This window comes from Eretmochelys imbricata, chromosome 2 (genome assembly GCF_965152235.1).
Source record: "Eretmochelys imbricata isolate rEreImb1 chromosome 2, rEreImb1.hap1, whole genome shotgun sequence".
Lineage (NCBI taxonomy): Eukaryota > Metazoa > Chordata > Testudines > Cheloniidae > Eretmochelys > Eretmochelys imbricata.
The window spans coordinates 98,721,134-98,865,312 of record NC_135573.1 but is presented as its reverse complement, the minus strand read 5'-3'; the positions used below and the strand labels follow the sequence as shown (position 1 = coordinate 98,865,312).

The window sequence follows — 144,179 nt, the reverse complement described above, 5'->3', positions numbered from 1 at the left end:
TTTATTATTCTGTAACCTTCTTCTAATGCTCTCAGGGTTCTCTTATATCTGCTTGGAGGAGAGAAATTCACTCATAACATGAACTTCTGCTATAGCTCTGGTGAGAGGCGAATTGAAGCTCACTTCAAAGCTGGATGACTCTGAATCAGGAATGAGGTGTCTAGTAAAAAACAATAGCAGATGTTCGTGGAAAAAACTATAAAAAATGGCTACTTATGCAAGAAAAACAAATTGTCTTAGTGTAGACAGAACAACAGTCTGCCATTTTAATTAGTAAAATATCCTGGGGAAAAAGCTAAAATGAATGGTAAATATGAATATGCCAGTGAAAGAGAGACCATTAAATTGTCATTTGAGCTATATGCCAAATTTACAGAACACAGAAGCAGCAACATTAGATTCGTACCAGTTGCCAAAGGCCTAAATAGAAATAAGAAAGTGATCAACAGCAGCAGTGACGGTGTGTGCCAGTGTCTCCTGGTTAGATTTATATTTGATTGCTCTGATAAATTCTGTTCCTGAAATCAGATTGTGGCAGTCATTTGATGTAGCAACTAAATCTTTGTCCCAAAAGGCTGAATTTCTACACTAAACAAAGCATGCTTTCAGCTAAACAGTGCTGAGTGCACACACCAAGGATCTATCGACACAGCATACTGAAGCCCAGAGCGATGGGACCTGATCTTGTGGACTCTGTTTCCAAGCCTTTGCTTGAGCATTCACACCACATTATTAAACCTGTGTTTATTATTGCTCAGCCTGAGTCTCACAGCTGTACTACACATCCAGGCTGTGTTACATAGCCATTCTGACTCGGATCTGTGGCTTGAACTGCATCCACATAGCAAAATGACAGATCTTGGACCCGAGTCACAACAGGACTTGGGCTCTGACTCCCCCCTAGCAAAGTCCTAGGACCTGAGTCCACAGTGCTTGCTGACCCAAGTCAAACTGATTCGTGTCTCTACAGAAGGGGGGCTTGGCCTGAAACTTGTCACAGAGCCTGGATTTAGTGTGCTGTTTAGACATACCCCAAGAGACCAATGCTACTCTCCTACTAAAGTCAATACAAATTTTGCTATTAACATCTGGGCCAGAATAGGCATTTAGCTAACAAAACCATGACATTGTCAATTACAGCTGAAAAAGTTAGGGTAGGTTTGCCATATTTCAGCTGTACAGAATGGTGAAACAGCTATTGGCCAAACCGGACAATCTCTATGCAAAAGAATAAGATGGACACAAATCAGACATCAAGAATTATAACATTCAAAAACTACTCGAACACTTCAACCTCCCTGGTCACTCAATGTCAGACCTAAAAGTCGCAATTCTCCACCAAAAAAACTTCAAAAACAGACTCCAACGAGAAACTGCAGAATTGGAATTAATTTGCAAACTGATCACCGTTAAATTAGACTTGAATAAAGACTGGGTGTGGATGGATCATTACATAAAGTAAAAACTATTTCCCCATGCTAACTTCCCCCCGCCCACTGTTACTCACACCTGTTTGAAATGGGCCATCCTGATTATCACTACAAAAGGTTGGTTTTTTTTTCCCTCCTGCGGATAATAGCCCACCTTAATTAATTGGTCGTGTTACAGTTGGTATGGCAACACCCATTTTTTCATGTTCTCTGTGTATCTATATCTTCCTACTGTATTTTCCACTGCACGCATCTGATGAAGGGGGTTTTAGCCCATGAAAGCTTATGCTCAAATAAATGTTAGTCTCTAAGGTGCTGCCACAAGTACTCCTCATTTTTTTTAGCTATTGCAATGTGGCTAGAAACAGGGTGACTGAATTTTCAGTCACTCTGCTGAAGTTGACTGCAGTGAAAATGCAGTGAGCCTAAGTGACTGAAAGCAGAAGAGATTAGGGTGATTAGACAGTGAGAGCGTGCAGCAGATGATTACACTGGGCATCAAAGACTTGTGCCTGGGCAGACAACCTCCCTCCCTCTACTTCCCCCATGGAATTGACTTTTTCTGTAAGGGATAGTTGGCTCAAGGACTTGTGCAATTCAGGTAGGCTCACTGGAAGGCCCTGAGGATGTGTATTGGGAATGCAGGTGTGACACTGTACCCCATATTCTTCAGTGATATTATGGTTTATGACATAATTATAATGTATTTTATGCAAGATAAGTCACGTGAGGTGTCATTGGAAAAGCTATGATTTGCTGAATATGATTATCGTATTTGTATGCATATATCATTTTTGTATCTGAAGTTGTGAATTTTGATTAAGTATCTGTATTTCAAATAAAAAGAAAAGGAGTCCTTGTGGCACCTTAGAGACTAACCAATTTATTTGAGCATGAGCTTTCGTGAGCTACAGCTCACTTCATCAGATGCATACCGTGGAAACTGCAGCAGACTTTATTTATACACAGAGAATATGAAACAATACCTCCTCCCACCCCACTTGTCCTGCTGGTAATAGCTTATCTAAAGTGAGCATCAGGTTAGGCCATTTCCAGCACAAATCCAGGTTTTCTCACCCTCCACCCCCCCACACAAAGTCACTCTCCTGCTGGTGATAGCCCATCCAAAGTGACAACTCTTTACACAATGTGCATGATAATGAAGTTAGGCCATTTCCTGCACAAATCCAGGTTCTCTCACTCCCTCACTTTGGATGGGCTATCACCAGCAGGAGAGTGACTTTGTGTGGGGGGGTGGAGGGTGAGAAAACCTGGATTTGTGCTGGAAATGGCCTAACCTGATGCTCACTTTAGATAAGCTATTACCAGCAGGACAGTGGGGTGGGAGGAGGTATTGTTTCATATTCTCTGTGTATAAATAAAGTCTGCTGCAGTTTCCACGGTATGCATCTGATGAAGTGAGCTGTAGCTCACGAAAGCTCATGCTCAAATAAATTGGTTAGTCTCTAAGGTGCCACAAGGACTCCTTTTCTTTTCGCGAATACAGACTAACATGGCTGTTACTCTGAAACCTGTATTTCAAATGCAGTTACACCTGGGTAACGCCCACAAGACAAGATGCTTTTGGTTTAGATAGTGGGTGGGGAAGGGCCTATCCAGGGCAATTGGCCATTAGGAAAAAACAATAGACCTTAGGAGAAGCTTATCTCCCACCTGGGGTGCCTTCCTGAGAATGCTACAGGCAGCCTCTGAGTAATGGCTGCTGTGACTCTACAAGGACATGTGATGAGACCACATGTCTTTAGATTCCATCTTGGGATGTCAGTATTTTTCTACAGCCTGGTCTGGGAACCAAGGTTTGGGAACAAAGGGTTCCTACCATATGCAAAAGTTATATAAAGCAGGGAGTGACATCTGGTGTTCTTCGCTCCCCACACAAGAAGACTCCTGGAAACACCTGAGGAACAAAGACTGAACAGGTGGAAGTGCTGGACCCAGGCTAAAGGGATTTTTAGCCTGTGAATGAAACACCTGGGGATTCCAAGCTGTAAAACAAGGCAGTTTGCCCCTTAAGAATCTACAGCCTGCTTGTATCATCTCGTAGGGTAAGAATCTGGTCTGCTATTCATATCCAATCTGTTTAGTATATTAAGCTTAGTTTACCTAGCAAATAAATAAAAAAGTAATCTGCTTTGATCTCTTTGGTATCACTTATCACTTAAAATCTATCTTCTTTTGCAGTTAATAAACTTGTTTTTGCTTTATCTAAACCAGAGAGTGGAAGTAAAGTGTGTGGGAATCGTAACTCAGAGGCAAAAGGCTGTTGCATATTTCTCTCCACATTGAGGGAGGGGTTGAATTTTATGAGCTTATGCTGTACAGTTTCCTGTATAGTGCAAGACTGTATAACTTTGGGTTTATACTCCAGATGGAGCGCATGCCTGAGGAGCTGGGAGTAGCCTTCCCAAGCAGGTGCTGCTCAGAGAGCCTGCTTGGAACTTTGTGTCCAGTATGGGTTGGTGTGCCCCTATCTGTATGTATTCTGGTGAAAGTGCAGAATGGAGGGCTTTGTAGCATGTCATAGTAGTACCGTGTGAGAGGGAGCCCAGGATGGTGGGTCTGGGGACTCAGTGGCACCTCGGGAGGAAACCCGTCCCAGCAGGGTGTTGGCATAGGATATGCCTGGCTTATCTGTAAGGGGCATATATGCATAGAGAACCTGCTGTCTGTCTCACCATTTCAGATGGTCAGTGACTCGCTCATGTGGCCAATCCACAGGGAGGTATAAATACAAGGTCAGAATACTTGCTGTTGTAAAACCAATGGGGACTACTCTGGTTTTCAGGACCAATAGTCATCCTAGCGATTCATCCGATGAAGTGAGCTGTAGCTCACGAAAGCTTATGCTCAAATAAATTGGTTAGTCTCTAAGGTGCCACAAGTACTCCTTTTATTCTTGGTCATGATACCCATTTAGTGTCCTTAGTTACTGACTCCTCCTTTACATTGGACAAAAGTAGATGACAGAGAGGAGTGTTAGATGGACATATAATCTATACCCCTGCAGCACAACCCTATATAGATCAAGGAGCTACTGAGATCATCACATCAAGGGTGCTGCTTGGGCAAGGATTTGATACATTGAATTTCCCAAATGAAACCTGTTGGGGGAAAAATATCTCTCATCATGGAGTTTCAAATAATTTTTACAGATGTGTTTCATTTACTGGATATAACATTTTTCCTCTGCATTAGTTTAATGTTGCTTCCCTCTTCAGACTGCAATTATCCATCTGGCAAACACCAAATGGCCTCCTTAGTTATTCTGCATCCTAAATTTACATAGAGATTTATCCAAAATGAGTATAGGAACTAAAGTTTACAGCTAGCTTAACTTGCAGTATGGGTTGTAACCTTTACAGATCTTCAGAGAACAGCCACAAAAATTTGATAGAATAGGATCACATTTGAGAGGGAAGGCAAGAGAGCAATCAGAATGACATAATCATGACCTCTGAGTCTCACCAATTATCTCATAGAGCTGGCTGGAACATTTTCGGTCAGATGAAATTTTAATAAAATGCTGCTTTATCAAAGCCAAAATGTTTCACAGTGATGTATCAGTTTCCATAAAACTTTTGCTGTGAAGGGAACATAAGAAAAATGTGTGCTCCCCATACCTGGGTGATTAGGGTACTGACCTGGGCTATGGGAAACCCAGGTTCAGAGCTATGCTCTGCCTGATAGTTTTTTGGGATGAAAAATTCTGCTCTGAATCAGGCACCAACTGAACTCCTAGCAACCTATCCACCAGGCCATAGAGTGACACATGTATTCAGGTTTTAGTTTTAGTCCAATTCAGAATGAATATTTTTTTGAAAGTTTCTTGTAACCTGGAACCTGACTCTGTGGTCTGCTCTACTTGCAGACCCTTAGAACTAGAGAAAAGATTCTATGCCAGCTTTCCAGAGGCATTGATTTTCAACCTTGATGATTCATAAGATATTGGAAAATAAATTGGTTCCTTATTGTAAGTCCTAACAGACCCAAGTCCTGATATCCATCCCATTATATATTCTTGACCAACTTGAATAATATTTCCCCCCTTCAAAGTTAATGCATCACTGGCAAATTTTATGTAGCTTCAGACCATTTGATGGTTACTGTTTTTCCTACTTTCTTTGTCAATATTCTACTGTTCCTCGGGAGCTTTTATTCTCACCACCTATATCATTCAATACTAGGTGAGAGATTCCATGACTCATGTGAGCTGTTGAAATTGGTAAATGAACTCTTGCCTGTCTCTTTGACTACTTCTGGAGAGACGTTGTGCTTTTTTTTTCTTCCTGTAGGAATGGGACTATATTTTGCTTGAGGGTATTCTGCAGAGAGTAGTCTATTTTTTGCACACTATTTTGTTATACCTTAGAATACTCTGGATTAGTACCTCCAACATCATGCTACTGCATCAGGCTTTTTTCCCACATCAGCATTTGGCCATATACAGTATATGTATGTCTTATTCTCTCATTTTTCAAACCACTAGAGAATACAGAGGGAAACTGCAATGAAACACCTGCCCTAGAATGGTGGACTGTAGATGCAAAGCAAAGAAGACTAATTAGTCACCAGTCATTACCTCAAAGTCAGAGGAGAAGGCTTGTTTTAGTTAACCTAGTGATGGTAATAATTTTGTAGTATCAGAATGGCTCTCCCCAGATGTATTTTCCCCCTCCTACCCTCAGTATGTGCAGCCAGGGGAAAAGTCCTCGTTTTAGTCATCAGGTCTTCAAATAATAATTTCATCTACTTGTGGAGTCTGGTAACCATGCAATTAACTGACTGGTTCTGCTGTGTGGAAGATCTGAATATTGTTTCTTTAGGCTGCATTTCAGCAGGTGGATAAGCTGACAGCTCAGCCAGTCCATCTTGGCATGCAGTTTCCTCAGTTTGGGGTCTTTTGTGATGCATGCCAGGATTCTGCAACTTTAAGTATTATGGCCATTTTGTGCTTCTCTGCTTATATACATAATGAGGAAATGATTATTCATCCTCATTCAAGCTTTCCTTTTATGGTGTCTTTGAAGCATCCTAATGTTAGATCAAGGCTAAAAAAATGCTTTCACCATTTCTGGTACATTGTGTGATGTCTATCCATTCAGAGCTATTCAAAATTTCATCCCAAGCACTTTTTCCTCCTCCACCCAACACTGTCATTTTGATTTTTAGTAACCCTGAAACACTCAAGTTTGGAACCTGCAGAATTACTCCACCCCCCACCTATGATTCAAAAATACATCTAATTTACTAACTTTTTATGTTTAATCATCTGAACAGTGGTGCTATAACTATTCACTGTGTCAACAAAGGAGCACATACACTGTTTTAAGCATGCTTATTTTAGCTGTAAACAATAAGAACTCTTCTAGCTGGGCTGTGGTTATACAATACTGTACTTTAGGTAGGGTAGATTAGATAGTTAGATGAGCCATTCAAGAAAAGGTCTCTTTTTCACTGTGCAAGAATTATGTATGCACAGTTGTCATAGGCACTCTGGAGAAAGCTCTACTTACTCTGGAGTGCAGCCAAACACAGTTCTTGATAATGTCATTTTCACTGGGAAGCAAACACTCCCTTTCATTTACTACATCTGTGTGAAATAAAAAAAACCCACTAACATCTCTATTGTGATTTCAATTTTATCCTACTGTCACTTTATTTCTTCATTCATACAAATAGAAAGTGGTGTCCTGTCTAAACTGCAATATCCCAAACTAAAATATTAGTTGAAAAGTCATCCCTCCATACAACCAATAAATTAACATGTGGGGGGGGGGACACAAGTAGTAATTACAAGTCTGTGCTAAATCAAGTAAAGAAAGCAAATTCAGACTAGGATATGGGTTGACAGACTAGAATTAAGAGTCTTATTCTTAATCCATTTTAACTCACTTTTATAGTGTCTAGATGGTGGTGTGGCAGGTACAAGGTCAGAATACTTGCTGTTGTAAAACCAATGGGGACTACTCTGGTTTTCAGGACCAATAGTCATCCTAGCTATGCATCCGATGAAGTGAGCACTGGATCATACATTTGGTGAATCACAGACACACCTGTAAACATGTAGTGCAGAAGAGAAACCATTAATACCAAAACTTCTGAATTAATAGAATTTCCTTCCATTTGTATGTGCAAGTCACAGCATTACAGTTAATTTCATTTTTTTCTCTTTTTAATATAGCCTTTGGAGAGTTTTTTTACAAGGCTGTATTGAGAGACAATAAACCGCTGAAATGAACAACAATATTTTAAATAGGGAAGTGCATTAGTTAGATAAATGAAGAGTTGGGCTAAAACCTCTTCTTGAAGTTATAACCAAACTGGCCTTGAAGCTTTTTTTGACATTCTTTTAAAAACAAAAACAAAAAAAAATATTTTTTTTTTAAAATGCTTCTCTACCCTTCCTGGTGTCAGTCAATCAGGACTAGAACTGGTCTGCAGGTGAGTCTAGGGACAGAACTGAAAGCAAAGAGATTGTCACGGTTTGTGCTCTCTGTGACTCCCCTGCTGGCACCCAGAAGCATGGAGGAGGCAGCCATTTGATTCAAATACAAAGTAACAGCAGCCAGACATAGAATGTTACAAGGGAGGGCCAGGCGAGAAAATTGGGATAAGGAGTCCAAGGGGCAGAGAACTAGGACTGGCAAGGCAAGGAGACCAGCTGTAGGAGCCAGAGATAAAATGATGAGCTGGGGGAGACTGGGACTGGCAGACTTAACAAGGAGCCAATGTGTAGTGGGAGAGCTGGGACTGACTGGGTGAAGAGACTGGGACAGGTTGCTAAGTCAGGTGAGGACACTGAGATTGGATGAGAAGCCCATGGAGGGAGACAGGGACTGGGAATCAGTGGGGACAGAGAATGTGAGGAAGGTGGGCAACTGAAGACTGGAGAATGAGTGGGGCAGGGAACTGGGAGTGACTTGGGAAGGAGACTAGGGGAGAGAGAGAGAAGTCTAGGGCTGGGAATAGGTGGGTCTGGGCATCTGGAGGGGTTCAGACTAGGATTTGTTGGGCAAAAATCCTGGGACTGGGAGAAGAAGCCTGAAGAGAATGGGACTGGGGTGAGAAGTAAGTAAAGACAGGACTAGGACAGGGACCTGTTGGAACAGCCAGGACAGAAGGTGTCAAGTTTGGGAGGAATGGGCAGAAGAGTCTGCATATTCTCCTCCATAGCCTGGAATGGAACTCAAGACCCCCAAGTCTGACCAACTCTGCTGTCAATAAATATCTCTGAACTTCACTAGAAAAGTGTGCCATACCCCTCTAGTGTTGGTCCACATAGAGGATAACAACCTATTACTGCCATCAGTTACTGTGTAAGTGCAAGTGTTAGAGCCCTTTACAGTGGATCTAAATGGTCCAACCCTGCTGATGAAGCATGTGGGTGCCAATATGATGCCACATGTTGAAATGTGTTTTCCCAGTATGCATTTTTTTCTGTGTTGGGGGATTATGTAATTAAGGACTGTATCATACTACATACACAGAAAGGGAGCAAATTACAGTTTCAGAGGTAACTTTACTTCTGGCATTTCCTAAATTTTGAATGCTTGACTTTGCAACCTTAAAGGTCTGTTAACATAGGTTTATTGTATATCCTATACAGATTGTTATACTGCACTGGTCACTATAGTATCTGAATAAAAGTCCCAGGGCACAACTGCAGCTGGTTGGGTCAGCTGACTCAGTCTGCGGAGCTAAAAATTGCAGTGTGGAGGTTTGTGCTCAAGCTGGACCCCAGGAACTGGGCTCTGCCCCTCTTGTAGTTCCATGAGTTCAGGATCCAGCTTGAGCCCCAATGTCTACAGAGCAATTTTACAGCCTGACAGCCTGAGGCACGCTAGCCTAAGTCAGCTGACCTGGTCAGCCATGTGTACATGTACCCACAATGCTTTCCAGTGAATCGTACATCAAGCAATGGACTAACATTTGACATGTGTTTGTTCTCTCCTCCTCTCTGATGTGTGCAGTGCAGTTTTTTGTTTTAGAATATTTGTATAATATATATATATATATTAATGTGCACACATGTTGCTCTGTTTGCGAAGGCAGGTCACATATGCAGCTTCCACTTGGAGCAGCAGATGATGAGATTTGTGGTGGTGCTTAGTTCCTGTAGCAGTTCACTCCACCGTTCTGACTGACCCCCAAGAAATATCTGTCTCCCATACAGATGCGCTTTACTCATATTGTAGAATATCCCATTGTACTAGAGAGGTAAAATTATCAACCACTGCCTTCATCCAGAGGTTCTCATTTGTTTAGATATCCTGGGCCCAGGCCATTGAGAACTTGGAAGATAGAGACAGAAACCTTGAATTTGATTTGAGATTCTAGGGGAAGCCTGTGTAGAGAGCAGAGAACAGGTCTGCTGCATTCATGTTTGCCTCTGTTGCTGAGGGGATGTGCTGCAGTGTTCTGCACCAGTTGGAGTTTTCTACGCACTGAAGGCTTCGTATCCAGGTATACTGTATTGCTATAGTCCAACTGAGAGGTAATTTAGGTATAAATAACTGAGATAAGATGGAGCCCTCTAGCCAATTGGAGAAACTTATTCCCCCCTCACATTCAGACTCCTTTGGATGCAGACACCCTTACTGATGTGTAACTTACACTTTGAGTAACCTGAAGCAGTTGTAATTTAAACAGGATGGAGATCATTTTAACTCACTGCTTCTAGGGAAGACTTGTCCTATGTTTTACCCTGTCTGTGAACTTGTAAAGAAGCAATTAGTAGAATTTCACAATTGGGGACTAATTCCTCCTGTAGAGTGAATGGCCTGAAGGGAAGGGCTATATACCAATTGATTTGCTCATAGTGAGTTGGAAGGAGATTAATGAGAGAATCCCATAGCATAATTAAGAAACGTTGTGCCTGATCCTCTCGATTCCCATTGAATTCAGTGATAAGATGTTCAGGTCTATGCTCTACACTTATTTTCTCTTCTATTCTTAGAATTTTTCTTTGAATTTAGTTGAGTACTTCTGGCTTGTAAGCATGAGGTTCTGGGACATTTTTTGTGTGTGTGTGTGTTTGTTTTGTTTTTAAAAAAGAAACATAGACTAGTCCTTAAATGGGTTTTCTTGGGCTGTAAGTAGAGAGCAGCAGGACTTTAGTATTTAGTGTTCTTTTAATTAAAATAGCAGTTTACTCTGAGCCTTAGAATTAATTACTTCTTGAATTGCCTCTCTGTTTTACTAACACAGTGTTTGGCAGTTTTGCAACTGAATATCTGAACAGGAGGCTGTTCATTTTTAGAGAGCTGATGCAGAATATATTGAGTAAGCTGAACTATAATTGTCATGCACAAATACATAGTATTCATCTTAAACATGAAAACCTCTGTGGAATTTTCATATGTGAGCTTTGAGTGAAAGGTTGTTCAAAAGATAGAAATCAAAACTAATTTTAACATTCGTGACCAAATGTTAATAATTTTTTCTCCAACAAGGACTTGAAATACAGCTGATTATCCTTCCACAGACCAAGCAGTTTGCATTTTACAGAAAATATGTGCTGACAAAAGGAGCTTTTATAACCAAATTTACTGTTGTACAGAGACTGATTATAGCAGCTGTATATCAAAGCAAGCATTTTAAATGAAACTTTATGAAAAGGTTTAATCATGTAACTACTCATTCATGTAGACAATATTCATAAAAGAATTATATGTATAGTTAACGTCTTGGAGAGATTGCAACCACAACAAAATTGTAAAAAAATTTATTTCTGGAAAATATAAGTTATTTTGGCTTACCTTGTTCAGAGCACTGTGTTTGATATCAGTTTTCTACAAGCCTCATGTATGCAGAACAAGGTAAACATCTGCTTTATTTAAGAAGCTTGCTCTCTAGGCTGTTGCTTGAAAAAAATCCTTTCAACATATACAATTCTGTAACAGCTTAAAACTAAACCTCTTCTTAATGGGAAAAACTATTGCAATATTTTGTGTCACTAGTTTGCATCTGGTCTGTCTGCGAACTTTCCCGCATATTTTGTTCCTGGCACAAACTGCTGTCACTTAGGGTGAAATTCATTTCACCAGGGTAAAGCCAGTGTGAAAAGGCTTTTACACTTTTTCAGTGCAGTGAAGATAGGGATATGAAATCTATTCCCCCTTCCCCTGCAACCAAATGCAAGAGTTCAGAGTTACAGCGTGAAGCTTCCCTCTAGTCCTAAATGTACCTATTTTGCTGGGTCTGGTCCCACGTGTAGCAACCCCATCGTTTGCTTGGTAGACATGAACATGGTGGATCTCTCTTGGTCTACCTCCATTGTTAACCTCAGTGCTAGTCTCTGAAAGCTCAAGGGACAACTGTGCAGCACACAGCCTGTGTGAAGCCCCCCCCCCCCAACTCTGCATGGGCACTCTGCTTGTGGATTTTTGAATCTCCCTTTCTTGAGTAGAAATCTAAAGGCTTGATGCTGCATTCCTTATTTGGTGACACCATCCTTAGCAGTCTCACAGGGAAAGTCAATGGAAAGACTCCCAGTGAAGTCAATGGAAAGACTTCCAGGGCTTTATCCACAAAGGAGATTTAGACCCAGCATTGTCATGCCTAATGTTTAGGCACCCTGAAACCTAGTGGAATCCACGATCCCAAGTTAGGCATCCAGGTCTCCCAATATAATGCATGGGGAGGGGTGGGCACCTAAAAATGTCTTGTACAAAGCCCAGCAAGCTGAGTGGAGAGCTGCCTAAGCTCGCCAATAGAAAGAAAATGCTGAGGAGAAGAGTGAGGCTCCACCTCTCTGCAGAATGTAGGTGCCTAAATCCAGGCTCGACTGAGGTTCCTATCTCTACTTGATATTCATAGCTGTTAACTCTTTCCAAGAATTAGGTGCCTAAGGCCTTTCTTGCAAAAAATGGAGGAGGAGCAGGTATTCCCATGATAACCTTTAGCCCAGTGGTTAGAGCACTCACCTGGGATTTGGAAGACCTACATTCAAATCCCTCTCTGCCTGCTGTGGTGCAGGGACTCTGAACCTAAGTCTCCTACCAGCCAGCTGAGTGTCCTGACTGCTGGGCTATGGGATATTCTGGTATGCAAGAGGGGTCTCAATCTCTCCTATTGAAGCTGTTCCACTTTGTATAAATAAAGCCATTGGAATGGGGACCTGAACTTGGTTCTCCCACTTTCTAGGTGAGTTCCCTAACCATCAGGCTAGAGAATCATGCTCACATGCTCTGCCTCAATAACCATTTAATTCATTTATACAAAGTAGAACAGCTTCAACACCCCCAGAATACCTTGTGGTTAGGACACTCACCTGGGAGGTGGGTGACCTAAGTTCAAATCCTTATTCCACATCAGGCAGAGAGGAGATTTGAACCCAGATCTCCCATATCCTGTGTGAGTGCACCAAACAGTGGGCTGAAGATTTATGGGGGACACCATCTCCTTTGGCCTTGTTTTGTGCAAAGTCCAATACATTAGGCTTGCTCAGAACACACCTACTGGATTGGGCTCTGTAGGCAAGATAGGCAAGGGAAGGCATAGTTCGAGGATTCCACCAGGTCTTAGGCCTGAACTACGTGCCCTGGTGTCAGGACATAGATAGCTCTGCACATGCCCAGCAACAGAAATATAGTGCTTAGGGGACTTCACCAGCAAAACTTAGGTGCCCAGGGATGTTAGGTGCCTACAGGGTTAGGCAGAGGCTGAGCAGGAGTTTTGAAGATCTAAATTTTGGATTTAGGCACCTAAATCCCTTTCTGCATTCTTTCCTTCTATTCTTCTCCCTCTTTCTTCCCTGCCCCTTTTCTCAACAAAACCAAACCTCAAGTCTAAAGTAGATGTTAGTCTGGAAATTAGCAGTGAAGCCAGCACCTTAGCTGGTGTAAATTAGTGCATCTCCATTGAGCTCAATGGAACTGTACTGATACATACCAGCTGAAAAATTAACCAAAGATATGCAACCCGTTCAACACATGAATAGCACCCTTCCTCATTGACAATTGTTTCAACCTACTTACTGGTATACCATCCTGTTACATTAGCTTTGTCACATAATGGTGCAACTCTAGGTATAGAAAAAAAAATAAATAGCATGCAGCATTCAAACTTCTTTTGTCCTAGAGTTAAGAGTACAAACTAGTGCCTACAGCAATATGTGTAGAAATTAATGTTTTTCAGGACACCTACCAGTAACTAATTTGAATTCAAGAATCAGTGGGATGTTTTGTCTATCACTGTCCCATTTACTGTGTCTGAAGGTTGAAGTTTTTAGCAGTGCCACACGATTTCCACAGACCTCTATCTGCCATATGATACTATGAACAGTCTATTTATTTAAAATAATAAAAAGGGCCTAAATTTTCTCCCCAGAGTGAGGGAAAAGTATTTGTTCTAAAATTTAAATAAAATCCTATTAACAATCCCCTGGAAAATGTAATTAAGATATTCCCCCCAGAAAACTGATGAAATAAAAATTAGTTGAATTTTCCAATTAACTGCTTTTAGGATTATGTAATATGAGTTAGTTATATCAGTGTAGTTAATCCTAATAAAAAGAGGTGGGTTTTTTTGTCAAAGGCTAAAGAGATTGTGTAATAAGCAACAGTGAAAAAAACTGTGTACAGTAGAACCTCAGTTACGAGCACCAGAATTACGAAGTGACCCGTCAACTGCACACCTCATTTGGAACCAGAAGTTTGCAATCAGGCAGCAGAGACAAAGGGGGAGGAGTGGAGAGCAAATACTGTACAGTACAGTGTTAAATGTAAACTATTAAAAAATAAAGGGAAAGTTTTAAAAAAATTGTTAAGGAATCTGTTTCTGTGCTTGTTTCATTTAAATTAAGATGGTTAAAAGCAGGATTTTTTTCTCCAGTTTCAAAAGCTGTATTAAGTCATTGTTCAGTTGTAAACATTTGAAAGAACAATCATAACATTTTGTTCAGAGTTATGAACATTTGAGCACAAACAACCTCCGTTCCCAAAGTGTTCGTAACTCTGAGATTCTACTGTACCCTTAATTGAATAGTAAGTTTTGCCCTAAGGTATAGGACAGAACAGGTAATCTTACTGTAAATCCTTTGTCTCTAGTTACAACACATTATTTTTTAAAACAAAATTTCCAGTTCCAACAACCACTTGACATTTGGCATTTTTTTCATACAAATGTACCCACTGGAACTGGAATGCAAGCAAGGCTGTAAGGAGCTGTGTCAATAGTAAGCACAGTTGGATCAGGTAATGTATGTAGTAAGTTATTAAAATATGGACATGTGATGCTGAATAAAATGTAATATCCTGTATATTGTCAGGTTTCAGAGTAACAGCCGTGTTAGTCTGTATTCGCAAAAAGAAAAGGAGTACTTGTGGCACCTTAGAGACTAACCAATTTATTTGAGCATAAGCTTTCGTGAGCTACAGCTGACTTCATCAGATGCATACTGTGGAAAGTGTAGAAGATCTTTTATACACACAAAGCATGAAAAAATACCTCCCCCCACCCCACTCTCCTGCTGGCAATAGCTTATCTAAAGTGATCACTCTCCTTACAATAAGAAAAGGAGTACTTGTGGCACCTTAGAGACTAACCAATTTATTTGAGCATAAGCTTTCGTGAGCTACAGCTCACTTCATCGGATGCATGAAGTGAGCTGTAGCTCACGAAAGCTTATGCTCAAATAAATTGGTTAGTCTCTAAGGTGCCACAAGTACTCCTTTTCTTTTTGCGAATACAGACTAACACGGCTGTTACTCTGAAACTCTCCTTACAATGTGAATGATAATCAAGTTGGGCCATTTCCAGCCCAAATCCAGGTTTTCTCACCCCCCCACCCTCCCACACACAAACCCACTCTCCTGCTGGAGAGTGGGTTTGTGTGTTTGGGGGGGGGGGGGCAAGGGGGGTGAGAAAACCTGGATTTGGGCTGGAAATGGCCCAACTTGATTATCATACACATTGTGAGGAGAGTGATCACTTTAGATAAGCTACTACCAGCAGGAGAGTGGGGTGGGAGGAGGTATTGTTTCATGGTCTCTGTGTATATAATGTCTTCTACACTTTCCACAGTATGCATCCGATGAAGTGAGTGTAGCTCACGAAAGCTTATGCTCAAAGAAATTGGTTAGTCTCTAAGGTGCCACAAGTCCTCCTTTTCTTCCTGTATATTGTGTTAGTCTTTGAAACTTACATAGTTAGGCCATAAGCCACTTAATCAACCTTAATGGCCCAAGGCCCATTGAAAACATTTTTCATTCACATCTCAAAGACAGATAGACAAAATAATACTCTGTTTAGTTACTGTAAATACTGCATGCTGTAGTTAAATGTGAATTATAGAAGCATATTCTCTTCTGTGCCAGACTCGTGCTTGGTATTCCCCAACTCCAGACAGTGGAGGAGAGCAGGCCCAGAGCTGGCACACCTACCCCAGCTGGGAGTTCTCCTATTTCATGGGAATTCTCTTTTGGCTATCTTTGGCCAATTCCCAGACACTTTACATCTCATAAAAAACATGGAAAGGGTACAGATTTTAATAGAGAATCCAGACCAAAATTTCCATCCCAGCTCTCCAGTTTTATTCTCTTTATAATTTTGCTAAACACATTGCTTTTGATACTTTCCTCAGCTGGTCTCACCCAGATGTGACTTTTTAAAAAAGTTTGAGGAAAATGTATGCAGGAGCTCATTTTCATATATGCTTTTTGGAGTTATGCAAATATGAAAATGAGCTCCTCCAATATGTTCTGCTTTGTTATATCTTCATATTTGAACTGATGTAACTCATAAATAGATGGAAATGTAATTTCACTGCTTGTTTTAGAGTCCTCATTGCAGAAGGTAAGAACAATTCCAATATGAATAAAATTAGATCAAATTTTTTGCACATTAGGGTTTGTGTGCATGTGCTACACTTATGTTAGTAAAAAAAAAAAGGAGAACTTGTGGCACCTTAGAGACTAACAAATTTATTTGAGCATGAGCTTTCGTGAGCTACAGCTCACTTCATCGGATGCATTCATTTTTTCCACTGAATGCATCCAATGAAGTGAGCTGTAGCTCTCGAAAGCTTATGCTCAAATAAATTAGTTAGTCTCTAAGGTGCCACAAGTCCTCCTTTTCTTTTTGCAAATACAGACTAACACGGCTGCTACTCTGAAACCTGTCACTTATGTTAGTGCTGTTTAGTAAAGTGAATCTTTACAGATTAAGATGCCTTTGTTAAGGATGTCTCAGATTAGGAGCACCATAGAGCTGAAACTCAAGAACCAGTGAGTTCTGTTATTGATTGATTGTATCACTGTCTCATCATGAGGTTGTGATTAACTGCTCTGTGCTTCAATTGGGGAAGTAACAATAGTTATTTTCCTTCCTTAAAGAGATGATGTGAGGATTTTTTTGAAAATATTTATTTTCATCTATCATACTCCAGTAAAGTGGGGGAAGTAGGTTTAAGCATAAAGTTATTACACAGGCATTGGAGAAGCAGTTATCAACTATTTATAGTCTCAGCGTAGTACCTGAGACTATAAATGATGCAGCATTTTATGTTTTTATGAAATTACATAATATAACCATCAGAAGGGAACAAACACACTTTTGATCTTGCATTTTACAATACCATTACTTTTCACCCAAACATATTTATTAAAGGTTGGTTACATGTTAACTACCATGATTAAAGGGTCCCCCATAATTTGAATATGAAAACCTAAATCTACTGACTCGTCATCAAAAACAAGCACTGCTGTATGTTGATCCCACATTCAGCAGAACTTTTCTACCCTGTTAATGATAGAAGGTTGGTAGTGATTGGACGTCTAACATAGTGAATGTCAGTTAAAATGAGGTAGGATCAGAGGCTAAAATAGGAAAAGAACAAGTTAAAAATTACTTAGACAAGTCACCAGGGCCTGATGAAATGCATCCTAGTCTACTCAAGGAGCTGACTGAGGAGATAGCTGAGCCATTAGTGATTATCTTTGAAGACGGGAGAGATTCCAGATAAGTGGAAAAGGGCAAATATAGTGCCAATCTATAAAAAGGGAAGTAAGGAAAACCCGGGGAATTACAGACAAGTCAGCTTAACTTCTGTACCTGGAAAGATAATGAAGCAAATTATTAAGCAATCAATTTGCAAACATCTAGAACAGTGGTTCCCAACCTTGTTCTGCCGTTTGTGCAGGGAAAGCCCCCGGTGGGCCGGGCCAGTTTGTTTACCTGCTGCATCCACAGGTTCGGCTGATCGCAGCTCCCAGTGGCTGCGGTTCGCCGCTCCAGGCCAATGGGAGCTGCTGGAAGCGGCGGCGGCCAGTATGTCCCTCAGCCCGTGCCACTTCCAGCAGCTCCCATTGGCCTGGAGTGGCGAACCACGGCCACTGGGAGCCGCGATCGGCTGAACCTGCGGACGCGGCAGGTAAACAAACCGGCCCGACCCACCGGGGTCTTTCTCTGCACAAGCGGCGGAACAAGTTTGGGAACCACTGATCTGTAAGATAAGGTGATGAGTAACCATCAGCATGGATTTGTCAAGCAAGAACAAATTGTGTCAATGCTACCTGATAGCTTTCTTTGACAGGGTAACAAGCCTTGTGGATAGGGGGGATGTCATAGACATGGTATAGCTTGACTTTAGTAAAGCTTTTGATATCATCTCATATGACTGTCTCGTAAACAAACGAGGGAAATGCCTAGATGGAGCTACTATAAGGTGGGTGCAAAACTGGTTGGAAAACCATTCCCAGAGAGCAATTATCATCGGTTCACAGTCATGCTGGAAGGGCATAATGAATGGGATCCAACAGGGATCAGTTCTGGGTCCAGTTCTATTCAATATCTTCATCAATGATTTTGATAATGGTATACAGAGTACACTTATAAAGTTTGCGGACGATACCAAGCTGGGAGGGGTTGCAAGGGCTTTGGAGGATAGGATTAAAATTTAAAATGACCTGGACAAACTGGAGAAATGGTCTGAAGTAAATAGGATGAAATTCAATAAGGACAAATGCAAAGTACTTCATTTAGGAAGGAAAAATAAGTTCACATAGAAAATGGGAAATGACCGCCTAGGAAGGAGTACTGTAGATAGGGATCTGGGGGTCATAGTGGATCACAAGCTAATTATGAGTCAACAGTGTAATACTGTTGCAAGAAAAGCGAACATCATTCTGGGATGTATTAGCAGGAGTGTTGTAAGCAAGACATGAGAAGTAATTCTTCTGCTCTACTTCACGCTGATTAGGCTTCAACTGGAGAATTGTGTTTAGTTCTGGACGCCACATTTTAGGAAAGATGTGGACAAATTGGAGAATGTCCAGAGAAGAGCAACAAAAATGATTAAAGGTCTACAAAACATGACCTTTGAGGGAAGATTGAAAAAAAATGCGTTTGTTTAGTCTGGAAAAGAGAAGACTAAGAGGGGACATGATAACAGTTTTCAAGTATATAAGAGGTTGTTACAAGGAGAAGAGAGAAAAATTGTTCTTCTTAACCTCTGAGAATAGGACAAGAAGCAAAGAGCTTAAATTGCAGCAAGGGAGGTTTAGGTTGGACATTAGGAAATTTTTCCTAACGGTCTGCGTGGTTAAGCACTGGAATAAATTGCCTAGGGAGGTTGTGGAATCTCCATCATTGGAGATGTTTAAGAAGAGTTTAAACAAACACCTGTCAGGGATGATCTAGATAATACTTAGTCCTGCCACGAGTGGGGGGACTGGACAAGATAACCTCTTGAGGTCCCTTCTATCCTCTGATTCTATGATGAGTTCATTTAGTTTGAACCTTTTAAGAGAGATGCTGATGTCCCAGTACACATTTTATGGGTTGCAACTATAGCAGGTTAGGAAATCTTTTTTTTTTCTGCTTTAAAAAAAATGGAAGTTTGGTTTTCTTTGGAAATTGATATTTTTTTAGGGTTTTCATCAAAAGACCAAAAATGTAGATGTTTTATTTCTTTGGCAAAACCCTTGCCCACACTTAGAGCAAAAGTAGCATTGTGCTCAGAGTTAATGAGTACTAGAGCTTGTGTAATACAAATAGATGCAGTTTTTAAATAAATATTACATATTGACATATCAAATTCCTACTGCAAAGCATATGTCCTGTTTACCATGGTTGTTTTCAGATATTGAGTGTATGGTTCATGATTTGGAGCATTGTCTTGGGAGGGTTTTGTTATGAATAAGCAACTTGAGAGAAGTGCTTTAGGTTTTATCTATCATAGAAGTGATTCCTTGTAATTCCTCTTGTTCTCCTCACTTAATGCTTGTGTTACTTTAAAAATCACAAATGTGCTGTAAAATGGGGAGTAGGAGAGAATTTTCAAGCTATACTTTATTACATAAGGTGCCATTACGCCACCTTCAAACAGCCACTAATACCTTCATCAACAGAAAAAATTAAGTTCCCTGTAGCGGGGTGGTCACCCCACTCTGACCCTGAAGGGGTTAAAACAGCTCTGGGATAGGGCTGCCTGAAGGAGCCAATAATAAGAGCACCCCTGGAGAGGGCTGCGGCTCGGAAAAGGGATTAAGAACAGCTGGGGCCATACCTCAATCAGGCCACAGCTGGCCCTTATAAGAGGGCTGTGGGCCAGAAGGGAGAGTCTCACTCTAGTGGGAAGGACTAGCTGTCTAAGAGCAAGAGTAGTGCTTGGGAAGGCAAAGGGAGCTGGGGAGCCCCAGCCAGGTAAACCCCCAGACTGCAGGCCTTGGTAAAGACCCGGAAAGGTACTGGGGCTGCAGAGGGGCAGCCTGGGAATAGGCAGAGGCAGCTGGTCCTAACCCCTTGCTAATGATGAGTGGTCCTTACACTGCAGTCTGCCCCAGTGAGTGGGGGTTAGATGATGACTGGTAGTAGCTACTGAGGCAAGGTGGGTTTAGAGGGTTGGGTGTTTCCCAGGGAGGGGAGACCCAGAATGTGGGGGTACTGTTGGGGCAGAAGCCCAGAGTAAAGGGCACCGGGGTCTGGGAGGGACACGGATGCCAGCCATAGGCGAAACACTGGCCTGCAAAGGGCTCTCCTAAGGCTGGAAATAGCTAATTCCCAAGATAACCAGCAGAAGGTGCTGCACTGGTGAGTCTCGACCTCTCTACATTCCCCCTTTCAGAAGGGACTTAATTGTAGTAAGAACTGAATATATTAAAATTTTTCCTTGTTGCTGCTTCTATCGCAGTCCAAACTAAGATAGTTTTGGCTGTTATATTTCACTGTTTCCTAAATTCACAAAGCATGTAGTATTACTCAAGTTTTAGGTAGAATATAGTAAAATTCAAGCATACCTTCACAAATACAATACGACCACATATGCATCTTGAATTAAATACTATTCATAACTGATGCTAAATGTCTATTCATTTTTATTTTTTTATGGGGAGGATGAAAATCTTTGCAAGAAATACTACTGAACATATCATTTCCCCCCAGAAAATATTGTATCAATTCTTATCACTATAAAAATAAGTAAATGTTTGCTCAATCTTGTAACTTACTTGTTTCCTATAAAAAGAAAAGGAGTACTTGTGGCACCTTAGAGACTAACCAATTTATTTGAACATAAGCTTTCGTGAGCTACAGCTCACTTCATCGGATGCATTCAGTGGAAAATACAGTGAGGAGATTTATATACACACAGAACATGAAAAAATGGGTGTTACCATACACACTGTAAGGAGAGTGATCACTTAAGATGAACTATTACCAGTAGGAGAGCGGGGGGAGGGAGAGTGGGGAGAGAGAACCTTTTGTAGTGATAATCAAGGTGGGCCATTTCCAGCAGTTGACAAGAACGTCTGAGGAACAGGGGTGGGGGATGGGGGTGGAATAAACATAGGGAAATAGTTTTACTTTGTGTAATGACTCATCCACTCCCAGTCTCTATTCAAGCCTAAGTTAATTGTATCCAGTTTGCAAATTAATTCCAATTCAGCAGTCTCTCATTGGAGTCTGTTTTTGAAGCTTTTTGTTGAAGAATTGCAACTTTTAGGTCTGTAATCGAGTGACCAGAGAGATTGAAGTGTTCTCCGACTGGTTTATGAATGTTATAATTCTTGACGTTTGATTTGTGTCCATTTATTCTTTTGCGTAGAGACTGTCCGGTTTGACCAATGTACCTGGCAGAGGGGCATTGCTGGCACATGATGGTATATATCACATTGGTAGATGTGCAGGTGAACGAGCCTGTCATAAATATAAAGGGAAGGGTAAACCCCTTTGAAATCCCTCCTGGCCAGGGGAAAGCTCCTCTCACCTGTAAAGGGTTAAGAAGCTAAAGGTAACCTCGCTGGCACCTGACCAAAATGACCAATGAGGAGACAAGATACTTTCAAAAGCTGGGAGGAGGGAGAGAAACAAAGGGTCTGTGTGTCTGTCTATATGCTGGTTTCTCCCGGGGATAGACCAGGAATGGAGTCTTAGAACTTTTAGTAAGTAATCTAGCTAGGTATGTGTTAGATTATGATTTCTTTAAATTGCTGAGAAAAGAATTGTGCTGAATAGAATAACTATTTCTGTCTGTGTATCTTTTTTGTAACTTAAGGTTTTGCCTAGAGGGGTTCTCTATGTTTTTGAATCTAATTACCCTGTAAGATATCTACCATCCTGATTTTACAGGGGGGATTTCTTTATTTCTATTTACTTCTATTCTTATTAAAAGTCTTCTTGTAAGAAAACTGAATGCTTGTTCATTGTTCTCAGATCCAAGGGTTTGGGTCTGTGGTCACCTATGCAAATTGGTGAGGCTTTTTATCCAACATTTCCCAGGAAAGGGGGGGTGCAAGTGTTGGGAGGATTGTTCATTGTTCTTAAGATCCAAGGGTCTGGGTCTGTAGTCACCTAGGCAAATTGGTGAGGCTTTTTACCAAACCTTGTCCAGGAAGTGGGGTGCAAAGTTTTGGGAAGTATTTTGGGGGGAAAGACGCATCCAAACAGCTCTTCCCCAGTAACCAGTATTAGTTTGGTGGTGGTGGTAGCGGCCAATCCAAGGACAACGGGTGGAATATTTTGTACCTTGGGGAAGTTTTGACCTAAGCTGGTAAAGATAAGCTTAGGAGGTTTTTCATGCAGTTCCCCACATCTGTACCCTAGAGTTCAGAGTGGGGGAGGAACCTTGACAGAGCCTCTGATAGTGTGGCCTATCAGAGGCTCGTTCACCTGCACATCTACCAATGTGATATATGCCATCATGTGCCAGCAATGCCCCTCTGCCATGTACATTGGTCAAACCGGACAGTCTCTATGCAAAAGAATAAATGGACACAAATCAGACGTCAAGAATTATAACATTCATAAACCAGTCGGAGAACACTTCAATCTCTCTGGTCACTCGATTACAGACCTAAAAGTTGCAATTCTTCAACAAAAAGCTTCAAAAACAGATTCCAATGAGAGACTGCTGAATTGGAATTAATTTGCAAACTGGATACAATTAACTTAGGCTTGAATAGAGACTGGGAGTGGATGAGTCATTACACAAAGTAAAACTATTTCCCTATGTTTATTCCACCCCCATCCCCCACCCCTGTTCCTCAGACGTTCTTGTCAACTGCTGGCAATGGCCCACCTTGATTATCACTACAAAAGGTTTTCTCTCCCTGTCCCCCCCCACCCCCCGCCCACTCTCCTGCTGCTAATAGCTCATCTTAAGTGATCACTCTCCTTACACTGTGTATGGTAACACCCATTTTTTCATGTTCTGTGTGTATATAAATCTCCTCACTGTATTTTCCACTGAATGCATCCGATGAAGTGAGCTGTAGCTCACGAAAGCTTATGCTCAAATAAATTGGTTAGTCTCTAAGGTGTCACAAGTACTCCTTTTCTTTTTGCAAATACAGACTAACACAGCTGCTACTCTGAAACTTGTTTCCCATAGTTCACAAAATACTTCTGTATTCACCACAGAACAAACTTAACTTTCATTATTATTTTTCTATTTCTACTTCAAATGCGGATTATTTTGGGATTGTCTTAAATGCTATATACCTAATAAAAGACAGTGCCTGCCCCAGAAAGTCTAAGGCTTCTATCCTGCAGGCTGATCCACCTGGGCAGACCCTTGTCCATGTGAACCTGAGAACTGGACTGCACAGACTGAGGTGCAGAGGTGAGGTTTAAATGAAGATAAGACATAAAAAGTGGGTGTAACAAACAAATGGAAGAAGTTGCACGTGGGGAGGGAAGGATAAGGGTAACATTGATTGGGATAAATCATGTTTACAGGGACAAATGGTGTGCAAGTATTATTGAATCAGAGAAGAGATTTTTATTATAGGTGATGCAGATAGCAATGCCTGAAGATAAGGTTCCATGACACTTTCCATTATCAAACCCTGTTCTCAATTGCTTATAACTTTGCCAGACTTCATCTATTTGGGTTGAAATTTTCCATATCGGGTGTATGCTGAAAGATGAAAACTTCTGGAAATTTTCAGCAAAAATGGTTCACTGGGCTCTCAGAATGAGATTGGGGAAAGCCTCTGTGGTAATTTGGCAGGGATGAGGGGCTTGGCTGCCCTGGCTTCAGGAATGTGTTTTGCCAATTTCCTGAAAATCTGGCCAAGTCCTGAGCCTCTGAATATCTGGTTGCACATGTTTAGGAGAGACTTGTTGGAGTTCGGCAGCTAAATTTTCTGAAGATTCTATCTATCTAGCATGCTCTATTCCAGGTCCATATAGATTGAGCACAACTTTCCTTGCAATTTTCTCCTGGCTACCAAGAGCTCCTGTGGTTCCAAGGACATAGTCTCTCTGCTCTTAACATATCTCTCCTCTGTGTCCAGGGCTCCTGCTGCTGTCACCCAATCAGAATGGAGAAGGAGGAAGCTGCCTGAATGGAATGTAGAAGGTGAAGAGCCAGGCTTGAGGGGTAGAAGAGTAGCAATCAGGGAAACTGGAACAAGAGGATGTAGGGAAAACTCGGAGGATGAGCCTGGGGCAATATAGAAGGGCAGTGGACTAGGGTGAGGGCCAGTGAAAGGGATGACTGGATAAACTGATACTGGGGTTGGCGAGAGGGTCTGGGAGAAGAACAGGCTGGAGGCACAAGAAGCAGAAGGGGGCAGGCTTGGGGAAAACAGGGGCAGAAGCGTCTAACCACTGAGGTTCGCTCCCCTGAGTAGAACTCAGGATTCTTCTACCTGCAAAGAGCAGTGAATCTTACTGGCAAAATGTGTGCCTCAACTCCCTCTAGTGGCTGACCCACAGAGGATGACAACCTACTACCGCTGTCACTTTGTTTATATAGCACTGTTTTTATATGTGCACTGAATAAGCTGGGGGTCCTATGTTTAAAAATAGTACCTGTTATGTATTTAAGGACTATGTCATAATGCATATGAGCAAACGGGCAGGATTAAGGAAAACTTGAATTCTGGCATTTAATAACTGTTAAATGAATGTTTGACTTTTCAACTTTAATGTTCTTTTTTAATGTTTTAAAAATATAATTATATGAATAATCTCTGATCAACTGTCTAGCCAGTGTAAGTGGGCAATTTACCATAGACTTCATGGCAGAACTGAGTCTTGAAAAGGGATTTGAAGGAGGATGGGAAATTGGCTCTTTGGATTCATTTGTGGTGGGCATCTGCTACATGAAGAACAGCATGGAAGGAACTGTAAAGTTGTTTGTGGAAGAAATAGACCAATGGGTGATAGTCTGGCATCATTAATGTATTTTTCCATTTCAACTTATAGCCTAGCTATTTTTTTAAAATCAAGGTTTCCAACTATTTTACCCAGCTTTTTTTTTTCTCTCTCCCCTCCACACATAGTCAGGCCCACATCCATAAAGGGACTTAAGTGGGGAAACCCATGTTCAAATCCCTTCTCCTCAGAAAGAGGGGGAATTGAACTGGGCTATCCCACAGCCTGGTGAGTTCTGTAAACACTGGACTAAAGGCTATATGGGAGGCTGCCTGCCTCCCTCCCTTCTGGTCATTTGTGATGTTTATACATTCTCTGAGAGTACTTTCTGGATCAGGCCCCAGAGGTGAGAAAGGAAGGATAACACCTAGTTTCAGGATCTGCTGGGACTTAGCTCTGAGATAAATGCTTAGACACCTAGACTGAGGTGTTCTACACATGACCAATAGCAGAAATAAGGGAATTTTTTAGCAAAAAATATAGATACTGAGGAATTTTAGGTGCCTCCACAGTGTCATCTGAGCACAGATTTTGAGGATCTCAGTGACATCTATGTTTTGGACTTGGATTCCTGAAGTGGGAGTTAGGCACTTTAAATCCTTTTCTGGATTTGGGCCTCAGTACTTAAAAGGGTCTCATCTTGTAGCTCCACTCAAGCACCCATTTAAAATCAATAGGAAGGTTCAGGGAGAGAGGCTTCCAGCCAGGCTGTGGTATAATGGGATTATGTGATGTATGGTTATAATAACAGAGAACAACATTTTGAGTTATATGCACATTAAACCATAGAATCATAGAATATCAGGGTTGGAAGGGACCTCAGGAGGTTATCTACTCCAACCCGCTGCTCAAAGCAGGACCAATCCCCAACTAAATCATCCCAGCCAGGGATTTGTCAAGCCTGACCTTAAAAACTTCTAAGGAAGGAGATTCCACCACCTCCCCTAGGCACCTGTGTGAACCAAGAACGTACACTTTGTGCATATTGTTCATTTTGATAAGTAAGATTTTAATCTTAAGTAATACAACTCCCCTGAAATTTAGTTATACCCTAATGTATTCAGATGACCTTATTGAGGGGAAATTTTCCATTTTAAATTAATGGCGTTTTGACAATGAAAGGTATACAGGATTCTAGCCCACACTGAGTTGCCCCTGGGAAGAATTAAAATATACTATAGTCACCACTGTTTTTTCAAAACCATTTCATTAAATGGGAAGCCTGCCTTTTTCAGTTTGCAGCTGAAACTTGATAGGCTGGCCAGATAGAGGCTAATATAAATACATTAGGCATTTATTATGTAAACTATTTACCCATATAAATAAAAGCTTGTGTAGTGAAAGGTTTATGCTGGCCCAGTAAAGCTACCACCTTCCCTACACTGATTATGTACATATACATAATAGGTTTTGCAGCTATAATCTGCAAAATCTTAGAAAAAACATACAACCACCCCAGAGCGGAAATTAAAAGGTGAAGATTACTGTAGTGGCTTGAGGTTTACACCTGCCAAGGCTATCTAAAATGAATCCTCCAGCAGAAACTGATTTGTGGCTAGCTTCCACATATACTTTTTCCCTCTAACAGCTTCAATTTTTCTAAACCTGTTTGTAGAAACAATAAAATAAGTAGTATGTGACATTTAACCTGATCACAGAATTCCTGAAATGAAAACCCTACCATAAGGTAGCCCATAGTAGCTGAGGGATACTATGACTGTCACTTCAGTGCTGTTAATTTCCAAAACCCAGCTATTCTGAACAGTGTTCTGGCTAAAATGAACACATGCCATTCTATATTTGTTCTGTGCCTTCCCTCTGAAAGCTCCTTGGGAGCAGGGACCTGTTACTTTTTTCTCACACTTCCCAGCATCCACACCAGGTGCTATGTAAACAATAATATTGTGATGGTACTCTCAAACAGTTGCACAGATCAAGAAGCTAGGGGATCTTTAAAGCAACCAACACCTGTATGGCAACACAAAGAATACATCTAGCAAGGGGGAGAATATGGAAGCTTAGCGTTGTAAAAATGTGACACAGCACATTTTCCCAGAACAGCAAAATCAGCTATTTTGTGTCTACTTATACCTTAACCTTTTGTAAATAATTATAGCTTGAAACTTAGCCATATGGATGGCTGCATTGCCCTGCAGGAGATGCGGCCAATCTGCTTATAAACAACCGTATTACAGTATGTTTCCAAGCCCTCCCTTTTCAATTGCGCTACATGTTGCTTGTCTCAGAAAGCAAGACTCTGCACATCTGCATGATGGAAGTTGATCCTCAGCTGCCTCTCAAATATACCGCAGATGAGGAGGTTCTTTTTGACTGGGGAGAGCGAGCGAGCAGAGAGGGCGAGTGTAACCAATTTATTAAGAGTAACAACTGCCGTCTTGATTTTTGCCTCTAGTAAGGCAAGAAACAGAAAAACCTAGGGAGGATCAAGCGAACAGTCTCCTTGCCAATCTTGTTTCCTCCGTATTCCTTAATACAAGTAGCCCGCTGCTGTGTCCTCCTCACCCAGCAGGATTGTAAACTACATAAAGTCAGGCAAAATGGATGGATTGATGTGCGAATCCCATCGGCCAAGATTATTTCACACTCTTCGTGTGTATGGAGCTGGAGCTGACAGACTGCATATTTAACTCTCTATGGCAGATACTTTCCTGCTCCAGGTTACACAGCAGAGGATCCACAGGACAACTGGAAATATGAAAGGGGAAAAGAGGATCTTTGATAAATCCAGGCTGGTTTGCTGTAAAATCAAGTTTTCTTGTCATCCACCTTTTGGGCTTAACAGCTGTGCGATTCAAGGGTGTCCTAAAGGTAACAGAGACCTGCTTTACAAAAAGATAAGGTATTTTTTTTAAAGGAGCCAAGTCTGTATATCACGCAGCAGCACCTGATCATCTATTTACCCCCAACGTGTGCAGCCATTTAAGGACAATTAACTCTGCACGATCACGCATTAGTCATTACACTACAGAGGTTGCGTTAAAGCCTCCCCAGAAAATCTGGGAGGCAACTGATTTGGGGCAGTAGCCACCCACGTTCTTTTGAAGGGCTGCTTGCAAAACCGAAGTGCAAAATCAATCTTCAGGGAGCATTTTAGAAGCACCAGCAAATTTGCATCGGTTGGAGACATGGCGTTTACATTTAATTAATATTAATGAATGACTTCCCCCCCCCCCACACACACACACTCCACCCTGCCAAGCCGAACCTCAGGGTGTTTAGTTATTGCCTCTCTATCTGCTTTCCCTCAAGGCAGGGGGGTGAACACTTTTTTTTTCTTTGCAGATGGAATGAGCTTGAGGTACGGAGAACTGGGGCTTTTGCTTTTTGCATTCGGTCTATCCCTCCCCCTCCCCCCGCCTTTGGCAGCCTGGAAAAGAGAGTTGGGGGTTTTCTATCTGATCCTGGCTATGCTGTGGTCAGGACCTTCCCTCTCTTGCAGTCTGTTCAGCTCCCTCTTCCTCGCCCCAAGCCCAGAGGGAGGGAGGAGGAGGTGATATACGCTCTCTTTCCGTGCCTCAGCTTCGCTGCTGCGGCAGCAGGTGCTGGGGAGCCGGCGCAGCAGGCGTGGGAGCAGCAGGACGAGGGGTGGGAACACCCCCATCCTTTCTCACTTGGGGCAAACACAGCGGTTCTTTCTCTTTCCCATTGCTCCCCTCGCCTCCGCCTTTGTTCCCTCCTCCATTCCTCCTGCGCCGGTGTCTTGAGGGTGCCAGGGAGGAGGCAACGGGTGCAGACTGGAGGTCCCTGTGGAGAAGGAGCCGGCGTTGCGGACTTAACCTAGGGCTGCTGCGGTGGGAGCTTGCCGCTGCTGGCAGGACCAGGAGCGGGGGAGGAGACTGCAGTTCCTCTCCCCCCCTTGCATTTTCATTTCTCTTTCTTTCCGCCTTCCTGAGTCGTCCTCTTCTCCTCTAGATTTTCCCCTTCTCTCTCTCTCTCCCCCCTTTTCCCCAGTATTCCTCTGCCATCTGTGTTTGGGCTGAGAGCTGGCTGGGGAGGACGCTGGGGAGGGGGGGTGAAAGATTTGCCTGCCTGTCTGTGGATTGATTGGAAGAGGCGATCGTATCTGCAGCCGAAGGATTAACCGCTAAACTTTTATTGCTGCCTGCCTCTGTGTGTGTGTGTGTGTGTAAGTAAATGGGGGAAGGCTCAGCTCAAAGAGGGAAAGTGTCTTGTTTCCTTTTGACAGATGCAGTTGGTGGGGTGAGGAACAATGAACATTTTCTTTAGGACATAAAGTGAAGGAGGAAAAACCCTCCCCCGCCCTTTCAACAATCTACAGCACCCCCCCCCCCCACACACACACCCCCTCGCCGTGGAATGAATGGAAGAATCTCCGGGATTTTCTTCTGCTCTTCGCCCTGGACTGTAGGAGTGAGAGGATCTCTCTCTACGTACATCCATCTCTCTATCTCTCCATCCATCGCCGGGAGGATTTGAGCCGGTGCAATGTGCTTTCAGCCGCTTGCCGCTGCTGCTTGACGCTATGCAACACGCAGAGAGAGGGTTTTGCAAAAATGGATTTGTTCGATTTTAAAGGATTTCTTCTCTAATAAGGATTGCAGTGCCCACAAATATGACTAAATCTCCTGTTTGGTAAATCTTCCTGCCCCCTCCCCTTTGGGCTCCCTCCCTCCACCCCACCCCTTCAGAGCACCAAGCCCAGGGAGCCGATGACGGACCCATTAATCCTTCCTTCAATGCATCAAAAGAACCCAAAGGTCTGGGAAACGTTGGGCTTGAAATCCTATAGGAAATGCTTCGACCGGCTTTTGGTTTTGTATGAAAGTGGTGATTAGGGGGGGAGGGTTGTGCGAGCGACCCCCCCTACTCGTTGCCCCGGCCTCTTTCCTGGCCCCTTTTGATGTGCTCTTTGCCAGGTGCTTGTTCTCCGGTCTCTTTCTCTCTGGCCCGTCGCCGCCAGTTATGCAGACTCCCTGTCGTACTCAGCGGCTGCTGCTTTTGATATGATTCAAAGATGAGGGTGGTGATGATGATGATCGCTCTGGTGTGATGGGGTTGAGACGGCGGTGATTGTTTGAAGGCGAGGAGGAGGGAGAGGAAGGGCTGCTGCTACCCTTCGCTGAGTGTGTGGGCTTCAGTTTTCCTACTCCATCCTCTCCCCACCACTGGAAGTCCTCCCGTATCTAAATGGAATTAGTGGAGATCGAAGCCCCTTGCGTAAGGAACAGACATGATCCATGGGCGCAGTTTGTTTCACAGTAAGTATCTTTCCTGAAGCCGCTCTGCTTCGCAGGGCAACTATTTTTCCTTCTTCCAGGTGGAGACGGTTAATACTGGGGGGCTCACAGCTTCAAGGCGCGGGTTTAAACTTTCTCCCCCCCCCCCCCATGCAGTATAATTGCAAGAGGTGCACGAAAGACGTAGATATAGCCTGGCGTTTGCAGTGACACATGCACTTGTTTGTTGAGTTTGTGGTGATGATAGGGAGGACTGAGTATACCTGTAATTAGAGAGAGAGAGAGAGAGTAGCTTTCAAAGTAACCAGTGGGGGTGCAAACTAGCAGCTAAAGGGTGCTGCAGGGACTGATCGGTATACCATCTCCTTGCTTGTGGGATTCTAACCCGGGTTAACTCTGAGGCTTGGATTTGAACCCTCAAATGACAGACCCGAGGGATCTTCAGACACGGAGCTAAATTCTGCTCTTCTCCTAAATCACACCGATATAAATCCAGAATAGCTCCATTGATGGCCTCTTTCAGAGTAGCAGCCGTGTTAGTCTATATTCGCAAAAAGAAAAGGAGTACTTGTGGCACCTTAGAGACTAACCAATTTATTTGAGCATAAGCTTTCCTGAGCTACAGCTCACTTCATCAGATGCATTCATCGGCATTATTCCGGATTATCGCCGGTGTCACGGAGATCTACGTTTGGCCCATGGTAATCAAAATCATTTAACACGATGTGGTGGATTAAAGGATAGAGTTTCAGTCACAACTCGGAATTTACTTTTTTTTCCCCATCAGACCCTTACATGGGATTTTCAGTGTTGGGGGCGGTCTATTCTGGATGCTAGTATGTGTTCTCTATTGATTTGAAGTGATCAATGGGAAGGAATCAAAAGCCCTGGCGGCTTGGTCTTGGTTATGAAGCTACCCTAACGCTGCGGCGTTCTCCATCCAAAATCCGCTAAGCTTTAGCAGCAGTTCATGTTACTCTTGTAGAGCACAGTTACGTGAATGCTGTGAGTTGCGCATTGACAATGGTTCGCATTCCGTAATAATCACCTGTCCAAACAGGAATAGTAAGGAGCGCCAGGAGATGTACTCGCTAAACCTGACGTGTGTAAAACAAACAAAAGCCTCAGGACCGAGGCCATTTGAAACACGAGTTCTTGTGTGAAAATATCAATGGGGTCTATGGCACGGTATGAATATGGGTGGTCCGGAAATTGTCATTTTCTACCCCCTCCCCAAGAAAAGAGAAGGTGTGAAGGGTTGGTAGTTTAAACTACTCTGAAAGAATATCCTTTAAAGATACAGCTAGCTTGTAAAATAGCAATATTTTTTAGAACTTTTCAAAATTCTTTACTGGGTTAGACCTTACGTGTCAAGTTACATTCTTAAGCAACTGTTATGGCCAAATGATAAGACTCTTCAAATATGGATGTGTAATAGAAATATGCACAGGTTCATAATCAGAGGAGCACTAATAAGCCTAATTACAATTCGGCTAGATGATGAGGACTGGGGGGAGGAGGGGAGATCAACAAGAAATTAGGTGGGATCCTGCTTTAAAAAAATCCCTAAACCTCCATGATTGCTGATATTGGTGTCTTCCTTTCAGCAAAGCTCCCTGACTAGCAGTTTTGTCTGAGTAAAGATAGCAGGATCAGGCTCTTCTTTTGGCTTTTTTTAAATATGGGAAAGATTGTATTTGTCCTATAATAAGAGGGGAGGAAAAGGGGAAGGCATCAGGTTTTACAGTTGATTTAATATGTAAAATATTGTGTTTGTAATCCAGTAAATGTAACCCATTGGCAGATAAGCATATTCATCTTGAGAAATTTCTCCACTGGTTAACATTTATCTGCTTGACAGAAATATATTATCAAGTCTTTGCCTTGAAATTTAAGGGGTAAATTTCCATAATTCTTTAAGCACTGAAGAAAGAAGTGGGATTTTGTGGCAATATAAGTATTTTTTATGCTTTAAAGCCCCCAATCCAAATTACTCTATTAAAAGTAAAGGGAACAAGTATTTCACTTGAACAGTACAGCTGTGTTGGATACAGTATATGAGGATTAAGCAGAGTCTCCTTAAGCTTTTCTTGTTTCTTTATTATATTTTATTCCAAGATTATTTTTTACTGTTTATGGTCAATACCATCATGCCAAGTTGTAAGCATAGCTCTCCATTTTGCAGCAATGTAGGTAATTTAATTAAAAAGCATTGTTTCTAGTGGTTAGAACTGAAAGCTGGGTTTAAGTGACCTGGATTCTCCTCTCATCTTTGCTGAAATGTCACTGGGACCCTTCACCTGGCTTCTCTGTGCCTCAGTTCCTAAATCTGTAGAGTGGGGATTTTAATATTTAAAAGTGTGTTGAGGGCCTCCAATGAAAGGTGCTATATAAGGATAAGGTGGTGTTTGTTAATTATCTAATAATCAGTGTCTTCTGAGAGAGCTAAAAGGTTTACTAGATTGGGAGCTGGGGTGGAAGATCATAATCCCTCTCCATTGACTCATCAGTGATTCCCATTCTCTTTGCAGAGCACAGATCTTTGAAATGCTATGTTATTCACATTTTAAAAATGCACAGCTCCAGAGTCTCAGAATATATACACTTAGAATTAAAACAGTAATAAATACATAACGTACAAACTGTCCCTGCAGAAAAAGACATTTACACACATGCCATTCAACCCTCACTGTCAGGCAATACTTGGTCTTCACCCCAGGAAAGCCAGGGGAAACAGGAACACCCTGTAGCGTGATCTGGAGTTCACCAAATCTAGGTTCTGGCAGATAGAGGGAGGGAAATTTTAAGGAGTTGGGCCCCCTCACATGAATGCCCTGCTAGCAGATTCCTCCCATTTTATCCATAGAGCTACTAGCTTGAGTACCTCAGATTGAAATTGCCATGGATTCATGGGATAGAAAGAGAGAGCCTCTGCAGTTAGCTTCATATTGTAAGTCTAAACCAGCATCTTACGCTATCCATAAATTAGCTGGCAACCAATGGAAATCATAGGCACAATTGCAATGTGCTTCCTGCATGGAACACAGCTTTAGTGAATGAGCAGCTGCATTCCACACTAGTTTCAGATTCTGAGATGAGACTACATGTTCAAATATGTACAACATGTTGCAATAAGGCCATGGATGACTGGAGAGATCCATATCTGAAAAAAGCTGCAATTTTCTTGCTAAGTGTAAATTTAAGAATGCTTTACACCATTTGCAACTTCTACTTGCATATCCAGTAGCAGCTGGGGATCCAACAAGACAGCTGGACTGGAAAAGTAATGGTGGATATGCTCCCAGTGCATTGTTTTTTCATCACTTCAGTCTTTCTTTGAGATTAAACTTTGCCACAAACCTCTGCAAGGCTCGGGTCGGAAGACCTAGAAATACAGATTTGGGTGTTATCAGGGTACTGAAAGCACCACAGACTATATTTTCTCTCCAACTGTCCTAATGGTTTCATTTACACATTGAGCACAAAAAGTGAAAAAACAGAAAACAGTGTGGAACTCTGTATGAAAGAGTTATTGATGGCAATTTCCCAGTGCTATCAGGACAAAAAGGAAGGAAACTATTCAAAGGCAACCCTATTTAGGTTTGCTGTGATCCGTGAATATATCAGCACATTCTCATGGTCAGCAGTATCAATGGCAGCTGGTAGATCTAAAATAATCAAGATTGAGTATCCATCCTGATTAATAACTGGAAAAAGAACCTGTGCAGTCTTTATATGATGCCCAGGCTGAAAAAAGTGAAGAAGGAGAATCTGCGGAACTACAAACCAGTCGGCTTCACCTCAGTCCCTGGAAAAATCATGGAGAAGGTCCTCAAGGAATCCATTTTGAAGCACTTGGAGGAAAGGAAGGTGGTCGGGAACAGTCAACGTGGATTCACCAAGCGCAAGTCATGCCTTACAACCTGATTGCCTTCTAGGATGAGATAACTGGCTCTATGGATATGGGGAAAGCGGTAGATGTAATATATCTTTACTTCAGCAAAGCTTTCGATACAGTCTCCCACAGTATTCTTGCCAGTAAGTTAAAGAAGTATGGAATGGATGAATGGACTATAACGTGGATAGAAAGCTTGCTAGATCTTCGGAATCAATGGGTAGTGATCAATGGCTTGATATCTAATTGGCAGCCATTATCAAGTGGAGAGCCCTAGGGGTCTGTCCTGGGGCTGATTTTGTTCAACATCTTCATTAATGATCTGGATGATGGGATGGATTGTACGCTCAGCAAGTTCACAGATGACACTAAGCTGCGGGAAGAGGTAGATACGCTGGAGTGTAGGGACAGGGTCCAGAGCGACCTACACAAAGTGAAAGATTGGGCTAAAAGAAATCTAATGATGTTCAACAAGGACAAGTGCAGAGTCCTGCACTTAGGATGGAAGAATCCCATCCAGTGCTATGGGTTGGGGACCGACTAGCTAAGTGGCAGTTCTGCAGAAAAGGACCTGGGGATTACGGTTAGACAAGAAGGCTAACGACATATTGGGCTGCATTAGTAGGAGCATTGCCAGCATATTGAGGGAAGTGATTATTCTCCTCTATTCAGCACTGGTGAGGCCGTATCTGAAGTATTGCATCCAGTTTTGCCGCCCCCACCCCTCCCCACACACACACAAAGGATGTGGACAAATTGGAGAGAGTCCAGCAGAGGGCAACAAAAATGATTAGGGGGATGGGGCACATGACTTATGAGGAGAGGCTGAGGGAACTGGGCTTTTTAGTCTGTAGAAGAGAACAGTGAGGGGGGATTTGATAGCAGCCTTCAACTATCTGAAGGGGGGTTCCAAAGAGGCTGTTCAGTGGTGTCAGATGGCAGAACAAGGAGGAATGGTCTCAAGTTGCAGTGGGGGAGGTCTAGGTTGAAAATTAGGAAAAACTATTTCACTAGGAAGGTGGGGAAGCACTGGAATGGGTTATCTAGGGAAGTGGTGGAATCTCCATCCTTAGAGGTTTTTAAGGCCTGGCTTGACAAAGCCCTGACTGGGATGATTTAATTGGGGTTTGAGCTTTGAGCAGCTGGTTGGACTAGAAGACCTCCTGAGGTCTCTTCCAACCCTAATCTTCTATGATTCTATGAATACCAACTGGACTAGGGCGGAAAAGACCTGATCAAAACAGGTACTGCTGGAGCTGTTCTCTACTCTCTTGTTGAGTCACATTCCCCTGCACATGATCCAAGACAAGGTGATAACTGTAGAAACTGTCAACATCAAGAGATGATTTCTTGAGCAAAGGTCTAACAACCACCTTTAAAGAAACTGTCCCCTTGCTTTTCTGAAAAGAGAGAGTGTTTCTGATAATAGCCACAGTATCTCCTTACTAGTCTTCCCCAGTCTAAAGTGCCATGGATTTAACTCCCAGGTTGCAAATTCCAGAAACTCAGGAAGCATCAGCAGCTTGAACTGAAGCAAAGAAAGACTTCATTGGTTCTCACCAGATTTGATCCGCTGCTATGGGTGCAGATATTTTGGTCCAGATTCAGCTAATTTTATCTGCAAAAGAAGTTGTGAATTCCTCACAGCAAGAAACAATTGCCTCATGTAAGAAAGTTCAAATAAACCAGATCTACCACCCCTCCCCACAGAACAGTTCCTGTAAGTGGGACTTTGCAGTTGCTTTTGGTCGTGATGTGAAAAAAAGATTTCTCCTTCTTGCACAACCACATTAGTTTTCAAAAGTTCTTTATGCATGGCTGGCCTTAGGGAAAATGGTGCCCTGGGAGACCTTGCCTTTTGGCGTCCCCGGGCCCTGCTACCTCCCCATTGCCTTGATCTCCCTTCCGTGGTCTCGCACTCCAGGCCTGCACCATTCCTTGCCTCTTGACCATGGTGCCCTGGGCAGTCACTCATATCACCCACCGTAAGGCCAAACCTGTCTTTATGCCACAACAAAGCAGATTTGAAATAAGACTTGTGCCACCAACACTTTATAGCAATCTTTCTGCTCACTGTGTTTGTAGCAGTCACTTGACTTTTTATTGATGCCAAATCATGAACATACAAAAAAAAGTAAATATTGGCAGCCCAGTGTCTTATTTTAATATTGAAAAGGGGGGTGGAGAGTGAAGGAGGGTGAACCCAGTTGCAGATAGACATATTTTTAAAAGAATGTTATAATGCCACCACAAAACAGTCTGTTGTTGTTCTGTGGATATCTTTAAATTGTATTATATTGAGATAGGTTGTTACAGTTGCTTTAATTGCGGGCACTAACCTCATGTTGTACCTAATGTATTTTTGTCTTTCAGTTGTAGCAAGTCTAATCATCCTACACCTGTCTGGGGCAACAAAAAAAGGAACAGGTATGTTATTTATGGGGTATAGTCTCAATTTCTGGACACCTGTTTAGATATTTAAATATTTCATAATGTACTTGTATGTATTTTTTGCATCAATAAAGTGAACTGATGAAAATTCAAATATAACTTATTTTATAAATTTGCAGATAGCATTAGATGATCCAGTGCCTGATCTTGCAATGGGAGGTTATTCTGAGTAAGGACTAGCGTTGTCGATTAATCACAGTTAACTCACGCGATTAACTCAAAAAAATGAATAGCAATTAAAATTGTTTTTCTACATTTTCAAATATATTGATTTCAGTTACAACATTGAATACAAAGGGTACCAGTATTCACTTTATATTATCAGAGGGGTATCCATGTTAGTTTGTAGCCACAAAAAACAATGAAGAGTCCAATAAATGGACACAAATCAGACATCAGGAATGGTAACATACAAAAGCCAGTAGGACAACACTTCAGTCTCCCTGGACATTCAATAATAGAGTTAAAAGTAGCCATCCTTCAACAAAAAAACTTTAAAAAACAGACTTCAAAGAGAAACTACAGAGCTACAATTCATTTGCAAACTTAACACCTTTAATTTGGGCTTGAATAGGGACTGTGAGTGGCTGGCTCACTACAAAAGCAATTTTCCCTCTCTTGCTATTGACACCTCCTCATCAGTTATTGGGAGGGGACCACCTCCATCCTGACTGAATTTGCCTTGTCAACACTGGTTCTTCACTTGTAAGGTAACTCCCTTCTCTTCTTGTGCCAGTACATTTATGCCTGTATCTGTAATTTTCACTCCATGCTTCGGAAGAAGTGGGTTTTATACCCAGGGAAGCTTATGCCCAAATAAATCTGTTAGTTTTTAAGGTGCCACTTTATATTATGTTCATTACAAATACTTGCACTGTAAAAATGATAAACAAAAGAAATAGCATTTTTCAATTCACCTCACAGAAATACTGTAGTGCAATCTCTGTATCGTGAAAGTGTAATTTTATAAATGTAGATTTTTTTTAAAAAAAAATTTTGGTTACTGCACTCAAAACCAAAACAAAGTAAAGCCTACAAGTCCACTCAGTCCTACTTGTTCAGCCAATTGCTCAGACAAGCAAGTTTGTTTACTTTTGCAGGAGATAATTCTGCCTGCCTCTTGTTTACAATCTCACCTGAAAGTGAGAACAGATGTTCACATGGCACTTTTGTAGCAGACATAGAAAGGTATTTACATGCCAGATACGCTAAACATTTGTATGCCTCTTCATGCTTTAGCCACCATTCCAGAGGACATGCTTCCATGCTGATAGCGCTCGTTTTAAAAAAAATGTGTAATAAAATTTGTGACTGAACTCTTTGGGGGAGAATTGTATGCCTACTGCTCTGTGTTTTACCTGCATCCTGCCATATATTTCATGTTATAGCAGCCTCAGATGATGACTCAGCACATCTTCATTTTAAGAACATTTTCACTGCAGATTTGACAAAACGCAAAGAAGGTACCAGTGTGAGATTTCTAAAGATAGGTCAAGTGCTGTAGCTAAGAATCTGAAGTGCCTTCCAAAATCTGATCAGGACAGGGTGTGGAGCATGCTTTCGGAAGTCTTAAAAGAGCAACAACTCGGTTTCAGAAACTACAGAAGCTGAACCACCAAAAAAGAAAATCAACCTGCTGCTGGTGGCATCTGACTGAGAAGATGTAAATGAACATGTGTTTGTCTGCACTGCTTTGGATAGTTATCGAGCAGAACCCATCCTCAGCATGGACGCATGTCCTCTGGACTGGTGGTTGAAGTATGAAGGAACATATGAATCTTTAGTGCATATGGCATGTAAATATCTTGCGACACCGGCTACAACAGTGCCACCCGAAAACCTCTTCTCATTTTCATGAGAAAGTGTAAACAAGAAGCGGGTAGCATTATCTTCTGCAAATGTAACCAAACTTGTTTGTCTGAGTGATTGGCTGAACCAGAAGTAGGACTGACTGGACTTGTTGGCTCTAAAGTTTTACATAGTTTTATTTTTTGAATGCAGTTATTTTTTGTACGTAATTCTACATTAGTAAGTTCAACTTTCATCATAAAGAGATTGCACTACAATACTTGTATTAGATGAATTGAAAAATATGATTTTATTTTTACAGTGCAAATATTTATAATAAAAATAAATATAAAGTAATCATGGTACACTTTGTATTATGTGCTCTAACTGAAATCAATGTTTGAAAATGTGGAAAATATTCAAAATATTTATATAAATAGTATTCTCATAGGTTTGACAATGCAATTAATCACGATTAATTTTTTTAATCGTTTGACATTTAAAAAGACTACCTATTCAGGCCCTGGAACCCAACCCTGTTCCCATTGAAGTCAATGCTAAAACTCCCATTGGCTTCAATGTAAATAGGTTTAGACCCTTAATAGGGACTTATTATCTTAAATAGTTACGTGTACTAAATATTTTGTGTGATGTGATTTTCCCCCCACCCCCTGTTTTAAGCAGAAAAGCAAACCACTTCAGAAGGGCAGAAACCAGTACAGTGTGGAACTTGGACAAAATATGCAGAAGGAGGCATCTTCACTTCTCCCAATTACCCCAACAAGTATCCTCCTGACAGAGAGTGCATCTACATTATAGAAGGTGACCAGCCAGTGACTCCCATTCTTCTGAGATTAACTGGGTTTCTCACAAATAATGTCTTTCATCTCATATGTGTCCTGGGAATTTGTGTATGGTGATTCAAATATTGGAAAATATGTCTGATAGTTTGGTCAAATGGGAGACAGGATTTAGAGAAGCAATTTCTTGACATCTTAAATGATTGCTTTGTGGGAAAGGTACTTGTAGTGCACACAAGTGGAGTCTTGACTAATTCTGAAGCAACACACAGTTATCTATGGATAACTCACTAGCGAATAATGACTACAATGTAATTATGTAAACTCACTTGGGGGACTGACTGTATCTAAAATTGGTACCATAACATTAAACTTTTTAAAGGATTTTTTTTAAAAAAGAGAACAAGTAAAAAATCCTAGAATAAAAAAGCATCATGGAAGCTTCTTAAACATACTATAACTGAATCCTAGAAGGTATGCATAAAAAGGGAAGCAAGAGGGCAAGATTCAAAACCAACCCAGTGCAGCTGAACAAAAAAGTGTGTGTGTGAATGGCGCTTATTCAACCCAAACAAGAGTCTGTAATTAAAAAAGAATTAATAATAAAAGTAAAGTGATTCCAATAAAAAGGACTATACGCTATGGCAGGTAAAATGGGATTTAGAAGAACGAAGAGCCAAAAGTATCAAAACAACTAAGAAATTATGTAACTACAGTAGAAGCAGGAAGCTTCAAAGAAAGCAATTAAGGACATTACACACAAGCTACATGATTTCTTTCCTTTGCAGCACAGATTGATGAACATTGAGGAGATGCTTGAAAAGATGAGGTCTGGGGAAGGTAATAAAGATTGAGGTACTGTCAGAGTTTACAGTGTCAAAAAAGGTGGGTGCAGGATCAAACTAACAAGTCATAAGGACCAGATGCAATTCATGTAAGAGTTGGGAAGGCAATCAAGCTGCTCCAGTGATAATGGTTCTATGCCTATCTAGATAAGAATGAAGTAACTGAGGGCCAGATAGGTGTCTAGTGAGATTTTCAAAACCACCTAGGATACCATTGATTTCAATGGGGTTAAGCACCTGTCTGCAGATTTAGGCACCTAAATACTTTCAAAAATTTGGCCCAGAGTTGCTAACAGTATGCTATCTTATAAAAATCTGTTACCATACCAGGAGACTGAAGGGCAGCAAATATTGTATCAATCTTTTTATATTGGAAAAATAAGTGAGACAAGGTGCGAGAGGTAATATCTTTTATTGGCCCAACTCCTGTTGATGTAAGAGACAAGCTTTTGAGTTTTCATAGAACTCTTCTTAAACCATGTGGTAGAGAGGGTCTTGGGAGCTCCAGACTACTGAGCTTTACTTTACCAGGGAAATTGATTAAAACAAGAATTAGAGAGAATTATAAAATGGCAAGATGAATATGATATGGGGACAAACAAGCACGACTTCTATAAAGGAAAATCGGGCTTCTCCAGTCAACTAGAATTCTTCCTGCTCAAGAATCTGTTAAGGAAACTAAGCAGTCATGAGGTAATAGGTTAAATTCTGTCAGGGATTAGAAATTGGCTAATAGAAAAACACAAGCTTAGGTCAGTTTTGAACATGAAAAGGTTATTTAACTTATTTCCATTACTGTGATACTTATGCTCCTAGAATCTGAGCTTCTTGCACACATTAATGAATGTATCCTCACAACATCCTTTTGAGGTTTCTTATCCCCATTGGACAGGAGATGAATGGAGGCACAGTGATATTTCTCAGAGTTACAGAGGAAGCTTGTGGAAGAGATGAGAACAAAGCTCTAGTCTGGTGCCTTACCACAAGACTATTTTTTTTTTCTCTGAACAATGGGGTACCCAAAGGATCGGCTATTGTTGTTTGAATATATTCATGAGTGATCTGAAAAATGGGAGTGGACAGTACTGTGACAAAATATGCAGTTTACGTAAAATGATTTAGGACAGTCAAAATTGCAGAAATATGTGTGGAATTTGAGAAACATATAACTAAGATAGGCAAATAGGTTGCAAGATGCAGATGAAATTCTATGTTGACAGATACACTGTACATTGCATTGTAAGGAATAATTTGAACTCCTACACATTACTGTGTTATAAATTAGTGGTAGCTAACTAACAAAACAAAACACAAACCTAGGTGTTCTTGTATACAGCACACTTAAGTTCTCTGCTTAATGAGCAACTGCTGGTTTTTATTTAAAAACTTGAATATTAGGATGTACGTGGAATGAGATTAAAAAAAATTGCTGAAGCCTTATGATGACATTATGGAATATGATTGTAAGCACTCCCCTTCAATGCTGTGGTCAGTCCTGGTCTCTCTCTCTCTCTCTCTCAGTCTTAAAAATAAAGAAAGAGGCAGGACAAGAACAGGTCAACTGGTGGGCACCACAATGAATAGAGGTGTGGTAAAGTTTCAAAATAAGAGAAACTGAAAAAATTGTAATTGCTTACAGAAGAAACAAATAAATGGGGACAGGATAGAGCTCTCTAAAATAAAGGCACAGAAAAAATAAATTGGGTGTTCCTTTTTTTATAAGACATAAGTATGACAGTCAAAGAAATTGAAAGAATACTTTTAAGTATCATATTACTCTGTGGAACTCATTGTCACAAGATATTGAGGTTGAGGGTTTTCAAAACAAAGATTAGACACTGATATGGATAAGAACAGTTAAAGTTACATACAGTACATATTAGAGACAAGGTGGACAAGGTAATATCTTTTAATTTTGTCTCTAATATCCTGGGACCAGCATGGTTACAAAAACACTGCGAATAAGCAGTATGTGTGTATTTTAAATGAAGGATGAATGACTGGTAAATTTGATAATGCCATTTAACCCACATCATAAAGATGTGACTGTCTATTCTGTGGAAAAAGAAAAGGAGTACTTGCGGCACCTTAGAGACTAACAAATTTATTTGAGCATAAGTTTTCGTGAGCTACAGTGAACCTCACGAAAGCTTATGCTCAAATAAATTTGTTAGTCTCTAAGGTGCCACAAGTACTCCTTTTCTTTTTGTGGATACAGACTAACACGGCTACTACTCTGAAACCTGTTATTCTGTGGAAGTCTCTCTCAAACTTAACAAATAGAACATAGTAACGTAGAATTCCCATACTAGATCAGACCGCTGATCCATCAAATTTGGTATCTTGTCTTCAACAGCAGCAACTACCAGAAACTTCAGACAACAGTGCTAGAATCCCTATAATGAACAGCAAGGAATAAGGTGCACATGGGGGAAGTTTCAAGCTAATTTCTATCTCTGTATATGGTTTACGCCTTTGTATTCAAAGCCTTTATATGCCTTATACATTGTTATCCTATTGTATGTAATCTGTGACAATGAGTTTCACAGAATAATATATTTAAAAGTATTCTTTCAGTTCCAATATAATATAATGAAAACACACAATAGGGCAATAAAAACAATAATAGCAGAAATCCTGAAGTCCCTACTGAGGCAAAATTTCCACTGACTTTAATGGGACTGAGTAAGAGCTTCAGAATTTGTCCTGTCGTACTGAAATAGTAATTTATTTTGCTATAAAATAGTTTCAAAATATTGTAGCTCATGTTAAATGTATACCACTCTTTTAGCATTTTAAAATTGTTTTAATAAAGAATAGGTGTCCACAATAGGTGCTATGATCATTGTCTAAAGAACCTAAATGGGGGGAGGGAGGGGATTCTGTTAGCAGATGATTCTTTAATCTAGCCTTCAAAGATGTAACAAGAGCCAACAGCCAGAAGCTGAAGCTACACAAATTCAGACTAGAAATAAGATGTAATTATTCTAACAGTCAGCATAATTAACCATTGGAACAACTAGGGATGTGGCGGTTTCTCCATTGCTAGAAATCTTTAAATCAAGATTGGATGTTTTCTAAAAGATATGTTCTAGATCAACTAGAAATTATGGGCTCGATGCAGGAATTCCAGCATGAGGTTCTATGACCTGTGTTATGGAAATCTGACTAGAAGATCAGACCAGTCCCATTTGGCCATAAAATCTGTTAATATGGGTGTGGTCTTGCCTTTTTTAGTGGGCAAAGAAAGTTGTGTGCTTTTTACTTTAATATTGGGACAGATCCTGCACGTGCATCACACATGCACAACTTCTGCTGGACAAAATTCACCGCTGGCATATTCAGGGTTAACTCCAGTAACTGCACTTGCTTTTGCCAGCAATGAATTTGTCCTGTCGATTTCAACAGGAATTGTGCACCTGGAGCACCTTCAAGAGCTAAGGCTTTTACTTGTGTTAAATATATTCTGAGAATGACACAGCCAAACATTATAAAATATATTTCAACTTTTGTGCTAGATGTGTAGAATCTTGTTACTTGCATATTTAGATCAATTCAATAATTATTCTCCAATTAAATGCATATTTATAAATATAAGGAGGGAGTGCCTGGGATCATTTTTATGAACTTGAGAAGAGTTGTCTATTAAATCTTCCAATTTATATATTTTTGGGTGTTAATATTGCCTGCCTGTTTCCTTTATAATCAATACAAAATGAACGGTAGATCTCTTGAAGGCCATCCATGTTTTCCCAATGATCATTAAGTTTCTTGTATACTCTTTCTCTGTATATAAATCTTGTAGGGCTGTCATATTTCACTATATTAAAAAAAAACTGTCCGCTTGAGTAACAATATAAGTGGATTTGCATAGTATATTTCATGGAGTTTCATGTTTTTATAATTTATTATCCAAAACAAGTAAAAGGATCTGAACAACTGGAGATACCAAGGATTTAAGCAAATCCATTAGTCCTGCAGCAACTCACATTTCTGAGAGGTAGATGTTTAGATCATTGTCTCATTTCCAAACAATCTGCTAAATGAAACAGAATTTTTTTTCTTAACTTTAACTGTTAGTTACACAGACTTATAGGCTGCTCAGAATTAAAACTTTAATTGTGTGAGTTTTGCTGCAACTGTTAGAACTAGTTAGCAACCAATGTCTTTTTTTCCCCAGCAAATGTAAAATCTAAAGACAGCACTTGTGGAAGCTAATTAAATTAAAAAGGTGACAAGACATTCAAGCATTAAGCAGTCTTTCCATGGTATTAAAGTCTCAGAAGAAAAATAATTAGAAGCTTAATAAAGAAGATTTTTAAGATTTGATGAGGCACCAGCAATGTGTTTACTCACATCCTTTGCCTAAACTGTAACTATAGGCCAAACTCCTGTGGCCATCAGTGGACTTTACACATGAGTGAGGATTTCAGGATTGACCCTCCCAGTAACGAGTACATTTTCCTGTACACTGTGAAGGAAAGTATAATCTAATAGTTGTGGTGGGCCTGCTTGAGAGCATTACTGTGTTGCTGTGCAGTAAGCTAGGGCACAGGAAGGGCCTCATAGAAAACTTGCTTGTTGTAAGCAAAGAGGAGGTTTGGTAGAAATCATACTCTTGTGTATTCAGTATTTAACCAGAAGCGAGGATTTGAGCTGTGGCTTTTTCAATCATCCATAGATATTTTCAGGAACATTTGGATCACTTTGTTGCTCAGATGAGATGTAGTCAGCTTGAAACTTTGATCTTTAAGTGTAAACACAGTATTCAAAAAAGGCAATGCAGTTTAGGGGCCAAATTGTTCTTGGCCTTTGTGCATCTGGATAGGAGAATGGGGTAGGGCCTGGGACCCCTTCCTATCTTGGGATACCCTCTGCAAGGATTAGGGATAATCACAGTCCTTACAGTTGGGGGAGCACAAAGTGCTGCATCCCAAACAGAGAGGGTGAGGCTGAAAGCTCTGTTCTTCTCTGTACTGGGATGTCTAGTAGGCTAGGCATAATAGGAGTAGTAGACATTACAGCCTTAGAGCAGCCGGTGCATGTTCTGTACACAGGAGAACTCAGGGCAAGCACAATCCCGCCCTGAACACCCCAGGAGGCAATGGGGCCCTGCACAACCTCTACTCAGAGCTACATACTCACATAGGCAAAACACTCTCAACTCAGTTTAAAAATAAATATAAGGAAAGGAAAATAAACAGTAGCAATATTGAAATCCTAAAACCAATATTGATATAAGGTTCAGAATGCTGTTGTACAGAATGAACTAAATTTTGCACTCCTTAGTTCAGCAGATGCCAATGGGAGTTTTAACAGAGTCAGGACTTCAGGTCTGATTCTCACTTACCTTTTACGCCACTCTTGCAGTGTAATTTACTTATCAATGACAAAGTGGTATAAAAAGGTCTTAGTGTAAATCAGAATCCTCTTTGCAGTGTTTCTCACAATACATTTAATAATCCGTGGAAATCAAGCAACGTTTGGTCAAGCATTTGTTTGACTATGAATCATCACTGGCAAGATTTCTCATAGATGTATTGGCGTGATGGAGAGATAGGGTTTTCTAACACAGGCAGTTTAATTAAAAACAAACAATACATGAAATTAATGTCATGCTCCCAGAAGCAAAAGTGGAGGGCCCACCCAGAGCCAGATCCTTGTCTTCAGTGGCATTGACGATTAAGAAAATGATGTAGTTCAACCACAATCTATTGGACTTTATGTGCAAATTACTGGGTGAAATTCTCTTGTCTTTGTTATACAGGATCCCCACCGGCCATAAAAATCTCTGAATTTAGTATCTCTTTAATAGTCAAATCTTTGATTAAGTGATCATTTTAAAGTATCTTCAAGGTTTCCAGTAGCATATTGTTTGTTCTTTAATTAAGGAAATTAATTTTACTTGTTCTTTGGGTGGTTTCATAAATGATGTTTCCCGTATTTAATATTATGTTTCCAGTAAGATGGTAAAATCATTTAAGGCCAAATTTTGTTGTAGGATTTATACACAGGTCTCTCATTGACTTCAGTGCATCTGGAGACAGAATTTGTCCTTAGTGTCATACTCTAGTTCTGAAGAAGGAATTCCTCATCTTCATAAGCACTGAAGAAAAGTACATCTTCCTTAAGATGTCTGAGGAGAGATTTTCACCCATTAATTGGATTCCTTCAGAACTTCTCTGTGAACCAACTATTGCCAAATCATATTTTGCTTTTTGACATAGATGGTTTTCTTAGCTTACTTAAGAAATAGTGTTGGAAATGCTTTTTCATAGGGTAAGAATAGGTATGTAAGTTAATGTAGTGAAATTTAGTTAGGCTACTGAAGATGTCATAATTTTCAGATACTGACCAGAACCATTGATTAAGAAAAAAAGGTAATAGTGTATCGAGAAACTAGAATGTATACATTTATCAAAATTCTGAAAGTAAAAAAATTAGCAAGTTTTTAACTGCACAAATTTTGTTTTCTTTCCCCCTCTAGCTGCCCCTAGACAATGTATTGAGCTACACTTCGATGAAAAATATTCTGTAGAGCCTTCTTGGGAGTGTAAATTTGATCACATTGAAGTGCGAGATGGACCTTTTGGCTTTTCCCCAATCATTGGACGTTTCTGTGGACAGCAAAATCCACCTATGATAAAATCTAGTGGCAGATTCCTGTGGATTAAATTTTTTGCTGATGGTGAGCTGGAATCTATGGGTTTTTCTGCTCGATATAATTTCACACCTGGTGAGTACAAAGTGTTACACTTTTGGCAAAAGGTTTGATTTTTACAGCTTGCTTTGGTAGTAATGTAGAATTGTGCAGCACTTCAATATTTTTAATGGGAATATATTTTAATTTCAAAGAAAATATATTTTTTAATTTAAGCTCCTGATGCCCAGTTTGTTTATCCATTTTGCACAACACACCCAGCTTTTTTCACATATCGAGCGGAGGGACTTGTGTAATTGTAAAAACACATTGTTTTCAACAGAGTTCTATTCTAGGAAATCATTTAAAATCCTTTATCAGGAAGTATATGGTTTATATTTGATTGTTACGCTGTGTAGTTTTTCCTTCAAAGTGATCAGCAATAAAAAGTATTTTAATAATAATTAAAAAAAGGAATTCTAAGAAAATTACATCACTGCTTTTTCGCTTTGCTCTATTAGAGAGGGATTATCCTATACCTGTGCTCATTAGGGGAGATAACTGGCAAACTGCTGCATGTATTCCAAAAGGAAGCTTGAGATCCAAAGAATAATGTGTTCAGCTAAGTGTTCCAGTGAAAGATGTTTCCAAATCTCATTTGCAGTTGTACAATTATACTTTCTTTATCAATTTGTCTGTTTAATTTATTAGAGTAAAATCAAAATTTCTAGTCATACTTCCAGCTAAATGTTTCCTCAGATCATTACAATAAAAAAGTTATTTATTTTATTTTTGGCTTCAGTAACACTACGCTGCAGTCTTGAGGATTTCATGGCATTCTATAGGGTCTCTGACATACGGAGCAATGACTCATGTTTTAATATAGCTTGCTTAGAGGGGTTGTACTTGTAATTATTTATGTAATTTTGTCAATTACGTAACCAATGTTTCAGTTAACTTGTATTGGGTACAGTAATGTTCTTTTAGAACATGAGCAAAAATCAGTCAGACACAAATCCTGCTTGCTTCCTTATTCCAGTGGTACCACAGAAGTTAATAGGACTACCTGTGTGTAACTAAAGCAAGCAGGAATTAACCTCAAAGGGCTCTACACAGCTTTATTTATCTGAAACAAGTACAAGAGATAACTTAAAATTAACAATTGGGTTTCAACTAGATATTAAGCTGAAGGATATTGTCTCTTGAAGGGGAAAGTGCACCTATAGGTCGGACATGCATTTCACATATACAATAGCAGAACTTCTTATTGATGTCTGTGGGAAATTCTTCAGTAAGCTGGTGGGCGCATATATATATATATATACTTTGTTTTTCTATAAACAATTGTGAATGGACAGAACAATATTCCTTGGGTGAAATTTTACTGAAGAGCCACATGTGCTTACCTCTTAAAAATTGGATTAGCTGTGATCTGTCAGTAACAGAGGCTCCGTGAGCTTCACCATATTCCCTCACCTCCCTGCCTCAGAAAAAGTACTTAATTCTAGATCTCCATATCCCTCATATTTCAAAGGAGCTATGGTGCTTTGGTCGAAATGGACGGTGTTAGCACAATCCACAACTTTATTCCATCTAAAAACTTCCCAACTGAAAAAAACAATTTCTGCTATCATGTTCTATTCCTCATTCCTCTTCCGCTGATGTGAGTTTTTTTCTGACTCAAGATCAATGCCAGTAAATTGCTGTAGCAGCATAAATTACTCCAGACTTCAGGTGGAATAGCTCTTTTTTGAAAGCATCCTATATGAGGACTTGGAAAAAAATAAGTGAGTCTAGGAATATAGGCCATAAATAAAAGTATAATTCACCCAGACACAATTCAGAGTAGTGTTATCTTCCTTACCTTTGATTTGTGTATTGTGAAGGTCAGTGATAGTTAGATCCATAGCCAGTTATAACTTTAAAAAGAGTGGGATGTAGGGGTTCCCACTCCTGTCTCCCTAGATAAAGGCAAAGCTACATCTGTGGATGATTATATAAAATCAGGTCTTCCTCATGCTGTTAGCTGGAGGACTGGAATTGAGGAGGGGAAGCAGAGAGAAGCTCATCAGGAACACAGGAGACATACGAATGAGGATCATAGGTCCTCTGTTACCAACTTGGAGAGGTGATGAGGGTGGGATAATACTCTGCAAAGGTCTGGCTTCCATGAAAGGTGATATTTCTCCTCTTCCCCACTTCTGATGTTTGTGTGCGTGCGGGATCAGGGCTGGATTTCTCAAGATCTGTAGCCTAAATGTGTGGGTGGGGTGTGGGGAGAGGCAATTGGCAGCCCGGCCATAAAACTGACAATCCCAAGGGGAGTGTTAAAGAGGAGCAAAGGGAGGAGTGGCTGGCTCATGTGCCTCTGTAAATTGAACACCTGACCCTTTAATGTCACTGAAATTATACTCATCCTGGGCCATAACTGTCTCTGATACTCACTTTTTTTTTTTTTTTTTTTTTTTTACAAAGTAAGGATCAAGGGAAAACTGACAACAAGGCTTGCGAACAAATCAGCAGAAAACAGAGATTTAAACAGAGAGACACTTGGAAAACATTGATACATAAAGAGATGTAGGGGTTATAATGGACAGAAAATTAGATTGGAACTTGCATTATGGTTTGGTGGCAAATGCAATAGATACAATCAGAGCTTTCAATGCAGAGGCTTCACGTGATAATGGGAGACTAAAATGCCTCTTTGCGTCTGGATTGCCTCTAGAATACTGCATTCAGTGCTGGGCATCTCAGTACCAAAACAATGCAGACAAATTTGAGGGGCATTTAGAGAACTAAAACAAAGGTAATTATAACGGAGATACTGATTTATAAAGAAAGATTGAAAGAAAGAATGTGTATAACTTGGCTAAATAATGACTCAACAGAAAACACAACTGTTTATAATTACTTGAAAGTTGTATGCATGAGAAGGGAGAGGAATTCTTTAGGTTGTCTCAAGGGTGTATAACTAGGCCAAAAGGGATGAAGCTAAGGAAAGAGAAATAAGGCTGAATATCAGGACAAACAAACTTCCTAATGGTAAAATCTATTAGTTTGGGGAAATTAAGAAGCCCCATTAGTTGAGATATTTTAAATCTAGGTTGGATGAAGTACTAGAAAGGAAATGGTATAGAACAATCCTGGCAGAGGGATAGTTTAATAATTTGCAAGTATTGGACCTTTCCTGTGTTCAACTGCTTTGATTCAAGAGAGAGAGCTGCCCAGGAGGTATTTGGAAACCTAAAATTTTTCACACAGACTCTGCTGTATCTATTTAATGTAAAGGTTCCAGTGCAAACTTCAGAAGTCTCTTGTGGATTTTATTCATTAACAGTTGTGGGGTGGTTTTTGTGTGGGGACAGGGTATTCTGGCATCTCATGACAAATGAGACCATTGTCATACTATTTAAATGGAACTGTAGCTATTTTCTTCTACTTTATACTCTGAAATTACAAGTATAATGTAAAACTTTCAGAATGAATAAACTCAGAAACAAACACACTACAAATATAATTGGGTACACACAAATGTACCTATCTCTCTTTCTCACTAATAACTGGGAGAACTATTTCAAATGACTGAACTTTGCAAATAAATCTTTTCTAAAAAATAGTAGTAAAGCAAAATGTGGATTCATGAAGTCATATGTACACATGCCTAGTTTATTTCTTTGTTTTTTACTTTTGAAATTTCAGCTATTTGGGCTGAAAAAAATAGTTACACCGATTTTTTGTTAAATGTTTTATGACTAAATTCTTGAGAATGCAAGATGATTATACAAACAAATATTCTGAGATGTGTAAGGTATATTTTTTTAAATAAATGTACCCATTGACCACCCTTTCAATTTTATTTTTTAATTCTCTAGCTGCTTTAGTTGAGGCCTACATGGAGCTCTGTGAATCTGTGGAGTTCTTCCTAATCCACAAACCAGTGTTTTTACTCTTTAAAATGTTTTTTTTGTTTGCAAAATTTTCATGAAAACGGAATAATAAATGTACTCCATTTTTAGAGCCCTGAGCATTTTGAAGCTGCTGTTGTCTGGCACATTTTGATCTTAAACCATGTTGGCTGGAAAGGTGTCTCAACTTGTGCATATGTTTTTGGTGTCTCAACTTGTGCGTATGCCAGGGAGGATCACCCTGTACAGACTACCCGCTGATTTCTTAAAGGGTGGTATTTTAATATGGTCAGACAATCACTGACTCCTCCCATCTATGGCTCCCCTTGTACTATCAGAGCCTTTTCCTCGTTCCCTGTAGTATACTTTTCTGAAATTCGCAAAAAGAAAAGGAGTACTTGTGGCACCTTAGAGACTAACCAATTTATTTGAGCATAAGCTTTCATGAGCTACAGCCCACTTCATCGGATGCATACTGTGGAAAGTGTAGAAGATCTTTTTATACACACAAAGAATGAAAAAATACCTCCCCCCACCCCGCTCTCCTGCTGGTAATAGCTTATCTAAAGTGATCACTCTCCTTACAATGTGTATGATAATCAAGGTGGGCCATTTCCAGCACAAATCCAGGGTTTAACAAGAACGTCTGGGGGGGGGGTAGGAAAAAACAAGGGGAAATAGGTTACCTTGCATAATGATTAAGCCACTCCCAGTCTCTAAACCTGTTACTCTAAGGCTGTTACTCTGAAACCTTTTCTGAAATTCTCTCTCATCCGTCCTCTGTGTTCAGCTGCACCACACAGGCCCATTCTCCATCCTGACCTTGGATCTGCTGTGGCTGCATTCCAGGTGTGCACACATGCACCTCTTTGGGCTCGTCTTGTTTAGAAAACTTATTACATTAAGACACATTAATAGCATGACGTTAACTGACTATTGTTGTCTACAATGAACAATTAGTTAGCTAACACCTGTTATAACACAATGCAATTTCCTAGTATAGACAAAGCCTCTGTGAGATCTGCAGCCTTCCTGACACTATAATATAGTTAATTTCACCAACCTAACCTTCCAACATCTCAGTTTCTTGCCCCAATGCCCCCCCTCCCCACCCCCAGTATGGAATTATAGTTCTCACACTGTTCTCTTGGCCAAGGCTAAATACGTTGTGGCGATGACTCCAGTGCTAAGAGAAGCTACAGCAAATGTCAAGTTACAGCGAAGTAGTCTTAGACACCAGACCTCACTCTGTACCTTGGGTGAAATCCTGGTCTCATTTAAGTCAATGCCAAAACTCAATCTTCAGTAGAATTTCACCCTTGTGTGAAGCAGGGGCAGGATTCTTGCATCATCATTGATAGTTTTCTTAAAATATCCACTCAGTGTGCAGTGGCAGTCAAAAAAGCTAACAAAGTAAGGAACAAATAGGAAAAGGATAGACAGAAAATAAGACAGAAAATACCATAATGCCTCTAAATAAATGCATGGTACACCCACACCTTGAACACTGTGTGCAGTTCTGGTCGCTCTATCTGAAAAAGGCTATATTAGAATTGGAAAAGGTACAGAGAAAGGCAACAAGTATAACTGGGTTCAAAAATGAATTCTATTAGTTCACGGGGGATAGGGCTATCAATGGCTATTAGCCAAGACAGTCAGGGGTGTAACCTTATGCTCTGGATGCCTCTAAGCCTTTGAGTCCTGAATACTGGGACTGGACAGGAAGGGATGGATCACTCAGTAATCGCCCTGTTCTGATCATTCCCTCTGAAACATCTGGCATCTGCCACTGTTGGAAGACAGGATAGTGGATTAGATGGGCCATTTTTCTGTTAAGATTTGTATGATACCCAACTTTTCCCAGAGTTAGGAAATAGAGTAGAGTTTGGCCGAATATATGAAACCATACTACCATTTTGCTAGGTGTTACTTAGAAAGGAATAGTATCCCCGTTCCTCAGATCAGCAGTCTGACACTTCAAAAGAGAATAACTCTTGCATGAACTCAGAAATACATCTGAAAAAAACATCTGGTGTCATGTTTAAAAACATCCAATTTATAGAATGAACTGTTTGGGCACAGCAGTGTTCTGTCACTGTTTCAAAATATCCACCGCATAATAACTGCTTCCCTATTTTTTTATTTTTTTTTTTTGGCGGGGGGAAGGAGATACAGCGAGGGGAAGGGTCAGCACTTTCATCCTGCTGCATGAATGTCAGTAAAGTGCATAATAGCTAAGTACAGTTTCAAACTAGAGGTGGGCCTGAAGCTAAACCCCAGATTTGAACCGCTCAGGAGCTTGTGGTAAATTTGTAAATCTGGAGACAGAGCTTAATGTTGTGGGTTGGCCATTTCTGTTTTAAAACCATGTCTCTCCTGTGCTGTGCCTTCTCATTGACTCTCATTTTGCCACTAATGTTTTCTAAGTGATTAAGAATGGTTTAGCATTAACTGTATGGGAAGCCTGGGCAGTCTGTTTTTTCAGGCTTCTGAAAACACCTAGTTCTTAATGAGTATTTTCCGAGGCTTAACATGTGTATTAGTATAGTCACTCCCACTGTAGTAACTAGCTATTTTCATTCCTGACATCTCCCCTTACCCTTTTTTAAAAGTTACTATATTTCTTTTAAGACAATACTTTTAACCTAACGTATATTTGGTTAATAGATTCTGAATACTTTTCAAAATCGCTTAGTCGGTTACAGTTCACATCACTCCCATGTCTGGCAAGTTTTTCTTTTTTCTAATAGCCCTTACCAGCACTATTCCAGGATGATTATTTGTTGTTTCATCCTGGCACTACTGTGGTCTATGGTAATTCTACACTTGGTGATGTGGATGTCTGCAATGATTCTCCTGGAACTCAGGCAGTTCTTTTTCCCTCCTCCACTTATCTCTTCTTTAAGAAGTTCAATTTTCACTATGATGTCCTGTATCAACAGATATCTCAGATGCTGCAAAGGCTCCAAGTAAGGCTTGACAATTTCCCTTGTACTTCTGACAGTCTATTTTCTACGCATATGATTGTGGCCCTTCTGCAGGAGCAGAGGAGGGTAAGAGCTCTTGCTCGTTTTAAGCTGTTGCCCTCAATTTTCTTATGGACTGGTTGTCAGGCTGTCCATTTAGAAGACAGTGGTTTTATATGCCTGCCAAAGAATTTTTTTTTTAATCTCCTTGCCTTTCTTCCAGTTATATTTGTAAATCCGGTATTTGCTTAGGTCTGAATAGCTGAGGTCTTGTGGGACATAAAGACTTTGTTCATGTTTCCATTATCATCTGTTCTTCTGTTGATGTATGTGACAGACTCATAATCTCCTGCAATATGCTACAAAGATCTTTTTGAATTAAGTTTAGGTGTTATTGTGTCAGGATTGTATGTAACCCTTCAAGGTGGGAGATATGATAGATGTGGGACCTGGGAGTTCAAAAGACTACACAGAAAATGTGCCGGACAAGTATGAACTTTTGGAACAATAAGTGTTAAGTGGATTTTTCTGGGGAATCCCAAGGGAGAGGTTCATGCAACTTCCCCAACTGTGGTTATGCAAGTACCCAGCCTTTTGAAACCATGCCCAGAAGAGAGGGTCATTGTCTGTTGATTACCTGTTACAGAAGGCTAAGATCAAAGTCCCAAGCAGTATAAAGAAATGACTGATCTGCCCACTCTAAGTTCTGGTTCTGGATTTAAGAGGGATGAACTTGTAAGCACTGAAAACACTGTTATGGAGGACTAAAACCTACCAGGTTGGAGTTAAGGTGACCTCTAGTGAGCTTTTTAGAATGCATGTAGGGATTTTATTGTTTTCTCTGTAATTCTTTGTCTTAGGAATTACTGTTCTTCATTAGAAAGAGCTGTGTGGTAACTTATAACTGGTCTTAGCCCTCAAAGAGAAAGCAAAGCACAGGTGCTGGCCTTTTTTTTTTTTTTTTTTTTGGCAATCTGGCTTGCTGAGGTATCAGAGTGTAAGGCGGGGAGCTGTGCAACCTTAAAGTCCCCAGTCAGGAGGGAGTGAGACGTGTGTGTCTCTGTCCAAGGAGCCTAAAGTGGGTGCCCTTGGTGGAACATGAAGAGGGAAATACAGGTGTAGTTACCTTGAAACTATGATAATTTTTAAAATCCAACAGGGATAGCTATGGCTCCTTATTGACATGATTAGCTTTCTTTGACAAATGTTTCACTTTGAATAGCTATTCTGGTTCCAATTACTCTGTGGTTATTTTGAGAAGGACGTGATGTGTGCAAACTGTGGTGAGACTTAGAAAATTTCTAAAACTTCACACCTGACAATTGGAGTCTTTTACCAGCAGTCAAAATTTCTGACTTTCTACATCCTGTTCATAGTGACTTTTATAAAGGCAATTGCCACCCTAGTTGTTTGATAGTGTTGAAATGCCCATGAATTTATTGTAGTAATCAATTAATAGTGTTTGTCAAATTCAGATTTGTCTTCTAAACTTTGATACACTTTCTCTGGGATTTCGTGACCCTACAGTGTGCATGATTTAAGAAAACAGTTACATACAGTTATGTGAGCACTCATCCCAGGGCATCTCTTGCCCTTTGCTTACATTTTCAATATTTAGATAACTGCTAGTGAGCATTTTTGTTCAGCTTTCTCCTTTTATCAAAACATTGTCCTCACTAATTTATTCATTAAATTGCCTGTGTTGGCTCAGTTACTGTCAATGTGATTTAGTTCTCTTGGGGATCCTTGCAAAAACCTATATTCAAAATGGGCTCTCTGTTTCAATATGAAACACAACTAAATTTGGAAGCAGTAATAGGTATGTGCTGCATCACATGAATATCCTATTTATCAGTCTCACTAATGATATTAGTGTGGCTCTGCCTACCGGCCTGTTGAAATATCCACTAAATGTAATTCTTTCAACTTCAGTATTACATTTAAGTTCCCATGGTACTAAAGACAAAGACCAAATCATATTCACAAAAACTTTTACATGGACTTTGGTAGCACCAGGATTTGCGCCAAACCATTTTTAAACAAACCTTTAAATGGCTGGTAAGAGATTTTGATATATATCATGTTTCTCTCTTTCTCATATCTACCCATTGCCACCGTATATAAGAACCTCACAATCTTTAATATATTTAACCACATAATTCCTCTATGAGGGTCGAAGTACAATTTATCCTTCCTCTTGCCAAGCCTTCTCTCTCTATAAATATATCCAACTAGAAATTACTGAGACATATTCAAACTTAATATATATTACGAGCAGGGAGTTAAGGTTGAGAGTACATCTTAGTAACTTGAGGGTAAAAAAATATACAGGGATGTTATTGTCCCAAACACAAGCATTACTAACCAAGAAAATTCAAAGCTTTTAAGTTAAATCTAAAAGAGAGTGAAACATAGGCTCCTAGACTTTAAGGCCAGAAGGGACCATCATGATCATCTAGTCTGACCTCCTGCACATCACAGGCCACAGAACCTCACCCACCCACTCCTGTAATAGACCCATAACCTCTGGCTGAGTTACTGAAGTCCTCAAATCTTGATTTAAAGACTTCAAGTTACAGAGAATCCGTCATTTACTCCAATTCAAACCAGCAAGCAACCAGTACCCCATGCTGTAGAGGAAGGTGAAAATCTCCAAGGTTTCTGCCAATCTGACCTGGAGTAAAATTTCTTCCCAATCCCAAATATGGCAGTCAGTTAGACCCTGAGTTTGTGGGTGAGACTCACCAGCCAGATGACTGGGAAAAAATTATCTGTAGTAACTTAGAGTCTTCACCATCTAGTGTCCCATCTCTGGCAGTTGGAGATACTTGCTAATAGTAGTTGCAGATGGATCATATGCCATTGTAGGAAATCCTCCTACCATCCCCTCCATAAACTTATCAAGGTCTGTCTTGAAACAAGTTAGATATTGTTGATCTCATTACTCCCTTTGGAAGGCTGTTCCAGAACTCCACTCCTCTGGTGGTTAGGAACCTTTGTCTAATTTTCAAATCTAAACTTATTGAGGGCCAGTTTATATCAGTTTGTTCTAGTGCTAACATTGGCCCTTAAACAATTCCTCTCCCTCCCTGGTGTTGATTCATCTTTTGTATTTATAGAGAGCAATCATATCTCCCCTCAGCCTTTGGTGAGGCTAAACAAGCCAAGTTCCTTAAATCACCTCTTGTAAGGTAGCCTCTCGATTCCTCTGATCATCCTAGTAGCCCTCTCTGCACCTGTTCCAGTTTGAATTTATCTTTTTTAAATGTGGGAGACCAGAATTGCCCACAGTAATCCAGATGAAGTCTCAGCAGTGCCGTGTATTTTGAGTATGGAAATGTATAGTTAAGGCATCCAGACAGCCGTCAGTTTGCCCTGCTATGGTGCCATTAAACAAACATACCTTTGTGATGAGTATATTTCAGTGTTTGTGGTCCAAAACTAAGTTCAATTAAGTTTTAAGAATGTGTTTCCCCTTTCTCTCCCCCAAGCCCCTGACCCTAGTTCCCTTTGTCCAGACACAGCTCTCTCAAATCCTGGTGTAGCTAGCAAGATCTACCTGTTAATATGACCGCAGTAATTCACTGCATTTTCATGCAAGGGTCAAGTACCAAATATCAGGATGACGCAACAGACATCGCCTCAGTGCAGTGTCCTAGAGTCTGACATCCTTTTATAGTATGTCTTCCTAATGCCAGGCAATGTCATTTCCCACTGTTTCGCTTAAGTATTTATTGGCTATAGGTGGCTTTGAATTTAATTTTGGCAGATCATTTTTTTGTTCCTGAAAATATCTGAAGATCTTTTTAACATGAAGAAGTGTTGGTATTTCAAAAATTGCTTTTCGTTTATCTGGGTTATAAAATTAAGACTAGACATAGTCTGAAATTTGTTGACATTACTGCTTTTGATCAGAAAATTCTAATTAATCAAAAACAAAACTTTTTTGCAGGAAAAGGTCCTTTTCAATAAAACTTCTGTTGGGAGGTTTTCCAGGCCTAATATGTAATTTCTTGTCTGAGAGAGGCACCGACCCCCAGAAAAGTCAAGAGCCTCGCACTCAGTTGGGATGTGGGAGGCCCAATTTCAGGTCTAGACTCCAAATCAAGCAGAGGAGGAACTTGATCTTAAGTGTATCACATCCCAGCTGAGCACACTAACCACTGGGATATTGCCTATTCTGGGATGGATGACTTTCTCTCTCTGGTTTTTCACTAAAATTTCAAAAGGTCTCAGTTTTTCATCCCAATGTGGAACAGGAAAAAAAATAAAATCTTGAACATTTTCTCAGGAGAGGAAAACAGTTTCATAGCCAGCTCTAATTAAAACATCTTTGCTCAAATTACATTCAGTACAATGATTTTTTTAACTATTAGTTTGTTTGGTGTCATTATTTTGCTCTTAGCAAAATTTGCCGAAATTCTTCACTATGCCCTTTGAGACCCGTGTAGCAAATCAGAAAATCAATGACACAGTCTAGAAAGACTTTTTTATATGCCTGGGGATAATACCAAGGAGCATTCACTTAAGCATAAAACAACCAAGTAACTAAATCTGACTGTGATTTAGCAAGCACTTGAGCATGTGCTTAAAATTAGGCATGTGCCTAACTCCTACTGAAGTCACTGAGATTTAGCACATTGGTTTCAGTGCTTTGCTGAATAGGACAAATGACTAAATTAAGGCCCAAATTCTGAAAATATTTTTTGTATCTGAAAACTTGGCTACCATTTCTTGAACAGTTTCCATCGAATAATTTGTTTTATGGCTTTATTCAAATCACATAGATTGATACATATCCATACTATATTTGCCTTTTCATTCACAACCATACATTAATGCAGTCTTGTTCTACTTAATCATTTAATCCCCAGCTTTTCCATATTCTCATGTTCAGTTTATTCTGTGTGTGAGAGAGCAAATTGAATTTTCTTGGTGCATGAATCACCAGAGTTACTGCTTTGTCTGTCTTCACATGCTATCCTTCTTCTAGAAATCCTAGCCTTTGAAAGAGATTTCAGAATTGTCTGTGTTCTCTACTTGCAAATAGGTGGCATTTACAGCAACTGTTTTTATAGCTAAATTCATTGGTCGGCTAAATTCTTTATTTGTTATCTTAGTTTTTGGTTTTTTTTAGTTCTAAACACAGTTAGTACATCAGCTTTTATTATTTGTAAAATTAAGTGATACTCATTACAGCAACAATTTGTATTTATTTTCCCTGCTACTGGAATTTTGTGAACTGAATATAAAATAAGCTTTGCTGTAGACTTTTATATTCTTTCCCTAGCTATGGTATTTCTTGGAATAACATTGCATTGCCAATTGAGATATTTAAAACAGGAATGGATAAAGCACCTGAGTATATTGAACTGCAAGGAACAGTCCTTCATTTAGAAGGGGCTGGGCTAGATGACCTATTATCTATCATTTATTTATTCATAATTTACTACATACTAAGCATAGTTCCTGTGCTCAGCATTGTACAGACATCTAGGAAGACATGGTCCTTTCTCTAATTATTTTTAATCTATATCTTTTATGCTTCTATGTTTGTGTAAGTTTTATTTTTTCATTTGAACCTTTTGGTTACAAAAAAATCTTTATTATATACTAGTAATTACACATTCTAAATTTTAAACAAAAAATAAAAGTAGAAATATAATTTTTAAAGGCCAAAAATACACCCAGGTATTTAAAGCAAGCATCAGAACTGGGACTAGTGGTTATTGCATCCGGCATGCAGATTTCCTCATGCCCTCTTAATGCCTTCCTCCAGCTTTTCTGTAGTTCTTCTAATTAAAGTCATGGGTGCAAAGTGCCTTGTGCAGATTTCCAGACAAGCAGGTTGGCCAAATTCTTCTCTGATGTAAGTAAGTGCAAGTCCATTGTCAGCAATTGAGTTGGACCTACTTTCAGTCAAGTTGAATTTTGTCCTGCATCTTTTACTGTTGAAATATAAAAGTTTGGTAAAATAATTCAAAAAGCAGTTAATATGTTAATACAATTGTGAGTTTTATAAAGTTTCACGGATCATTGTGACAAAGTATAAAGCTCTCAACGATATGTTTACTGCTTGCAAGGTAGGGTGCAACCCCCTTGGCAATAATGGAATGGTGCCCATTTATGCCAGCTTTGCATTTGGCTCAGGAAACGCTATTCTTTAAAAAGAAAAAGAACACAGAGCCAAGAAGGGATAGATGAATGAAAAAAACTGTTTGTTTAGCTACAAACCCATTTTATGTGCTTACTGCTCATCAATTGTTGTATGAGTGGTCCTTCCAATATGACTGAAAAGTGAATTGGCAATTGTATTTGTATAATACATTGCTATAGCTATTAATACAGAAACTTTCATTCAGAATATGCCAGTGGTATGCAAATAAAACCTGTAATATAACTGTCAACAGCATTAGTCCTTCCCTTAGAGAGCCATTTAATGTTAAAAATGCAAAGCATAATCAATACAACAAATATTTTTGCTACCTCTTTAAATTGAGAGTGTCAGGCTCTGATGACTGGACTTAATTATGTGAACTTGCACTGTTTTCATAATCATGGTCTGCTATTCAAAGGGAAGGAGTGTCTTGCATATTTGTGCTGGAATTCATTTGTTGAGAATTAAGCTTTGGTGAGCTGTAGTGTACAAGCTAAAATATGTACTAGGCTAGAAGAAATATTGCAATGTTTAGGTTAATAAGAGCTCTTGCTACCAAACAACTCAGAAAGACATCCTAAGGGGATGAAATTCCTATAAAAATTTCAAAGATATAAGCAATTTACAAAATGTTCCTGACCAGCATTTTAAAAAGACTGCTTCAGAAGTCATTACATGTGAAAGATTTAGCAAGATTATGCGAATACATTGATAGTGAAAGACTAGATCTAATACCTACTGTGGCCTTGCATTAACAGTTTTTAATTCCTGGACAAGATTATAAAAATTGTACTGCCAAGGAATCTTAAAGAACTAATATTAAAAAAAAATCACCCTTGCACATTTATTATTAAAAATCCTTACTAACATGACAAAAGCAGGCAGTGTAAAATGTGTTTTTCTAGTCACATATCAGTCCCCTAGATGACATTGAAAAGCCAGAAGATGTTGTGTAACAGGACTTACAAACATCATTTGCCAGATGTTATCTAGTAGTTGAAGCTCCAGAGGCAATGTTATCAGATATGCTGGTTGCAGTATGTGGGTTAATAAAAGATTGTATGATACTTTTACTACTTGTACTTCCCCGCCACTACCCTCTTTCTGTACTGTAGTTGTTTTCTCTCCGATACATGAACATTAAAAAAGGGAATAGAGGACAGTTGTCTGGAAAAGTTTTTTGTTCTAGAAGTCATATATAGATTTCATTATAGGGATTAGGCAAATTGTTATTACTGGCACTGACCATAAACTTTAGTATAAAGTAGTTTTGAAATAAGACATTGTAATTATAATGTATATGAAATGTGTACTGGGGTGAGGGTGACCTAGTAGTTTAAAAACCAGGTTTGGCTATGATTCTCTGGAATCATAGGTTCTAACACCATAACAATATTTAGCATAAACATAGCCTGCGGTGTGCTTGTTGGCTGTATCACAATGATGTTTTATGTATGGATCAACAGTTTGTGAAGTGCTTTTAAATTAAATGTTTTATTTAAATGTGAAAGTATTACTGTGGTCCTTTAGATCAAGTTAGAAAAAAATCTTGTTGTTTGGCCGCCAAAATCCTGATCTGGTTGAGTGAAATTTAATTTATTGCCTTCCCACTGAATAAGCTGCTGACCTACACTTAAAACTCCTGAGCGCACTGAATGTTTAGCTGGACTAGAATGTTTGACCTGATGCTGAAAATGAAAATGGGCTTCCTTCCTCAGTTTCCTTGTAAACACTACCAAAGAGCAGATAATTTGCCTGTCTAATCCACTACTTTACTAAATTTAAAGTAGTGGATTAGACAGGCAAATTATATATGTATAATAGTTGATGAGTATCCAAAAAAATTATGGATGCCATTTTTTCCAAATGACAATATTGTCCCACAATTGCCATTTTATGGTGTTTGCAAATGGAACTGAAATGAAATGTCAGTTTCCATTTTCAGCTGTAGGTTTATTACACCAACCAAGCAATGAAATCAGGATGTCTAAATCCAGGTTAGATTATGGTCCCAATCCTACTCCCGTTGAACCTGATATAAAAATTCCGATTCAGCAGCAGCAAGATCAACCCCCTAGGCCAACAGTTTGCAATAGAGAGAGAGAACATTACAACAGTTCAACTGTAAAAAATAATTGTCTACCCCCCTACCATTATCCCAAAGAATGTGGCAATCAAATTTGAAATATAGGCAAGCTCCTTAAAAAAAAAAAAAAAAGAAAAAGGAGACTCTTTTTAGATAATTAGGATGTTTTGTTTTTACTTTTTAATGTTTAGAACACAAGTTTCTCAAATTGTGTTTTATGGGGCTCCAGTGGTCCACAGAGGCATCTGTGGAGGTCCTCAAAGGAAACAGTTTGAGAACCAGGCAGTGTGGGTACTGGTTTCTTGGAAAGGCTGTGAGGTACAGGGGATGTTGTCTGTCTAACAAAGTGGTCTGCAGAATGAAAAGGTTGAAGAACTCTCAATTTAAAATCCACTTTCTTGTTTGTTTGTTTTTTAATGCAGCTATATGAAGTTATACTATAGGTCTATTTCACTGTTGTACAAGCGTACATCTTCCGCTGGTACTAATGGGAGCTACATACATTGTTGTTTGTTTGTTTTATTATTTATTTATTGCTTAAGCAGCAGCCAATTTGTGCTATGTGTGATTTTTATTTTAGCAAAATACATAGTGGGCTATGCAGTAGGGATAACTATACCAGACAAATGAAAGGCCCATCTAACCCAGCATCTTTTTTGTGACAGTGGCTAGTTTGTTAGATGCTGTAGAGGAAAGAAACCATAAGATGAAAACAACTGGAAGAACTTTTCCATAGGAGAAGAATCTTCTGAACTCTGAAGCAGTTACTAGTTGCATTATATCCTATGAAATGAGGGTTTACATCTCTTACATCTCATTTTGTTCCTTCTAGTGGAAATGTGGATGTTATTTTTCATATAAATATCAAATATTATAAAATACTGCTAAGTGTTTGGCCTTGATGATTTGTGGAAATAATTCCACGTTAGATAAAGTATTTCCTTTTTCTGTTTTTAAAATTGTTGCTTTTTAATTTAACATATATCCCTTTGTTCCAGTATTGTGAAAGCTGACACTGTGTACGTTATATAATGATAGAGAATGTATTGCCTGAATTTAGAAAGTTTCAGTTCCAGATAGTTAACCAAACATTAAGCTGTATTGTAATAAACTGGCTAACGTGTAGGTGAACCCACTAGATTTAACTAAAATTGTTCAACTGTGTGTCATAATTACTCTGCATTGCTAAGGGCAAAGAGATTCACCTTCAGTTGAAGTAGAAAGGGTGCTTTTGGGAGGAAGTGTGGATTAGTGGATAGACCACTGAACTGGGATTTGGGGGACCTGGATTCTATTCCTGTCTGGGCCATTGCTTTCTGGGTGTTTTTTGGGCAAGTCACATCCCACCCTGTGCCTCAGTTTCCCCATCTGTAAAATAGGGGTAACAACACTGAGCATACAGATAGATCATCCATTCTAAGATAATTATGAGTTCTCTCTAAACTATTCCCATGGATTACAAGTGGCCAAAATGAGCATATGTACAATCAACTCATAAAATCCTGGATAGCCACGTATCTGATCATAAGAACATAAGAACGGCCACACTGAATCAGAGGGAATTAATAGAACAGGGAAATTATCAAGTGGTCCATACCCTGTTGCCCATTTTCAGCTTCCACCAAAGAGAGACTAGGGACACAATCTCTAATAGCCACTGATGTCCTTATCCTCCGTGAACAATATCTAGTTCTTTTTTGAATGCTGTTATAATCTTGGCTTTTGCAAGATCCTCTGGCAAAGAGTTCCACAGGTTGACTGTGTGTTGTGTGAAGAAATACTTCCTTTTGTTTCAGAGTAGCAGTTGTGTTAATCTGTATCCACAAAAAGAAAAGGAGTACTTGTGACACCTTAGAGACTAACCAATTTATCTGAGCATAAGCTTTCGTGAGCTACAGCTCACTTCATCGGATGCATGAAGTGAGCTGTAGCTCACGAAAGCTTATGCTCAAATAAATTGGTTAGTCTCTAAGGTGCCACAAGTACTCCTTTTCTTTTTCCTTTTGTTTGCTTTTAAACTTGCTGTCTGTTAATTTCATTCAGCGACCCCTAATTCTTGTGTCCTGAGGAGTAAATAAAACTTCCTTATTTACTTTCTTCACACCATCATGATTTTATTGACCGCTATCATATTCTCCTTCAGTCATCTCTTTTCCAAGCTAAAAAGTCCCAGTTTTATTAATTTCTCCTGTTCTATTCCCCTAATCATTTTATTGCCCTTTTCTGTGCCTTTTCCAATTCCAATATATCTTTTTTTTAAATGGGGTAACCACATCTGCACGCAGAATTCAACATGTGGATGTACCATGGATTTAAATAGAGGCAATATGATATTTCCTGTCTTATTATCTATCCCTTTCTTAATGATTCCCAACATTCTGTTCCCTTTTTTGACTGATGCTGCATATTGAGTGGGTGTTTTCACAGAACTATCCACAATGACTACAAAATCTCTTTCTTAGTGGTAACATCTCATTTAGACCCTATTATTTTATTTGTATAATTGGGATTATGTTTTTCAATGTGCATTGCTTTGCATTTTTCAGCACTGAATTTCATCTGCCATTTTGCTGCCCAATCACCCAGTTTTGTGAGACCCCTTTGTAACTCTTTGCAGTCTGCTTTGGACTTAACTATTTTAAGGTGTTCTGTATCTCCAATACTCTGTTTTACAAAATTCTGATGAAAAAAATCACACTTTTAAAGGTCATAATTATTGGGAAGGAGGAGGTTAATGCCACCCTCCCCAAATAGCATTAATCTGCTTTAATGTTATATTTTGTTTTGCATTCTCAAAAGTAAAGTTCATATGAAGTATTTGAGCAGATTTAAGATGAATTACACAATCTACTGGAAGATAAGAGTTAAAGAGAAATACCTTGTTGCCATGAACTGGAATGAGGTAAAAATATTCCCAGTGCCAGTTGCTCCTCTATTGTGCTGAACACCAAAAGAAGCTAATGAGAGTAGAAAGGAGTAAAAATGCCTCAGATGTAGGGCTGGGAGGGGAAAGGGAATGAGAAGTTCCTATTCCATGAGAATTTTTGACATTTCAGAAAACATTCCCATCCTGAACTTGGCGAAAAGTCAATCTCAAAAAAAAATTGTTAACTGACAAACTGAAACAAAACACAAAAACAATGTGGATCAATCAAAATAGAGTCATAGAGTTTAAGGTCAGAAGGGACTCCCAGATCATCTAGTCTGATCTTTTGTATGTCACAGGCCACCAACACCACCAAACAGCTACATGTTAAACCCAGCAACTGAAATTACGCCAAAGTATTTCAGCCCTCAGGAGTCTAGATTATTATGGGCCACAGGCAGAGAATAGGAGGGACTAAGGTGCACCAGTGCTCAAGGCCTCCTGCAAAGGCAGGGAAATGCTTACATTAGATATACCCAGATAATCCTGGTAAGTGACCTGCACTCATACACTACAGAAGAAGGTTAAGAAGCCTCAAGATCACTGCCAGTCTGACCTGGGGGGAAATTCCTTCCCAAGCCCACATATGGTGATCAGCGTGACCTTGCTCATGTGAGCAAGAACCATCCAGCCAAGCATCTGAGAGAGAGAGAGAGAGAGAATGCACGGTGCCACCTCAGAGCTGTGGCCCACCGATCCAATGTCTCATCTTAAGCTGTGGCCATTGCTGAGGTGATCATGTTTCATTTTGATAATTATGAAATATTTTCTATTGATTGTGGCTTTTTTCTTTTTAACCCTTTGATCATGTGAATTAAGTTACATTCCAAAATAAAAAGTAATTCTGAACCAAAATACCACAACTTTTCATTTAGAAAATGTCTAAATTAATTTGGAAACTTTTTCATATTTTTTTCAAGTCAGACAATTTGTTGAAATAGACCCTTTCTTGCAAAAAGTTTATTTTGACAAATTGGCACTTTTCAATGAAATGGCATTTTGTCAAAAAAATTCCTGGCAGATCTCTCTCTTTATAGTTCTGTGCGCTCCTTCTCTTGCTGGGGCTTTGTAAGCTTTGGGGAGGTATGCTAGAGAGCTGCTGTTTCAGGGTGCTCTCAATCACCAAACGATTTAAAGCAGAAATTGATACCGTAGCAGAATGGGTAGTGACCAACGACACAACAGGGGAGAGAGTCAATGGCAGCATGGCTTCTGAGAAAGCTGAATTGCCAGGGGCACAGCAGTGCAGAGGATCTGGGTTTCCCTGCAGATTTTCTGGGGTCTATGAGGTTGGGCTTCTTTTCCTCTGCATATTCTTCAGTCCACAGCGTTTGAAGCTGCACTTGTAGCTCACTGTATGGGCTGGCTAAACCTTCCTCCCGCAACCTGCAAGGGGTACATGTGTTGAGAACTAGAGATGAACTCAAGGAGTTGAATAACGGTTTGTCTCTTCCACTAAGATATTGTGTTTGGGAGGAGAGAATTTACATCTCAGTGAAGTAGAACGACCGTCCAGAACTCTTCAGTGTTGTGCATGTGCAGATTTCTATTCCTGATGGAGTGTAAAGCTGCACGTCCTGTGATGCTGGTTTTTGGGAGTATGAAATAACTTTGTTATAAGAGGGTTCTACTGTGCAGTACGTACTGTAACTTTTTAAAATCCAACATCGTTAGACACTGAAATAATTAACAAGTATTCTCTTGCCTATGAATATTTCTTAGAGTGCCTTTGAATCCAAAGGTCTGTAGGAGTTATGGTATCTTCACCACCTCTCTTGGTCCCACTTTCAGGAGCAATATGTCTATTTTAATCTACTGAGCTGTGTATTGTACCACCATAAGATGAGGCAAATATACATACCTTTAATGCAGATATTGTCATCGGGTTGGTTCATACACATTTGGGATCCCTTGCAGTCCTATTCAATTGGACCCTTCACTTCAGATCAAATGTTCCTTTTTGGCTGCTCTGCCATGCCTCCTAGGTACGAAATTGGGATGAGAACAAGGGGACACTCAAAGCTGGTGTCTGCATTTGTGGAGACTTAGGGAAATAGTGCATGAGTGTTCCTGTTAAAGTACAGGAGGAAAACTGTGAGGTGCCCCAATTCAAGCTGAGAAGCTAGGTGAAATCTCTCAATTCCCCTTGAGGCTCCCTTTTTACCACAGAGCTTGTTGTTGGCATGAAGCTGCTCTTATTCCACATGACATGGCACTGGAGCATGACTTGGAAACATCACACTGGCACCTCAGTTTGTCCCTTCTGGGATCGGGTCTCATTACGGGGCCAGCACCAGGTTAGGCAGCGCTATTTGAATCCACCCAGATATTCGTAAATATACTTGGCTATTGTAAACTGTTACAATGGGTTAATTATGTTCATATGTAGCCCTTCAAAGGAATTAGAGATTGTGATGAATTTATGGCTTGTGCTGTTTATAGGTTCTCATTAATGTTTTCCAAAGTTTAAATCCTTTCCTGTAAAGCACAATTGGGAGACAGCCTTTTCCTTCCAATAAAGTAACCAGGCACGATCCCCTCAACAACCTCAGTAATTTGCTATGAGGCTGGATGTAGCTTATGTGCCAAAGTATGTCCCTGGGAATCCGATCTATAGGCTAGGGCAAGTGCCCCGCTGTCAGTCCAATTGACCTATGTACTGCTACCAGCAGTATATGCTAGACTTCAGCAGAACTCCTGGGTAAACTGATCCATCTTAGAGAAGCAATACCTAACAGCTGGCTATGGCAGCCTACCCTGTGCCATCTATCTCTGTACTGTAGGATGCCTGTTGTGCTGGATATGTAGGCATCAATGAACCACTATTCCCACCCCAACCATGCCACTTTTCTTAGGGAAGCCTAAAAAGTGAATGAGCCAAATCCTGAGCCCTGTTACTTTTGTGATATTAGAATGGCTGCAGTTACATAGTTCAGCCATACTCTATAACATCCTCCATCCTGAAGGGTTAACACCATTCAGATATGGCTGCATAAGGCCTTTGGGGTTGTCCAGCACTTTCCCAGGCCAGGTTCAGAGTTCATTACTCCAGGAGACCTGACCAATGGGATATGATCTTGAGGAGACACTCAGTATATTCAGTGCTTCCCCAGTATTCTCACATGTGTGGCTTGCTCCCCTGTTGATGCTGTTCAGGGAGAGAAATGGTCTGTGTGGTCCCAAGAGTGATCTATTGGCTCAGACCTGATTTACCCCTAAAACTTTAGTTGACTTGCTACTTCACTCAGGATTGTGAAAAATGTTCACACCCTGCGTAACATAAGATGACCAATCTCCACTGTAGGCACAGCTACGTCAATGGAAAAATTCTTCCTTTTATCTCCCTACACATCCCTACATTGATGGAAAGCTCCCTTCTGCCTGCAGTGCCGTAGCTGTGCTGCTGTACTGTAAATGTACAGATCTTTGAAGTAGAGCAAAGTCCTGGGCTCATTAAGGCTGACAGATAACACCTGGTCAGTAGATCAGAAGATGAAAGGGCACATGGCCCCACATTTTTGGGCATGGGGCCATCTTTCCATGTGTTTGTACTGTGGGTAGCATCTGATCCCTGACTGGGGCCTCGGAGTGTTATGGTAATAGAAGTTATTATAATTTTTATATCGCCCAAGGAATCCCCACCCAGGTAATATTTTTGGTCTTGATTTCATGTTGGGGACCCCAGACTTGGTCCCTCTTGATTCCCCTCAAGAGCTGAGCTTAGGGCATGATCTTACTGTCCCTGTAATCCATTCTGCACTTGGTCCCCATGGAACTGACTCAATGGCCTGAGTAGGTCAGCCTAATATATAACTGCGTTAGGTGCTGTTTGGGGCTTATGTACCCTTATGGTCAAATAAACAGAGTTGAAGAGTTGGCTAGAAGAAATATTTTTTTTCATACCATTCAATTTTTTCATTTAGAAACATCAATATCAAAGGACCAAGAATAAAAAAAAACAGCAACCTATATGTGTAAGACTGAGTGCTGCCTGACTCAGACTGTACAATCCCATTGAAGTCAGTGGAGTTGTACAAGATGTACGTCAGAGCACAACGTGATTCAGTTTTTGATGACAAAAGTGGGTCAAGATCAAGCAAGGTGAGACACGGAAATCAAACTGAGGCCAACAATTTTATTTTGAAAGTTTAAAAGCTCATTTTTAAATTGAAAGTTGGAGCTATTTTGACAATTTCATAAGAAATATAATGAAATAAATATATAAGGCATCACTTCAGTCTTTTTAAAATAACTGTTTCATATTTCTCATTCACAAGTAATGGGCTGTGTTTCTGTTAATGAAGCTTAATTTGTCACATAACACATGAAATCATTTCAATTTTCACAGGACTCTTCAGCATTCTTTTGTTTTGCTTCCCATACACAAAGAGAAACTTTGTACTCTCAGTTCAATGACACTACAAACACCCAAAAAAGTAAGACAAAATTAAGATATCCATGTGAAAGTGTCGGGAGTGTGTCTCTTTCCATTAGCAAACTACTTCCACTTGGCCAGCATACAGCAGGGATCTTAGACACAGTACACAGAAAACAAAGATTAAATACCAGTATACGGTTATTACCAGCTGTAATGATTTTAGAAGTTTTCCAGGGTTTCTATTGAAGAGAATCAGAGAAATATTAGGCTGGAAGGGATCTCGAGAGGTCATCACGTACAGCCCCTTCTGCTGGGGCTAGACCTAGTCAACAAAGACTATACCTGAAAGTCTGTCCTTGTTTACAGACAGCCCCCCAACCTGAAGCAAATACTCACCAGCAACCACACAACAAAACCACTAACCCAGGAACCTATCCTTGCAACAAAGCCCGTTGCCAACTGTGTCCACATATCTATTCAGGGGACACTATCATAGGGCCTAATCACATCAGCCACACTATCAGAGGCTCGTTCACCTGCACATCTACCAATGTGATATATGCCATCATGTGCTAGCAATGCCCCTCTGCCATGTACATTGGTCAAACTGGACAGTCTCTACGTAAAAGTATAAATGGACACAAATCAGATGTCAATAATTATAACGTTCATAAACCAGTCGGAGAACACTTCAATCTCTCTGGTCACTCGATTACAAACCTAAAAGTGGCAATTCTTCAACAAAAAAACTTCAAAAACAGACTCCAATGAGAGACTGCTGAATTGGAATTAATTTGCAAACTGGATACAATTAACTTAGGCTTGAATAGAGACTGGGAGTGGATGAGTCATTACACAAAGTAAAACTATTTCCCTATGTTTATTCCACCCCCCACCCCACCCCCCCTCGTTCCTCAGATGTTCTTGTCAACTGCTGGAAATGGCCCACCTTGATTATCACTGGAAAAGGTTTTCTCTCCCCCCCACTCTCCTGCTGCTAATAGCTCATCTTAAGTGATCACTCTCCTTACAGTGTGTATGGTAACACCCATTTTTTCATGTTCTGTGTGTATATAAATCTCCTCACTGTATTTTCCACTGAATGCATCCGATGAAGTGAGCTGTAGCTCACGAAAGCTTATGCTCAAATAAATTGGTTAGTCTCTAAGGTGCCGAAAGTACTCCTTTTCTTTATACCTGAAAGGTGTTTGTCCAACCTCTTTCTTAAAAACCTCCAGTGATGGAGATTCCACCCTTGGAACCCTATTCCAAATCTTAACTACTCAAAAGTTAGAATACTTTTCCTAATATCTAACCTAAATCTCTCTTGCTACAGATTAAGCCCATTACTTCTTGTCCTACCCTCAGTGGACATGGAGAACAGTTGATCACAGTCCTCTTTGTAGAAGCCCTTAACATCTTTGAAGACTGTTACCAGGTCCTCCCTCCTCAGTCTTCTTTTCTCAAGACTAAACATGCCCATTTTTTTTAATCTTTCCTCATAGGCCAGGTTTTCTAAACCTTTTATTATTTTTGTTGCTCTCCTCTTGACTCTCTCTAATTAATTCACATCTTTCCTAAATTGTGGCACCCAGAATTGGACCACAATACTCCAGCTAAAGCCTCACAAGTGGTGAGTAGAGTGGGCCTGTTACATCCCGTGTCTTATATAAGACTCTGCTGTTCATGCACCGCAGAATATTAGCTTTTTTTGCAACTGCATCACATTGTTGACTCATTCAGTTTATGATCCACTGTAATCTCCAGTTCCTTTTAAGCAGTACTACTGCTTAATTAGTTATTCCCCATTTTGTGGTTGTGCATTTGATTTTTCCTTCCTAAGTGTAGGACTTTACACTTGTCTTTATTGAATTTCATTTTGTTGAATTTAGACCAATGCACTAATTTGTCAAGGTTGTTTTGAATTCTCACCCTCAGTCTTCCAAAGTGCTTGCAGCTACTCCCAGCTTGATGTCATGTGTAAATTTTATTCACATGCTCGTCGCTTCATTATCCAAATTGTTAATGAAAATATTGATAAGTACTGGACACAGGATTGACCCCTATGGGACCCCAGTAGATATGCCCTCCCAGTCTGACTGCAAACCATTGATAATTACTTTTCTTAGTACAATTTTTCAATCACTTTTGCATACACCTTATAGTGATTTCATCTAGATCACATTTCCGTAGTTTGCTTATGAGAATGTAATGTAGGATGGTGTCAAAAGCCTTACTAAAATCAAGATATGTCATGTCTGCTGCTTCCCCACATCCACTAGGCCAGTAACCTTGTCAAAGAAGAAAGTTAAGTTGGTTTGGCATGAATTGTTCTTGACAATCCCATACTGGCTATTCTTTATAAAGCTATTATCCTCAAGGTGCTCACAGTTCGTTTGTTTTTAATAATTTGTTCCATTGTCTTTCCAAGTATCAATGTAGGCTGTCTGGTCTATAATTCACCAGATGCTCTTTGTTCCCCATTTTAAAGATAGGTACTATATTTGCCATTCTCGAGTGCTCTGGGACCTCACCTGTCCTCCATGAGTTCTCAAAGACAACTGCCAATGGTTCTGAGATTGGTTCAGGTAGTTCCATAAGTACTCTAGGATGAATTCTTAGTAAAAGCACAACATTCTTTCTTTTGAAGATTTCCTGGTACCATAAACTAACATGTAGTGATATTTCTTTGAATTGAAGTATGACTGTACAACTGAAAAGAGCCATTAGAACAAATTCCCTTTAAAACATCCCACACCAATAACCACTGGAATTTAGATTGAGGTGGTGATGTTTTTAATTTAGTGGGTGGGTGGGCTGTTGCTTCACTTACAGGAGCTTTTTCTCTTTCTGATAGTACAGCTCAGTCCCCTTATTTGTACAATTCACAAAAGAGATGTTTTCTTTTCAGGTCTCTTCTACTATATTTGAATTGCTTCTGAGATTTCTTTAACATGCTTTCAGTTGTCCCTTAAAATCATTTGAGTTTGTCGTCAGTTTTACGGCAGTATTTTCTTTGTATCTTCAAATGTCAAGTGACAAAACCACATGAAATATCGTAAAATAATCCTACTATTCTATATTGAATTGTGCAAGCTCTGTGATTTTACACAGGAGTATTATGATACTTCCATTGGAGAGTGCAGAACAGATTACATTTTTGGAAATAATTTTAAGAGTAATCTCACTCCATAATTTTCAAAAGAACTAAGTGCTAGTCCTAGCTACCATGGCTTTTAAATCCATTGAGTCCCTGTTTAGTGTACTATGTGCATTTGTACATAAGATCTGCTCTCTCTAAGTTCCATGATAGCCAAGTACATGTAAGTAGTGGAATTTGTTAGCAACTGCTTGATATAAACTAGAATACTTACTGCTTTTCAGTTTTTCAATCAGGGCAAAATTAAATGCTTATTTTTAACTTATGATTTAATGAGTCAAATGAAATGGTTTCCTTATTTATCATTAGCAGCCTGCTGTTTTTACATGTAGAAACTAGATGATATGGTTTACTTATCTTTTAAAAATGAATAACAAATTGGTTCAGTTTTTGTTTATACGCAAGTGACAACCCAACTAGCAACTGCAGTAAGTTACAGCTCTTCCCTGAGTAGTTTTGTTACGATTATGTGCCCTGCCTCGCCTTTGATCAGTGATTTTCAGTAGCAGTGCCCGTTTATCCTGCACATGCACTCTCCACATCCTCATGGCCCATACTGAAGATATATAGGGTAGGTCAGGAGAATCACCCTCAACCACCTATAGCCTGAAATAGTGAATCAAGCATGCCCACTTCAAATTTTCAGAGTATAGTTTAGCTTAGTTTAGTTGCGATAGATGGAGTTTGTTGTTGGTGTTTTCCTTTTGATTGTTCTTCTCTGTTTAAGGGGGTTATTCTGGGCTTTTACTCTCTGGGGTAAGCTGGGATCCTCAGGATTTAAACATTGTCTTTCCTGCTGGGAGGCTGTTCCAGTGAGTGAAGGACATTCTTGCCGTCTCCGAAGTTTGTGAGACATGCATATAGCACCTAAGTGTAAGATCTGTTCCTCATTCAAGAGCAGATCTTGTAAAACTAGGGAGATAAGGTTCTTGATGATGGAGAAAGCCATATGACCAGCTTCTGACCCAGGCTCCGAAAACCCTCCTGTACCATGGCCACTGAGCACATTTAGTGTCCTTTCTACCTCTGGCTCCCAGTCACTGAGCGCCTCAAGGAACTCTGTACTTAGTATTTTATTTACTTCAGAGCCTTGGTCACCAAAAGCCTTGGGGGATGTGGCTTCATCTGTGTCTCTGGTACTGAAAGCCCCACAAAAGTGGACAGGTACTGGAAAGAAGGTACAGGAGCCTCGGTCACCAACTCCAAAGAAAGCTCCAGAAACCTCAGGTCCAAGGAAGTACTATTGAGGGTCCAAGTCATTCTGGAACTGGGAAGCCATTTAAAGCTACTTCTATGAGCCGTGTTTCTACAAAGTGAGATTTGGTACCGAGGACCACTTCTACTTTGAGTTCTCATGCCCATAAAAGCATGCACTATACCTCAAAGAGAACTACACTATGCATACCTAAGTATCTATGTCAGTACCCCAGACTTCTATATTGGAGTCTGATTCTGGTTGGAAGCATTCGGTGCCCATAGCTTCAAAGCATTCCACACAGGTACCTGTGTCAGTACCAAAGTCAGAGTCCACAGAATCACATTCAACTCCTGTCTGTGCACCATTGGTATAGGAGGAATTTAGCATTCAAAAAATCTTGTGCTGAAGGAGCTGAGAGTCTCCATTACTTACTGGTACTCAAACACCTTTCTGCACCAAGGACTTCTGAGTCACCACCTCCACGTTTTTCATTCAGACCCACTACTTCATCGATTTCAACCATCCAGGGTGAATAGTGATCACCTCCCCTGGAATATGTTGAGGAAGACTCCTCAGACTCACAGATTTTGGTTCAGGGATTTCTTGTCTATGTTGTGGGAGATCACCCTCATACGTATTCTGAGAGAATGTAGGGAAGACAACCTCATTTTCTGTCTATATGGTATGACCAGCAGTGGATGCCACCTCCTTTTCTGGGTGAGCCCCCCAGTAGCCTTTTGGGACTTCTGGGCCATATAGTGTCAGCAATTTCTAAGGGCCCCCAGTCATTGTTGCAGGGATCATAGGCAGAGCCATTCTCCTCATACTTCACTCCCACCTCACCTACAAGAGGAGGAGCACTTTGAGGAGTAAGAGGGAAGAACTGAAAAGGATGCAGCTCCTCACACAGATATTTCTCCATCATTGTCAGATGAGGCTGTAATGCCTCGACCACCTTCCATAGTAGACAACTTTAGAGAATTCCAGGAGCTGATGTAGGGCATCAGTGATATGCTTCAGATTCCTCTGGAGGAGGTCCAGGACGGTCATCATTAGCTCCTGAGATTTTACATACTTCAGCTTCTGCACACGTGGCCCTTCCTGTAAATGAAGCTTTACCAGAGCCTACTAAAACTATCTGGAAGACTCCAGCTGTGGTACCTCCAACTTGTAAATGTGCCGACAAAAAACATTATGTTCTGGCCAAGGAATCTGAGATTTTTTTTTTAACACGTGACACCAAATTCTCTGGTTGTAGAAGTGGTTAATAAACACAGTAGATGCATAACACAACATCTGCCCCTTACAGCAAAAGACCAAAAGCAACTTGATCACTTTGGTCACAAGAGTCACTGTTCTGCAATGATGCAATTCAGAATAGCAAACAAGTGCTTATATACTAATACAATGATCTAAATTAGAATAAATTCAACATCTTCATTGAACTTTTGCCAAAGGAGTGCTGTCAACAATAAGGTCATCAAAAATGAAGGGCAAATCTTAGCAAGGATATCTGTGCAGGCCTCCTTAGATGAAGCCAATACTGCAGCCTAGTCCACTTCCACTATGGCAATGATGCAGAAAGCATCCTGACTCTAGTTGTCCAGCTTCCCTAGGGAGGTGCAGAATACTCTGATGATCCCAATTGTTTTGGGATTCTACGGACCACTTTCTTCATATTTTGAAGTATTTGAGGCCCATGTTTAAATGCCTCAGGATTTATACACCTATTTTATGCAAATAAAAGAATTTAGCAGGTCTCAAACAGCATAGAGATCTCACCTAGCTCATTCCTCTAGTTTCTGTAGACCAACTAAACTATCATCTAAGAGACCACAATATTAAAAAAAAAAAAAAAAAAAAAGGAAGTCAGCTTCTGTAACGACTACTTCATCTCAGCCATCCACGTCATCTAAATGCTAGTTTTGATGACTTGGTCAAGAGTCCAAACCATCCACTCTCCAGGAATCTATTGCTGCACCATTCTACTTTCCTTCCCCTTCTTTGGATACCATCTTTCCCATTTCCAACCTGCATGCGAGAGAATAACATCTGATAAATGGGTTTTGACAGTCATAACATCTGGTTATTCCATCCATTTCACTTCCATCCCTCCTTGCCACCCCCCTCATCCTTTTTCAGGAACCCATCTCATGATCAGTTGCTGACACAGGAAGTTGCCTCTCTTCTACACTTAGGAGTCATAGAACCAGTTCCAGCCCAGTACAGGGGTAGGGTTTCTATTCCAAGTACTTTCTGTTCCCCAAAAAAGAATGGGGAATGGAGACCAATATTAGATCTTAGTCATCTAAACAATTATGTGGAACAGCAGAAATTCAGGATGGTGACTCTTGCAGCTATGTTTCCCTTTCTGGATTCCAGGGTTTGTTTGCACATCTCAATCTTCAGGATGCATATTTTCATGTTGTGATTCACTCCTCTCATAAAGTTTCTTCATTTTATAGTCGACCATTCTAGTATTGTGTGTTCCCTTTTGGCCTCTTCTCTGCCCCAAGGGTATTCTCAAAGATCACGGCAGTTGTAGCTGCCCACCTAGGTCAACTAGGGATAATCGTCTTCTCTTATCTCAACAACTGGCTACTTAGGAGTCAATCTTACTAAGAGGTCCTATTGGCAATACAAATTACAAGGTCTTTGTTCCACAGTTTAGCTATTTGACTCCATCTTGAAAAGTCAGCTTTGACACCAGTACACCAGATAGATTTGATAGGAGTTTCACTGGATCGTGTGACAGATTCATGCCCCTAAAAAATTCAATTTCAAGGATTCAGATAAGTCCTCAAACCTTAGCAAGAAATTGTCTCCAACTATTCAGTCCTATGGCAGCTTGTACCTTCATAACCCAACATGACAGGTTACATCTTCAGTGCTGCTTCAGTTACAGCTTCAATTTATCAACCAAGAATCCCAATCTGGACTAGCAACTTTCCCTGTCAGGTTCTGGACTCACTCAACTGGTGAAAGACCTCTCCAAGGTTTGTGTGGTAGTCCCTTTCATTATGGCTCCTCCTACCATCATTATAATTTTGAACACATACCTATTAGGATGCACTGCACATCTAGGGTCACACACTATCTAGGACAAATGATCTCCACAAGAGCTTTATCTTCACAGCAGTCTTTTAGAACTGAGATCAGTCCAAAATGCTTGCACTCATTTCCTCCCACTGATCAGAGCCAAGTCCATCAAGGTCATGAGAGACAATGTGGCCGGCATGTGTTGCATCAATTGCCAGGGCAGCACTTGCTCCTTCTTGCTTTGTGCTAAGGCAATAAAATTCTCTGGAATTGGTGTATAGCCAACCAGATCTTCATCTGTACTTGCTACCTCCTTGTAACATGGCCAACTACCTCAGCAGACATTTCTAATAGAATTTCAAATGTGAGTTGGACTCATGGATCTTCAGCGACATATTTCAATCATAGGGGTTTCCCAAAGTGGACCTCTTTGCCACTGCCATCAACACACAGTGCATTTATTTCTCAAGATGGGACACTCAATTATTGGGGGATGCCTCCTTATTTTATGGACAAATGGTCTTCTTTACACATATCCACCAATTCCATTACTTTTGAAAGTATGAGATCAAGCTGGACAAAGCCAAGGTCATTTTAATTGCACCAACTTGGTTGAGACAAGTTTATATCCCTACCTCATGTGAATTGTTCTCATCCACCAATGAAACTTCCAGTCATTTGCCATTTGTTGCTTCAGCATGCCAGACAGACACTTCACCCTAATCTGGAAGTTCTGCAAATTGATGATTGACACTTCCTGTTCAATAGAGGTGCAACAGGTTGTGTTAAACAGCAAAGGGTCTGAGACATACTCATCTTCCGAAGTGAAGGAGATATCAACTTTGGTGTACCAGTTGACAGATTTCTCCTGTTCATTCTTCTCTTCCCACCATCCTAAACTATCTGCTGAAATTAAAAAAAAAAATCAGGTCTGCTATCAGGTTCACTTGGCAGCCATAACAGCCTTTCCTGATCTTATTGATGGCTTTTCCGTTTTTACTCCCCCCCCACAATATCAAGATTACTCTGAGGATTGATAATCTTTTCCCACAGATTAGAGAACCTATTCCAATATGGGATTTGAATCTTATTCTTAGTTGCCTTATGAAACATCCTTTTGAGCCATTAGATGCGTGTGAATTGCAGCATCTGTTTATGAAAACTGCTTTCTTGGTAGCCATCACAGTGTTCTTCAAGGACAAGGTCTCATTATGACCACACTCTAAGTTTCTACCTAAAGTAGCTTCTCAATTTCATATTAACCAGACCATTCATCTGTGTTTAGCGCCCTTCTCCCCAACCGCATAAGATAAGCAGGAAGCTGTCTTCCATACCCTGATTATCAGAAGGGCGCTAGTCACTACGTGAACAGAACCAAACTATTCACACTGAAGTCAATGGGAGTTAAGGACACTTGTCCCTAGAGTTTTACAAATAAGAGATGATGAACCAGGTATTTTATAAGATATCTGAGCAACACAATCTCATGTACGACTATACCCTTCTAACTCCAAGCCATTGGCCTGGCTTATTGCTAACACTCCTTGTATTTAAATTTCATAGTTTCCAAGCATTTAAGAAGCCAGTTTTGTTGCTTTCTTATTGGAAAGAATGTAGAAATAAAAGCAAGATACATTCCACAATGCAGTTGCAAAATAGTTTCTACTTTCTCCCAACACATATTCCAAATACATCCTACATTAACATAAAGCATTCAGTTACACAAATTCCAGAATATATACCAAATGTTTGTTTTTGAATTTGGAAAGTCTGTGACATCTGTGCTGCAATGTGAAATATGCTTGTTTTCCAAATGTGTATGCAACATAGAATCTGGTATTATGTTACTGGTTGTCATGAGTGATGTCTCCTTTGAAGTGGTGTGTGTTATGTGAAACTTTGGTTTTAGTTCAGCACAATGGAGAAATATCTACAGTAGGCATTATGGAATCTGTGTTGTGTGTCCATTGAGAAGTAATATTGGGCATATTTTGTACTTTTTTTTTCCAGAACGTTGAATTGGTGCAGAATTATTTTGAATATGTTTTGGAGAGTTTGTTTTGCTTACATATTGCAACGTTATAGTAATTGTACATTTTTGTTGCACAATTTGCTACATATATGTTTAAATAATAAGTAAATAACAGCGTTGTCCATCATGTCTTCTTGGTATAAGTATGTGAAGTTTGAAACTGTGTGAAGTTGCTAATTTATAACACTCTTGTGAAGTGCTGAGGGTGCTTGACATCCACTGAAGTCAGTGCCAGTTGAAAACGCTCAGCACCGCACAGGATTTGGCCCCAGATTTATTTTGTTATGAGTAAGAAAATGTGAATCAGGCATTACTTCGTAAGCTGTCTGACCAAAACATTAACTAGGTAGTTTAGTTATTGGCCAGGCTGCAGTGACCTTCAATGGGCTAATGGGTGTGCTTGTGTAGGGCTATATAGCTGCATGGGGGGCTACAGTTTGCTTAAACTGTCTGGAAAAAATGATTATGTTGATTTACTTTTTGAAGAATTTACTGACATGCCCACTATAGTGATCCTTGATAAGCTCCTGCCCGTGGAAACACCTTTAATGTTCTCTTCCCCTGTCTCCTATTGAGATCCCCAGTGCTCTCATACTCCCCTTATGTAAGAGATGTCATCCATTTTTACAAATGCCATAGATAACCCCTGCCCTCTCTTTATGGATCCCGGTGAACTCCCACATCTTTCCTGTTTTCCTGCAACCCACTGTAAATATCCCAATGCACTCCTTTACTCTCTCATAAGAAGCCTCTGCTGTACTTCTGCTTCTCAGAATCTTTCCAGTGAGTTTTATTTGATTTTTAGGAATTCCATTAATTGTGAAATGGGCTGCAACACCATCCACTTTAAAGATGCCTTGACATCTCTCATTCCTTTCAGAGACCTTTGTTGCTCCTGTAAATACTCAATATGATCTTTTTAAAAGCAAACCAAATATGCTACAAAACTTTCCATTTATAGATTCAAATGCCTTCCTGCACCCTCCCATGGAAATTCTTCATGCTTTTCTCCATGCTATCTTTATAGAGATTGCAAGGCATCTGCCCCTTCTAGAGATTCCCTCCAGAGACTTTCTGATGCACTCCAATTTCCCTTAGAGGTTCCTCTATCCTATCCTGTTTTGCTGCCTTGTAGATCCTCCTGGATTTGCCCATTGTTTCCTCCAGCTGCTAGCAACAGGATGTTTGTCACCAATCAGAAGATTTAGCCACTCAGTATATAAATAACTTAACAAAGGTTCTGCTCTGCTTTACTATGACTGAGCAGAACCAATAACAAAACATGCACCATCTGTTTTTTTAAAATCATAAACAGCAGTCTTCTAAAATAAACCATTTAGCGTTATATTATTTCAAAAACAAACAAATCTACTAGCTATGTGTTATTCAAATAACAAACTGTTTGAACATGGTTCAAATTCAGCCTCATCTATAATGTATAACTTCTATTCTAGGTTGTTGCTTTATTTATTTATTATGTATTTGTGTATCCAATATTTATATTTTACGGAGCCTATGTGGAGTAGCATCTGGGCAGCTTAGTTTTTCTTTAGTCTCAAAATCAAACCTCATTATTTTGCTACAGAAAAGCTTCAGAAGGACAGGTTTTCAAAAGTCCTGAGCAGCCACATCCCCAGTAGACGTCAATGGGAGATAGAGGTCTCCAGCAACTCTGAAAGTCAAGCCCAAGGAACTTCCACATGAGTTAATTAAAATCCTCTTGGAACAAGTGAGCCTGTACTCTGGCTCTGATTGGGCTTGATACAAGAATTACTAGGTGAAAATACTGGGCCTGTGTTATGCAGCAGATCAGGCTAGATGATCCTTATGGTCCCTTCTCGCCTTAAAATCTACAAGCCACTTGAAAGAAAGAACAAGTTACACAGGTGAAGGTCATCTAGTGAAATAGGATGTGAAGTGAGTTTTACATCAAGAAACTACAGCAGATGTGTCCCACTTTATCTTGGTGCATTTAGATCTGTGCTATTGTCTTCCACTTCAGAAGTTCAGTTTGGAAAAAAAAGGAAACAAAAAAATTTCTTCCAGCTTGGAAATCTTCACTAGATTTTTATTCAAAGTACAAGAATTCTTCCAATTCTGCTTCTGTCAAGGGCTTATAGATTGAAACCTTTGTTTCCTAGTTCGTCAGAGTATATTTTCTATTCCTTCATTCAGTACTTTGTTCTTAGGAAGCTATCACCACTTGCCACATTCCTGCCTCTTTCCCCCTCTGTAAAAGTCTCTGGAACTGTCCAGAGACTCTGGGGAGGGGGCAAGAGAGGCCTTGAAGGGCCTGCCCCCTATCCTCAGCAAACATAACACATGACCAGAATGACCCTCCTTCTCGGAGAAGCTGTGGCAACCTTCAAGGAGGGTGTATGTGTGGGTATGATGGTGCTCTCTGTTGCTAACTGAAGACAAGAAATTGATGAGGCCTTGCACTTGTACTGCCCCAACTTATTTAAATCTTATTATGAATATTCCAAATTCCCACCCCCCCGCCCCCGTAGATTAAAATGAATAAAAGAGCTTGGGCCTGAGTCTCCACTCCATCTGAGATAGGGGCTATGGGGATGTTGTTGTGGCTCTGTGATTCAGAGCATCTCAGCCCTGAAGCGAGATGTTTGTGCTTTGGGGCAGCCGCTACTTATGCCTACAAGGATTTGTGCAGCAGAGTTCATTTTTGTCAGGCTGTCTCCCACCTACATCATCTCGCCCCCCCCCCCCCCACTTACGTTGTGACGGGGCATCTGGAGCAGCAGGTGACAGAGCCACTTCTACCACTCAAGAGTTAACTGGTACAGGAAGAACTCTCTACTGCCTTTCTCCTGGCACAGTGCACCACGTAAGCAACACAAAATGGCCTTAAAGTTGCCTCAGCAGACCTGAGAATCCAGCCCATGAAGGTTTAAACCAGCTGTTAGAGAAAACTGAATGGCTGCATTGTATGTAGGATTCTGTGGTTTGGATGTTAATTTGAGTTTGTAGTTAAATTAAATAGATTCCAGTTATATAAATGTCTTGCTTTCAGTTATAGGTATTGGTATCTAAATTCATTAACTGGTATATTTAATTAAATTTAGGGTTGTTTTTTAAAATGTCTTCTGCTTAACAATTAATGCAGATTGTCTGCTCAGATATATCTGCAGTCCCTTTAGTTTGTGGGCATTTAACTAAGACCTATATTCTGAAACAACAACAGATAGTTGCAAAGAACATAAATGCACACTAAAGTGTACAGACACATAGTGTCACAGGGTGATTTTACGGATTTAATTTTTAAAGCCAATATATCATAACCGATTCAATAAACTAAACATTCTTTCTTGTTCTTCTTCTCCTTGCATTGACTAGTCCAGGTTGAGATGGCATTGCAGAAATTGTGCAGCATTTCCATATTTCTGAAGAATTTTTTTCATGCTTTTAGGCTTTTGATACAGTGACCTACTTCTGAGACAACAAAATAAAATATATTGAATACATAGATGCACTGGACCAAACTCTATTATGGCTTATATCTTGAACTATCCCAGTGAAGTCTGGGGAAAAGGTGGCTCAGAATTCTAAAACATCAGGAGAAGTTGTGACAAAGTATGTGTCATAAGTATTTGTCACCAATCTGGGGAGACCAAATCTTATGAATTTTGACAAAAATATCAAGACCAGCTCCTTTGTTTCCCTTGTTTTCTTTCTCATGAAGATAAAGAGACAACCTATTGGAAGCTGGAATATGCATGCCAAGGAGAATGATGATGTGATACACTGTGATTCCTGAACAATGACTAATCTAATCTCAAGAGATCATCCTCTCTTGAAATATTTTAGTCCCTTTCACATTTCAGTTCTGGGCTTCTCTTGAATAGTGTCTTCAGACTGTGCCAAACCTTGTGAAATGCTGATTTGTGTAACGTGGACACTTGTCTACGAGGGCACAGAGCTGAGACCAATCTCGTTTCACGTAAGTCACGCACTTGGCTATAAATAGGGTACATTTCTCAGAAATTAAAGATAGTTGTGTGTGTGTGTGTGTGTGTGTGTGTGTGTGTATGCACTAAAACAGCAAGCTGCATTATATTTATTAAATTTGTTCACTCGTATCCCCTGGAAAACTGGTACTGTTATTAACATCCACGAGGCTGATTTTTGACAATGACAGTGGCTCAACTAGTGCACTATCAGTTGGGGTTGCAGACCATTCAGATATCATGAACTGCAGTGTAAGTTCCTCTAGCCATAGTAACCATGCCGTGCAAGGGTTTGTGAAGTAGGCAAGGGGATCCAGTGTGCAATGTCTGGAAAGATAACCACTTGCATTAGCTTGCTGCATCAAAACACCAAAGGGATGGCTGTCTGGTGCGCTTGCCCTGAAAACATCTTTTGTGTTCAGTAATAAGAAATAGGGATGGAGACAAAGACAATTATGACCGTAGCAGATTTTCATAATGGAAAATAAAAAGAGCTTAATAGTAAAATGGCAACATGTTTTGCATTATCAATTGTTGCTGTGGTCTTTAAAAATTTCTGGGAAATAAGTGTATAGATATTCTCCCACAATTGCCTGTAATATTCTACTCAACTAAATGTTATAACAAAAATATTGAATATTGATTTTCTCCTTTCTAAATTTTTAAGATCCGGACTTTAAGGACCTGGGAGTTTTGAAACCATTGCCAGGTTGGTATGCTAGATATTTCATAAAACTTGGAGGCCTTTGCCTTCTGCTGTAGAAAATATTTTTTGCTTGCTGTTCAGGTTTCATTTTTGTGGTATTTTGTTATTCAGTTTGTGAGTTTGAGATGGGAGGACCTGAAGGAATTGTGGAATCTGTGCAAATTGTGAAGGAAGGAAAAGCTTCTGATATGGAGGCAGTTGACTGTAAATGGTACATCCGAGCACCACCACGATCCAAGGTCAGTCCTGCATCTACTCACTGATTTGGCACTTAATTTAAGAATACAAATATGGTGTATTTTTTTTGTACACACGAGTTTTGCTTAGCAATTTTGCAGTGTTGAACTTTTAAACTATTATTTTTCTTCAGTGTTGGAATGTGATATATCACCTTGCTGTCACAGTAACCTTCATTTGCTATAAATAACAATGTGGGCAGCATAATGGGTAATTTTCTCCAACACATCTTTGCTCTGAGCTTCAAAGAATCAGCAAATCTTGTTAACTGTGAGGTGATGTATCCCTTTATTTTCCATATTTTACTCCCCATCTTTATGTTGACACTAAGATCATGTGTCCAGTATATGAAATGTTTAAAAAACATTGCCAAATCCAATAGTATCATCTTCTGTTTGTCATCCTGGAAATTAGTGAAAACAGAGCCACGGTAAATTCATATATCTTTAATCTGGGCCCTATACTTCTGAGAGTGTCCCACTGATGAATAGACTCCCCATTCTTATTTTTCCTCCGTAGTTGTCAAAGTTTTTGTCATTGTTTCTTCAATAGAATATAGCAAAGGGATATTTCCCCTTAATCTAATCGTTCCCTTCTTTGGTTTTATTATAGTGTCTCATTTGTCCAGGGCCAGCTCAGTAAAGTTGGGCAAATTTTTTCAGATAAATAGTTTCTTCACCCAGTTTGAGATCAACAAAAATATTCAGAAATTTAGATTGAATTCAACTGATAGTTTTGATGACTTTTTTTCAGTCAAAATGTTTCATTTTAATGTTTTTGAAATGAAACATCTTGACTTTTAGTTTCAAGCCAATGTTTCATTTTGAAATTTAGCTAGTTTTATTTTTAAAAAATGATTAAAATGAAACAAAATAGTAATAAAAATTTCAGTTAGGGTTTGACCAGAAACATTTTTTTTTTTTTGGTTTTATATTTCAGCCACCAAGTGAAAAATACATTATTTTTGCAGCTTTACTCCGCAATGAACACTTGGATTAATTACAGATGGATAGCACACCATTTCTCCTCTCTTCCGGAGTGGAATAACTTTGCGCTCCTCACCTATTTCCACACACATTTTCTAAAGGCAGCGCAGCAGTTGATGTTCAAAAAATGTTTTTTTACCAGTGACGTGAGGGCACTACCCCCTCGGCAGAACTGCCTCAGAGTCCAGGCTTTGCAAACTAGTCTGTGTGCACACCAACTTTAGAAAGCCGGGTGATAAATCATTTTGTGTGTTATTACAGAGCAGAATGAACAGAATGTGCCTATCTTTTATAACATTTTGGCATTCAGTACCCAAAAGGAAAAGGTGCCTGAGAGTTACATAACATGAGATGACAGATTTGTGGTAGCATTTCTCTATTCAATGAAAGTTTGAAGGAAATGTGGAATGTTGTGTGGCAAAGAATAGAACAGGATTATTGCAAATACCTACTTTAAGCTCCTATTTATTAGATTACTTTCATATAATTGCAATATAAATACAGGCTTTCCACTAAATAGACGGGATTCCCATTCTCTGCTAGAATAAAGAGCTATGACCGATGTTGAATGTGTAGACTGAAAACGATTATTGCACCATACTGCAAAATTAGTTATTGATAGGTGTATCAGCAAAAAACCCAACATTTATGCTTCCCTAATTCTGGGCTGCTTCTGGAGCTGGCATAGCCTGCAGAATAAGTTAGGGCAGCGCCCAGTGCTGCTCTGATTTATAACAGCTTTGCACAGATGTCTTTGTTCTGTTCCACAGTTCGGAATAGCCAGAATGCAAAGTGCGACAGCCACACACCCCTCCTCATCCTTGATACGTTCCTATTCCAGGAGCTGCACAGGAGGGTGGCATAGGCCTACCTACACCACCTAGGCACCAGGGGAATTAGCTGCAGCAGGGGTCCAGTGAACAGGATTTTGAAGTCAGATCTAGAGCGAAAGGAGCTTTTCTTTCATACACATTATTCTTGGCAGTTGAACAAATCCTTTCTTTATTATATGCTTTGTTTTGGTGCCTTATAAAGAACTGATTTTTTGCACACAAGTATTAAGGCAGTTATTCTGGGAAGTGGTTTGAAGCTTTTCCTAACCTGCCTCATCAATCACATTGTCAGCTCAAACTTTTGGTGAATGATTAAAAAGGAAGAACTCATCAAAAGTGATTCACAATGAAGAGATTATAATCTGACTGTTTTACTGAAGTTATATATTATTCACAGTTTACAATCTTTCTTTTCCTTTAATATAGTCAGTCAGAGCTTTTCGTTAATTTCAAAGCTAAATAAAAAATAGTACATTTTAACCAGCATTTCGTTTTTCATTATTATGATAAAAATACAAACCTGAAAGGTGACGAGACAATTATTTAAACCACAATGAGATCAGGGGATATAAATTATATATGCCACAGCTACAGTGAAGCTTTATCATTTTTGTTGGTAATAGCATTGGCATTTGCAGCGGCATCTCAAAGCTCTGTAAAAATGAATGCTCTAAAACTGTGCTGGTCCTTTGCTCCTCACCCCCCCCCCCACCCCAATATAATGTGGAATTGGTGGTTTGAAGAAAAGGGTTTCATTGAAATTTTCTGACATAAATGTGGAAAAAGAAGATACCGTGGTTATGTTTCTACTTTATAGTATATGGTATAGTTAAATAAGAAAGACCTCCTAATGCTGAATATGATCATGTGCAAGTGCTCACTTCAAATGCTAGCAACTCAGTTATTCCACATTGAAATCAGTGTCAAAACTCCCAAAGACCTGAATGGGGGCTAGAACAGACCTTACATTTATTTTAAAGGACTCAGTTAACTTTTGTGTGAAAGTCTCTTATGTATTGGCATTACAAATAGCACTTAAAATCAGAATAAATGAGATTAGAAAAAATGCTCTCATTTTAAGTTGGATCACTTTAAGCCTGACCCAAAGTTCAGTAAACTTGGGTTTTCGATCATGAGCATTGTGAATTAGACAGCACAGTCAGTTTTACTCTTTCTTCCAGCATAATCAGTTTGCTAGTCAGCTTCCACAATTTGTGGAATTTTTTATTCAATTTTTAGTAATGCACTGAATTAGGTCTTTGATCTTGTGAAGCATTGTGGGACTGATCCAAACCCAATTGAAGTCAAATGAAAGGCACTGATTGATTTCAATACGCTTTGGATCAAGGCTTGGTTTCCTTGTGTGATGTTCTGAATGCACTCAACTCCTGTGATGATCACTGAGAGTTGTGAGTACATGGAAACTGACAGGATCAGGTCTTCCTTGGCTTGAATGTACAAATCTACATTTTGGTTCTGGAGCGGTTCTCTTTCTTTTGCACGCTTGACACACAGGTTTACGCTAATTATTTGAATCCAATGTATCAATGCTGAGTTCTGACAAATCTATATTTACTATACCAAACTGTGCTCCCAGGTAATGCCAGAGCTGAAGTCCTGTGACTGAAAATAGAATTGGGACTAGGAAACAAATATATTTTATTTATGAACTTCAGACTGTTGGCTTGTTTGCAAACAACGGGGAGGTGAAAATCCACATTATCATCCTGTTTGTTCCTTGTCTGCTCTCATATTAACCTACTTTCAGAAATAGGCTACTGTTTTATAAGGTTAAAGGGTGGTAGACCACCAGAGGTCTTCAAAACAGAAGCCTGCAGAAATAAAGAGGAATGGGTGAAGTGAATGCCTATAGTGAATGGATGAATAAATTGCACTGAGTGTTAACAATATAGTGTGAGCATGGTATTAAGTAAAAGTGATGAAAATTTCCCCGGATTTATTTTGTCAGGAATGAAAGCTGTTACCCCTAAACTAGTCTTACTATTATTATTCAGCTTTTAGAATAATGCATTTGTGTGTTTTTTGGAATGGGAGAGTAGTTGGCATGAAAGATTCAGCCATACTTTCAAATGCTCCTTCCTTGTGGAGAGTGCAGTTGGGGTATAAATATAGTAATTAACTTCAATGAAGTGGTGAAGGCCCTCTGGGGTTCCCTATCAGAGATCCACATGTGAGAGTAGATACATACTCCGCACTTTCTCGAGAACTGGTATATTGGTAAAACACTGGTTGCAGTCCCCAGGAGAGGATGTGGGTGACACTGCTTATCACAAATGCCAGATCACGGTATGATGTTGGGGCTGACCTCAGAAAAAGCCATGTATTCCGCCATCCCACTCTACCATAACTTGTAACCACAGTGCCCATCTAAGGAGCATAGGAAAGTAAGATAAACATTTACATCTCCATCTAGCGCAGGATGTTATGCAGAGCTGCACCAGTGCAGGACGAGCACTGGGGGGCGGGGATTTGCTTCAACGTCTGTTGTGCTTCTCCTTGCGCACAGGGAATGAGCAATCTGCTCTATTCAGTAGAATGTGACAGACTGTACTCCACAGCATATGAGCCATCAGTACAGAAGTGGCATGACCCTGTCTTTCCCACCCACTCCTTTTTTCAGAGTCTTGCTTTGGCAGGGGCATATGCTTCCCCTAGCATATGGGCTGCTACTGTGGAGAGGCCCTGCACAACGATGCAAGGAGGAGGAAATATTCCTGTTTGCCTCTCCCTGCTCCACAGGAATGCCCGGAGACACTCACAATCTGGCCCTTTAAAAGAAAAGTAATTGCCTAGAATTCACAGTCACTTGCTGGTGGCCTGTAGAGATCTGGCTGAGTGCTTGTTGGAGACTCTCTTGCTTGTTTCCAGCTCCTCCTACAGATATACCGAATCTTCCCAGCAAAGAGAAGCCTGGAGCTTGTAAAAGACTACTGGATACAAAGTAGTCTGTATCAGGGGCTAATGCTATTTAAGAAGTGGAGGAGAGGAATTAGGAGCTACTGTGAGGACTGGAATCTCCTATGGGACTAGAGAAACCAGCTGTCAGTAACAGAGGAACATCTGGGGTATTTGGGGTGAGGGAGGAAGTAGGAGGAGAATGAAGAAGTTGAGGACCAGAGGGAGAAGAGGATGAGGTGTTTGGGCAGCATTCATGTGCAGGAGAAGGTAGCCGGGGAAAGAGAGAGGAACAGAACAGATAGTAAGGGAGGTGACAGTAAAAGCAAAACACAGATTAACTTTTTAAAAATACACTTATTATACATAAATAGTTCCTAATTTCTACTTTGCTATGTAAGTAATTGCTATACATGCCCCAGGGATGAATTATATATACTCATGAGTGATAGCAGAGGTGTTCTCCAAGACAATGTGCCTTTAAAAAGGTCAGTATGGTGAGGGAAGTTTGACAACACACGAAAAAGAGCAATGTAATAATTCTTCTGTCAACTTCAACTCTTAATTGTGTGTGTTACATGCTAAGTACAGTACTGTAGATAGAACTCAATGAAATAACATTTTGCAGACAGAAGAGTTTATGGATAAAAACAATGTGTTCCACTTTTATAGATCAACACAACTTAAGTCTCTTCAACTTATGGTTTCTTATAAAATCCTCTAAACTGTTCAGGAGTAAAAATCACATTAGAGCAATTTGGTTGGAACATAACCCTCTCAGTCATGCTCATCAGTGTATGACTACTCCAGTACATCCACTGGGAAAGAGCTTGAGCTAGTAGCTAGAGAATGGGATTGGAGGTCAGAATTTCTGGCTCATAGTTCTGCTACTGATACACTGTTACTTTGGTCACTTACCTGCTCTGTGACCCGGTTTCCTCATTTGTAAAATGTGAATGTTAACATTCACAAGAGTGTTGTGGTTTTAAATTAATGTTTGTAAACCATCTTTAAAACCTGGGGTGAAACATACTATGTAAATAAAAAATAATGCACAATATTATTAAAATAAGGACTAGATGATATAATGAACATAATGGACATAATGAAATCAAGCAACCCTATTTTCATGCTCTGGCTTGATTATCACAAATCCTATTCATAGCATTCTCTAAAGAGAGACTATTTGTCAGGGATAAAAAGTACCAATGGATTCAATGCTGTATCTAAAAATTTAATAGGTAATTTGGAAATATACACTGTGAAGTGGCAGGCTGTTCAATAGTGCCCATTCATTCTAAGCAGTAAGAGTTTTGAAACATGAGTGTCGTGACATCTAGATTCCTCCATATTGTCTGGGAGGAGTTGTGCTTATATACTTTCTCAAAGCCACAAAAATAGAGAGATTGTGCTCTTCCCCTTCTGTCTTTTCATAGGAAGAACTATTTGAAGTCAAGATTTTTTTGTGCAGAAAGTTCATTGGAGAGAGAAGTAATGCTGATTACTACGTCAGTTGGATGGGGTTTTATTTTTGTTTTTTGTTTCGAAGTAAAGATGCAGCTTTGGGATACATTCAATCATTGGGTTCAAATACATGTATAGATATATAGATTGATTTTTTTTCTCTGTAATTTAGCTTTCTTCAATATTTTCCTAAGGTGTGCTGCTTATCCTTTATGGTCTACTTGTATATCATGTGCATGCCTAACCTCTGATTTACTTTCTGTAACACTGGTATGTTTGATTTTGCTTTAATTTATTAGGAAAGGCTCTCAAATCAGTAATATGGCTTCTTCTATTGGAGGTCATATAGATTTTAATTGAGAATAAGTTTTCCTTAAAATGAATAAACTGTTTTACTGGATTCAATAGCCAGGATAATTATTTTAGTTACATTTGATAAGATGGCTTAAAATTCCAGAAAAAAAAATATTTTTTTATTAAAGCTTCATAGGGTTTTAGCTTTAGCTTAATTTCTCTGAAACACGGTTGGTTTCATCCCTGTTGACTTAATGATAAGGGCTTTGTTGATAAAGACCGAGATGGTGGCCAGACTGCTTGAGGAAACATGAAGAGATTAATGTTTGGGTTCTGAATGGCTTCTCGATTCTCACTTCCTGAGTCAGTGGAGCTTAGCTATGTCACAAGGATGACACACATTGACTGTCTGGAGGGAGCTGCAAGTATTTGCCTTATTATTCTTCTGGCTGGGTGAGTAATTGAGCAATATTGTGTCAGTACAGGAAGAAGTTTCTGACCTGTCATCAGGCTGGGTGATTAGAGGACACACTTGCTTCTCCGAAAATGGATACATTTAGGAGTTTAAATTGGAAGCTCGGGGTCTCAGAATAGGGAAGAAAAGAAGCATTTGGACCTCCTTTGGACTAGACTTTAGAACAAGGCAAAATGTGATGAAGAATAAACAGTACTCAGTTAGTGTATTGATGAAAAAACAATAAAAGTGGCCTATGTTTTGTCACCTCTAAAAGCAAAAAGATGGTGATCTGATTATAGTTCAAGTGTCTATTTGTCACCACAGGGAAAAGTGCTGTTTAATTGTTCTTGTTCCTGTTTTGGTTTATACAATTCTTTTATTGTTGTTGTTCTTTTGTAGATCTATTTACGATTCTTGGACTATGAAATGCAGAATTCAAATGAATGCAAAAGGAATTTTGTGGCTGTCTATGATGGAAGTAGCTCAGTGGAGGATTTAAAAGCTAAATTTTGTAGCACTGTTGCTAATGATGTGATGCTGCGTACAGGTCTTGGGGTAATCCGCATGTGGGCAGATGAAGGCAGTCGAAACAGCCGATTCCAGATGCTCTTCACATCTTTCCAAGAACGTAAGACTCTAAGCACTCTATCTTTCAATATGTCAAATGATACAAGTCTCATAAACTGTTAATGACGCTTTCTTCATACAGAGTAAGAACTGAAAGAAGTTCCTTAACAAGCTATTAAAATCACAAGCCAGGTTTTTATTTCATATGTTACACTGTGTGATGATTTGTGAGACAGTGGTTAGACGACAGGACTGGGAAGCAGAAGGTCTGGATATCAGTTCTAACACTCAATTGTTCTATGGCCTCGAGCAAGTCTCTTAACCTCTGTCCACCTCAGTTTCCATTTAATTAAGGTGGGGGTGATCAAACTGAACAGAGGTTTCTGTGAGGCCTAATCACTGACTGTTTACAAAGTGCTTTGAGATATTAAGATGAAGGGCACTGGAGAACTGCAATATGATTATTTTATCACTAGATGATGTGTGTATATTAATAAGCAGGTACATCATATCCTGTTAAGTAAGGGATGATGGTTTAAATTCTTTTATTTAGTTTTTTAGTAACCATAGAAGTTATCCAGAAACTTTACATGAAGTTATGGTTTATAAAAGATACAAAAACCTAAATTTGAATAATATTCATTTTTGGCAACCTCTTGTTTAATCTGTAGACTAAAAACAGCAACAACTCCTGCACTCAGAGTAAGAGGAAAATACAGTCAACACTGCCAGCTGCCAAAAATGATTAATTTAAACCAGTTGTGATAAAAGCATATGTTTTTGTTTAATGAAAATAACATGGTTGTTTTTTAGGAAAGGACTATATGTTTATTTATTTATGAACAATGATTATTGTTATATTTAAACATATAATCTTTAGTGCTATGCATCTTGCATCTGATGTACAGTACAGTGAAGTAAGTAATAAGTGTCCTGGGGAGGAAGGGGTAGGTAACACAAATATAGGCAATAGCAATAACTTGTAGGCAGATAGACAGAGTTCCACAAATAAAAAGATTTGGTTTACAAGAATGCCATCAGTGACTAGAATGTGTGCATAATCCCATCAGATATATTCTTCATCTGCATTCTGTATGTATGCTATGATGAAACAATGAGACTGTAGAGGTGCGCTTTTGTAATTCCTTAGTTTGACTCTGATTAAATATTCTTAACGCTCTACTGACCTGCAACTATGTTTGTCACAGTTCTTTCACATTGCAGTTTTAAGGGTAGTTTGTGTTTCTCTTGTCTATAAATCAAGCCCGTGTGTAAAATATAGAGAGAATCCTCTGTTGAGATTATACTGTTTTTTGCTTTTTTTCCTTGTCTGGAGAAGTCTTGAATATTCAAAGTCTGATTGATTGGAAAAAAGAAAAAAAAATCTTTCTCTGTTACCTTAGAAACCGAGAAATAGGCATTGAGGATTACTGCTTCTAAAGACCCAAAGAGTAATGCATACGATCATCAATTTATGACCAAGATTTGAGCAAATATATGTTTACAAGGCTTTGAAATTCAAAATTCAATCATATCCATGGAAAACTATTTTTTAAAATGTGTATTCCATGAAACCTGGAAACAGTTCTGTAAACGTTATTCAGCCAACCCCCCTCCACCCCCCCCCCCAAACCAAAACATATCCAACAACAGCTGGCGAATAGCCGCTTTATAATAAACATCATGTGTTAAACCATATTCTGGCAGGACAGATGAAAATTTTTCCATGTCACATTAACTGGTTAATTTCCTCTAAACTGTCACTGACATGTTAAAATCTTAGCACACATTAAAGGCTAAATTCTGCCATCAGAAGCATCTACCACATCAGTTGTCCAGAGATGATTATGGACATAGAAGATTATTGCTGTGTGTCTGAATTCAAAGTTAAAGCAGATATATGAGGACATGGCTACACTTGCAGATGTAGAGCGCTTTGATTTAAGCCAGCCTTTGGAGAGCTCAGTAGGGAAAGCGCTGCAGTCTGTCCACACTGACAGGAACAAGCGCACCGGCGTGGCCACATTTGTGGCACTTGCAGCAGCATTGGGAGCGGTGCATTATGGGCAGCTATCCCACAGAGCACCTCTTCCCATTCTGGTGCTGTGGTTTGTGGGAAGGGGGCGGCGGGTGCTGGGCATTCTGTGTCCTGTCTCAAAGCCCCGTGATACATTGGTTTGCATCCCAGCAATCCCAGCTTCCGTCCACATTTGGCGCCATCTTTCAATGTTTTTTGTACTGCGCGCTCTGTCTTCCCTTTCGGTCTGCGGGAACGGAGCCCGAACTGCTAAGGAGTATGCTGACAAGTCTTGCCAGCATGTCACATTTGGCAGTCGAGTTATTCCTTATGATCCAAAGTGACAGTGAGGGCTCCAACGATAATGTCGACTCGAGTAACGCATATGACACGAGTTTGCTTATGGCATTCACAGACATGCTCACCACCATGGAATGCCACTTTTGGACTCGGAAAACAAGCATTGAGTGGTGGGATCACATCGTCATGCAAGTCTGGGATGACGATCAGTGGCTGCAGAACTTTCGGATGAGAAAAGCCACTTTCACGGGACTGTGTGAGGAGCTCGCTCCCACCCTGCGGCACAAGGACACGAGATTGAGAGCTGCCCTGACGGTGGAGAAGCGGGTGGCTATTGAAGTCTTGAAGCTGGCAAGTCCAGACAGCTACCTATCGGTTGCTAACCAGTTTGGAGTGGGGAAGTCGACCGTTGGAATCATGTTGATGCAACTTTGCAGGGCTATTAATCGCATCCTGCTCAGAAGATCCGTGACTCCGGGTAATGTGCATGACATTGTGGATGGCTTTGCACAAATGTGTTTCCCTAACTGTGGAGGGGCGATAGATGGCACACATATTCCAATTCTGGCACCAGCCCACTTAGCCTCCGAGTACGTTAATCAGAAGGGGTATTTCTCTATGGTTCTCCAGGTGCTTGTGGATCACCTTGGGTCTTTCATTGACATTAACGCAGGCTGGCCCGGAAAGGTGCATGACGTATGCATCTTTCGGAACACTGGCCTGTTCAGGAAGCTGCAAGCCGGGACTCTATTCCCAGACCAGGAGATCACCATAGGGGAAGTCGAAATGCCCTTTGTGATCCTTGGAGACCCCGCTGACCCTTTAATGCCGTGGCTCATGAAACCCTACACAGGGAGCCTTGACAGCAGCAAGGAGCGGTTCAACAACAGGCTGAGGCGGTGCAGAAAGACTGTGGATTGTGCTTTTGTCCATTTAAAGGGCCGCTGGCATTCTCTGTATGGGAAGCTGGACCTGGCCGATGACAGCATCCCCGCGGTTATATCCGTGTGCTGTACCCTCCATAACATTTGTAAAGGGAAGGGTGAACAATTCACTCAGGCATGGAAATCGGAGGTTCAACACCTGGAGGCTGAATTTGAACAGCCAGAGAACAGGGCTATTAGAGGGGCCCAGCGCAGGGTCGCAAGGATTAGGGTTGCCTTAAGGGAGCAATTTAAGGCTGAAAGCCACCAGTAATGTCTGGTGCCCTGCACGGGAGTGAAGTGCAGTGGATCCAATGTTAGTAGGAATCTGTGTTTGCTACGCTGACTTGCAGTGCCTATTTCTTTCCTGGGTTAAGGTATCTTTTACTTTATGCAATAATAAAGAATGTTTTCAAAGCCAAAAAATCCATTTATTGAAAAGAAACACAACTGCTTGGGAAACAGAAAGGGAAAGGGGGTGGGGTGGGGAATGGTACAATCACAGATTCGTCTATGTCCTGTTATCATACTCAACCTTCTTGTCTGGAGTGCTCCATCTCAGCACCCTCGCTCCCACTTTGCTGCTCCTCCTCCTCCCGCCTTGTTGAACTGGGCTCTGAAATGTCCATGGTGGTATTCGGAGTGGAGTTAGTAAGGGTTTCGCATTATTAGTAGTATTTATTTCACATGTGCATAGACAAAATACAATTATGAAAGAGTGGCAAAGTAAATGTTCTTACATATTATGATAGGTGTCACCAAATGGCACTGTTACACAAAGCTTCCAAGTTCCATTTCTTAGAGTGCAATGTTCACGCTTTGGAACACATTCTATGATGGTATTAGTTTTTGTTATGCAAGGCTTTGTGTCATGACAGTGGTCCTGATGGTTTGCAAGTAGCAGGAGAATTTGCTTTCTGCCTCAGTTTCTCAGTAGAATCCATTCTTTAGGCACAGTATCTCCCTGGGAACTGGGCATTAATTCTAGGTAGAGAAATCTGAAAGAAGGCTTTGCCTGAATGCTGTTTAAGTACCTGTGTTCCAGGATTGGTGTATATGTGTAACTAAAACAAGTTTATGCTTTAGAATATTCCCAAACTCTACATCACTGATTTCTCCTCCAGTGGGAAGCTGTCCTGCAAGAACCTGGACATTTGCTATTGCTCTGCAGAGGAATGACAATGGTATCACAATTGGACACTAGTGTCGGAAGTAAGGGCAACAGTATCATACAAAGCGAGTCTAAATTGATTGTACCAACAAAACTCAGTGACTGATTCTAATATGACGGAAATAGTAGCAGAGACTCTTAACACATCAGTATTAACTCAGTATTCAGTGAGTAGAATCATCAGCTGTATCAAATATCATTGACTTTTGTTCATTTAAGCTCTGTCTGTTCAATTCATCTGGCTATGGTTCAATCCCATTTTGTGTTCTTTCAAAATACAACTTCATTTTAAAATGCCCTTTTACCATGCCCCAATAGTACTTAATAATTCCTATATGTGATAGTCAGCGACTGTGGCATACTTTAAATATGAATTTTAAATTATATTTAAAATCCGAATAACAGGAGCATAAGGAAAGGGCAACAAAGAAAAAAAGCTGTTTGTTTTACATTCAGATGAGACTTGAAAAATTATTCTTCCCTGAACTATCCTTATAAATATTATAGGTGTTTCCTTCCCCACTTAGTAACTGTTCACTTCACCTACCTTAACTCTGACAGTGATCTCCAGCCTGATTAATGACAGACATACTATCTACAGAGAGCTATAGCCCCTTCAGTGAGCTTTGCTTCTGAAAAGCCACACCTACGCTTTAACCTAAAAGCAGACTCTCAGAACCTGGATATATGGATAACCCAAAATCTCTCTATATGCACAACAGACAAGATGCTCATTTTATCACTTCTGGCAGCTATTTATTAGTACTCCATCCCTCTGTCCATAATCCTGAGTGCACTGGACATGCTTGCCAATAAGGGAATCTCCTTCATCCAACCCCCATCAGAAAATATCACTCTTTTACCTCCCTTTATCACCATTCTCAGTTTAAAAAAAGATTGCACTGAGCCTTTTAGAAGTCCTATTATGCTTGGCTGTCTTAAAGGAGGCTCTACGATTCTTTCTAGTTTCCTTCTCTAAACCCAAACATATTCTGATTGTGGAATATAGGACCAGATTTACTTGCACAGTGCTACTAGTTAAATCCATCCTTCCAGCCAAATTAGCCTGCCCAAAGAGGATTGTCTAGTGTAAAGGCAATCCTCCAATGGGATTGAGACAGTGTAGGGACTCTATTATTTATTATGTTTATTATGTTAGTTCATAACCAACCGTGTGTTAAGCACTGTACATATACATAGTAAGAAAAAGTCTCTGCGATGAAGAACTTAGTGGTAAATAGACAAAACTCATGCTACTCTCACTCCTTCCCACTAGGATAGTAGGAGAAAGAGGGAATGTTTGGGACACCCTTTGCCACACTGATCCTCAACTGATTTTTAACCCTTTAGGGACATTTTGTTGGCCCTTTAGGGACAATAAATGTTGGTGGGAAAAGGTGCAAAACGGAGACAGACTGAATTAGTCTAAACAAAAAGTCTAAACTACTGATATAATTCAAGGACTATGTTAAGATCCTGCCTGGTACACAAGACAAATGTGGGACTGGAAGTCAATGAACCAAAATTGGTGTGTTAGAAAATAGGCCTAATTGGTGGACAAAAGAAAGGGAAGACGACCTATTCCACCCATAAATCCCTTTTGTGATTCTCCAAAAAGGAGACTTGGAAGAAAAATTGGTGGAAGCTAATGCAACAATTGCTGACTGAAATATGGGGAAAGATTGAGCTTCACCATCATGGCTGCCACTTCTGCGATTTCCTTGGACCCCAAGATACACTGTAAAAATGTTGGACCTTCCTCACCCTAACCCTGAGGGATGTCCTGACCCAAGTGAGTCAGAAAGAGGGGCCCAGATGACACCACTAGGTCTTGCTAAATCGCAAATAGCATCTGGGATGTGAGACTTTGTTGCTCCCCCACCTCCATGTGTCCTTTTCCTTCCTTACCTAATTTCTTCTCTTTCCCATCTTTCTCCTTTTGCCTTCTGTCTAATAAGAGTCTGGTTTAGCCAGCCAAGACTGTATATTTTGAAACATTTCTGAAAGCCTGTAAAGAAAAAGAGGCAGCTAAAAGCAATCCTCGAAATAGCCTGATGCGAGTACAAGTTTTCCAGGCCCTGGAGTGGCTGTTAAGGCTGAGTTCTGTGCCTCCGGCTTTCCAGTAGTAATGTTGAAAATGGGTCAACACCAGAGACAAAAGCTGCATTTACTGTCTTTTCTCTTCCCTTTGTGTTTGTTTTATCTTCTAGAAACTTGGACTGAACTTTAACAACAGCAAGAATAACAACATCTCCATCCCATCTCAAATAACTTCATCTCTCCCTCCCGCCCACCCCCAAATAAAGTTATCATCTTTAACACCATCTAAACCGATTAGCAGGGTTTCCTTTTAAAATTTCTCCATAACAGGAGGGATAGGGAATAAGGGATGTTGTTAAGATGAAAACCTTAGTTAATACTTTACATTTCAATGGTTTTAACTGTTTTTCCTTCTTTTTCTGTATCTTTATTGAAGGGTTAAAAGGATTTGTCATGATGTGTTTGCCATGGCACTAAGCAGGCTGAGGTCTTGTATACCAAACCCTGATTCTTGTTTAAAAGTGTTGCACAGAGTCATGTTAACACCTTTGACTCTTTGGGCGCATTTATGCCACCAAAGTTGATACCTGACCTATCATTTAAGAGTGGTAGAATCTTGACCATAATCCACATTATTTAATGTTAATCAAACAGTTACAAATTAAATTAAATTTAAAAAACCCTTAAGTACTGGTGTGTATCTACTGCTAACCCTTAGCAAAATTCCCATTTGCTTAAATTGTAAGCTCTTTGGGGCAGACACAGTATTTCTGTCCTGTATTTGTACGTTATTTAGCACAATGGGGTCCTGGTCCCTGACTGGGGCTCTGAGGGGTACTATAAAACCAATAATAAAATAATATGTAAACTGACCAAATGTGCTTCAGGGTAGCCATAAACAAGACAGAATAGCATTAAGTAAAATATTGTTACTGACAAGTTCCTAATGGCAATGAAGGTGCTGGGTGGGTTGGTTCTTTTTGTTTGTTTTTTGGTACTATGCTGTCATTAATGTTAGGAAAGGAAAGTACACATTATGCCACCTTCATGATTAATAACAAGTGTATTGTAGTGTGTGCTATTTTAACATTTTTAATGGCATAAATGAAGTGGAAGATGTATAGCATTTTTTCTCCAGTGTTTGAAGGAAAAATCTTTTCTCACTGTTTCAAGGATGGTGGGAAGAATACCTGAAAGATTTCACTTCTCATGATCTTGTAAAAAGAAAGTCCTTCTTCTTCAGTAAGGAGGAGTGGGGAATAAACAGTCCCAATTGAGCCGTTGGCTAAATGTAAATATCTTGCTCACAGTGCTGTGACTTATTTGACGCTCAGGGGGATTGTGTGAAATGTGAACTCACTTCCCAACACCCTCATTGCTATGTGTTGTCGTGGGGGATAGAGTCACTAGCTCAGCTTCTGATGTTTCATCTTCATTGCAGAGATCGCACTGGTGATCAACACCTTACTTTGAGTACCTGAGTATGGGCATCCCCATTGCAAACCCCTACCCTTATTGGTGTGTCCTCATTATTTTTACATTCATTCTACATACAGTCTCAGGGAATATCCCATGGTTCTTTGTGTTAAGAATCTTTGATTCTTTTCCAGTCAACTATGCATTGCAAGAGAACTAGTTGGTCTACCCTTCAGGAGAATTGTATAAAGGTGCTGGACGACCATCGGCTCTTGAGTGATTTAGCCTGCATCCTCATCACCTAGTGTGTGGGTTCCAGCCTGAGTTTAAACAGAACACAGATTCTAACCCACACCCCCACAGTTGGCCCAGTATGAAATCACCTCCAAACCTGAGTCAGTGGCTTTTCTGTGTGGATGGTTAGGAGGGAGGTTTGGGTAGAAAACAGGTAAGAGTCTGGGTTAACTGTGTAGTGAAGAAATATCCTAGGGGAAGAGATGTGGCAGGGGGAGGACGGGGAAGAGCTGCTCCATTTCTGTTCCTGAAGAGGGCATGCCTCTGAGAATTCACTAACTGTTCCATGGTAACTGAGCTCAGCTGGGTTGTGAAGCTCTGGCCTCACGAGTTCAATGACAAGTTGGGATTTGACCTTATACAAATATTTTGACGCTGCTGTATAATAGTGTTTGTTTTTTAGAATAGCCATGTAAGCTTAGAGAAATTTGGTGAAGGTAAATAATAGTATATTTCACTCATATTATACACAGACATCCAATATACTGCATATAAATGTGTGTGTATCATACACTCTTTTGGGGGTTGTAGTAGAGGTTTGGGTTATTCCTGAATCATAGTTGCTTGAACTATATATAAAATGTTTCTTGCTGAGAGGACTGTTTGCTTTACTTTACCTTATCTATAGGTAAAAGCAGCAAATTAGACTTTGAATAAATAAAAAAATACTGCTTTTGTTTGTTTTGTATTATATAAATTGGGCCTATGGAATGACTCTCAATTAGAGCTGTGCAAAAAATTTTGGACAATTGGTTTATTTGCTGAAAAGTGCAGTTTGATGTTGACTAAAATTATTTAAGAATTTGACACAAATTTACTGAATAGTTTTTTTGGGAAAACAACAGAGTAGATTCACAAGGGGACTTAGGCTCCCTTTACAAAACAGAATGAGGTGGTGCCTGATTTGGAGCAGATATTAGAAGTTGGGTGTCGAACTTTGCAGATGAGTGCCCCCAAATAGTAGGCTTTCAGGGGAGAGGCCACTTTGTATCTTTTATATATTGGGGTTTTAGTCATTGTCCCTAATATGTGCTGTAAGAAGAAACAGGGTTTTTTTTCTTTCCGTGAGGTCACCCATTTACTTCATATTCTGAGCGCTGAATGTGTTTTTAGATCCTCTGGTCTTAGTGCACCATCTTGTGTCCAACATTTTCAATAGCTGAGAGGATGTGAATCAAGCAGAAAGCAAAGATTCTCTGTGTTTGTAACATGGCATACACAGTCATGAAATAGTGCTTCAATGACTGGGCAGCAATTCAAATGGCAGTTGGAAAAAGTATTAGATGGTTTTAAAAACTGCCTTTAACTGCTGCATTAATTTGATATGGACTATTTAAAACTAGAATTTTCTTATGTTTTGAGTTAAAATTGTAAAGATTTAAAGTTATAAAAGAAAAATAGAGCAAGTTAGCTAATATGAAGTATGGGCTGGATGAATGGACTATAAGGTGGATAGAAAGCTAGCTAGATTGTCGGGCTCAACGGGTAGTGATCAATGGCTCCATGTCTAGTTGGCAGCCGGTATCAAGTGGAGTGCTCCAGGGGTCGGTCCTGGGGCTGGTTTTGTTCAATATCTTCATAAATGATCTGGAGGATGGTGTGGATTGCACCCTCAGCAAGTTTGCAGATGACACTAAACTGGAAGGAGTGGTAGATATGCTGGAGGGTAGGGATAGGATAGAGAGGGACCTAGACAAATTGGAGGATTGGGCCAAAAGAAATCTGATGAGGTTCAAGAAGGACAAGTGCAGAGTCCTGCACTTAGGACGGAAGAATCCAATGCACCGCTACAGACTAGGGACTGAATGGCTCGGCAGCAGTTCTGCAGAAAAGGACCTAGGGGTTACAGTGGACGAGAAGTTGGATATGAGTCAACAGTGTGCCCTTGTTGCCAAGAAGGCCAATGGCATTTGGGATGTATAAGTAGGGGCATTGCCAGCAGATTGAGGGACGTGATCGTTCTCCTCTATTCAACATTGGTGAGGCCTCATCTGGAGTACTGTGTCCAGTTTTGGGCCCCACACTACAAGAAGGATGTGGAAAAATTGGAAAGAGTCCAGCGGAGGGCAACAAAAATGATTAGGGGACTGGAACACGCGACTTATGAGGAGAGGCTGAAGGAACTGATATGGTTTAGTGTGAGGAAGAGAAGAATGAGGGGGGATTTGATAGCTGCTTTCAACTACCTGAAAGGGGGTTCCAAAGAGGATGGCTCTAGACTGTTCTCAGTGGTAGCAGATGACAGAACAAGGAGTAATGGTCTCAAGTTGCAATGGGGGAGATTTAGGTTGGATATTAGGAAAAACTTTTTCACTACGAGGGTGGTGAAATACTGGAATGCATTACTTAGGGAGGTGGTGGAATCTCCTTCCTTAGAAGTTTTTAAGGTCAGACTTGACAAAGCCCTGGCTGGGATGATTTAATCGGGAATCGGTCCTGCTTTGAGCAGGGGGTTGGACTAGATGACCTCCTGAGGTCCTTTCCAACCCTGATATTCTATGATTCTATGATGGGTTGTGTTACAGTTTGGTCATTGTGCTGAATGAGTGTACATTACGAACTTCTAGTTCAGTCTCCTTCTGGGATCTTTATCTAAATCTGCTCTGAGATGCAGGGGGAAAATGAGTGTGGGTATGCCAGTCTAGTTCCCAAATGAAACTCTTGAATGGTAATGAAATTACACCTAACTTGGATGTCTGCTGAGAGAGGCTCCAGTCTGGAATAGCAAGCGTTTTGCAGGAGCATTTGCAGAGGTGTGTGGAGAAGTGTGTGCTATGTTTTCTCATATTGCAGTTAGCTGTAGCCAGTGATATAAAAAGCTACTTTTTGTGAGCAATAAAACTTACCCCTAAATTTAAAATTTCCCCTAACATTAGTGACACAACCTGAACTCTGATCTTTTTCATGATCAATTTAGGTATCCCACCAAACCCTATAATCAACCATCCCACTCTACCTGATGCCATCTTCATTCTGTCTTCTTTGCCATCTTCTTCAGGGGACGCTAATGACCAGCTAAATCTCTTCACTAGTCCACTAGTCATCCCTAGTCCACTCTGTTACTTTCTGGAGTGACTGAGATGCCCACATTCTGGAGTAGTGAGCGTCAGAAACTCCTCTGTTGTGTCTCTTTAAAATGCAGAAGTTGCTCTGGAGCAACTTCCCCTGTGATCTGGGGCACTGATACGCCCTCAGTGTTGCTAGATCCCATCCTTTGCTCCCACAAGAACCGCTAATCAAAAAATCCCAAAGGTTAATTTACTGTTTTATCCCTTCCCAAAGGTTCAGGGAAGCAGAGGAGGAGCAAACTAATTTAAACATCTAAAACATGGTGTATATTCTTATTTTTTAGATTTATGAGTTTGTTACATTTGGGTTTCTGATTGCTATTACTATGTTCATCTTCACCCAGACTGGCTCTGAAGCTGTCCTGCTTCTCTATACATTTAGCCCCATGACCTATCCTCCACCTGCTTCCTCCTTCCTCCAGAGTTCCATCACTCAGCTTTTCTTTCTTTTATTCTCAACCTCTTACTCCTTTCTCTTTTCCTTTGTTTGTTCTTGTCTCCTCTGCCTTTAAGAAACCCTTGCTCAGTTCCTCCTCCACTTCACTTTTAAGCTTCTTAACATATCGGTTCTTGATACACCGAAGTCCCACCTTCACCTTGAAAGCCTCTAACCTGTTCATCACACTTGCTGCTTTTCTGAAACTGCCCTCAGTAGGGCCATCACTAATGATGTCCTTTCTGTCCAGTTTAAAGGTCTCTTCTACATGCTCCTCCTTCTAGATCTCTCTGTTACCTTCAACACCATGAACTAACCCCTGCCATGAAACTCTGTCCTACTCCTGCTTTAGTGGTTCTTCATTTCTTCCATCCTCACTTCAGTTAACATCCCTCAGGATTCTGTCCATGATCTATTCCTTTTTCACTTTTTCCCTGGGTGATCTCATCCACTTCCATATCTCCTAAGTGTCCCTTTGAGTGTCCCACTATGTCAACCTTACATATATTAAAAAGTGAATTTTTCTTTCCTCTAAAACTGTCTTCTACCACCTTTCTCAAAATTGAGAATTCCTCTACCCTCCCTGTCACGAAAGTTTCTAATGTTGATGTCCTCTACTCCCTCACTATTCTTCCCCCCACATGTCCAGGCTCTGCTGCTTTTTCTAAAATCTGCTGCCACTTCTCTAAACCACACTGTCTTCCTTACCTTCCTCTTTCTCATTGCTGAGAACACTGAGGCTTGTCTTGCCTATCCCTTGACAACTGTAACCTATTCATTTCTAGCCTTCATGTTTCTCACCTCTTTTCACCACCACTTCTACCTAGCTTTTTTTCTGTTGTACCCCATGCTCTCCTCTCACCCCTTAATGCTGCTTTTATCTCCTACTGGTAGTCTTTATCTTCCCCCCGCCCCACATCCACCTCCCCCACATTCTCACATTTGGATCTGCCTCTCTTTCTGTGCATTGTGACATACTGTTCTTCCTTCAAACTGCTCCTCAAATTTCCCTTATGGGGGTTGATTTTCCATCATTAGTCTCCTCTCTGGTGCTTAGGACCACAACAGCTAGGATTTACTAAGGCCAGAACAAAGACATAGGCGTCTAAGTGTCTCTACACCCTCAGGGACAGAATGCTGCTTCAGACCTTTCTCTCCATGCTCTGAGACTAGTTTCTCTGTTCCTTTCTCACCATAGGTTTTGATTATTCTAATTTGTTGTTTCAAACTTCTTACTGTCTCTCCTTTCCCTTTCTGTTTTCTTCTCTCCCCATCTATTCTTTTTTTGGTCCCATTTCCCAGTGTTCTACTTCCTCCTTGCTATATATCCACACACCTCAGCATGACTGGCTGCTCAGACTTCTCTTGTGTGAATTTTTTTTCTCTTGGAGCACAAGCTCTTAGAAGCAGAGATTGTCTTTGTATATATACAGTGTACAGCTCACAGTACAACAGGGTGCCTTATTCTGATTGGGATCTCTGGCTGATGCTATAATGTACAAGTGCAGTAATATCTCATATGGAGGCAACTGTTTGACATAACATGGAGTCTCCACCAGCCCTCACCGCCAAGTGGCTCCACACAACGGTTAGCAGCAGAGAGAGAGAGAGAGAGAGAGAGACTGCAGAGGTAGCACATATCTGCTGCTAGGTGTGCATCCCTACCAGCAGGTATGTGCTACTGTAACACAGTCTCTCCTCTTGCTGCTCTCAAGCCTACGATCAGCTATTGTGATGTTTCTGTCTAATTTAGAAGATCTACCTTCTTGTAACAAACTTAAAACTCAGCTTGGGGCCGTGGCAAGGTTGGGGAAGTTTTCTGCAGCCTTTTGAGCAAACTGAGCTGAGATTTTAGCAAAGCTGCTCCTGTCTGTTGGTTTTCTGTGGAAGCCAGGTAAAATCCAGCCATTTCAGCTTAGCTGAACTTTGGTTTTGAAATGTGGTGTTTAAATTCCAAACTCAAATGGTCGTTGGGGTGGAACCGTCAAAGAGTCAAACAGAAGAATAGATCCTCCAACCTCTGGAGACCCTGTAAACCAAATAGGCCAAGTTTTCACCCAGCTGTACTTTGACATGTATTATACATTTAACTCTACCAATTTATAGGGTTGGCTTTTTTTAAAGAGTAATACAATGATGAAAACAAGGAAGGGAAAGTCTGAGGGTAAACATGAAGGACCTTTTAAAAACATTAAGGTGCTATCACAGAAATACATATTAGTGATCAGACAGATAAATATTTATTCTTTTTTAAAAGGCATATTATTTAGCTGATGGAGCATACCTGCTCTGTTGGAGTCATTACAATCTGCTTGGCTAATTAAGTGGCTTTTGGTGTATGTGCTAAAATTGAAAATACACATTATAGCTATTATGTTCTATTGGGTGACTGTATTTTTTGGGAAATGTACAAGTTTTGATAACATTTATTATTTGCTTAACAGACTGTAACAGCTCTGAAGAAGCCGTGACAGTCAATTATGGAAATCTGCATTTAGGCACTTTTTAAGTAGTGGATTTCTTTTTGTGTGATATAGGAAGCCATGAAGTTCCACAGTATAAATCCTTTGTACTGTTCTGAGTTTGTAAATCTGCAACTGCTCTAAAATACGTCTGTCTGAATGCCAAGCATGTGTGTGACCATAAGTCCTACTTAAAAAAAAAAAAAATAGGACACATGCTGTCACGAGAACAGCAGTTGACTTCTAAAGTCATTATTGTGCCCATCACAATCCTTTCAGATTAATCAACGTGATTAGATCATTTAACAACTTTCAGGTTTTTTAAGCAAATGATTTTGGTGTTATGTAAGCACAAACATTTGCTGAAACCAGTGTGTTTATATTGGTTTTACTCTGATATAACTAAACAGTTGCCATTAAAAAATGCTCAATAGTTCTTTGAATTTCTTCTTTTTAATAAAAGGAGTGTTGCTGAAATGACACTTAATATATGTAGCATTAAACATTTTTTAATGTTACCATTTTAAAGCATTTTGAAGGAGAATTCTTACCAGCCTAATACCCGAGGACTTTCAGCAGTTGAACAACATAGTTCATTGATAAGCATGTACAATTTCTATTGATGGCATTGATTTTGCATGTGCAGACTGATAGTATATGGCCTTCAGATCAAATTTTATCCTGAGGCTTTAGTAGTAGTATTGACTTGATTTCACCAGCCTATGCACCTTTGGGGAACTATGCACTACTCCTGGCTCATAGAGCTTTATAATCTTTGTACATGTGTTATCAGAAGGGTGAATTTGCATTGTAGTTCTCCTTTCTTATCATTCAGGGTATTTTATCTCCTGTGGAATGTCTATTTTCAGATGCTGGTAATATGTGTCAAATAAGTACATAGGTAGATCAATCTCTTAATTCATTGACACCAGTATTGTATCTAGAACTGAGTTTCTACACATTCTAAACGGAAATATTTATTAGAATAAAAAAAAATTGGGCAATAGTCCGATCCATGTTAAACATGAGAGAAATCCTGTGCCCCAGATTAGTAGGCTGTGTGTGACTTGAGAGCTGAGTGGTGCGACTAGTATAATAAAGAATTACTGCTTCTGAGGATCCTCTATCATATAGCTAATTGCTGTTTAACATTACAGCATGGGGGAGGGGTAGCTCAGTGGTTTGAGGATTGGCCTGCTAAACCCAGGGTTGTGAGTTCAATCCTTGAGGGGGCTATTTAGGGATCTGGGGAAAAAATTGGGGTTTGGTCCTGCTTTGAGCGGGCAGTTGAAGTAGATGATCTCCTGAGGTCCCTTCCAACCCTGATGTTCTATGATCATTCCTAGGTGTTCTTAATATTGAAAGGTCAGTGATTTACTGCTTAATATTGGTTTTCCTTCTTTTTGTTTTTAGCCCCCTGTGAAGCCAACTCGTTTTTTTGCCATAGTAATATGTGTATTAATAATACATTGGTCTGCAATGGACTCCAGAACTGTGTGTATCCTTGGGATGAGAACCACTGTAAAGGTAATTTATAGGTATATAGAACTGGAATTGTCAAAATAGTTAACTATGTAGGGAACAGCATGATTATTCTCAGTGACTTATTAACCTATGTGCCAGACCTACGGGTTAAGGCTTCAAGCAAGAGCAAATAAGGGGCAGTATACAGCAGCCAACTGAGAGAAAGAAGAGGGATGGAAACACTGGTGAACTTGCCTAAAATGTTGCCATTTTGCTTTGCTTTTGACTTGGTTGTATAGGTTATGACCCATTGGCTGGCTCTCTGATTTCTTGGGCTCTGTGTCCCGTGCTTTCTTGCATGTATATGTGAGGTTTAGTCTGTTACTCAACTTTGGAGTCCATGTCATAGATACCTTTACAGTAGTGGGGCAGGAGGTGGGGCATAAACATTATTTGCTCTTTTATGAAGTGGGCGAGGAGGAGAAAGAAAGCTTTTGGCTATCACTAGCTACTTTGACATCAGTGTGGATGGCTGGGGAAGTAGGGGAAAAGCATCCCTTATCATGTTTGAAATCAGTTTTTCCAGTTGTGATGCCTGTTGCTAACAACAGCAGCACTGAAACCCCAAGCGCAGCAGGAGTAATTCTGTATCGAGCAGCCAAATCCATGTATAATCTCCCAGTCAAGTTGAAATGTAAAGAATAGATACAGGAAAGCAGGCATGACGTCTGTGTCGTGGAGACAGACTGGCACTCTTGATCAGGTGGTGGCACTGGTTTCCAAGTGGCCTATGTCAGATTCCCTTTACTTTTGAAAAATTCAGCATTTGTTTTCTTCAGATGATTTAACTAACTCTCTTTTGAGGCTGTGGACACCATTTGCTTATTCTGCCACTGCAGATTTGATCCTGCAAACATGAGATAAGCCAAATTTAGGAACCAATCAAGGGGAAAAATGAGGGTGGCTTAACAGTCAGCTTATAAGTCCACTGAAGTCTCTAAAATCCTCTGACAAGCAGGGAAAGAAAATAAAATGTAAATGAACTCATACCGGCAACAAACACAACGAAGCACTTAAAATGAGTAATATGCCTTGCAGAAGCTAGGCTTACAGTTGGTGGAAAGCTATATCGCTTTTCTTTTTTCTTCATAAATTAAAAAAAAAGGGGGGGGGACCCACTCCTCCCTTTAATTTCTAGAATGAATCTCATCTACCCTCATTTAAGTGCCATGCTGAAGCTGTACCATTACCTCTAAGGCGTATTTTTTATTTATTTCCCATTATATTTCTTACTAGAGAAGTAGATTTGCTGGCTCCAGCAAACAAATAGGCTGATTGCAGTGCTGCTGCTTTTTGAATCTGGTACTGCTGCCAGGTCTTCATCAGTTGGTTGGAGGACCCGGGAACCAACCTCCAGTAGCAGCCCAATGGGGAGTGAAGCATCACTTTAAATACCATGAAGGCCACAAGAAAAGGTGCCTGCAGGCCAAGCAGTGGGTGTCACTGATTCATTGTGAATGCCTTTGATTTTGAAGTAACACCAATCTGTTATGCATTAGACTGACAGTAGAAATGAGGCTGAATTAAAAGTTAAACATTATTCACAATTTCCCATTGAAAGTCATGTACCTAAAGTTTCTGTTATTGAGAGGTGCTGAACTCTTTCAGCTCCCATTGAGTGCCACCATCAGCCCACCCAGGCACCTGTAAATTAGGAAGCAAACCACAGAGTACTACACGGAAGGGGGAGATGGCATTAAATTCTCTTTCTGAGAGTTCACTGAACCTTTTTAATGCTGGGACAGATATTTTAGCAGGCAGGGAGAATTTCTCTTTCTTCCCTGTATTAACAATGGGCGAGATTGGCACTTGGCAGCCCACAGAAAGGTATGGGTAGTGTGTAGGATCAACCTTTGAGTTGAAGCCAGTGGTGTTCTGAAGGATCATATTCATTAACATGGTTCTAGGAAATAAAATAAATAAAGGCTGATAGAGGATTTTTCCTGGAAACCTTATTTTGAATAGCTCCTCCATTTTCTCCTGATTCAGCTCAATCTTTGAATACCATCAGTTCAGCTCATCAATATTAGGAGTTCAGATGAGTTCCAAATGCAAAGAAATATTTATTTTTAAAACCGCATAAACTAGTCCTGCTTTCATCGATCTCCTTTCCCAATCTCCTATATCTAGTGAGGGGAGATGGAAGTAAAACAGAAGTGTTGTGTAGCAGACTCGTGATTTGTTTTGCAATACAATGGGGATTTGGGGATGAAACTATAGACAGTGTTTAAAAACTAAACTAGCCTTTCATATCTTTGAGTTGGATTACATTCTGATTATCACGTGGCAAATGGGAAAGGTTGTGGTATTGCTATATGATTGCTCTATCTTTGATTAATACCATTTTTTATTTGTTTTTACAAAATTGCTTCTGTAAACTCAAACACAGAATAGAAACAATGTTATGCTAAGCATCAAAACAGTCATGGCTGCGTTTATTTTTTAATCGGATATTAATGCTGTGCTTTTCTTCTTTACACAGAAAAAAGAAAGGCTAACATTTTGGACCAACTTACCAATACCAGTGGGACTGTAATTGGGGTGACCTCTTGCATTGTGATCATCCTCCTTATTATCTCTGTTATAGTACAGATCAAACAACCTCGTAAAAAATTTGTCCAAAGGAAAACAGACTTTGATCAAACAGTATTCCAGGAGGTGTTTGAGCCTCCTCACTATGAGTTATGTACTCTTAGAGGGACAGGGGCTGCAGCTGACCTTGCGGATGTTGCAGATGACTTTGAAAATTATCATAAACTGCGGAGATCATCTTCAAAATGCATTCATGACCATCACTGTGGATCACAACTGTCTAGCACTAAGGGCAGCCGTAGTAACCTCAGCACAAGAGATGCTTCTATCTTGACAGAAATACAACCCCAGCCTGTAAAGCCCCTCATCCAGCCCATGAACAGGAGAAATATTCTTGTCATGAAGCATAGCTACTCACAAGATGCTGCAGATGCGTGTGAGATAGATGAAATTGAAGAGGTACCAACTACAAGTCACAGGCTGTCAAGACATGATAAAGCTGTCCAGCGGTCAGTATCAATAGATTTTTGATGAAGACTATTGCATAAGGACTTGATTGCCCCTAAAATATTCTTGTTTTCCTCATTTTTTTATACATTTCTTTTTATTTGTAGGTTAGGCCATAATATTTTCTTCTGTCTTTCTCTCTCTCCTCTCTCTATCTCCACCTTCTCCCTTCCTGAAGCCCCTCACCCCTTTTCATTCATTTATTCTTTCTTTCTTTTACACTCACACACACTCTCACACACACCCCTCAACTAAGAGTGGGCACAATTTTTACTAATCCAAAGAAGTTTTTGATCAAATCTAGTTTTTTGAAAGAGCTACATGCATGTGGTTTCCTTATAGCTAAGAGGTGGCCTTGAGTATTGTCCCATAATCCATGAAAACAATAAAGTCCAAATTAGTAAAAAGGGGGAGTATTGACCTATTTTGGTGCATGACAGATCAATGCAAAACACACTTCAGAGATAAGGAAACCCCCTTTCTTATGAAACGCTGTTTTCTGCAAATTGAATGACCATATTTTCAAAATATTACAATATTTGTTCTGTTATTAACCATGAGATCACTGCTTGTCATTAATCTCTCTCTCTCTCTCTCTCTCTCTCTCTCTCTTTTAAAATGAGGCATTTCAGTACTTATAGAATATTCTTATATATTTACATATAAAAATGTTGTTGAGAAGAGACTTTCTAATCCATGAAAAAAAGTGAAGTCTGGCATTTTTTAAATACAAAAGCTATTTTTACTGTGTATTGCATCTTGAATGCCTGTAAATAAGAATGATTAAAAGTTTACAAGTAAAAAAAAGGAAAACAGAAACACCTATGAATGACTTATTTGGAAAAGAGCACTCAGAAACTTTTTATATGTATTTGTGTTTTGCCTTGCATATATTATTGTTGTGCTTTTGTGTTTTATATGCCCTACATGGTTGGTTGGTTGGTTGGTTGGTTTGTGTGTGTGTGTGTGTTTGTGCACACATTTAAGCTAGCTAGTCTCTGAAAAACTCATCAGTTTTTTTTTTAATCTAGCTGCATGCCAGTGTAAATGGCTTGATGCTATTGGTACAAATGGATCAAATTAGCAAGATATATACTTTTTATTAAGTGTGTGTATGCATATATTTCTTTTCTTCTATGCAAATATTATTATGTTGAATGAAATAGCCATAACATTCCAGGTTCTGCCTCATTGGGTCTCTAAGCAAACATGAGTCTGAGTACAACACAACTAGGGTCTAAAAGGCAAATTCAAGGTAAGTAAACATACATGAATGCCACATGCACCATCTGTTGCATTTCATTATATGTTGTTTTATTTGACAAAGTTTGATAGTTTTCAAGATATATGCTAGCTAGCTAAAGTCTCTGTATATAGAGTCAGTTTTGAATATCTATATAGAGAGAGAATTTAAAATTGCAGATGACTTCTTTAACGATATAAACTAAACATTAAATCCATTAAAATCCTTATACTTGATAGCTTTGTAACATCCCACTGCTAAATGTGATCTGCATTTTAACACATTATAAAGACAGATGCTTTGCATGGATGTGGTGTTTCATGTTTCATTTATGAAAATTACGTTTTAAAAGTCCTATCATGTGATACAGCATGTAAAACCTGGCAGCCTAACTTATTTTAGTTATGAAGATATGAAGCAACTTGTTGTCAATTCATTTGAATCATTCAAGTTTTGGGAGTTAGTAGTGTCATTTTAATATTTACCATTTACAAATCATTTTACTTGTCATTTAGTAGGCAGTTCATTTGAAATTAATTTATTACCACCACCATTTATCTGAATAAATATAATCTCAACTTTCATAAAGAAGTTACAGCTAGATCATAGGCTATACACATATGTTATATATACAATTGTTAATCAGATGTTTATATCTATTTTGTAGGGAGAAAGTGTAAATGCTTTAATGTTTTTTATGTAGATAAATATATTTGTCTACCTATATTTTTCCTTTATAGGGAGAAAATATTTTAACAGTGTTTTGTTTTCAGAGAAGAACTATTTATGCAAACATGGGGACTATGAAAAGAAAAATCTAGAGTGAATTATTTCAACTGTCTGGAAAAAAAGGGGATATATTTCTAAATTTCATTCCACTGCCTCTATCCAAACCTAAGAGTTACAGACGTTTCTTACTTCCTCAGCAAGATATTCCCATTGCACAATAACATGTTTCTTTTGTAATTTGGTTGCTGGCCACAAAGTGCTCCTTAGTTTTTCAATACATTTTGAGATTTACTGGAAACTTGAAGAAGAAATTAGTTCCTGGCTGAAACTATCTTAGCTTTATTTTTTATGTTAGTATTATTTCAGTTGATACATTTTATGTCTTTATCAGCTTGTCTATTGTGTGATATGTGAAAGAAGATGATTTTACATTGAACTTTTGTTATATGTACATTGTTTTCATTATATAGACTGCTTGAGAATAGTGCGCTCCTGAGTGGTTTTGAACATGCTACAATGAAATGTGAAACTATGGACCATGGAAACACCAGCTAGAGGTTTTATGGACTCTCTGACCACCTTTTCTCATATCATGATAAAGTTCAGCAAACTATATTGAGTAAAATTACTAGATGGCAATAAGACTCTAATTAGTATCATAATTGATCATTTTTCTTTTTGTTTTTTTCCTCTTTTTAAATTAAAGTTACGAAGTAAGATACCCAATTTCAGGAACAATTTATTGAAATCAGGTATTTAGCCATTCATAATCACTTCAATAGAAATGTTTGTTGGATATGCATCTAGCAAAATGACTGAATTTGACCACTGAGAAAATAATCTGCATGTATGTTACTGAATATTTGAGTTGGCAAAAATCCCTTTTATTAGATACATTGTAAAAAGCATGCATTCACAATTACTGTTGTTACTGTTCCATTTCTTTGTGTCATATGCTTGCTACTTGTAACTTTTTATATAAAGATACATAAAACAATGTATAATAATTTCTTACCTTGAGTTTTAAGATAATGTTTTCATTCACCGAAGCAAAACAACCTTACACAGAAATTTACCAAACCTCTTTCTACAAGGTTATACTCAATATTCAGCTTTCATGAACTAAAAATCAAACCAAATATTTTAGAATTGTCCCCGCCCTCCAACATTTCACCCTTTATAATATATTAAAAGGTTATATTATATACAAGGAATATTAAATATAATATATAAATATGATATAGTATATTGAAATAAATATTTTCATATTATGTAAAAGTAAAAATGAAATGAAATGAAACATTTTGATGTTGCCAAAACAAAATGTTTCACCTTTTTCCCTTCAAAAGTTTAATCAAAATCCATACTTTCCCACAAAAACCTTTGATGTTTGACAAAACTGCCTATTTTTGACAGAAAACTTCTGTCTAAAACATTTCAACCAGCTGTACATACAACATCCACACTACAAGTGCAACCCAAACGACAGCAGTAAAAGATTGCCTATGCTTCTCTGCTAATACTTACAAGAGTGCTAAATGTGGCATTGGAGATATTTGTGAACTTGAAATTTGTCCTTTTAGAACTAGACTGAGGGCTGGACTATATTAATAAAGTTTCATCTGTTTGACTAAATAGAGTTCAAACTGATCTAGTTAAAGTGGTGTAAAACCCTAATGTAAATGCACTTAACCTGATTTAACTTCTGGGTAAATCAGTTTACTTAATTCTGTAGCTTACTGATGTATGCTATACTGATATAAGCAAGGGTTAAACTGATTTGTGTGTGTCTACATTTTAGGTTTGCACTAGTTTAATTAAATCAATTTAGTTAACTCAGTGCAATTTTTCTAATATAGAGAAGTTCTCAACCCAGCTTGCTTATTTCTCATTGTGGTTTTTTTTGTACCAAGTGGAATTACGATAGAGTTGAGGGGTTTTTGTTTTTGTTGCATGTAGTGCTTTGTACTTCCTTTTCCTTTTAGGTGATAGTGTCAACCAATCACGGCTTTCAATGTATTTTCCTGGCCCAAACAACGTGTTCCAAGTCCACAGAATCTCAGCTTTCATTAAAATAAAAGAAGTCACTACAAAAGAAGCAAGTTTCTAGGACTCATGGTTGCAAAGTAAGCCATCCAAATAGGAGCAAGGTGGAAATGGATTCCATCTGATTCCCTGGTTCTTCAGACAACTTAAAAAAATCGCTCTGAGATGTGTGACTATCCCATCATCCATGAATATCTTTGGGGTGTTATCGCTAAGTGGGTGGAACTGAGATGGGGTAGGGTTGGGAGTTGCTGGAGAAAAGGAAGTGTAGAGGGAAGAAAGGTGGAGATATGGGGAACATGCAGAGGAACAATGAAGGGAGGATAGGCTGGGTAACTACTGGAGGGTGTTGGGAATATGTGTAGGTGTCACTCATTTCCTGTAATAAGTTGGTTAACACACCAGTGACTGTGTTAAGATGCTCTCTAACCCTCCAACATGAAGGAAACTATTGAACATTTCAGAATTGTGTATAGATCTGCTTTTGTTGTGCTTTGCAGAATGACTGTCTTGCAAACAAGGATTAGGCCTTAGTTTTGTGTTTGCTTGGCCTCTGTCCCTCTTTACATGGTAGGTCCCTGTTGACACCCAAGAATTTTCCAGTTAAGGTAGCAAAAATGGAGAGTTTTCTGAGTTATCACGGATCTTATAAAATTGTGCAATTCAAGAACTTTGTACAAAGAAATTTCCCATGTGACTACTAAGCCTATCTCCTCGCCCTCACCTACAAACTGGGATCAGCTCACCTGCCCACTCTCCACTGTTGCTAGAATTCTCTTTCTGACCATTACCTTGTCTCCTACAGCATTTTTTCTTCCCTTGCTATCCAGGCCTTCATGACTTTGCCATCTTACATCTTGACTACCACTACCTCCTCCGTTCTTGACTCAGCAAATGAAATTTTGTCTCTCTCGAGTCACCTCAAAATTCTACTGCTTCACTTTACCCTTTGTATAAAGTGCAATGCATTATCAAGCTGTTGATCTGGCCTTATCTTCATTCAGCCAGTGATACCAGTCTTCATTATCCATTAGACCAATATTTCCACAAGTGCCTTCATGCTTTCTCCCATGCTGCACCTTGCACTTAGCAGTAGCTCCCCATAAAAATCTGTAAAGCCACCGTCTTAACCTCCTTCACACCCTTTCTTAAAACTCACCTCTAATGGGAAGCCTTCAGAACAATTGAGAATGACTAGGGAATCAAGATGCTGTGATTGCTGTTTATTGTACCAAACATCACAATACCATGGTAAATTTGGACCTGTTTGTGTTTCCACCTCTTGTTTCTCATTATATTATAAGGTGGTAAGTTCTATGAGGCACGGATTGTGTCTTTTTAATTTCATATGTTACTGCATCTACCGATTCATAACTGGGGCCCACAGAGGCTACCACAATATATAAAAATAAATGTAAACCCATTTGTTAACCCACATTCCATTTGAGGTTCTTGAGAAAAGCGGTTCCCATATCAGACTGACAGAAGCACCGGATCTGTGCTTGGGGAAGCTGAAACTGCCTAGCCTGTGTGATTGAGAACCAGGCTGTCAGTGGGAGCTGAAGCGGAGAAAGGGAGAAGTTGTTGCTGGGATAGGAGCCTGACGGACATACCTAGACAATCAGCCTAACACCCAGAATAGCCTACATGGGGTAAAGAACACCCAGACATGGGCAGCCCAAATCAGCACAGTGCTTGGGAGGGGAGAGGGGGAAGCAAGGGAGTCAGCTTCCAGCAGCAGCAGAAGATGCAGCCCCTCCCCCAGTTCTCTCTACAGGGGTAGGAGAGGGAAACCCCCCACCATTTTGCTTCTCAGCAAGAGGAGCCCAGTTAACGTGAAGCGCTCAGCTTCGTTAGGAGTGAACCCCATTTGTTAGCTGGCCCTCAAAACCTCAGCTACCAAAGCCATAGAGAAGCCAACTCTCTTCTCTCTCATGTCCAAGCAATCATCACCAACAAATTGCAACCAGCAGCTGCAGAGGAAAGCCTACTTTGCAAATCTGGGCAAAAGAGATAGGAAAAGGAATCCTCAGACCCCGGTATTGGGGGAGAGCCCTAACTGCCAGCCTCACCCAGTAAGCCTCCCTTGCACCAGAAGTCAATCGTGTCAGGGCTTAAAACACCTCGGGACCTGCTCAGCTCCAGAGTTTGGGACATCACAACTACGTATGCTGTCTATGCTATACTTAAGTAGCTAGGAAAATTGCTCAGGTAAGTTAAAAGACCTGGTCTGTGTGCACACAGACAGCTCAAGGTTCAGATGGAGTTGAAGATGTCTCAGCACTACCACGCAGTCTGGCAATGTCCATGTCTGCAACACTTGCTTAAATATATTGTTTGTCAGACCTATTAAGCTCCCATACCAGGGACAGTGCATATGCATGACTCTTGGCGGGGGGGGGGGAGCGGCTTCCGCTGTCTGCTATAAATTGAATGCTTAGATGTACTATTGTGATGTGAGTGAAAAGCAGCAGCATTGTTGCTGCCATTATTGTTGCAGGGGAAACTTTGTTTCCTTAACACAAGGATCTGGGTAAAAACTGCAGCCTATCTGTTCCTTCCAATTTTTCTCCAGCCCCTAAATTCTACTGTGTAAATGAAGAACAAATCTAACAGCTGTAATTGCACACAAAACCCCCTCCAAAACACTTCCAAACCATGATACACCCTGGCAGAAGAGTACCACAAAAACCCAGATCTGGCCCTGGAGCCTGTTGTTTTGAGTTCAATGATATTTATAATGAAAGGAATGTCTGAGTCTGGATATAAAGAGATTAAACAAGTTAATGACTTTGTTTTGCTTCTCTTGGTGAGGTGCAGACTATAGTTTTATATTGGGGAGTGAGGAAACATAATTGTTGTTTTTTTTTTATTTCCTTGCTCCATATCAAAGGACTTTGAACTGTCACTGAAGGTATCACTGAGCTACTCTCTCCATTCACTTGTAAAATCACCAATTCAGTGGTGTGCTGGCGCACCCCCTGCTTAGCTATTCCCCTGAGAATGGGGAAGGAAGAGGACAAATACCAGAGGTAGCAGTAACCTTAAGGTGAGCATATTTTCTCATTGAGTGATGCTGAATGCAGCACCAAGATACTGAACAAATATTGATAGCAATGGAAAGTTTTAGTTACTGCATAAAAGCCATATTCTATCCCATATCTTTGTTTAAATATCCTATTGACATTAGAGGGAGTTCTGTTGTGGATTGAGGGAAGTATGCAGTCCTACATTTACACACACACACACACGCTGCATAGACCATACTTAAAAATTAAATTCGATGCTACACAGAACAAGAGGTTACCCTTACTGGTTAAGTATTTGAACTCAAATTAAGTTCTCTTCAGCTGATTGGATTAATTTAATTTCTTTACTGTCAGGGCTAAGGTCACTGCACTGCGTGTGTTTCATGTGCCAAGGGAGATGTTATTACTTGCTCTCCCGCATTTTTGTTTTCACATTCCTTTGTTCTGATGTTCCACTAAAATCTCAATGGAACGCACTGGTGGTGTGTTTTGTCTAATAATCCTTGGCAAATTTGGCATCTAGGCAGTAATGAAACAATTCCTATATCGAAGAATCGTCTACAAGAGAAATATTCAAAGCCTAATCTGATTGCTTTCATATAGGTATATACAGCATTGGTCTAGGCCCTGAGTCCACAGGCACTTTCATATGTTTTACTCACAGAAATAGTCTTATTAGCTTTAGAAATATTGCAGTATCCAAATTAGCACATACAACTATTAGTTAATTTGAGTTAATTGGCAATCATCTTAAAACCAACTCTACTCTAGACAAGCCCTACAATGGATGCATCTTGACAATTGAGAAAGATGGAAGTGGAGAAATTTCATCAGGTAGCAATAATTGTGGAGACCTAAAAATAAAGATGCTAAAATTAAAAATTGTGATTTGGTTCCCTGTGTTCATAGATTATCAGGGAACTCAGGAGGTCACCTAGTCCAACTCCCTGCTCAAAGTAGGACCAATCTCCCATTCTTGTCCCAGATCTCTAAATGGCCCCCTCAAGGATTGAACTCACAACCCTGGGTTTAGCAGGCCAATGCTCAAACCACTGAGCTATCCCTTCCCTCCAGGACTTTTTAATTTAATTTTATTTGAAGGCAGACTTCTGCTGCGTATATTTCTATAAAATAAATATCCCTTTTGCAAATTATTGTAGCAGCAAATTATGTCCCTTAGGCTCAAGAGGGAAAATTAAAATGTTTGTTATGGTGCTACTCAGGGCAGGTCCACACTTAAAATGCTGCATCAGTGCAGCTGTACTGTTACAACTGTTCTACCGTAGCGCTTAAGTGAAGGTGCTCCTACGTCAACGGGAGAGCTTCTCCCATCGTCGTAGTTAAGCCACCTCCCCTATGTTGACAGGAGAAGTGCTTTCACCAACATAGCGCTGTCTACACTCAGGGTTAGGGAATTGTAACTACATTGCTTAGTAGTTCACCACCTGGGACTGTTCCCTTTCACCCCTCTCACCACCTGGGACTGTTTGCAGCAGTGAGCAGCAATAGACTGGGTTACACAAGTGCACGTGAGTGCATGTGTCTCCTCACCTTGGACTTTCCCTCCCTCCCAGCTGCATTTGGCTGGTGGGGTTCCCTCCCTGCTGTGCCCCCCAGCCCACCTGTGCTAGTTTGCCTCCCTGCACCCTCCACAGCCCACCCCACTCACTACTTGCTTTGTTCCCCTGGGAGTTCCCCTTCTGTTAGTTTTGCCTCTCCAGGCCCGGCCCAAACTTTGCTACCTGCCCCGCCCCAAACTTTGGGTTTCAGTTTGGTTGCCTGCCCCGCCCTTTTATTTGTAGCTCCCATGTGTGATTTGCCTAGCTTTCCCTTTTCCCCCTGCCCTCCTTTGCCCCCCCACACCCCCCAGTTCAGCTCTCCTTACGTGCACTCCATGATCCACCTATAAGCGCTTGTGTCCTTTTCAGTTACCCCCACCACCATTCACAGCCCTCCTGATGAAACTGTAGTCCCTCCCCCTCCCAGTGCAGCCAGAGGAGCTGGTATCCCTGTCCCATAAAGGCGTCCCTTTTCCGCCCCTGTTGGCACCCTCCTCCCCTGCCTGCAGCCTAGCGGGGAGGAGCGGTCACTTTCTCCCACCACACCCTACCCCACCCCAGGGACGCCCTCCTTCCCTGCCTACAGCTTAACACGGAGGAGTGGTTAGCCCCTTCGCCCACATCCCCCCGTTCCTCCCACTGGACCCTCCTCCCCTGCACATTATTTAGCAGGAAGAAGCGGCTGCCCATTGTGAGCCCACCCCCATATTAGGGTCTCCTCCGGCCTCTCACCATCATGGAGGAGGACCCTGTTCCTGCCTCAACTCCTGCCCCTGCTCCTGCCCCTACCCCTGCTGACACCGTGGTTCCCCCCTTGCCACCGTCCCTGCCCACCACAGCGGCTGCCCTCTCGGCCACCACTAGCCTAGACTCCACTGCTGCCATGGCCGCCCCTTCCACTGGTAAAAAGGGTCAGGGGAATAAAAAGGGAAAAGGCCCCTCCCAGAAAACAAAACCTCTTGTTGGCAGGGGTGCCTTCCCTGCCATGGCCCCGACATCTGCAGTGGCCCTTTCCTCCCCAGCCGTTCCCTCCACCAGCTCTAGGGGTGCTCCATCCCTAGCCCCCAGAGACCATGCCCAGGTTGCCGCTGCCCCCATGTGTGCCACTGCGCCATCTGCCCTGACTGCCGCCTTTGGTACCATCCCTAGCTACTGGGGTCCATTCCCCTCGCTGCTCAGGAGGCACGGCGTTCGCTGTCTCCTGGTGTCCACCTGGCCCCATGTTGAAACATACATGAGGGCTCTGGCGAGGGTGGTGGGGCCCACGGCCATCGTGGTGGCCTCCAAGATGTATGGTAAAGTTATGTTTCTCCTAGCATTGAAGGCCGCAGCTCAGGAGGTGGTAGAGAAGGGCCTGGCGGTGGGGGGTGTGTTCGTCCCCCTAGAACCTCTGGAGGACTTGGTCGTATAGGTGATATTGACCTCCATCCCACCCTTCTTACCCAAAGTTGCCCTGTTGCCTGCCCTCTCCTGCCTTGCCTGGGGAAGCCCATTTCCGTCATCAGCCCTCTCCTGCTGGGCTGCAAGAACCCCACCCTCCACCACGTTCTGTCCTTCCGCGGGCAGGTGCAGATCCAAGTGCTGCCAGCGACATGTGGCAGGGTGGTGCTTGAGGGGTCCTTCTTGGTGCCCTATCAGGGTCCCATGACTGGGTTCATTATTCGACGGGGGAGGCCTGGTGCTTCCTCTGCCAGGCGATGGGGCACATCCAGAGGGACTGCCCCCTGGCCCTGCCTGGAAGGATGTCCAGGACCCCCAAGACCCAGGAGGGCACCAGCCCTGTCACCGTGGGCGGAGAGGGCAGCAAGACCTTTGTCTGCTGAGGGAGAGGGCCCTCCCCAGGGGGAGGTATCCCTTCTCCCCATTGTTCCACCCTTGCCATCCCATGCCCCAGAACCCTTGTCCCCTGGCCCTGCCCCTGCCGACCAGCCCTCCAACTCCATCTTGGAGGGCTGGGTGCTCGTCTGGGGGAAGCGCCGCGCCCGCAAATCGCAAGCTCGATCCCTCTCCTCCGATGAGGAAGGAGAGGAGGTCCCCCTAAACATGCTGCAGGGGGTTGACGTCGTTACCTCTTTCTCTGCACCCCCGGAAGGAGCCCGGCAGGTGGCACTAGCCATGGGAACCATGGCAGCAGCTAGAGACGCCACCATCCCCCCTTGTTGAATTCGCCCCCAAGGAGGCCTCTGTGGGAGTTCCCCCAGCCCCTTTGCAACCTGTGTCCCCCGCCGCCGCTGATACCGGTGCTATTACTGCCCCAGTTGCTGGCAGGGAGGACTCTAGGGCCGCGGGGACTGAATTTACATCCATATTTGAGGAGATCAAGGCCCTGGGTATGACCCCAGTCACCCAGGGGGAGGATGACCCCCCGCCAGCTGGCCTCGATCTGGGCAGTGGCTCAGTTCCGCCGCCCCCTCCTCCTTCTCTCTGCCCCTCACTCCCAGCCATAGCCCCCGCTCCAGTCCTTGGGGCTCTCCTGGCTCTCTCTAGTTTCCCGTCCATGGATGGCACTTCGTCCGAGGCTGCCAAGACCTTAGGGATGATGGCCGGTGCTGAGCGGTTGGGCCCCAAGCCTGTGGGTGCACCCTCCACCACCTGGAAAGAGCAGTTAGCCTTCCTTCCGGAGGGAGGCTCCACTGAAGTTTCTGTTGTGCTTGACACCGTGGCTGCGGGTGACATATTTATCACAGCTCCCGTGCCCAGTGTCAGTGAAGGCCCCACTCTGACTACCATCCCCTTGACCCCCAATCCCAGTCAAGAACAGCCGCACCCGGCAGCCCGGCTGCTGGGGACCGTGAACCCACCCTTGTCCCTGCTCCTGCCCCTATTCCTGCTCCTGTCCCGGTCCCAATATCAACCCTTGTCCCTGCTCCCGCCCCTTCTTCTGCCCTAGTCCCTGTCCCTGTTCCTGCCCCCTTCCCCTCCACCTCCCATGCTATTGCCACCCCCGAGGTTGTCTTGTTCCCATTCCTTACGGACAACCCTCAGGGGCAGTTTTCATGTCGCCTCTTTCTAAGACTATGGGGGCTGCACTATTTCCTCCGTTACCCCCTCCCGTGCCAGGGATGGGGACCGGCTGCCCGGCGCAACTGTGTCAGGGCTCCGCCCCTTGCTTGCCCGTCTCCGCAGGCCACCAGGATCTTTCAGGGGCTCCACCAGAGGACGGCAGTGGGTTGGCTGGCATCTCCCTTTGTGCTGAGGGAAGAGCTGTGCTGTTTCCTACTGGACACATGTGGCTCAAAGGGCAAGGTGCAGCTCGCCCTCCGGCACTGGGGGGAATTCCATCGCATCCTCCAGGCCGTGAAGGCCCTTCTGGGGGAGGGGAGAGGGACCAGGAGGCAGGGCATCACGGCCTACCAGCGGGCCCGCAAGTTCCGCAACTCCCTGATGACCTTTGGGGTCGAACATAGGTTGTTGTGGGGCCCACTGGAGACTGTTGATCACCCTGCCCATGAGGATTCGCCCCAGCCTCCCTATGATGGACACCATCTTTGCTATATTGAACACCAGGGGTTGTAGCATGAGTCTCCACTGGAGCCAGGTGCTCTCCTTCCTTTGGGGGGGGGTACTCTGTGATCTTCCTGCAGGAGACCCACACGGCTCTAGCCATTGAGGAGAGGTAGATACGCTGAAGGGTAGGGATAGGATACAGAGGGACCTGGACAAATTGGAAGATTGGGCCAAAGGAAATCTGATGAGGTTCAACAAGGAGAAGTGCAGAGTCCTGCACTTAGGACGGAAGAATTCCATGCACCGCTACAGACTAGAGACCAAATGGCTTGGTAGCAGTTCTGCAGAAAAGGACCTAGGGGTTACAGTGGACGAGAAGCTGGATATGAGTCAACAGTGTGCCCTTGTTGCCAAGAAGGCCAATGGCATTTTGGGATGTATAAGTTGGGGCATTACCAACAGATCGAGGGACGTGATAGTTCCCCTCTATTCGACATTGGTGAGGCCTCATCTGGAGTACTGTGTCCAGTTTTGGGCCCCACACTACAAGAAGGATGTGGAAAAATTGGAAAGAGTCCAGCGGAGGGCAACAAAAATGACTAGGGGACTGGAACACATGACTTATGAGGAGAGGCTGAGGGAACTGGGTTGGTTTAGTGTGAGGAAGAGAAGAATGAGGGGGGATTTGATAGCTGCTTTCAACTACCTGAAAGGGGGTTCCAAAGAGGATGGCTCTAGACTGTTCTCAGTGGTAGCTGATGACAGAACAAGGAGTAATGGTCTCAAGTTGCAGTGGGGGAGATTTAGGTTGGATATTAGGAAAAACTTTTTCACCAGGAGGGTGGTGAAACACTGGAATGCGTTACCTAGGGAGGTGGTGGAATCTCCTTCCTTAGATATTTTTAAGATCAGGCTGGACAAAGCCCTGTCTGGGATGATTTAGTTGGGGATTGGTCCTGCTCTGAGCAGGGGGTTGGACTAGATGACCTCCTTGAGGTCATAGAATATCAAGGTCCCTTCCAACCTTGATATTCTATGATTCTATGATTCACCTTGGTGCTCATTCGGCTGGGGTGGCCACCTTGTTCTCCCCCGAGCTACAGCCTGAGGTGCTGGGGGTAGCCAAGGTCGTGCCACGTCGCCTGCTCTACGTCTGGGCCTGTGTGGAGGGGTTGATATTAAACCTGGTCAATGTCTGCACCTTGAACGTGGGCCCAGAACAAGTGTGTTTCTATCGGCAGGTGTCAGCTTTCCTTGGCACCCTGGATCCTCATGAGTGCCTAGTTCTGGTTGGAGACTTCAACACCACCCTCGAGGACCAGGACCACTCAGGAGTCGAGACATCCCAGGCAGCTGCGGGCATCCTCAGGGAGATTGTGGACCATCACTCCTTGGTGGGCGTCTGGCACAACCACCACCCGGACAATGATGTCACCTTTACCTATGTTCGGGTGGAGGAGGATCGGTCGCGCCACTCCTGGTTGGACCACATTTATTTTTCATGTTTCCATCTGGCATGAGCCCATGCCTCTGGCATCCAGCTGGCCCTGTTCTTGGATCACCACTTGGTGACCGTGACAGCCTCTCTCAGTTCGGAGGGGCCGGAGGCCAACCTATTGGCATTTTAACAACAGCTTGATGGATGACGTGAGCTTCGTGGTGTCCTTCTGGGAGTTCTGGCTGGCCTGGTGGGGGCAGCAGCGCACCTTTCCCTCGGTGAGGTGGTGGTGGGATGTGGGGAAGGTGTGTGCACGGTTCTTCTGCTGTGACTACACCCGGGGGGCCATCCGGTGGAGGGATGCAGTGATAGGGCAGTTGGAGTGGGAGGTCTTAGATCTAGAGAGGCATCTGGCCTCCAGCCCCGAGGATCCACCCCTCTGTGCAGCATACTGGGAGAAGTGGGAGGAGCTCTGGGCCCTGGAGGACCATCGAGCCTGGGGCGCCTTTGTTAGATCCCGCATCCAGATCGCGGCTCTCACTTCTTCTATGCCCTGGAGAAAAGGAGGGGGACCAAAAAGCATGTCACTTGCCTCCTGGTGAAGGACGGTACCCCCTCATGGATCCAGAAGAGATGCGTGGAAGGGCCAGGGCCTTCTACTCTAGCCTTTTCTCCCCAGATCTGACCGACACCGAAGCCTGCAGGGTGCTCTGGACTGAACTCCTGACGGACAGCGCAGGCGACCGAGACCGGCTGGAGCTGACTCTCTCTCTGGCCGAGCTCTCGGAAGCCCTCTGCCACATGCCCACCAATAAATCTTCAGGCATGGATGAGCTGACCGTGGCGTTCTACCGCGTGGTCTGCGACGTCCTTGGCCCGGACCTTATCATTGTGTGGTCTGAGTCCTTGCATAGCAGGGTCCTCCCTCTTTCATGCAGGCGAGCCATGTTTGCCTTATTGCCAAAGAAGGGGGACCTCCACGACCTACGGAATTGGTGTCCCATCTCGCTCCTCAGCATGGACTACAAGGTCATAGCGAAGGCCATCTCGCTGCAGCTGGAGTCCATGCTGGCGGACGTGGTCCATCCCAACCAGACCTACACCGTCCCGGGCCGGACCATATTTGATAACTTGTATTTGGTCCGGGATCTCTTGGAGCTGGGGCGTAGGGATGATTTGTCGTTCGCCCTCCTGTCCCTGGACCAGGAGAAGACGTTCAACAGGGTGGACCATGGGTATCTTCTGGGCACCCTGTGAGCATTTGGCTTTGGGCCCCAGTTCGTGTGCTTTCTCCAGGTGCTGTACGCTGATGCGGAGTGTCTGGTCAGGCTCAACTGGACCCTGACCGAGCCGGTCAGCTTCAGGCAGGGAGTACTGCAGGGGTGCCCTCTCTCGGGCCAGCTGTATGCTCTAGCGATCGAGACCTTCCTCCATTTCCTCCACTGGAGGTTAACAGGATTGGTGCTTTGGGAGCTGGAGCTGCGGCTGATCCTGTCAGCATACGCCGACGACGTGCTTCTCGTGGTCCAGGACCCAGATGACCTGGTGCGGGTGGAGGCCTGCCAGTCTGTTTACTCAGCAGCCTCCTCTGCTCAGGTCAACTGGGTCAAGAGCTCTGGCCTGGTGGTCGGGGAAGGGTGGCAGGCAAGCTCCCTCCCACCCGCGCTTCAAGCCACCCGGTGGAGTGCGGGTCCGCTGTTCTATCTTGGCGTTTATCTATCCGCCGCGCATCCTTCTCTGCCAGGACTGGCAGGACTGGAGGCCAGCGTGGGTAAGCAGCTGCAGAGATGGACAGGACTGTTCCAGTGTCTCTCCCTGTGAGGGAGGGTGCTGGTGCTGAACCAGCTAGTCCTGTCCATGCTCTGGCACCGGCTCAACACCCTGAGCCCGGCCCCGGGGATCCTGGCCAGGCTCCAAAGGATGGCTCTGGAGTTCTTCTGGCCAGGGCTGCACTGAGTCTCTGCAGGGGTCCGAGTCTTCCCCTGGAGGTGGAAGGACAGGGCCTGGTTTGCCTGCACAGCCAGGTCCATGTCTTCTGCCTCCAGGCCCTGAAGAGGCTCCTTTATGGTGTCAGTAGTCCGGGGTAGAGCACGTTGGCACACACCTTCCTCCGCCACCTCCGAGGGCTCCGATATGACCGGCAGCTCTTTTTCCTCCATCCGCGAGACCTCTCTGAGCTGCCGGTCTTCTACCAGGACCTCTTCCGGACCTGGAAGCTTTTTTCGGCGACCAGGTCCTTTGTGGCTACTGAGGGGGCTGACCTCCTCGCGGACCCCCTGCTACACAACTTCAATCTATGTGTGCAGGTGGTGGAGTCTCCCTCAGTGTGTTGGAGGTTGGTCCTGGCAGGAACCACCAGAGTCGGAGACCTCCTGGACTATGACAGGGGGGACTGGGTGGCGCCCCATGTGCTCGGTCGATGCATGGGGCTTTCCGCCCTTCCAACCTGTAGGCGTGTACTCCAGGAGGTGGAGGCCACCTTGTCACCCAATTCTCTTGTTTTCTTGTGGCAAGCCCTGCAAGAGGGCGCCCCCCGCCCACCCCTCACCCCTGGCCCTCCGGACATTTTTCTTGGGCGCCTGTTCCGCCACCCCCCCTCTCGCCCCCGGCCTCCCTGCTCCCACATCCCGAGCTGGCTGCATACCCTGCAGCCGGTCCGGTTTCGAACCGCGCCCAGAAACCATCTGTACACCTTTGTGCTCCACACACTGCACTTTCTCACCCTCACATCTCACCTCAATACCAAATGGCAGGACTATCTTCCACCTAAAGAGGGTGAGGAGCCCCGGTGGGCCAGCCTTTATTCCACCTTAGTCCCACGGACCACCAGGGACATCGGTTGGCGGCTCCTTCATGGAGCCATGAGCACAGGCATGCACCTGGCATGGTTCACCCCTATACCCGAGGCCTGCCCCTTTTGCGGAGTGAGGGAGAACCTGGCCCACACCTATCTTGAATGCACCAGGTTGCAGCCCCTATTCTGGCTACTCCAGAAACTCTTGTTGAGGTTCTGGCTGCACTTCTCCTCGCACTTGTTCCTCTTTGCACACTCTATCCATGGCCCCACAAAGTCGTAAGACCTCCTCATCAACCTCCTCTTGGCCCTGGTCAAAGTTTCCATCTATAATACCAGGAGGAGGATGTTGGACGAGGGAGTGCTCTGCTACTGTGGGGCCTATTTCTGTTCCTCTCTAGTTTCACGCATCTGGGCAGAGTTCCACTGGGCAGCATCTGCTGGCTCCCTTGACAGATTTGAGGAGCAGTGGGCACTGTCCGGGGTTCTCTGCTTGGTGTCCCCATCCGGTATCCTCATTTTGAACCTATGACCTTCACTCCGATCCCTGTTTTTTCATTTGTTGTCCCCTGCAATCAGTTGGTCCCTGGGTCCAGTGGTCCCTCCCGCTAGGCTGGGGGAGGGGCCTTTAGCAGTGGGTGGGCTTGTGCCCGCCCACCTCCCGGGTTTTCCAATACAACATTGCTTAGGTGTGTGGATTTTTTACACCCTTGAGTGACATTGTTATAGCAATGTAAGTCTGTATGTGGATCTGGCCTCAGATATTATAGAACCTATGCAGAACAGAATAGAACTGTGAAAAGGCCAAATAATTTTTCAGTCACTTAGAACTTTTTTATCTAATCAGCTTTGATCAAAAGATTGACAGAAACCTCAATATGTGCTTCTTATATATCTTATTTTAAGTTTTCAACATTTGTCTGTTTGGAGTGGCTTGAGAGAGTAGGGAGCAGGAAAGTCTAGCAATTTTTTTTAAATGAATTTGGGAAATCCATAGACTTTCAGTCTCTCAAAAATGGCCAGATGGACTTTGTGTAGTCACCATTCAGTGGAGCCCGCCCTGCCAACACTTTTCAGTTGAGGAAAAAGCATATTAAATTTCAGCCCCCAAATATTTTTTTAAAAAACTTTTATGAGCAAGTGAAAACAGAGGGTCATACCAAAAATTGTTTAGCAGCTTTAACTATAGCATTCACTAGCAGGTGAACACTAATAAAATGTAAAAGACCATAATGACAAAATGCAAAGAGTAATATCCCCTTTATTTCCCCTAAATTGAGGTACCCAACTTAAGGTGCTGCTGATGAAAAATGAATCCAGTGCCCACTGAAGTCAACAGGAGACTTTGCATTGACTTCAGCTGACTTCAGCAGGCACAAGATCAGGCTCTTTGGTCCTAATGCAGTGAGCTTCTCAGCACCCTAAACTCCCACTGATGTCAGTGGAGTTGAAGGCCCTCAGAAAGTGCTTGGCATCTTCAAGGATCAGACCCACTTCCATTCACTAGTAACTCAAACTCAATTTGCACATGTGTGGATGACCGAACAAGGTGTAGGGTAATGGAGAATCAGACCTGATCAGGCTTGGTCTTCCTAAGATATTAAAAATCAAATTGGGTACCTCAAGATAGCTAACCCAAGTTGGAACACCTCTTACTATCTAATGTAGACACAGTTTAACATCTTTAAAGTCACCTCGTAGAATTTTCATTTACTTTTAAGAATACACAGAACCTCAGATACCATTACAGTGGCTACAATGGCAAATAGTTAATTAACCCATCTAGTTTGGGCCATGCCTCTGACAGTGACACAAGTGCTGGATGTGGCTGGAAGGTGTAAACCTTCATGGTGAATATTAAAAAAAATATATATTTAAAAGTTCCTTCCCAATATGGAATATGGCCCAGCTAGAGCATTCACAATCTTAGCAACACATCTAAAAATACTGAAGTTTTAGCCTGCTAGCCTTATTCTGTAGATGTATTTCTCCTGTGTGAAAACAACCTCATAATACAAGGCTACAGGAACGAAGCAGGAAGAGATAGTAGCACAACCTAAGAGAAGAATGAGGAAGAAAGGCAATATATTGGCTTGGAATGAGAAAACTAAAATGTGGTAAGTAATGAACACACACTACAATATGTTCACACAAAGGAACTGCTTCTGATCCTATTGAAATAATTGGAAAACTCCTATTGAATTAATTAGGATAAATTTTGGGCCCAGATGGCGAGTTGGCTTCTAATCTCTCCAGTTAGATTAGTTAAACCAAATCCTGTGAGGTGGACAACACCTTCTGAAAGGTGCTGAGCATTCTAAAGTGTTCTCAGAACCTTACAGAATTGGCCCCCTTGTGCCCATATAGCAAACAGATTCCTATAAACTTAGTTCAGATTGTAAGAGCTTTAGGGCAGGGGCCATCCATTTGTTCTGTGTTTGCACAGTGCCTAGCACAACAGGGTCATAGGCCATCACTGGGGCTTCTGGATGTTACCACAATGGCCACAATAATTAATATAATTTCAGAAGGGGAAAAGTTGGTTCTGCCCCCTTTTTATCTTTGGCATCCCCAAACGCATAGTCTGTGAAGCTGGGCTGGTGGAAAGCAAGGCACACTTGTCATAGCCTGACCATGTTTAAGCAGGTACAGGTGGGCTGTGCATGCAATGACCTTGTAATTAGTGGGCTCGCATGTCATGGCTGGATGCACACTGCAGCTGACACCTGGGCCCTGTGCTGAGTGCACAGGGTGCTGTGCGCTGAGCCATTTTGCACATGCCATTGTGAGGCAGAGAGTAATTTTTTTTATTTAAAAATAAGATTTTGTGCTCAAAAGTAAAGTTTGAGCAAAGATCTCCAGATAGATCATTCATATACTGGAAACATTGTGGATGCTAATGCATTTCAATTTGTAGAAATCTCTTTAAAAATTCTGGGCATATGTTAGTGCTGTGGAACTTCTCAGCTTTCTGTCATGGCACACATTCTGTTACATACTGTTTACAATCAGTGAAAGTATTATCCAGTGGGATTTTACTGCTAGACCACAGAGACACCAATATTGGAGTTTGATATTCTGTCACTCACTATGCATGCCTCCAGGACACACGGGTTCCTTAAATTGAACATATGAATTTGCATCCTCCAGAAAGCAATAAACTGTCATCCGCTCACTGAAAACCTCAAGTGTTCCCAAGCCAGTGCTGCAAGTGATTGGATTGGTACTACCCGCAGAAGTTGGAACAGAGAGATGCAAAAGAAAGCTTTAATCCATTTTCAGGTATTTCACACTAGACATTACAAAATGTATTTCATCTGCTGGGATAAAGAACATAACTTAAAAGGATTTACCAGTCCATTTGCTGCGGATATTGTTCACATTCTATTCAGACAAAAACTTATCCAATTACAATGCAATAATATTCAGAAAACATCTGTTATACAAAACTGAGATTAAATACAATCAGCATTGATTTTCCTTTGTTATTGGGTTTGGTTTTTCTAACCCCGTCCCACTTAATTATAAAAGCTGTCAAGCAAAGCTACCTAGCAGATACCAATTGAGATTGGCTTCAAGAAGCATTTAAGTGGAGGGGGATTTTCTTGTTTGGGTGTGTGGAGTGAACTTGATATTAGAGACAGTGAGCATCAGTTGAAGTTTATAGGCTGTGTGGGTGTTCAGCACTTTTGAAAATCAGAGGCATCATATGTATTGGGTGCTTACACTCAAAAGGTAATTTTCAAAGCCAAAGATGGGCAATGCTTAGCTCTGAAAATTTGCTCCAAGTGCTGGATGCCCAAAGCAATACTGGGACAAAAATGAGTGCTCAGGTGGCAATATTTCCAAAAGCTCACTGCTCCTGTAAAAGCCATATCCCCCATTTAAGGTAGCTCCAAACACTGCATCAGTTGTGTCAGCTATGCCATTCCTAAGAGGTACAAATCCAGATATAAGAGAAGAGCCCCTTAGCTAGGAAGGCTGATAGTGGGGTGGTAACATAGCACTGACCAGTAACAGTAGGTGTAGGCAGCACATCTACTTTAAATCTAAATCACTGGGTCATGAGACTCATCACTTCAGACACTACAAGAAGCAGTTGGAGAGGGACCAGGGAACCCCGGGGCAAGCTACAGTTCTGTTGGGGAAGGGAAAATGAAGGTATCATAGAGGTGACTCTGCCTGCTGTAAAGAACAGATGCTGGCAGTCAGTCTTTGGACCAGACTACAGGACCCTGTGGGGTGGGAGGGCTCCACAGCTCTGGCTCCAGCCTGAGCCCAGACATCTACACAGGAATGAAACAGCCTCACAGCCTGAGCCCCGTGAGCCCTTTTCGGCTGGCATGGGACAGTTGTGGGGTTTTCTCTGCTGTGTAGACATATCCTTTGTGGCTGGAGGGCCAGGAATGAGTGGGATCTGTGGCATGTGAAGGGTGGGTGGTCAATCTGCAGTGGGGATAGCAAGCACAATGGAATGGTCTCCCCTGTCTCACGCAATTCTACATGTGCTTCAAAAATGTCCTTGACTTAGCCCAGGGCATTAAAGCAAGGTGCCTAATCACTTTGAGGCTCTGAGCCATTGAGTCTGAGCTTACCTCTTGCCAACAGGGAATCCATACACGTCTGGGTAAGACATTTGAACAAGGCAGGATCTGATCAAACCTCAGAAGTTCTCGCTCACAGGAAACAGACATTTTGAAAATCAAAATTAGGTTGAAGTGGAATGAAAAGAAATTTCCCAACTTTCCTCTGAATCAGAATTTCTGAAACAGAAATTGATTTTGATAAAAAATCATTTTGAGATACTCAATTCTTGTTTCAACATTCATTTTGTCCCCCCCTTCACATTTTATATTATTTTTTCATTATTTCATAAGATGCCAGTAATAGAGTCAGATCTACAATTACTACTGACATGTCATAATATGACCGAGTATAATAATTTAAATAGTCATTGATTTTAAACATAAAATAAACTATAAATTATAAAGGTCAGCTGCTTTTTAATACTGACTGAAACATTTGTATTGTCTTTTCTAGACCACAGTGTCTCCTGAATGTGTCAAACTGTTTTATTACAACACAAACAGGGGCTACTTTAGCTGGAAAAAAAGACAAAAATGTTTATCAATACTAAGTAGCAGCTGATCTTAGTTATTTTACACATAAAATAAAAATTAGATTTTCCACTACATTATGTCATGTTATAACATGCCAGTAATAGTCAAAATGAAAATGTAGAATCTCGTAAAATAAAAGTTTTCTGAAAAGAATTTTTGATTTGGTTGGAATTTGTCTGCTGGAATGGTCATCAAAATTGACATTTTTTATTTCAACTAACATGATAGCTGTCATCAAAAAAAGTGTTTTGAGAAAAAAAATCGGACCAACTCTAGTTAGAACTGCTACTGCATATCCTGTAACTGCTTTGTAGTGTCCAGTCTCCAGCAGTGTTAATTAAGCAAAGCCTCATAAAAAATTATTTCTCCCCGGATATATTTGCTTGCTTTGATCCAGGTTGAGCCCCATTTTAATTCCTGTCTATATTATTAACATCTGTAAGTTCCTTTATATTACTTTTTCTACTGGCATGGAAGACTGCAAAAAGGGAATTATTCCCTCTAAAGTAGTCTGTTTGTTTCGTTAGATCTGGATCCTACCCATTGAAATCAGTGGGGAATTTGCCATTAATTTTAATGGTAGTAGGACCAGACCCTTAATGTGTAATTTCATCTTTCTTTCAGATAACTGATTAATATATTAACTAAAACCAGAATGAGTGCTACACCCCCAAGATTTGTATGGTTGTCATCCTTCCATCATTGCCTTTCCTTCTACCCTTCATCCAGCTTTCAGTCCCAGTAACAATGATTGCACCCAGTCCAATGAATTAATTCATTTTAAGTAAATTCTTGCTGAATATTGTTTCAATATTTTTTACTATAGTACAGATATATTAGGAATTCTCAGCATTCATTTTGTCCAGTAAGGGCCTGAATCCTGAAGCCATATTCACCTGAGCAGTGCTGTTGATTTGCAAGACAACTTGGGCTCTTATTGAATCACAGAAATGTAGGGCTGGAAGGGACCTCCAAAGTGGTCATCTAGTCCAATGGTTCTCCACTAGGAGTCTGGGGTTTCCTGGGTGGGGCACAAGCAAATTTCAGAGGTCTTTCAAAATAAACCAGAGAGCAGGGTGGGTGTTAGACTTACTGGGACCCAGGGCAGAAAGCCGAAGCCCGAGCCCCGCTGCCCAGGGATGAATCTAAAGCCTGAGGAACTTAGTGTTGCGGGGCCCCATGTGTCATGAGGCCCCAGGCAAGTGCCCTGCTTGCTACCTCCTAATATTGACCCTGTTTTTTTATGTACTGGATATGCAGAAAAACAGTTAGTGTGGCACAGTTGGGTTGTGGAATTTTTATAGCGTGGGGGCGCTCAGAAAGAAAAAGAACTCTTGACCTAGTCCAGCCTCCTGTGCCATATTATTTAATATTTAGGTAAAGTAACTATGGCTTTTACCATGTATGATAGACTGAAGATAGGCTAAATCTTTCAAACCCTAAGCCCATTAGCAAAAATTCTTAATGAATCTGTAAACTCAGGGGTTTTACAATATGACTGGAGAATTGCTAACATAGTTCCCATTTTTAAGAAAGGAAAAAAAAAAAGTTATCCGGGTAACTACAGGCCTGTTAGTTTGACATCTGTAGTATGCAAGATCTTGGAAAAAAATTTGAAGGAGAAAGTAGTTAAGGACATTGAAGTCAATGGTAATTGGGACAAAATACAACATGGTTTTACAAAAGGTAGATTGTGTCAGACCAACCTGATCTCCTTCTTTGAGAAGGTAACAGATTTTTTAGACAAAGGGAACACAGTGGATCTAATTTACCTCCATTTCAGTAAGGCATTTGATACAGTTCCACATGGGGAATTATTAGCTAAATTGGAAAAGATGGGGTTCAGTATGAAAACTGAAAGGTGGATAAGGAACTGGTTAAAAGGGAGACTACAATGGGTCATGCTGAAAGGTGAACAGTCAGGCTGGAAGGAGTTTACTAGTGGAGTTCCTCGGGGATCAGTTTTGGGACCAATCTTATTTAATCTTTTTATTACTGACCTTGGCACAAAAAGGGGGAATGTGCTAATAAAGTTTCTGGATGGCACAAAGCTGGGAGGTATTGCCAATGCAGAGAAGGACCGGGATATCATACAGGAAGATCTGGATGACCTTGTAAACTGGAGTAATAGTAATAGGATGAAATTTAATAGTGAAAAGTACAAGGTCATGCATCTAGGGATTAATAACAAGAATTTTTGTTATAAACTGGGGATGCATCACTTGGAAGTAGCAGAGGAAGAGAAGGATCTCGGAGTATTGGTTGATCACAGGATGACTATGAGCCGCCAATGTGATATGGCAGTGAAAAAAGGTAATGCGGTCTTGGGATGCATCAGGCGAGGTATTTCCAGTGGAGATAAGGAGGTGTTAGTACTGTTATACACGGCACTGGTGAGACCTCATCTGGAATATTGTGTGAAGTTCTGATCTCCCATGTTTAAGAAAGATGAATTCAAACTGGAACAGGTACAGAGAAGGGCTACTAGGATGGTCTGAGGAATGGAAAACCTGTCTTATGAAAGGAGACTCAATGAACTTGGCTTGTTTAGCCTAACTAAAAGAAGGCTGAGGAGAGAGATGATTGCTCTCTATAAATATATCAGAGAGATAAATACCAGGGAGGGAGAAGAATTATTTAAGCTCAGTACCAATGTGGACACAAGAACAAATGGATATAAACTGGCCATCAAGAAGTTTAGACTTGAAATTAAATGAAGGTTTCTAACCATCAGAGGAGTAAAAAGAAAAGGAGTACTTGTGGCACCTTAGAGACTAACCAATTTATTTGAGCATAAGCTTTTGTGAGCTACAGCTCACTTCATCGGATGCATACTGTGGAAAGTGTAGAAGATCTTTTTATACACACAAAGCATGAAAAAAATACCTCCCCCCACCCCACTCTCCAGCTGGTAATAGCTTATCTAAAGTGATCACTCTCCTTACAATGTGTATGATAATCAAGTTGGGCCATTTCCAGCACAAATCCAGGTTTTCTGTTAGCTAACACGGCTGTTACTCTGAAACTCATCAGAGGAGTGAAGTTCTGGAACAGCCTTCCAAGGGAAGCAGTGGGGGCAAACAACATCTCTGGCTTCAAGACAAAACTTGATAAGTTTATGGAAGGGATGATATGATGGGCTAGCCTAATTTTGGCAATTAATTGATCTTCAACTATTAGCGGTAGATATGCCCAATGGCCTGTGATGGGATGTTAGATGGGGTGGGATCTGAGTTACTACAGAGAATTCTTTCCTGGGTATCTGGCTGGTGAGTCTTGCCCACATGCTCAGGGTTTAGCTGATCGCCATATTTGGGGTCGGGAAGGAATTTTCCTCCAGGGCAGATTGGCAGAGGCCCTGGGGGGTTTTCGCCTTCCTCTGCAGCGTGAGGCACGGGTCACTTGCTGGAGGATTCTCTGCACCTCAAAGTATTTAAACCATGATTTGAGGACTTCAGAGACAGGTTAGAGGTTTGTTACAGGAGTGAGTGGGTGAGATTCTGTGGCCTGCGTTGTACAGGAGGTCAGACTAGACTATCATAATGGTCCCTTCTGACTTTAAAGTCTATGATTCTATGAAATTATAGAGTGCAAATTAATGTTAACTGTCTGTTTCCCCCCCCCCCAGACAGTATTTCATTTTCTCTCAGACAAAACTTCTATTTTGCAAATGATAGGATTACATTTTTGTCAACCTTGAATTTCTTTTTAACAAAAGTTTTCAAAACGTTGTTTAATTAAACTCACTCATTTGTTTCTGAAAACCCTTCAGACCAGAGATTATTACTCCAAATTGGTGCCAGCCAAGATAAATGCATTTTGAGCCAGATTGTGGTATTAGTAGCAACTGCTGTGGGAGATGGCATTGCATTGGGGACAATGGCTTCAGATGAAACTACAGAAGGAGAGATGCAGGAAGAATGTTGCTGTGACCTATTGGGAAGCAAATATAAGAGCATCAACTACTACATCCTGGAACTCTTATGCTCCCTCTTATGCACTAGCTCTTGATACCCTAGCCCCAGAGATGCTGGGATTCTGGTTGCCATAGGTATGTCAGTACGGGGTGTGGGTTAACCCCCTTGTAGAACAAGTGTGAATTCTTTTGAGTTTCACTTAGTCCTTATTAACTCTAGAGATTTGCTCTGGTTACAGGCATTGGTGACAAAACACGGGTACAGCTGCATTGGTGCAAACTTGAGATAGGCAATGCCACTATAAACTGAGATATACACCTCTGCATAGAGCTGGGTGAATTGTTGATTTTTTTTTAAATTGATTGACCAGCAAATCCCTGCCTGCCCCCCCCGCCCCCATCAGAAAAAAATATTCAGTTCAGTTCAGAAAAAGTTTTGAATTTTTTGGCAAATTGGAAAAGTGTGGTTAGAGTTGGAGAAGTGTGTATTCCCATGTAACCTTTTGCCTAGATGAGAGGATATTTGCCTAGCATGTGGAAGATCCAGGTCTGAATCAAGCAGGGACTTGAACTCAGCTCTCTCCCCTCTTAGGTGCATATCCTGAACCCCAGGCTACCAGGTGTTGTAGGTTCAGTTACTCTCAGTCACTTCTTTTGAAGCCAAAGCATATTTAAATATTTATACAATGTGAAAGAGAATGAGAGCATCTGTATGGACTTTGATTAAGGCACTCATCTGAAAATTGGAATTTGAATTTGAACCCTACCTCCCAGGTGAGTGCCTTAATCACCAGGCTATAAATCACTCTCATTCTCTCTCTTTGGCCTAATTAATATTACCGTACTTATGGGAAGCAGAACAGCTTCAACAGAAGAGATTAAGAGCAGACTGTTCACCCGGGGTGGGGAGTTGAGGTCAAGTTCCTGCACTGGGGTGGAGATTCAACCATGTGGCTCTCTCACTTAATCACTGGGCTAAAGGTTACAAGGACTGTGTGTGTGTGCGTGCTCATGCATACAGAGACACACACCCTTCTGAAGCTGGCCCTGAAAAACTTTTTCCCATCCAAAATTAATTGGGTTAGATTCACAAATCATGTCAAAACTTTATTTTTCAGATAACATATTTGAGTGAAAAAATTCAGCCAGCTCTACTTGTGTATCTTACCCCATTTCAAGCAGGGGTGAGCTACACTTATGCAAATCATGACTTTGTCTGACTACACTGGTGCTGAGTGACCATGACTGAAATCTAGGAACTCCTTCTTTCTTGTGCAGCCAGGTGTATTATTAGTGTAAGTAAGGACCAGCACTAAGGACCATCAGAAATCTTACTACTTTCTGCTCTAATTGCAGGTACATTTCTTCTACTTTGCCTTCTCTATCATAAATATATAGCAACAGGTGTGTGTGTGTGTATATATATATATATATAAATACACACTACCAAAAAAGACACTCCACTCCACCGCACTGAACATGCAGCTACTTCTGTGGAGAGGATGAGAGAACAAATAACGTGACAGATATGCAGTCACATTGCTGAATGCATTACTGGACGGTGCACAGATACTACTGTGAGAAGCATGGTATATTAAAACCTATATAGAACAGAATAGATCGTCAATGGTCCCTGCACCAGGACACAGCCCGGGTACTGATTCTGCAGTTTCATTTGTTACCCCCCCCTGATATTTATTCTGGACATTCCCTCATTTGAAATTTGTTTTGTAACCAGTTCTTAATCATCTACTGGTGAAGCACAGTTCAACTGCTTTTTATCTTATGTGAAATGTCTGTCACATGTATAAACGGGAAATCCAGGTTAGTGGTATTGGAACATCGATGTCACTGGAGTAATTTTTTATATTAAATTACATAGTGTGATTTGTTTGTTAGTTTAACTCTTTTCTTGCAAATAAGTGGTGAAGTGGTTATTGTCTATTCACCTTTTGCGCATAAAGACCACTGCAATTTTAACTCAAAGAACCTCAGAAAATGTAGGTTTCAGAGTAGCAGCTGTGTTAGTCTGTATTCACAAAAAGAAAAGGAGTACTTGTGGCACCTTAGAGACTAACCAATTTATTTGAGCATAAGCTTTCGTGAGCTACAGCTCACTTCATCGGACGCATTCTGATGAAGTGAGCTGTATCTCAGGAAAGCTTATGCTCAGATAAATTGATTAGTCTCTAAGGTGCCACTAGTACTCCTTTTCTTTTTTCAGAAAATGTAAGCATTCAAATCAAATCTACCCATCTTCTGTAATAAATGTTTGAGGATATTGATGAAGAATTTCTCCTCTCATGTACTGATCCCAGAAATGGTTTTGAAACCTGATAAAATGTGACCCACAAATCTGTTGTACATCCAGCCATGTTAAATGAATTTGTCTTGCTCTGGTATGGGCAGGAAAAAACAAACAAAATGTTATGCTACCTTAGTGGTATAAACTGTAACAACATTGCATCATTTCATCCATCTACAACTCCAGGCTGTAGTATGATATATTTTCATTCCAAGAGTGAATATTAACCTATGTGATGTACATGATAGCAACACCAGTTCTTTATAAGAATGTAATTACTGAATTCTTTCAAAGTGCCTAATTATATTGCTGTATTCGAATCTGTTGTGGCCTTTTTTATTGACCTCTCTAGGTCCTTGGGAGACACTAATTGTTGCTCTGAAAGTGTCAAGTTTATTATTAACATTGAATGTTTTAGAACTGCTGCAACTGATACCTTGGTTTAAGTGTTAAGAATTTTGAAATTAGCCTAAAATAAGATTGAGACAGATCATCTATACTTTGCAGTTTGTGGAGGCATTGGTACTTCAGTATGATCCTTCAGGGATAATGCAGTAATTAAAATTAATTATGGCATGACAAGCGTTTAAAATCCTATGCTGTTAGTTTTCTTAACCTCTGCCACACCATCTAGTTCTCAAGCACAACAATGTGTATGTGAAGTCCTGCCAGCAGAACTGTTCCAGGCGGCTGACAACTTGGTAATTTTTTACTGTTTCCACTTGGAAAAAATATCAGACTATTCTGATTGGGAGAAGTTTTCTATTTATTGTGCTACATGGACAAACCTGACTGGATTAGGTCTGGACTGGCTGAAATTAAAGCAGTGTCACTCATTGAGGTTCTAGATTTCTGGGGAACCTTGTGACATGGGAATTGGAATCTTACAATTCTTGGCTAGTAGAAAGAAGTGGGGTTGGTAGACGAAGGTTTCCCAATAAGCCCAATAACTCTACATTATTTTACTAGTCAAGCTAGATCAGAGGTGGGCAAACTACAGCCCGCGGGCCACATCCAGCCCGCGGGACCCTCCTGCCCGGCACCTCCCCTGCTGTTCCCCCTCCCCCCCAGACTCAGCTCACTGCATCACCGGCTCAATGCTCTGGGGGGTGAGGCTGCGAGCTCCTGGGGCAGTGCAACTGCAGAGCCCGGCCTGACCCGGTGCCCTGTGCCGCGCAGTAAGGGGGCAGGGAGGGTTGGATAGAGGGCAGGGGAGTTCAGGGGGTTGGTCGGGGGGCGGATAGGGGTTGGGGTGGTCAGAGGGTGGGGAACAGGGGGGTTGAATGGGGGCAGGGGTCCCATGGGGGCAGTCAGGAAGGAGGGGGGTTGGATAGGGTGGTGGGGGGCAGTCAGGGGCCAGGGTTCTGGGGGCAGTCAGGGACAGAGAGAAGGGGGGTTGAATGGGTGCAGGGGTCCCAGGGGGCAGTAAGGAAGGAAAGGGGGGGTTGGATGGGGGCTGTAATGACAGAAAAACCTCCAGGGCTTCCGGGGGCGGAACGGGAGGGGGTTGGATGGGGCAGGAGTCCCGGGGGGGGGGGGGCTTTCAGGGGGCGAGAAGCAGGGGGGCGGCAGATAGGGTTTGGGGGCTGGGCCATGCCCCCTTCCTCTAACCGGCCCTCCATACAATTTTTGAAACCAGATGTGTCCCAAAGGCCAAAAAATTTGCCCGCCCCGAGCTAGATAGTCTTCAAGCCAGCAGTTGTTACATCCTTGCTCAGTGAGCAGTTTCTTGAATCTAGTGATCTCACCAATCATTGTTATGTCCTTAATCTGTAAATTGAAAAAAATCTGTAAGCAACAGCAAAACAAATTAATGGCTTTTATTCTAGCAAATATATGTGAACCCTCTATCTATTCCAGTGATCAGTATGCAAACTACATGCAGATCAGTCTTGTTTTCATCAGATCTAGATGGTGTGAGATTTTTTTTGTTTTCCCGCTGCTTTGCAAGGACTTGAATTTGGATGAGACAGAGGTGGTGAGATCTTTATCTAGACAAGAATGAGGTGATGCTGGCATGTTAAGGGAAGGGTCTTAAAATTTTTTCGCACCCTTCATTTGTGCAGCAGTTTTGCAGTTTGGGGTGGCTGTGGTATTCTCATATACTACAGGAAGCTAAAATGGCATTAGTGACCAAGAATGCCTTTTTTCATTTGCATGTGGTAAGACCATGCAAATGAGGCCATGTGTCTCTGGTCTGGGCCTCAAAACAGTTATCCATGCCTATGTGGCCTGTGGATTGAATTATGTGGTATTCTCTGTGATGCTGTGTTTCAGCTGGTGCAGCATAGATCTGTTGGCCTGCTTGGATGAATTAGCCTCACCGAGCACGTTACAGCAATTTGTCACCATCTGCACTAGCGTGTGTGTATGGGGGAGGGCGGGTATTTTGCTTCTGGGAGCAAGACAACTGTGTAGCCTTCATATTTTCTCTCTCTCACACACACACACACAAAATCTATGTGAGAGAAAAACGTAGGAAAGGTATCTTGATCCAAAACCACTCCTGATTTATCCCAAGATAATCCAAAATGACAACAGATGCAAACTTTGCAATGCCACACCCTTTTGTATTGTGTGTAATAACATCATATACGTAAAAGTAATATATTAAAATGAAATTCTGCTATGAAATGACGTCTGTGTTTGCGTGTGTACATCCAGACACAATTATAGTTTGTCCATTTTAATTCCTTTTTGGAAGTTCTTAAAACAAGGTTGGGTTTTTACATTAAAAATAGTCATTTTCTTTTTTAAACAGAATGTCTCATTGATTGCATGTGGGCTTGTCACAGGGTGGCTGACCCTTTAAGGGAAGTTGGGCCTTTCCTCACCAGGGACAGATCAGCTCCTGCCCAGCTGAGACTGATTAGCTGGAGATCAGGTGATTATAAAAGCCTGAAAGTGGCTTAGTTAAAGTGGAGAGTTGCAGGAAGGAGACTGGCTCTTTTGTCTGGCCCTAGAGCAGAGTGACTTTCAGGGAAATGGCCTATAGGAGGAATGGTGAAGAGCTGTTAGAAGCAAAGAGGTTCTGGCAGGAAGCCAGGGGAAGAAACATGGTACAAGGTGGCATTTCTTACCAGTTTTATGTTGCAGACATACAACTGAATCCCTGAGAAAAAGGGCCTCACCAGACTTTCTCACATCAATCCTTCCTGGGCTCTGGAGAAAGGCCGGCAGCCTATAGCACTTCCACTTAAAAAAAGCAAAACATGGTATGTCATGGTGACTAAAATCTTAATTGCAAAGTGATTCCTAGCGCTCACTCTCTGAAGGAGAGTACATTTCTTGTCTTCTCTTTCTTTTATTCTTGAAAGGTACAGGTAAAGCATGAACTGCAGTAATGCAGTCTTTTCCACCACGGTGCCTCCATGCTGCCTAACTAAAATTTGCATAACTAAAGGATCATAGCTGCAGTTCGAGTGCTGTTCAGTCTTGGATGAGACAGTCCACACAGTTTTAGGTAAAAAAATATAAATAGATTTATTAACTACAGAAAGATAGATTTTAAGTGATTATAAGTAATAACATACAGACCAAAGAAGATTACCTAAGAATTAAGCAAAATTGCAATTTAATCTCATACGCTAGATCGGATTTGAATCAAGCCGTGTCTCACCTTGTTAGATAGTACAAGTAGTTTGCTGATGTTTCATACACAGGCAGGACATTCTTCTTTCCTGCCTGGGACCAGCACTTTCCCCCCGTTCAGTCTTTGTTCCTAAGGTATTTCCAGGTGTTGAGTTATAGAGGGAGTGAGGCCCCTTGGTGATGTCACTTCCCCCTTTTATAGTTTCTTTCATAGGGTGGGAACCCCTTTGTTCCAAGCTAAGTTTCCAGCCTAGTTTGTGGAAAAATACAGGTACCAAAATGGAGTTCAGTATCATGTAGTCTAGTCACATGCCTTGCATGTCTGCTGATTTCTAGCAGGGGCCAATACCCATATTCTAGCTAGAACAGCCTCAGGAAGGTCATCAGGTGTGGATAGGCTTCTTCCATGATCCATTGGGAGGTAAGTGTTCTTTGATGGGCCATTCAACTTGAATAGTTCCTTCACAATGTGCTGGCCAGATTAGAAGTAAAGCTTTGTGGGTGTTACCCAGAGCAAGCACATTTGAAATACAGATGCATAGTCAATGTTCATATACCAAATATCCAGATACCAAAATGAAACATGCATACAAATAGGATAATCATAGTCAGCAAATCATAACTTTTCCATTGACAACTTACATGACACATTTTGTATAATGTGCATCATAATTATGTCATAAGCATATAAAATTAATACCCCTATGGTGAATATGGGGTTCAGAGAGTCACAGGGGTATAATAAATTCATATCCTTTGTACACTGGGCACAGAGGGGACTTTAACCCACTAGCAAGTGTGTGTTATATAAGTATGAGATTTAATATAATGCATTTACCTTCCAGAAGCCCTACTGTGTGTGTATGAGAGAGATGCATGGAAGATAAAAGATGTAACGTTCCAACCTGATTTTGCCAGGTAAATGTGTGTCTATTGAGTAGCTGTTCATGTTGAACAATCTTTTATAGTTTGATGCGAGCATGTATCAATACTTTTCATTTGTTTCTTTTCCTTGAGAGGCCCAGTGAACATGCAGCAGGATGCAGTTAATTTTGTATATTAATTGTCAGAGCCTTAATATATAGGCATAGGTGTTTCTATTGTTGTAACTGAAAAACACATCCTTCTGGCCTGTGTATATCTTGGAAGTATTATATTATTTCATGAACCCAGGTGGCTTCTAATTAGCATCGTAGTTGCTTGCGAGAACATTTTTCGTCTCTGACAAACAACTCAAGTCCTATTTGCACTTACATGGCTCTCAGAAGTACCTAACGCTGTTATAACAGAGATGAAATTCTCTACCTTTATTCTACACAACAAAAAGAAATAATAAAGTAGTTACCAATTGGTCTCCCATTTAGAAAATGAATGAACATTTATCCCGATTCACATCTATATATGGCTTTATACTATACACATTAGTTATTTAATACTGTAATCTTTTTATTATTTGGTCACCACTACCATGTATTTTGATTTTCCTCCATCTTTCAAATAAACCCTTAATCTGGAGACCTGAGAACTTGTGATGATTATATCTTACATTATGCTTTTCCCAAGACTGAGAGGTTTTTTTACTGTGATATCCTGAATAACTTCCAAGTATTAAATCTATTGTACTGTATCTAAAAGTCTCCTTTATAGTTTCAACAGGAGAATTTATTCTTCACTTTGTTTTGTAAAACCATGGGTATAATATTGCAGAATATTACTATATTTCACCTAAAAGTTGACTGAATTTGAAGTGATCCCTTTATTGTTCAGGGTACCTCCAATGACTTGCATCTCAAGTGAATTTGGACTCAAAGGCAGCAAGTTTAGTATGTTATGCTACCTGAAATCCAAGATTGGCAAATGATATTTCTGAGGCACGATCAGTGACCCAGAAGTCTGGAATGTGAGCTACAAATGTATGATTGGGGTATTTTATACGGGTGATCACTGGTAAGCTGAAGTTTTGTATTTAGCATGGATAAGGTTGTCTCAAAGCTTCTGTTTCCAAATCTGGTAACTCCAAGTATAAATGGCTAATTAGGTGCATTTGGTATCTGGCTTGTTTATGTAATAAAGGTAATTGTGCATCAAACATGCATGAAAATTGGGCCATATATCTATAATACATGTTCAGACAGAACCCTCATACTCATTACAAATATTGTAGATTCATTCAGTCTAAATTTAACATTGCTCTATTATGACCATTTTTATTTTAGTTAATCAGTAAAACTCAAAGGATGAGTAGAACTGCAACACTTAATTGATGGTCCTCTGATCATCTTTGTTAATCATGTCAGACCATTAATTTATGTGTCAACTCCATTGCTGGCCCAATGTAATTTGCAATCACTAGTAAACTGAGATTGTCTTCGTATAGTACCATGGCTGCTTACATTTTAATCAATTGTTGCCTATATTGTGATATATACCTTACATTGAATGTCATATGAATTGTAAATTGTATAATTTATCTTGTAAAATGTACAGTCTTTTCTTCAAATCTCCCATACACAACCAGAATTTTGGCTTTAATGAAGTCAATGAGAGTTTTGCCATTAATTTCAGTAGGGCCCAGATTTCACACCTGGTGTCTAAACCAGCTGCAGGCAGCAGCATATCAATTTATATTTGCAACTTGCACAATACTGGGTCTTGGTTGGGGGGGTGGGGGTTTAAAGTTCTGCTCCTCATTCTGAGAGTAATAGATCCAAAATAAACTTTTAAATATATGGCTAAATTGTGCCCATCTGCTCAGACAGAGAGCATGGGGGAGTAGGGTGCATGAAGAGTTTTCCCACAACTACTGCAAACTTGCAGCCATTGGGCACAATATGTTTCTAGTGCTCCCCGGAATGCAGGACTTGCTCCATTCTTGTAACGCTTTGAGAGCCAGCCATCTTAAAGAGAACTAAAAAGAAAAGGAGTCCTTGTGGCACCTTAGAGACTAACCAATTTATTTGAGCATGAGCTTTCGTGAGCTACAGCTCACTTCATCAGATGCATACCGTGGAAACTGCAGCAGACTTTAGATATACACAGAGAATATGAAACAATACCTCCTCCCACCCCACTGTCCTGCTGGTAATAGCTTATCTAAAGTGAGCAACAGGTTAGGCCATCCAGGCCTAACCTGTTGCTCACTTTAGATAAGCTATTACCAGCAGGACAGTGGGGTGGGAGGAGGTATTGTTTCATATTCTCTGTGTATATCTAAAGTCTGCTGCAGTTTCCACGGTATGCATCTGATGAAGTGAGCTGTAGCTCACGAAAGCTCATGCTCAAATAAATTGGTTAGTCTCTAAGGTGCCAC

At 41.1% G+C, this 144,179-nt stretch overlaps 1 protein-coding gene across 2 annotated transcripts; it reads left to right on the top strand.

Annotated features, from left to right (window-relative positions):
- Positions 1 to 30,264: 30,264 nt before the first annotated feature.
- Positions 30,265 to 112,179, top strand: NETO1 (neuropilin and tolloid like 1). 2 transcript variants are annotated; one of them, XM_077809081.1, is made up of 10 exons: positions 30,265 to 30,292; positions 36,540 to 36,593; positions 39,090 to 39,227; positions 46,538 to 46,786; positions 83,170 to 83,211; positions 83,290 to 83,447; positions 90,795 to 91,023; positions 106,503 to 106,616; positions 109,096 to 109,654; positions 112,095 to 112,179. In XM_077809081.1, the coding sequence occupies exons 1-10, from the start codon at positions 30,265 to 30,267 to the stop codon at positions 112,177 to 112,179; spliced, it is 1,656 nt and encodes a 551-aa protein (XP_077665207.1). The 2 variants fall into 2 exon arrangements, with proteins under 2 accessions (XP_077665207.1, XP_077665208.1); XM_077809082.1 differs by lacking the exon at positions 112,095 to 112,179 and adding an exon at positions 110,833 to 110,893 and having other exon boundaries at positions 83,320 to 83,447.
- The last annotated feature ends 32,000 nt before the right edge of the window (positions 112,180 to 144,179 follow it).

What these genes read in the sequence shown, in the direction of transcription:
- NETO1 (XM_077809081.1), top strand. Translation starts at nt 30,265, where the DNA reads ATGATCCATGGGCGCAGTTTGTTTCACA. An exon ending in GTGCATCTACATTATAGAAG is followed by an intron (nt 39,228 to 46,537) that starts GTGACCAGCCAG and finishes TTCCCCCTCTAG; the next exon opens with CTGCCCCTAGACAATGTATT. An exon ending in CATGATAAAGCTGTCCAGCG is followed by an intron (nt 109,655 to 112,094) that starts GTCAGTATCAAT and finishes TTCATTATATAG; the next exon opens with ACTGCTTGAGAATAGTGCGC.